This window comes from Argentina anserina, chromosome 5, assembly GCF_933775445.1.
Source record: "Argentina anserina chromosome 5, drPotAnse1.1, whole genome shotgun sequence".
In the NCBI taxonomy this organism is placed as follows: domain Eukaryota; kingdom Viridiplantae; phylum Streptophyta; class Magnoliopsida; order Rosales; family Rosaceae; genus Argentina; species Argentina anserina.
Window position 1 is genome coordinate 7,263,634 of NC_065876.1, and position 119,234 is coordinate 7,382,867.

At 38.3% G+C, this 119,234-nt stretch overlaps 15 protein-coding genes and 1 pseudogene across 22 annotated transcripts; 8 read left to right on the forward strand and 8 right to left on the reverse strand.

The window, feature by feature from the left end:
• Nucleotides 1-3,082: 3,082 nt before the first annotated feature.
• Nucleotides 3,083-3,936, forward strand: LOC126795328 (protein LURP-one-related 17). The gene is given in 4 exon segments (XM_050522170.1): nt 3,083-3,168; nt 3,170-3,211; nt 3,213-3,369; nt 3,547-3,936. Coding segments are annotated over 4 exon segments (675 nt in total).
• Nucleotides 3,937-6,816: 2,880 nt separating this feature from the next.
• Nucleotides 6,817-12,707, reverse strand: LOC126793616 (uncharacterized). The gene is made up of 7 exons (XM_050520184.1): nt 12,318-12,707; nt 11,532-11,837; nt 9,808-9,963; nt 9,362-9,690; nt 8,505-9,030; nt 8,356-8,394; nt 6,817-7,628 (listed from the first exon to the last, which is right to left on the reverse strand). Exons 1-7 carry the CDS (start codon nt 12,409-12,411, stop codon nt 7,099-7,101), a joined length of 1,980 nt encoding a protein of 659 aa, XP_050376141.1. The 5' UTR covers nt 12,412-12,707; the 3' UTR covers nt 6,817-7,098.
• A 5,436-nt stretch (nt 12,708-18,143) lies between these two features.
• LOC126796466 (serine/threonine-protein phosphatase PP1) lies at nt 18,144-21,102 on the forward strand. Its single transcript, XM_050523294.1, has 4 exons — nt 18,144-18,554; nt 19,207-19,766; nt 20,410-20,622; nt 20,791-21,102. Exons 1-4 carry the CDS (start codon nt 18,377-18,379, stop codon nt 20,800-20,802), a joined length of 963 nt encoding a protein of 320 aa, XP_050379251.1. The 5' UTR covers nt 18,144-18,376; the 3' UTR covers nt 20,803-21,102.
• Nucleotides 21,103-25,516: 4,414 nt separating this feature from the next.
• On the forward strand, nt 25,517-31,697 carry LOC126795981 (E4 SUMO-protein ligase PIAL2). Its single transcript, XM_050522714.1, has 16 exons — nt 25,517-25,769; nt 25,857-25,929; nt 26,005-26,070; nt 26,181-26,246; nt 26,337-26,419; nt 26,763-26,814; nt 26,908-26,979; nt 27,656-27,723; nt 27,830-27,878; nt 27,977-28,061; nt 28,154-28,255; nt 28,367-28,418; nt 28,610-28,661; nt 29,424-29,540; nt 29,656-30,435; nt 30,677-31,697. The coding sequence occupies exons 1-16, from the start codon at nt 25,561-25,563 to the stop codon at nt 31,448-31,450; spliced, it is 2,700 nt and encodes an 899-aa protein (XP_050378671.1). The 5' UTR covers nt 25,517-25,560; the 3' UTR covers nt 31,451-31,697.
• Nucleotides 31,698-33,163: 1,466 nt separating this feature from the next.
• Nucleotides 33,164-41,370, forward strand: LOC126795980 (uncharacterized). Of its 2 annotated transcripts, XM_050522713.1 has the most exons (9): nt 33,164-33,395; nt 33,486-36,173; nt 36,263-36,366; nt 36,493-36,562; nt 37,409-38,188; nt 39,713-39,915; nt 40,253-40,376; nt 40,707-40,913; nt 41,059-41,370. In XM_050522713.1, exons 1-9 carry the CDS (start codon nt 33,240-33,242, stop codon nt 41,200-41,202), a joined length of 4,476 nt encoding a protein of 1,491 aa, XP_050378670.1. In that variant the 5' UTR covers nt 33,164-33,239; the 3' UTR covers nt 41,203-41,370. The 2 variants fall into 2 exon arrangements, 1 of the variants encoding a protein (XP_050378670.1); XR_007672277.1 differs by lacking the exons at nt 40,707-40,913; nt 41,059-41,370 and having other exon boundaries at nt 39,705-39,915; nt 40,253-40,375.
• Nucleotides 41,371-43,138: 1,768 nt separating this feature from the next.
• Nucleotides 43,139-44,333, reverse strand: LOC126795982 (triacylglycerol lipase 2-like; annotated as a pseudogene).
• A 479-nt stretch (nt 44,334-44,812) lies between these two features.
• LOC126795411 (endoglucanase 20-like) lies at nt 44,813-49,196 on the reverse strand. Its single transcript, XM_050522250.1, is given in 12 exon segments — nt 44,813-45,039; nt 45,042-45,225; nt 45,324-45,490; nt 45,582-45,632; nt 45,635-45,689; nt 45,807-45,959; nt 46,068-46,145; nt 46,218-46,418; nt 46,650-46,728; nt 46,730-46,853; nt 48,656-48,815; nt 49,188-49,196. Coding segments are annotated over 12 exon segments (1,488 nt in total).
• Nucleotides 49,197-54,924: 5,728 nt separating this feature from the next.
• LOC126795986 (probable WRKY transcription factor 29) lies at nt 54,925-56,328 on the reverse strand. 2 transcript variants are annotated; one of them, XM_050522719.1, is made up of 2 exons: nt 55,885-56,328; nt 54,925-55,703 (listed from the first exon to the last, which is right to left on the reverse strand). In XM_050522719.1, the coding sequence occupies exons 1-2, from the start codon at nt 56,238-56,240 to the stop codon at nt 55,124-55,126; spliced, it is 936 nt and encodes a 311-aa protein (XP_050378676.1). In that variant the 5' UTR covers nt 56,241-56,328; the 3' UTR covers nt 54,925-55,123. The 2 variants fall into 2 exon arrangements, with proteins under 2 accessions (XP_050378676.1, XP_050378675.1); XM_050522718.1 differs by having other exon boundaries at nt 54,925-55,706.
• A 6,628-nt stretch (nt 56,329-62,956) lies between these two features.
• LOC126795983 (meiotic recombination protein SPO11-2) lies at nt 62,957-65,084 on the forward strand. 2 transcript variants are annotated; one of them, XM_050522715.1, is made up of 11 exons: nt 62,957-63,121; nt 63,193-63,322; nt 63,416-63,553; nt 63,652-63,740; nt 63,834-63,962; nt 64,056-64,150; nt 64,247-64,309; nt 64,391-64,467; nt 64,546-64,673; nt 64,754-64,908; nt 64,984-65,084. In XM_050522715.1, the coding sequence occupies exons 1-10, from the start codon at nt 62,957-62,959 to the stop codon at nt 64,886-64,888; spliced, it is 1,149 nt and encodes a 382-aa protein (XP_050378672.1). In that variant the 3' UTR covers nt 64,889-64,908; nt 64,984-65,084. The 2 variants fall into 2 exon arrangements, with proteins under 2 accessions (XP_050378672.1, XP_050378673.1); XM_050522716.1 differs by having other exon boundaries at nt 62,976-63,121; nt 63,405-63,553.
• LOC126795984 (G-patch domain-containing protein 1) lies at nt 65,030-68,224 on the reverse strand. Its single transcript, XM_050522717.1, is given in 11 exon segments — nt 65,030-65,378; nt 65,527-65,643; nt 65,720-65,947; nt 66,148-66,317; nt 66,859-66,943; nt 67,129-67,195; nt 67,284-67,392; nt 67,481-67,508; nt 67,616-67,692; nt 67,818-67,902; nt 68,024-68,224. Coding segments are annotated over 11 exon segments (1,110 nt in total). The 5' UTR covers nt 68,102-68,224; the 3' UTR covers nt 65,030-65,312.
• Nucleotides 68,225-69,354: 1,130 nt separating this feature from the next.
• LOC126795987 (DET1- and DDB1-associated protein 1) lies at nt 69,355-72,068 on the forward strand. The gene is made up of 4 exons (XM_050522720.1): nt 69,355-69,613; nt 71,347-71,407; nt 71,566-71,630; nt 71,747-72,068. Exons 1-4 carry the CDS (start codon nt 69,530-69,532, stop codon nt 71,831-71,833), a joined length of 297 nt encoding a protein of 98 aa, XP_050378677.1. The 5' UTR covers nt 69,355-69,529; the 3' UTR covers nt 71,834-72,068.
• A 117-nt stretch (nt 72,069-72,185) lies between these two features.
• Nucleotides 72,186-74,093, forward strand: LOC126795412 (2-C-methyl-D-erythritol 2,4-cyclodiphosphate synthase, chloroplastic). Its single transcript, XM_050522251.1, has 4 exons — nt 72,186-72,282; nt 72,504-72,854; nt 72,939-73,069; nt 73,660-74,093. Exons 1-4 carry the CDS (start codon nt 72,186-72,188, stop codon nt 73,891-73,893), a joined length of 813 nt encoding a protein of 270 aa, XP_050378208.1. The 3' UTR covers nt 73,894-74,093.
• Nucleotides 74,094-77,237: 3,144 nt separating this feature from the next.
• On the forward strand, nt 77,238-79,810 carry LOC126796451 (1-aminocyclopropane-1-carboxylate synthase). The gene is made up of 4 exons (XM_050523275.1): nt 77,238-77,546; nt 77,633-77,764; nt 77,875-78,035; nt 78,554-79,810. The coding sequence occupies exons 1-4, from the start codon at nt 77,376-77,378 to the stop codon at nt 79,554-79,556; spliced, it is 1,467 nt and encodes a 488-aa protein (XP_050379232.1). The 5' UTR covers nt 77,238-77,375; the 3' UTR covers nt 79,557-79,810.
• A 15,832-nt stretch (nt 79,811-95,642) lies between these two features.
• On the reverse strand, nt 95,643-97,891 carry LOC126794522 (heavy metal-associated isoprenylated plant protein 39-like). 5 transcript variants are annotated; one of them, XR_007672154.1, is made up of 5 exons: nt 97,698-97,891; nt 97,440-97,515; nt 96,916-97,180; nt 96,248-96,406; nt 95,643-95,959 (listed from the first exon to the last, which is right to left on the reverse strand). XR_007672154.1 is itself a non-coding variant. In XM_050521266.1 (4 exons), the coding sequence occupies exons 1-4, from the start codon at nt 97,701-97,703 to the stop codon at nt 95,896-95,898; spliced, it is 411 nt and encodes a 136-aa protein (XP_050377223.1). In that variant the 5' UTR covers nt 97,704-97,891; the 3' UTR covers nt 95,651-95,895. The 5 variants fall into 5 exon arrangements, 4 of the variants coding, with proteins under 4 accessions (XP_050377223.1, XP_050377225.1, XP_050377226.1 ...); XM_050521266.1 differs by lacking the exon at nt 96,248-96,406 and having other exon boundaries at nt 95,651-95,959; XM_050521268.1 differs by lacking the exon at nt 95,643-95,959 and having other exon boundaries at nt 95,990-96,406.
• A 1,647-nt stretch (nt 97,892-99,538) lies between these two features.
• Nucleotides 99,539-104,398, reverse strand: LOC126793094 (monodehydroascorbate reductase, chloroplastic/mitochondrial). Its single transcript, XM_050519524.1, has 17 exons — nt 104,287-104,398; nt 104,009-104,174; nt 103,825-103,924; nt 103,655-103,732; nt 103,482-103,553; nt 103,267-103,385; nt 103,057-103,141; nt 102,334-102,423; nt 102,091-102,192; nt 101,919-102,008; nt 101,744-101,824; nt 101,365-101,436; nt 101,193-101,287; nt 100,977-101,065; nt 100,785-100,847; nt 100,656-100,696; nt 99,539-99,956 (listed from the first exon to the last, which is right to left on the reverse strand). Exons 1-17 carry the CDS (start codon nt 104,294-104,296, stop codon nt 99,825-99,827), a joined length of 1,485 nt encoding a protein of 494 aa, XP_050375481.1. The 5' UTR covers nt 104,297-104,398; the 3' UTR covers nt 99,539-99,824.
• Nucleotides 104,399-108,588: 4,190 nt separating this feature from the next.
• On the reverse strand, nt 108,589-110,075 carry LOC126794898 (protein ROH1). Its single transcript, XM_050521694.1, has one exon. The coding sequence runs from the start codon at nt 110,029-110,031 to the stop codon at nt 108,853-108,855; it is 1,179 nt and encodes a 392-aa protein (XP_050377651.1). The 5' UTR covers nt 110,032-110,075; the 3' UTR covers nt 108,589-108,852.
• Nucleotides 110,076-119,234: the final 9,159 nt, after the last annotated feature.

The window sequence follows — 119,234 nt, forward strand, 5'->3', positions numbered from 1 at the left end:
ACGTACAGTAATTGTAAAAGTAAATTCTGAAAGGTAAATCAGTGATTTGTATTTACTGACAGTATTTACTATGATAATACATTGGTGTACACTAATACGTAAATCGTATGCATATGAAAAGTAATACGTAGACAATATGTATTTGAATAGTGATATATCAATAGTAATTAAGTGAACAATAATTTCGTTAAAACCAGAAATTGCTGAACAGTAAAATATTATTATCGTTTCGGCATTTGAGGTTTTACGTAACGCTTCTAAATCACTTCTTATCTATTCTAGGTGATTGACACAATAAGTAAAGGATTCGCTTGCAGAATTGTGGAAATAACGCTCAAGAATTTAAAGTGAGTAAAATCTCACAGTGACGAATTTATCCTTAGCGGAGATTTATAATTACACTTAATTAAAAAGAATGAACTATGATATGTATATGATATAATGGGTTGTGTATGTGTATAATTGGTAAAATCAGTACATATATATGGTTTACTATATTATATACTGTCATAATTCCGTTTGCGAATCAGTTCATTTATATCGTTGATATTTATTTATTTATTTGAGCATGTCACTTTGATTTGTACAATAACATGTGATGATTGTTTTGTATGTGGTTTTAACTTGAGTTATGTTAAAACGTTTTTGTTGTCTTCGGACGTGTTGGCATGTCGGAACCTAGCATTGGCCAGGCGACAGTTACGATACAGTTAGAGATCTAGTCTGTCTACCGGTATACTGGCATAAGAGGTAACAGATGGGTTACCGGCTTATGAGTACCCATATTTTTGGATATTGGGTAGCAAGTGGTTGCCCAATGTTTGGCGGCGTACTAGCATGAGGGGTAACAGATTGAGTACCAGCGCTCATTAGTACCCGTATTATAAATGTATTTGGGTAAACAGATGGGTTGCCCGATTTCTCATGAGCACTTATATTTTCAGATATTATTGGACAACCATATGGGCCGTCCAATGACTCATGAATACATTTTATAATTACATGTTTTCATAATTTTTCTTTTGTATTTATAGACGAGCTATATTGTTGTTTTACTCATACGAGCTGCAAAGCTTACCGGGTTTGTGTTTACAATCCCGGTGCACCTATTCGATGGTGTAAGGGATAGTTCTACATGTGTGGATTAGCAAATTGACGGACCACTCTGAAGACTTCGAAGTTTCTTCATTTATTTTGTGGTGAGGATTGTGAGGATTTTACATTTCCATTTGAAATAATGTTTGAATTTTAAATTGGTTTTGTAATAATCTATTAGACTGAATTGTACTATGAACTCAGTAATGATACGATGTGACGATGAGACGATTTCGATTTATTGAGATTGTTTTTGAGTTTTCATGACTTCGATTTTCGAGTTTCATACTTGAAATTTTTTGGGTCATGACACATTCATTCAATTAACACCGTTTGTTGCTTCATTTCCCACTAATTTTTAAAAGACATTTTCGTGACTTCATTATTTTTCAAATTCATCTTTCATTTTCCTCCAATTTCATTTTTTATAAAACCAAGTTAATTAATTTACATCATTTCATTATAAAATTAATAGACATTCTTCATTTACCACAACTATTACAAATATGCTAAAGTTCGCAATTACAAAATAAACCAGTATATATTTCATATTGTATATGTCTATCAACTAACAACCATATTGTTATAATAATATGCTCAAAAACTCTATCATAGGCAATGTTCTAAATATCGGCGACATATCTCCGATATATCTTTGATTTTAATAAAACGATACGATAAGTCAATTATATTAGTCACTGATAAATCAAGTCAAATGGTGATATATCGGGTCAAACCGAGTTTGATCCGATATATCGGTGCTTTTAAAAAAAATGTCGTTTTGAAAGAAAAAACATTTAAAGAAAATGAAAGAGTCATCGATAGCATTCGATGACGAGAGAGTTTATGATGAATGATTACTTCAATTTATCATTTATGCACCTATTTTTATTAATTAAAATTATTTATGTATTTTAATTGTTAAAACAATCAAATGTTTTTCTTTTATGAAGTTTATTGGGTACATTTTGAACTAAAGTTTTAATTTCTTAAGTTTATTTAGTATATTTTGAAGTATGAGTTAATAAGTATATTAAATTTAATTAAAAAATAGTAAAAATGATAAATCTTATATAATCCAATATATCTCGGTAACCATGTTATATCCTTATTTTACAAAACTGATATGATTCCGATAGACGCTATTTAGACCATTTATCATAGGCATTTAAATGTTTCAAAAGCAAAAGAAAATGCTTATATAATAATTGGTTAATTTGAATAGTATAAAATGTTGGTTATAAACTAAGTAAAATCATTGGAAAATAAAGTGACGAAAATGCCTTTAAAAATTGGTAGGAAATAAAGTTACTGACGGTGTTAATTGACGGAATGAACTAAAATTAACATGAAATAGAAACTTGAAGTAACAATACAATAATTTTCAAATATGAAGTACTTAAAATTAGAATAACCTATACTTAGAGCACTGTTCGTTGAATTTACCCATAAATAAACTCATCAAAGTGTCTCGGAAACCAGCAATGAGTTTTCTGGCAAGGTTGTCGCTCTCATTCAAAATATAAAATGGAAAACCAGTCTCTCACTCATTGAGAGCTACTTGTGTCCTCCATATGACGACCAATTATACAAGACAAAGTTTATAGCTTCATGGAATAATGTAGATGTAAATGTAAATGTAAATATACGATATGCAATCAGATGTATACAATGGAATGTGAACGTACAAATGCCTTTTCCGTTTGGTATCCACACAATCACGTACAGCTACGGGTATATATCATACGTATATAATTACGTGAATCTATACGAGGGATGTGATTAGTTGTGTGTACACATGTATAGCTAGCTGTAAAAATGTGTTGATAACAAAAGAGAGGACTTTTCTAATTGGAAAGACCAACCGCACAGTATACTTGCTTCGCCTATATTTCTGCTCCCCTAACCTGCATATATAACGTTTAACATTTTACAGAGAGAGAGAGAGAGAGAGAGAGAGAGAGAGAGAGAGAGAGAGAGAGAGAGGATGAAGATTGTTCCTTTCTTCAAATCTTTGTCAAGGTCGGTTCATGAAGAACAAAATGATCATGTACACCCGAATCAAAAGACAGGTTAGCAGTGGCCCTAGTGGGGCTTGCACATCGATATCGTTAACAGTGGAGAAAATCTCTTGTAATTAGCTGTAAAGGATTCACAGTGATCGATTCCAATGGAGATCTGGTTTATCGGGTCGACAACTACGTCGGACATCCTGAAGAAGTAATTCTCATGGATGGCTCTGGGAAATCCGTCCTCACTATGCGTCGTAACAAGGTAAACTAACCACCCTAGCTAGTGACAACAAAATTCAACATGTTATGTTATCGATCATGAAAACTATGAATGGACGGTGCCTAACAAGAACTATTTTTTTAAGTTTTACATCTTGAATATAAGCCATAGCCCATATGTATAAAGACCAACTGGGTTCTGATCTTGTTTGATTGGCAGAAGTTTAGCCTGGTACAGAGCTGGTTTTTGTACGAAGGTGAAGTGGGAGATTTATGCACAGCAAGAACAAGTAGATCAGCATCAAAGAGTTGGCCAGTGTTTTGCGTGATAAAGAAAAAAAACATATTGAATGCTAAATATCCCAGTATACTTGCCCATGTATATCGTGAAGTATGCGGTAGTCATAGAAGATACGCCTATGTGATTGAAGGTTCTTACACGCATCGATCATGCAAGGTAGTGGAGGAGTTCTCGAGGAATGTGGTGGCTGAGATCAAGAGGAAAGAAGAAAATGTTGGAGGAGTTTCTTATGGGGTGGAGGTTTTTCATTTGGTTGTGCATCCTGGATTTGATCCGGGATTTGCTATGGCGCTTGTTCTAATATTATAGATCAAATGGTTTAATTTAGCTATTTTATTAGGTTTTTATTTTCCTTGAAGAACATATAGGATAATGTGATTTTTCAGGGAATTGATAGTGGTGAGTATATCTAATTTATGTTGTAAGGACTATTGACATACCGATACGCACACTGTAATAAGACCAAACTATTTAAGTTTTTATGGCATATTATGTTTGAATACACTCTTGTAGTTCAAGTTTTCATGTTTTAGTACGTAACGACCAAAAACTAAAGAGACGATTTCGTTTCAATGGCACCAAAGATATCAAAATTCAGGGCGGAACCAACGGTGGGAGAGAAGCCAAATTCCAAGTTCTAAGCTCACTACAATTATGAAACTGGCTTAGAAAGGAATCTGCAACAAAGCTCGCTTCCGTTCGGACCTGACTGAAGGTCATTAAGCTGAAATTAGCAGTGATGCATGTCCGGACTTGACTAAAGCCAATTAGATATACAACAATTTTAGGCATCAGCATCTTCAGTCACATCATCCGGTCATTTAAGTATGTATTTGCCAAGGGACATATGTGGATATGTTCTTGAGTCTAAATTGGAGTCCTTTGGGATTATCAGCACACACACACACACACTCTCTCTCTCTCTCTCTCTCTCTCTCTCTCTCTCTCTCTCTCTCTCTCTCTCTCTCTCTCTCTCTCGGGATTTTACAGAGGTAAAGAGCCAAATGAAGATCGATAGCATTAGATTAACAAATTTTATATACTAATGCGTCGTCGTTAATTTTCCCTTCTCTCCATGACCAATGGGTGTTTTTTTTAAACCGGCCCCAATTTTCTTAGTAGAATTAGATTAACGACTCATTTTTAGAAAGATATTTTTTTAAAAGCTCGCCCTTGAAATGGAAATGATATAATGCCGGGAAATGTAATCACCGAATAAAAAATTGATCATTCTCATTTCAGTGGTGATCTCATGGTTCTCAACAATATAATCATGAGATCATCTCCAACACAATAGTATTAGGAGTTAAAGTGCTAAATTTTAGTACTTATTATCACAACCCACAATGTTAGGTGCTAAATTTTAACATTGAGATGTTAAAATGCTATGCAAAATTTAGCACCCAATGTTAAGATTAAAATATTACCTTTTGGTCTACCTCTTCAAGCTTTCCAGTTTCCACCCATTTAATTTATGATGAACTTTCTCTAATTTTGTATTTGAAGAAGCAATTGTTAAAGAAAAGTATTTTTTTTTTAGGATGGAAAATTTTCATTCAACAAGAGCCAAGAGACCCAAACTCGGGAACTCTAAACCCTAAACATTGGGTCAAACTTTCAATTCCAACATTTAGTAGTAATTACTCTATAGTGATTCTAATTAAAATTAATAAATAAATATCGGAACAAATTTTTTTATCATAAAAAATATTTAAGTTATTAAAATCAAAAATTTAACACAAAAAATTAATACTTAAATTATATAACATATTCAAAACCTTAAAATATAATAAAGTGTTATGATTTAGCACTCACAAGTTGAAGAAGATTGATAACACATCAATAAATAATGCAGATTTCAGGGTGCTAAAATTTAGCACTTGAAACTATTTTAACACTTTGGATTAGAGATGGCCAGTGGTGAATCTAGAATCGAAATGTCACATGGGCTAATTTTAACATACAAAGACATTTGCTCAAATGTATATTTTTTTTAATTTATTAAAAAAGATGATTCTATTCATATCTCCCAAAATTGCACTTGGACCTATGATTTTTACTAAATTAGTGTTGACTTTGTCAACATATACGAAATTATCAATATAGATAAATTTAAAAATAAATATTAAAACAAAGAATTCAATATAATACATCTGATTTCTCAATTTTTTCTTACAATAACAATTTCAAACGAATAAAGATCTAGTTAAACTATGATATTATCGTTTTCAATAATTCACATAATTTATCTCACTTTGTAGACGTTTATTTCCTAAATGTTTAGTTTTTTAATTTTCCAGTTTATTATGATATGCCCATTTGTTGTTATAAATTGTATAAAATTTATTGTACGGTAATTCTATTTAAGTTTAAGTGACTCGATATAGTTATTATAGGTTTGAATCAATTGAATTATAATAGGTTTGAATGAATTTTTAAAGTAAAAAAATAGAGTTTTATTGATTTTATTGGACTATGAGCATTTTGGGATAATTGTGGAGGTCTAAATAGCATTTTAGTTATTTGTCAAAGTAAATCAGAGGTCTATTTACTAGGGAGGTCTAAATACTAATTTTGGAGATATGAATAGAATCTCCTTTAAAAAAATGACAAACATACATAAATTTTTATTTAAAAAATCAATTTACTCGAATGATGATAATTATACATCCTGAAAAATACATCATAAAATTCATATTCACTGGACAAGTAATCATTACCAAACTAACACAGCAAAACTGAATAAGAAACTAAGATATGGAAAATTTACGCCACAAACCTACTGCTTCATTATTGAATCTTAAACCATTCGATTCGAATTCAACCAAAACTAATTTCAACACAAAACTTTCTACTACACAAATATTCTGAACATTCAAAATTCCAAATTAAAGTCAGTGATTAATTAAAATTTTAAAATAATGTGCATTAGAACATTCAATCAAGTCCCCAACAAGAAAGTGACGATGAGACTTTGAATTGAAAAAGACGAGAAAAATGACAGTGTTATTTCTATGTTTTAATTATTTTTTTATGAAATTAGTTTTCTCTACTGGGCTTCAACTTCACTGGGCTGGATCCGCCCCTTCGCCTAAGATTACTACTGAAATGGGAATGCTATTAAGTTTCGCGGTATCCTCCAACTCCTTCAGTCGGTATTCTCAGAAATGAACATGCCAGTTTTTAACTGCTAATCTTCACAGATTGCCGGAGATTGGAACCTGTTTAAAAACAGAATTTAAATTTGAATGCTCTTCGTGGCAAAGTATTCAACACTATTCCGTTCTATTCTTTCTTACAACACAAGATTTCCTATTCATTCTTTCTTAATAACAATTTCATTCTGCCCAAGTGCCTAACTCGTTGCCACATTCCTTGCCGACGGCAACACATGGTGCTATATACAGATGAGTATTTCCCAATTACCCGACTTTCAGAATCAATGAAACCCCTAGTGGAATGAAATATTCTTCAGTCCGGGCGGTCCCTTCCCCTGTTCCAATCCATCGTCAATAATTTCCTCAACTTCTCTCGCTTATGGGAAGGCTTCTCTGGAACCCTTGAAGGTGGGGGCATCATATATGAATGCTTCACCACATCAGAAGTTGAATGTCTAATACTCCCAATCGACTCTTTACCTGATTTGCTAGGTAATGACCTACTTGATCTTGGTGTAGACCAACTTATTGGTTCTTTCCTAACACTATTGTAGCTATTGTAATCCTTTCTATCGTCACTTGAACAGAGCTTGGGTCTCTTTGGGGGCAGCATCAGCATCCGGTCAATGCTTCTTTTTGTGTGATTATCAGACCCAGATACTGCAATTGATGATCCATATACATCAATGGTCTTTTCAACTGATTTCAACTTGCGAGCTTTCATGGCCTTTGGTGAAGTCTTCTTTGGCCATCGTAGGATTCCATCTGGACTTCGAATGAAGGGATTTGTTGCCATGCCACTCAGTGTTTGAGCAGCAGCTAATATATTTGAACAACACTCATCTGTCACAAGCAAAAACACCTCATTGAGAAAACAGTTGGACAGGCAGAATATCAGGTACATTTATATATATATATATATATATATATATATATACAAGGCTTTTCACATAAGGAGGTCCTTATCTTAGCTTAAGGTACGGATTTTCATTTTTGACCAACTTTTTGATCGAGTTTTCACATCTCCACCGTTTAATATCTAGGTTATAACGTATAGATCATCTCCAAAAAATTTCAGCCGATTTCATGATCTTTAAGGTATCGAACTAATCAAAACCAATGGACGTATTGAATTTGTCGAACCTGAACCGTTCATATTTTGAGTAGAAAATCGAAGTTATGAGTACCTTAACGGTTATGGAATCGGCTGAAATTTTGTGGACATGATCTATATCTGAAATTGCATAAACATGTTCCTACAAGATGTGCAATCATTATGCAAGTGTAAATTGATTCAGCTGCCATTCAGTTCCCATTTAATCATATCCCATCTGATCTTTTACTGTTCCACTTTATCATTAGTCATCTGGCCCAACCTATGATCATATTAGGAATCTACCAATAACGATAACAAAAAAGTGCTGTCCACTCAATCTGTTCCTGAGACTAGGTATAAAGCATAGTAGGCCTACATTGAGTGGTTTGGAATTACAAAGCGCCCCAATACATGTCCACACATACACAAAAAGATAGCATACAGAAATAGCCTACTAAAAGGTTGAAACTTTACCGTTACTATTTCTTGAGTGATTCAAATTACCTTCCAAGCCTGCATTACGAAACAAATTCATTAAAGAAAAGCAATATAATATATAAATAAAAAGCTCACAGCCTAGTACTCCAATCAAAATTGTGAAAGCTTAATAATAATAATAATACCTAAAGCAGCAAATGTTTCTTTCAAACATGTTGCAGGAGCCGACGAATCCAACTCACACTGAGGTAAAACAGATATAGTTGGGGAAATTTTATCACTTGAAGAAGCCACAATCAGTTTTGAGGAAGGAACTAGACTCTGATCATAAGTCATCGACTCCAAGTCTGTAAATTTACTAGCCGCAATTTCCAATGACGTAACAGTATTCCTCTCTATTCTTAGCCATCGACCTTGACATGTGCCCCTGCTTGTAGGCATTTTTCCTGCATCCAAATTGCTTCTACAATGCCAACTAGAAGAATTTGACCAGGGGAAAGGTGGCAAACTTGCTCGCCGAGACATTTGCCTGCCCGAGCATGAGTCAGAAGTACTTTTTGAAACCAAACCAGGCTTTGTGGCATCCAGGAGCAAAGATTCCAAATCCTTGTGAGGAGGAAGCTCCAAGCGTTCCAGAATATAATTAGGTTGACTTAATGGCATATCAAGGGGATTTGCAGGACTATCAGGCCTGCTACAAGAATCATGTACCTATATAAAAGAAAATAGAAAGTACACCATGATGTATTAGTAAACTTGCAGTAGAAGACTAGTATTAGGGTCTAAGATGAAAACTGACTAAAATCCCCGTCACTGAAGCCTGAGAGTCTCAACTACTAGTGCAAGCATTCGCACAGGCGTCCAGACTTCAGTCAGGCCAGCAGACTTATACTAGATGCAGAATATCTATCCCAAAAAGTATTACAAAAATCCCCATGACAAAATAAAATGTTAAATGTTCTATGCAAGCCATTAATGTTCTAATTACCAAATCAGCTTCAGGGGTAACTATTATATCTTTAGATATGTACAGACCACTAACCTTGTTACATGAAGACAGATCTGTTACAGACAACTCTCCTTTATCACCATTAAAACCATTAGCAACAACAGCAGTTGTGCTTAAAGGCAAAGATGACATTTTCATTTCGGAGTGGCTATCTACTTCAGCAGGGACAGACCGCGGAAGCTGAAGGATAGAACAAGCCTTTCTAACCGAATGCAAAAAACTATCGTTAACATTCGCCAGTCTCTTTCCTTTATCCTTACCTAAACTGAGATGTTTGAACGCGCCATCAAGGAGCTCATTCAGCGGCAGATCATCTACATGCTTTGTAACATCATGATTATCCGACTTAAGGCCATGAACTCCTGCCAATCATTTCATTGAGTAATTTTAGAATAATTGATGAGTACACTCCACCCAAAAAAAAAACAAAAAGAAGTCTACACCTAGAAAACAGAATTTATCATTTTGAGAAGTCATACCAAAGAAGTTGTTCCCTCCAGCAGCCGAACTGAAGCTTGCCAGACCTGCCTTCACAGAGAAGGAATCGTTTTTAGTCTTTACAGGAAGTTTCTGATTTCTCTTATCACCTCGCTTGCTTGTAAATTTGGTCTTTTGTTTCGCCAATTGAGTCTTATCTGGAGTAGTGTATGATAGAGAAGTTGAAAAAAGAGGTATCTTAGCAAAAAAAAAAAACATTAAAAGGCCATGCTTTAAAAATCCACGTGCACTGACTTTTAAAAGGGTGTGGTCAAGTATCAAATCATTATCTTCTATTAAAAAAAACAAATCATTATTTTAGCAAATGAGAACATAAAATTCTTGATGGGCACACCTCAAAGTTGGTCTCTCTAATGTCCAACCACCTAACCAGTGAAACTTTACATACTACAGCATAGCATGAAGAGAGATCTCAATGAGAAATGGGCACATAGAGACTAGCACTGAAAAACGTTGAAGAAACTAGGCAGAAGGCCACTTTTTTTCTGTCTTTTTAAGGAATATGTTACTTTAATTCTAGCACAATGAAGCTTAAAGGATAAAATTGAATCAAGAGTCAGGAATAACAATTGCAGCCGAATAATGAGTATGACTAGAAGATTTACTTCTCATCTCCAAATCTGCTTGAGAATGCTAACATAAAAATTTCTGAACCCTAAAAGTTTGTTGATATTTTCTACCAAATTTTCATTGCCCAGGTTCAGTGAACTGAAATGTTACAGGTCAGATCTTAGCAAGTGTTAAGCTAATCCACATATTAGAAAACCAATTTATGTTTACCAATTAGTATCTGTAACATGTATCATAACTACATACACATTATGCGTACCAGTTAAGGCAGGTGTAAATTCTAACCCAGAGACTTTATGGTTATTTCTAACCCAGAGATTAATGGTTCTTAACAAATATATACACCTACACATAAATATACACAGTTGCAGTAAGCCTCCTCTCTAAGTGCTGCTGAGCACAAACATTGTAGGCAGATAGATCAAACAAATCTAAATGTAGATATTGAACTCAATCCTAGTGCTTAAAGTAATTTTTCTTCCAATGAAATCTAAATGCAATTACAAGGGTGAGACAATCGAAGTCACTCAAGCATTTGGGTACCATATGGACTGTGGGGTTTCCTTATTTGGGTTTCTACACATCAGTGTAAGTTAGAATGTCATTCTGTATTACCTTTGAGCATCGGATTGTTACAAGTAATTAGACTTGACGCTTAGCTAAATCCTCCTGGGCCTTTTATTTTCCATTTTTATTTTACCCAATGTTCAATTTAGCATTCTGTGTTTCAAACTTAAAGTGGTTGGCACCAAAACAGTGCAATGAGAACCAGAGCTCAGTGTGATGTTAAAACAGGAGGTATGAGATGTAAAAAAAAAAAAACCTTTATTTTTCCCCATAAGAACTTCAAATATGAAGTTTCCGCTGCTGAAGATGTTATATACACCCGTAAAACAAAGTCACACATAACTTTTAAACATGTTTCCACATTCAGGCGATGGCGCATTGCTTGTTATAACACCAAATGGCTAGTGAATTTGGACCAATTAAATTTTCACTTGTGAAGAGACTGCAGACGGCATCAAGCATCTTAAAAAGACTTTTCAGCACACATAAACTTATTTAGCTTCAATGATGATGAGCAAACATTTACATACATAATAATTCAAATTGACGATTGTAAGCATTTCAGTACCTGCAGAACTGCACTTTGTAAGATACGAGCCGACCTTATCCGGCATGTCCTTTAAACTATCAAGTTCAGCTGGGCTAATTGAATCTTCAAGTTGAGTGATTTGTGGTCTCTTAGAAGGAAAATTTCCTATTTTCAACACCTTAATTGACTTCCGTTGTAATTGTACACTTTCAATGCCATGATTTGACAAAAACCCATTTCTGCCCCTACCAAGAAGGTGCCTGGACAAGTCTTCACCCTGATAGCTGTTGTGGTGCCGACCATCAAGCTTAGATGGTTCAGACTTTGAAGAACCGTTTGTTATATCTGCAAACATAGCTAAACTTCTCAATACACGAAACCAAATTTTTAGTTTCATAATTGAAAAATGAACAATGCACAGACAACTTTAATTAAGCTTTCTTTATCAGTTAAATACCGAAAAAACAAAATTCAGGTTACAATCTGGCAAAAGAAGGTATATATTGATATAAGTAAAGGATATGTTACTTATATCGGAACAATAACAAATATAAGTAGGCAAAAATCGAAAGGAAAAGCTCGAATTGGAAACTTTTCAGTAAGCAATAATTCATTTCCTTTTTCTTTTCTTATTTATCTTGACTGTAAAACTATAGATTTTCTAAGCCAAAAACAACAATATGTTCGGAAGCATCACATACAGATTCAGATATGACCTAATCAAACTTCAATCAATCAAATCAGTGATAAATGGTACTAATTTGATTAATTAAAAATAAATTAATGAAAATAAAATAGAAAAGTTTGGCCGGAGATCGAAATCACCTTTATAACACAGAGATGAGCTGCACAGCTCCGGCGAAGCGGTCACAAGCTCCTTAACCGTAGTAACACCAGCCCGTACAAGTCGTTCCTCCATATGATAACTCAATTCAACCGAATCTATCACCGGAAAACCGATCAGCAGTCAACGCAATCACAAACACAGACGCCGGAATCGCCTGGCAGTCCAAATCATGGCCGGAGCAGTGAAAGAGGAGCTGAAGAGGACCATAAGATGGAGTTTCGGATCGGAAATCAGCTCAGATTGGACGATTTGGTGAGAGGAGGAGTGAGAAGAGCAGAGGGTGGTTTCTCGGGTGAGGAGAATCAAGTTGCGGCGATTAAGGGGTTTACTAGGGCAACGACTGCAAATGGGGAAGAAAGAGAAATATTTATACTTTTCGGGAATGGGTGAGGTGGGTTGGGTGGGATGGGGAATATTCCGGTGCGGGTTAGGCGTCAACGGCTGGGATCCAGAGCTGTTGGCCTGGACGCGCTGTGTGACGTGGCGTTATCTAATTACTGGGTGCATTAGAAACGAAGGAACTATTATCTATGGAGCAGCAATCAGAGCCGAACAGGTGGTGATGTTAGGTGGCGTTACTATTCTTCTGTGAAATGGGTAAACGCGTTGCACAAGTTCAAATAAAGAAAGGTGAAAACCAATGATCTTGGTTTCGAATGGGATGGGCACCGGCCGCTCCATTTGGATATGTCTCTAGAGTCTGTCTCCTCGTATATAGACTCTGCCCGACCCGAGTTCAAATTTGGTTACTAGTAATGGTCGAGCTCAAATTTAGGTCCCTCGTTATTGCATTTTTATGTCATATATAAGCGATCGTGTATTTCACTTGCATCCAATGTCCAGATACCTGCGTCGTTTAGTTTTACGGTCAGCGTAAATTGACTCGAGTTTTTTTTTTAATCTATAACAAAAGCTGTTGGCAAAAGTGCAAAACCACACACGTCGACTATACTCACTATAGCATATGATGAAAATTTAAATATGAATTAATATCACCGATTCACCGAGCTCCCTTATATAGTTAGTGAAGTGTTCTATACACTTTATATTATAGTAAAATATCTATAAATTAATAACTTCGGGATCAGTAACAATTATTAATTTAGTATATTATAAATATATCAATAAATTAATAACTTTTTTGTTTTAATCATAACGTCAACTCATTTATATTTCAGCATGCATAACCAAGATAGCACACCAAAAGGCCGACAAAAAAAGTTACATCTTCTGACTCAAATAAAACTAACTATCTCTAAGAACACTAGCCAACAACTAGTTATCCCTAGATGAAACTAACCAATAAAATCCAAGATTCACCCACATTTTCATGGTCATGAAGCACAAAACTAACATGATACAAATGATGTAGAAGACATGAATAAATTTTAACAACCACACCATTGTACCATTGCGACGCGATTCAAATTATGCATATATGGCAGAGGGAGCTCTCTCTTGCTCTGCCTGGTTTTCATCAGAGGCGACAACCACTGGATCTTTGTCCCCTGCTTCTATCGGACTTTCCACAAGTTCCGCCAATTTAGCCTTCACATAAGCACCAACCATGGTCTTCTTTTTCTTTGCAACCATCTTCCTGCCAGAACCTTTAGAAGTCCCAGTTCCATCCATAACTAGTTCTTTGGCAGCCTTAGGTTTATTAGTACTACCTTTAGGGCAACCAGGTTTATGTTTAGCTTTGGGAGAAACCCAAAGCTTCCCATTTTTATGTTTCACCATCAGAGAAATGTTCTCCTCCATAGAAACAACATTGGATTGTAAATACCTCTTCCAAGGGCGCCATAACTCGGTGGTAGCATGACTCTTGAGTAAATTGATCACAGATGCCACCGACTTGAATATTGTGGGCCTCACAGCCCCTAAAGAGACTTAGGAGTCAACAAATAGCCTTGGATCAGCAACATTCTCCTTCAAAGGAGCTTTGGAGTCAACATGCACCAATGTTAGACCATTTGCAGTGTCCGACACATGCTCACGTTCCACTACAACCCTCTCATCATCATGCATTGAAACCTCCTTAATTTGTTGCACCAGCATATAGTCACTGGTGCAAATGTTGTCATCGGGAACCCAAGAAGAGGTACCAAGCTTAACACCGGTTTTGCCGCAGACACAGTATTCGGCATATGGCTATCAGACTGTAATGAGAGCCCAACAATATTTGGAGGTGGACCCTGCATTAGCTTTGCCCTTTCATGAATCAAAAATTCATCACAACCAAGCTCATCATGTTGAAACAAACCATAATGCCAGCAAAAACCCTTGAACTTTTTGAAGATCAGAGACAACTCAGGTTTGAGAGACTCATATGCCTCAAACAACATCTAAGATCTCACTCGGTCCCTGACATCAAAACGAATCAAAACCCTCTGCCCCTCCTCCCTTTGGAACAAGGCAGAGCGATCCCAAATCTCCACTTGACCTAGAGACTCTCCAGTACACAACATGGCCTCCTTGTACCGAAGGTTTGTTGGCAAACCATGAATTACTACCCACGTAACAAGATCAAATAAGGGAACCTCCTCCATCGGAGAATCACCCCCATAAAAAATTCAAAACTAGCATGATATTATGATAGAACTAAAGACCACCCTTGAATATAATCACACTCGACAACCTTATCAAATTGAAATAAAAACCGATCACTGACATCATGAACACTTACCCCCCCCCCTCGACGGAGACGCTAGATGGAAGAGATCACACCTTTGAATCCCATAAATCGGGACTTGGATTTGGGCAAACGTCCTACGAGATATGAATAATGTGAAGTTGTCGCCGCACCAGCCACCTGACTGAGAACCACAAGCACCGAACCTGAAGCGCGCACCACAAGGGCAACCCCCCTGAGAACCAAAAGCACTAATAGGTGATTGAGATATTTGATCGGCCATGGGACAATAGGAGAATAAGATTTTGTCAAAATCTCTGAAACCCTAGCGGCTAGGGCAGAGAGAACGATTGATAATAGATTTTAGTAACTTATTAATTTATCAAAATATAAACATTTTTTTAGAAAATAAATGTTGTACTTTATTCAATGTATTACATTGATCATTTATTCTGTAAACAGTATTAAAAGTATTAATTTGTTTGACGGATTACATTGTTCATATTATATATGCATTGTCAAATTTACTATTTTGTTTGATGTACTATATAATCTATATTATTCAACAATGTATCATGGTAGTGAGGACCATAGATTTATAATTTCTTGTTGCACTAAGAGAAAAACACATAAGAAGTTCTTATCATGTTAAGAAAATAGCATAATAAGATTCAAAGTAACATCATTTTCAAGAAAAAACAAGTGACAAATGAGTCATACTTTACAAAGTACTCGTAAACGTAAAATTATTTATATGTAATGAGAAATTATTATTTTTTATATTTGATAGGGTTAATGTGAAGTCTCAAATTTCTATTATATTATAAATTTAGTAAAAAATTAATTTAGCATATTAGCCCCAAGTCGGGACCAACAAAAATTATTATTTTAGCGAGATTATTAATTAATCAGGTATTAATTTAACGAGGTTTTACTGTACATGCATTGAACAATATATAATTAGGTGACTTGGTCTTTCTTTCATATGCATTATGACATTATGCCTTCAAATAATTAAGGTAGTTAATACCTTACTGGAGAATATCTCAATCCAGCTTAAGGTTGGTTTAGGGAGGCTCATGTAGTTCAAGTGCTCTTTTATATATTATATATCCAGATATGACTACTTATTAGTTTTTGCGCTTCATTGTAATCTATATGAAGGTTGTATCTCATATTAATTATAGTATAACAAACGTTAAATTGAATCGAAGAGACGCAAAAAGAAGAATGAAAGAGAGAGGCGGCTCTTAGAGACAAATTTAGCGTTTGTCCTTCATCCGGCGGCGACCCCTTTTGCCATCGTCGAATGGGGGTTGTTGTGGTTGTTATGTGGGTCTGGTGTGCGCTAATCAAGATTGGTTCGGGATCATGCGTGGTAGTTGTGAGAGAGAGGAGGACCAAGTCGGTCGGGATCTGGCTCATGGTTCACTAGATATGTCGTTGGGAGATGAGTGAGTGGCTGGTGCGAGAGTGGTACGATGGTGCACTGTTGATCTAATCCGGGTTGTTCTCTCTTGATCAAATATGAGGAGCAGTATGATTGCTTGGGGCGGCACTTGGTGCTGGAGTGGCATTGTTGGCACGGCGTTGCTGGTGGTGATCAGGTGAAGGGAGTGGAGATAGTTTTGGTAGTCTTCTGGTGGTGGTCGACATGATAGTGGATTAGGGGTGGCCGGTGGTTTTCCTTCTCTTTTCGAATATGTTTTGGGCTTGGGTTAGCCTATAAGCCCATCCCTAATTAAGTTTCATTTTCTAGTTTTCTTTATTTTTATTTAATAATTATGTTGCGTGTTTTCGTGTAATAAATCATTTTCAGGGTGTGTTGGGCTACGTGTCCGTGTGTGCACTCATTGTGCTCTGTCTACTTTAGGTAGGCAGCGAGTTCTTTACTTTGTCAAATGGTCGTTGACGCCTAGTAGCAGAGTGAGACTAAGTGTCGTCGGATTAATTTTCTGGCGGCAACGTGGTCTGAGAGCTGCTTTATTGAGTATTAGGATATGCAACTGCTGTTTTATTGTTGTTAGGGTCTCATATCTATCGTTTTCTCCATTATGTCACCAATATTTCAAAGCAAATAGAGTTGCATTTAAAGTAGTACTCTTTATTAATTGGTGCTTTGTTGAGTAATTGTTTGTAGAAATCTTTGATATTATGTCAGGTCTCTGTGACTGCACTAGCCCTCTCATCCAAAACAAAAAAGGGTTTATCTCATATTATAAGACAATAAATGATTAGGAGGTTGGCAAAAACATTCATACCAAAAATCGTTTGAAGTGGAAATGCATTGGTTAGATTATCAACAACTGAACAATAGAAAAAGTGAAAACAATAATAAACTCCCACCGAAAAATAAGCAACGATAAGTAGCGAGTTGATCAAGTCTAGATGTGGAATCCATGTATGTACGTCATACGTACCCATAATGGAATTTATGTGACTCTAATTGGAGTTAATCATGAGGAGGAAACATTTTGACAAGATCATCTGACGCGTATTGATCATTGGGTTTTGAGAATACCATTGTTGTATCAAATAAAAAAAATGTAGACGTACTCCAATATCTAAATTTTTTATCCTCCTTTTTATTTCTCATCAAATCTATACCACTATAACTAAAAGTTTTATCCTATGTTAACAGTTTCACAAAAAAAAAATGGATATGTCATAATTACCCATATCCGAGATAATGATAAATTAAAATAATAATATACGAGTGGGTTAAAAAAATAAAATAATGAAAGAAAATGAGAAAAATAAATTAAAAAATGTAAAAAGAGGAAGTTGAATTCGCGTGGAGATGTAAGAGTAAAAGGTTAGTCTTAATTAATAGCATATGTTACAAGACGAATAATCTCACATCATTCTAATCAGCCAAATCAACAAAACAGGACTCTCCACTAAACAATTTCAAATTCAAACCCTTCTCCTCATGATGAATCCATAATCACCATCATCAAAAGTTCAAAACTCATCATAACCTTCATCAAGTCCATAAACGGATGATCCAAAACCAGCCACGCACGTGCCGCTCGCATGCCCACCAAGTTTCCAGATAGGGTTTGCACGAACCTTTTTTCTATTAATTTAGGGCTCCCCCTCTTGAATCCAAAACGAGGTCCCCCAACCGTTGTTGCACACTCGTTCTTTTCAACTCTGTCCTCCCCCCCCCAGCCGAGAATGGCCGCCACGCACTCCTCCACCACATAAAAAAAAAACAACAATTCCAAACCCTAAACAGATATTTCTCCCTCTTTCCTTTTCCCTTGTTATTCTGATTCGCTTCTTCTCCCCTCCTCGCCCTCATACTCGGATCCTTCTTTTTCCTCTCTTGACTTCTTGACCAGCTGAGATAGAGAGAGAGAGAGAGAGAGAGAGAGCGAGCTAGGGTTTGGGGTGTTTGCGATGGAAGATGCGATTGTGGACGATCTTATACGGAGGCTGGTGTCGGCGAAGAGTGGCCGGACGACGAAGCAGGTGCAGATGACGGAGGCGGAGATACGACACCTCTGCACCACCTCCAAGGAGATCTTTCTCAGTCAGCCCAACCTTCTCGAGCTTGAAGCTCCCATCAAGATTTGCGGTAAAAAAAACCAACTCACTGTTAATCTGCTCTAGCTTCGGTTGAGTTGGAAAAGCTTGTTTCTTTGACTTTGCTTTTTTACATTTCTGTTTGTTTAATTGTGATGAAGTGATTGAAAAAGGCTCTGGTGATTGGAAATGCTTTCTTGTTGTTCTGATATAATTGATTTATGCGATATTTGAGTAGCAGAGAGTAGAAGTTTTAGTGTAGATAGAAGAACAGGCCAACTTGTAAAGCCGAGAACAGAAAGAGCAATTCAAAGCTAGCAAGATTGATTAGTTGGCAAAATTAGTGGAGTACTAAATAGAATCGTAGTGTAAGATAAGGTTTTTAGCACAGAGTGTCTGTTACTTGGTTCGTCCAATCAACCAAATTTCAAACACAACTGGATTTATGTTGTTTTTTCACTTGCGAGGTTCATAACATTGGTGGGATTATGTGCCAGGACTTGATAGCATTATCGGAACTAAACCTGCATTGTGTATTGATAAATCTGCATTGTGTATGTAGATCTTACCAAATGTTAAGGGCTAGTTTCAAGTTGTGTTTGGAATGATTTTGATTGTTATCATTTTTGTTTAATTGATTGAGTTGAATAGCATAAACATGTCTTTAATCAGTACGATGCTGAATTTCAATTTCTGTATCACAGGAGATGTTCATGGTCAGTTTTCTGATCTTTTACGGTTGTTTGAGTATGGTGGGTACCCGCCTGAAGCCAACTATTTATTCCTAGGGGACTATGTTGACCGTGGGAAGCAAAGCATAGAGACAATTTGCCTTCTCCTCGCGTATAAGATCAAATACAAGGAGAACTTCTTCCTGCTCAGAGGCAACCATGAATGTGCTTCCATCAACCGCATATATGGGTTCTATGATGAGTGCAAGAGAAGATTTAATGTTCGTATTTGGAAGGTATTTACTGATTGCTTCAACTGTCTGCCTGTCGCTGCTCTTGTTGATGAGAAGATCCTCTGCATGCACGGTGGTCTATCTCCTGATTTGAAAAACTTAGATCAGATTAGAAATATTGCCCGCCCAGTGGATGTACCAGACCAGGGCCTTCTCTGTGATCTATTATGGGCTGATCCCGATAAAGATGTTGAAGGTTGGGGAGAGAATGATCGTGGTGTGTCGTATACATTTGGGGCTGACAAGGTTGCTGAATTCCTCCAACAACATGACCTTGATCTTGTTTGTCGTGCTCACCAGGTAATTTTCATTCTTTTTCGTTAGTCTTCATTTCGTTTATTATGCACATGTTCTGTATATTTATAGAGAACATATAAGAAGAGTTGTGAAGGATTATAAGGTGATGGGGGTGGTAGACATGTGGGGATGACTAGATGAGTGTGATTCTGCCCTGCTATATGTTTTTTGATTACTGCTGACTTTAGGGGTTACTCACTATCTCCTTTTATGCAAAACTGACTTTCGGGATAATCTAATCAGAAGATTTTTCACTGAAAATTAGTTCTATCATGTATGCCCTTGTATGCACAACAAGGAACTTTATATCAACCTAACCTAAGTTACTTCAGAAAATTATCTCTATGTATGCAGCTGTACTTGTCTCGAGAGTTTTATGGATTTCAAAATTTTATCTTCTAGTTTTGATAAACTTGTAAAATGGATTCTACAGATTTTGTGTGGGACAATATATCTGTGTTCTGCATGGGTTATTCTAATACTTGTGTCCTCCTTTGTGAGTGCTTCTTGCTGGATGGCACTAAATCCACTAATAATAAAGTTTGGATCCCTTAAAACAGAAACTATAAAAGAGCGTGTACCAACTTAGCGTCACCATTAGAGTCTGTTATTGTTTCTGGATTTGACTTCATCAGGTTGTTATCAGGTGGTGGAAGATGGATATGAGTTTTTTGGAAAGAGGAAACTGGTGACTATATTTTCAGCACCAAATTACTGTGGTGAGTTTGATAATGCTGGTGCCATGATGAGTGTGGATGATACATTGACATGTTCCTTCCAGATCCTGAAAGCATCTGAGAAGAAAGGAAAGCTTGGTGTAGGTAGCAACATGTTAAGACCAGGAACTCCACCTCATAAGGTAATTAAGATTTAGATGCACGAATTACTTACAAAGGAGCACCATAGATGAAGATAATACTGAAGGCTTGTTAAAGTTTAAATTTGTCGTTAGTAATAGTTTAAAGGCTTTGGGAATGAAACTTTAATGAGTTACTTATCCATTTTGACCTGCCTTTCTTTTGTGCAGGGTAAGGGCTGATTGATTGAGGAAGCAGTAACTGTAATTCTAGGAAGAATATCTCCTGCATCACCCGTGCTGCATGGCATGATATCAGTTGCAAGGTTGGTAATTCAACAATGTCTCGTTTAGTTAGAGTATCAAGATGCAAGCTACATCTACAGTGTGTCAAAAGAGCCTTTGGTGTCCGAGATTGATGCACCTTTCTTCGGCAAAGAAATTGAAAAATCAAATTGAACTGTATAATTGAGATTCTTACTTTGTTCTTTTGAATTTAGAAGTTTTTATTCGAGGGAAAAACCTGATTTTATGTTGCTTAAACTTTGAGTCAATTCATGTTGTAGTGATAACGCACTACTCATACTACTAATATGGTATTGGATGGTAGGTTAAGGCATATTGAGATTTGACAGTTGATTTTAGAACTCTAGTCATGGCAACTTGCACGAAAGTTTTTATCCAAAGGAATCCTTCCTATACTTTCTATTAATAGAATAACAGTAAGAGCTTCTGTGTAGTTGTTTTGTTTGGGTTTTAGAAGTTTTTAGTGGTTGATTTTAGGAGTACTTGCAAATGTTTTCTTATGAAAGCGTTTATGTCAAATTTAAAGACCACCTAGCCACCTACTATCCACCCTAAGAGGAGTTTGGAAACTGGCAAGGTCCTCTGGGTCCTCAAATTCAGTTCAGGAGTGGGTACTAAAAAATGGCAACGATTGCTTGTAACTCGACTGTGTTCAATGGAGTAGAGGCTAGTATTCTTTTCCCAATGAAGACACCTACTATTGTTGTTATTCATAGTTCTTTACCAAGTTTGGGGCCCCTTTGGAAATGCAACATGAGGATGAGCTTTAGAAGGGTGAACTGACTCTCAGAGAATAACCATCTTCAAGAGTTGAGATGGATTCAGCCTCACCAAACGTTGATCATGTAAGCCATTATGTTTATATAGAGATGCAGGAAACATGGAGGTACTTGAGCCCATGTCGAGGGTATACGTACTTGGACCCTGATCACTGTTTAAGAGCTTTCGCGATTATAATTCAATGGGGAGCACACCCATTCAAATTCGGTTAGGACCATTGTGCCATTTGTAGTGGTTAATTTACTCGAAAGAAGCATAAACATAAGAAAGAGTTTTAATCATCTTTCTATCCATGTTCATTCAAATGTATATCACATTTCAAGCCACATACTAAAAAAGCCTGTAAATACTTTTAGCTCCGATGCTTGTAGTCTGAATCGTATATTTAAGATGTTTAGCTTTTTTGTCTATCCTCAACTATGAAGTCTGTACGTTATTGTACCATCCACATAAGCTATGAGTTTTTAATTCGAGGGATGCCGATAACTTATTTGGTCTTTTCAAGGAACTTTTTCAATTTTCTATACTTCGCGAGGTGCTTTCAACTAGAGGGATGTCAAATAACTTTTCAAATTTTTGGTATTTCAAGAAAATTTTCAAAGTATTCATCTAATTTTCGAACTTTAAATCATCCCACCGACCATTTCAATTTTGAGTCCCCATTCATTTAAAAGGATGATTATTATATTCTATACGCCCATATTCTCTTCGGTATAACATGTGAACTCCATAAACTTTTTAAGTTGTACATGTGCTAGGGTATTGTTTTTGTCATATTATAAAAGATTTTAATCCATAATATCTGCCCTCACAAAAGTTCTAAACTCCACACTCCATATGATTAAGACTAAAAACTCTAAACCCTAAAACTCTCTCTAAACCATAAACACTAAATTCTAAACTTGAAAAATAGTAAGAATAAATAAACTCTAAAATGTTGTTAAATGTATGAGAAAAATAATAATTTATTATTATTAATTTATATAGATAACTATGGTTATATCATAGTTAATTGAAGACATGTGTTATTAATTTAGGTGGGCAGGCATGAGGCTAGTTAAATAAAGGTGATCGACAAATTTGTTTCTAATGAGTGTGAGTTGAGCACCATTGTGCATGTCATGTGCATTGCGCTTCATTAACTCTTTCGAATACTCCATTATTGAGGTATTTTCACTTTTTGATAAGTATAAGTATTGTTTAAATTTACTATAGTGAATGCTAGTTGTATATTTTTGTAATTTACATTAAACAACCTCAATAGATCTTGAAAATATACATTTATCGATGCACCTTAACATAATAGACTCTCAAATCTCAACTCATTATATTTCAAACTTATCCTTACAAATAAAAAATAAAATGTACCAATTGGGACGTAACAAATCCAATATTGTATATTTACTATCTCAAAACGTCGGATTGAGATTTCAACTTCCAAGCCCAACTAACTCTTAAGGCAATTAGGCCTCCTTACGCCCAACTCTTGGAGCATGAGATGGCGGTGGACCGGTTGTGTTGGGCTGAGGGCGGTAGAATGGGTGCTGGAGCCAGGAGGCGGGTGGAGTAATGATTTTGAATTTTGATTTTTGATTTTTCAAGCTACACCTAAACAGGAGGATAGTAATGTCATTTCATAATGAGTTCCCATTTCGGGTAAAAGAAAAGTCCCCACAAAAAAGTGTACAAAGGAATCACGGTAGGGGTGGCATTCGGTTTAAACGGTTCGGTTTTGGGGTCAAACCGTAAACCAAACTGAAATTTAACTTCGGTTCGGTTCGGTTCGGTTTACTATTCGGTTTTTCAATATTTCAAACTGAAAACCGAACCGAACGGTTCGGTTCGGTTCGGTTTTTTTCGGTTTTTTTTTTGAAAAAAAAATTTATTTTTTTATTTTTAAAAAATTCTAGTTTCAAAATATTGTCGATCGACACCAATAGATGTGATCAACATATATATTTAGGGACCATGTAAAAATTTCATCCATTTTGAACATAGTTTGATCGTCCATACTAACGATTAACCAAAAAAGAGGCGTTTTCACATAATAAAACCCCATTGACCGGGGCTTTCCCAAATGAGTTTCCTTATTTCGACCACGCACGATCGATGACAAAAATTATGTGACTTCAAATATGTAAACAACTTTTCTCATTTGCATATTGGTAATGGGTCCTCCCTTAGGGTATATTAGTGTTGTTTTTGGTTTACCGGAAAATCCGACGGTCAAACGAGGTCCGAATTGGATGAAATTTTAAAATGGTCACTAAATATATATACTGATCACATCGGATGGTGTCGATCAATTCCGATAAGTTTCCTTCATATAGTCGCTTCATAATGTGATCGTTTTATTATAACCCTAATATAAAAGGTTATGGTACATTAGTGGACACTTCGGCGATCGACAACTCCAGTTTGAAATATGGTCGATCGACACCAGTAGATGTGATCGGTATATATATTTAGGGAACCCGTAAAAATTTCATCCGTTTTGAACATGGTTTGACCGTCCGTACCAACGGTCAACCAAAAAAACATGCGTTTTCACATAATAAAACCCTCATTGACCGGGACTTTGCCAAATGAGTTTCCTTGTTTCGACCACGCACGATCGATGACAAAAATTATGTGACTTCAAATATGTAAACAAATTTTCTCATTCACATCTTGGTAATGGGTCCTCTCTTAGGGTATATTAGTGTTGTTTTCGGTTTACCGAAAATTCCGACGGTTAAACGAGGTCCGAATTGGATGAAATTTTGACAAGGTGACTATATATACATATCAATCATATCGACTGGTGTCGATCGATCTTGAGAAGTTTCCTTCATATAGTCGCTTCATAATGTGATAGTTTTATTATAACCCTACTATAAAGGTTATGGTACATTAATGAACACTTCAGCGATCAACAACTCCAGTTTGAAATATGGTCGATCGACACCAGTAGATGTGATCGGTATATATATTTAGGGAACCCGTAAAAATTTCATCCGTTTTGAACATGGTTTGACCGTCCGTACCAACGGTCAATCAAAAAAACATGCGTTTTCACATAATAAAACCCCCATTGACCGGGACTTTGTCAAATGAGTTTCCTTGTTTCGACCACGCACGATCGATGACAAAAATTATGTGACTTCAAATATGTAAACAACTTTTCTCATTCGCATCTTGGTAATGGGTCCTCTCTTAGGGTATATTAGTGTTGTTTTCGGTTTACCGAAAATTCCGACGGTTAAACGAGGTCCGAATTGGATGAAATTTTGACAAGGTGACTATATATACATATCAATCATATCGACTGGTGTCGATCGATCTTGAGAAGTTTCTTTCATATAGTTGTTTCATATTGAGGCGGATTTAGTAATTACACATCCGCTTGTATATATATGTGTGTGTTTGTTTTAGCAAACTTATTTGAAACATACATATATGAGCATACATATAAACATAGATGATTATATATACATATATAACACTACAAAAGAGAAACATATAATATAAACATAAAATCACATTAATCAAAACAAAAATTCGGTAAGATAAACGTAAAACGACATTATTTTATAAATAATTCGGTTTTTCGGTTCGGTTCGGTTTCTTATGTGCCCAAACTGAAACCAAACCGATTAACTCGGTTCGGTTCGGTTTTTCGTGTGTTCGGTTCGGTTTGTGTTCGATTCGGTTTTTTTCAGTTTCGGTCCGGTTTTTTCGATTCGGTTTTCGGTTTTTCGGTCTTAAGTGCCACCCCTAAATCACGGCAAGAGGGTAGAAAATTCCAAGAGATTTCCTGCCGTGGTGGGTCCCACGAAACTCAAGTCAATAGAGAGAAATAGCCCACAGTTCACACACAAAGAGAGCCCAATTGAAATTTTTAAGCGGTGATAAAAAGTGAATAAAGAGAGGCGGATGACCGGAACGACGCTCACACCGCAGGCGGCGAGTAACTTACTCACTCTCAACATCAACGGAGGCGCCACCCCCTCCTCCCCGCTCTCGGCTTCGTTCGTCAACTCCTTCCGCGTCGCCGCCGTCTACGAGAAGCTTTCGCACTTCGTCCGCAACGGTTTTCAAGGCGATGTCATGGATTTCTTCAACCTCTGCCTCTCTCTTTCCAGGTAAAAACATTTTCGAGGCTCTCAGCTTCTGAATTTCCCGGCCGGTTTTTTGGTTGATTTTGTTGAATGTGTGGTGTGGAATTGCAGAGGGATTGATTATGCTGTTGCCAACAATGAGGTTCCGGCTAAGGCCAGCGATTTGCCTGGTCTGTTGAAACATGTAGGTTTTGCTTCTTGTGGAGTTTTTTTTTATTTTTGTGTTAGTGGATTAGAATGGATTTGGATTTTTAAGCAGATATGCCAACGGAAAAACAACGATGTTATGCTAGCTGCTGTCATGGTGCTGATGATATCTGTGAAGGTATTTTTTCTCTTATGGAGTTGGTTTTGTCGAAAAATTTGCGAAAATGTGTGGAGGTTTGGTTTTGTTTTCGGATTGAATGTGTGTGTGTTTCTTTTTTGTGTTGGTAGAATGCTTGTAGGGCTGGATGGTTTTCGGAGAAGGAGAGTGAAGAGCTGTTTTCTCTGGCTAATGAGGTTTGTTTTTTGAACTTGTTTCTACTTTTGAAGTTGTATATTTTTTGGTTTATGTAAATGTTGCTGCTGTTTGTCTCTTTGTGATTGTAGATTGGCAGTAGGTTCTGTGGCTCGGGCGACATCAAAACTGGACCTAACTGTTCTCTATCTGTTGTTGACAAAGTTATAGAAAGGTGGGTAACTCTTATCAAATTTGTGCAATTACGAATTGAGTGTTTGATTACAAATTGGTAGTAACTTTGCATGACAATAGCTTAACTGTATGTCGGCAAGTAAGCAATTTAAATGTAATCCTCTCTACACAGTAGCTTAACTGTGTTCTTAGTTCCTGGTAATAGTTATAAATCACTCTTCAATTTTCATGTCTGTAGGGTTTTATGATAATCCTGTGTTTTATGAGAGAAACAATAGCTGCTGTTATCTTTCTTTAATTTCCATGCCGGTCGTCCTTTATTAATTATAAAAACTATATATTTTTTTAAAAGTGAATTGTGGGTGTGGGTGTCTTTAATGCAGATATTATCCAACGTTGAAGATGGGCCTGACCCTTGCCTCTCTGGAGGTTAAGGTAGCCCTTTATTCCTCTTCTGATTTTGAATTTGCTTTCTTCTTTTTACTTTGATCTGAATTGTGTCATTGTATATGCTTGAGTGAATTGTAGCCTGGATATGGAACATATGTGCTTGATTTCCATATTTCAAAGGGTACAGCCTATTCTCCTCATGAAAAAATTGTAAGTTTCTTCTCGACTTGGTTGCAATGTTAGTAGTAGTGTTTATAACTGCTTGTAAGTTGATCACATATTCTTCATTATTCAATGTTCAACACACTGACATGAAAGAACATATTATCTATATTACTCTAAACAGGTAGACATGATGTTGGTCTAATTAGAATGCAAGGTTTCGGATCCGTTGCTCAGGTATTAGATTAGATATGGATGTTTCAATGGTGAGACTTGTAAGATGATAACTTCGGTGTCTACATACACACAAGTGTATGATATGGATGACTGACATCCCAATATCCTGATGTAGCCGCCAAGGAACCCATCCTTACTGAAGGATGTTATGAAAGAATAACAGTACGAGGGGTCATGCGGTTGATTACAGAAATTTAGTAATTTTAATAGTAACTTGGATCTGTGAGGAAACAAATTTTAATCAGACATAAGATCCTATGCTGTGTACTTTACGTCGAAACATAATTTTATTCTATAAAGTGGTCAGTAATATGTATATGTCCCCTTCATTCTCGTAGGAGGTTTTCTATCTCGAATAGATGATTACCATTATATCCCATTTGTCCTTTTAAACTTGCACCTTAAACTGCTATGATTTTTATACCTAGAACTTGAACTATTATTTGTGGAAGCCGCCATTGATCTTAACCTCTGTATTTTGCTGCAGCGGTTATTTGTCACACAAACAGATAATATTGAGACATCTTCTTGTATTATAAGTCCCCAGCAAGTGAAGTATGGCTCCTTTTCCTTACCTTTTACTTTAGCTGGAGCTGCCTGTCCTTTATTCTGATGAACCGTATTTTTCTATATTTTATCTTCTTTTTGTTTTTCTTTGCAGCTTTCTTCTCAATGGAAAAGGCGTAGACAAAAGGATCACTTCTACAATGGTATCTGGGATTCTTCCTCCAGACTTGATATATATGACAGCGTTTGGATTGCGGCGTTGCATTTATCACCATCCTTTCTCTATTTTGTTCTTTGTCAGGATACTGGATCTCAATTGCCTTCAAATGTGACCGGAATGCTCAAATATGGAACAAATCTTCTTCAAGCTGTGGGCCAGTTCAATGGTAAGCTCCTGCCTAATTTTAATACTGTAAAAAAAATTATAGTTTGGTTTACTATATTCATTCTGTTCTGACAGTGCTATAAGCATTTTTAGGACACTATATCATAGTGGTCGCCTTTATGAGCATCGCATCATCAGTTGACTCCCCAGTGCTGAAAGATTATGTTCAGCCCATTGTACCTTCCCCAAATTCAGGTTTTATAAATAGGACCAAGTAACCACTACATTGATATACATGTTAATACCTGATGTTATGCTTTATGCTAGACTATTTAATTAATGTAACGATCTTTTCATGATTATTAGATACTGATATAGTTGAGGGGCCATCAAGAATATCCCTTAATTGTCCCATAAGGTATGTCTTGATATTGGTCATTTGTAGTGTTAATGATAGATACTTTTCACATCTTATTTCAGTTGCCATATTTTTACTTTTCTTGTTACTCTTTAGTTTGGAGGCACATTTCTTGTCCATTTTGATATCATTTTTAGTTTTCTTTATAAATTTATGTTGACTGTTTTATTTTTCTTTCATCTGCAAAACAGCTTTACGCGAATCGAAACTCCTGTTAAAGGACATTTGTGCAAACATCTTCAGGTTGGTGCTCTGTTTTGAGTAAAAATTTATAATAAATATTTATTTTCTCTTGTATATGTAATATGCCTTTGCTTCCAAATCTGTGTTTATCTACAACAAGCTTGTAGCCAGGTTAAAAATTTTCTTGAGCTCTATGATCTTGCTTGCACGGTCAATTTTAGATGACCTCAGCTTTTTTGGTCTTCTGAAAGTAGAGGAATGCTGGATTCTTTTTAAATGGTGATTGCCACTTGCAAATGCTTTAGATAAATTTAGATGAATCAGTACCATGGTGTTTGAATTTTGTTCAGATAAATATTACGAGACTAGAGTCACACTTTGATGTTCTGAAGTCTCTGTTTAATTTTTTTTCTTGTGCATTTAGCCTTGAGGAAAACAATGAGTAAAATTCACTCGGTATTTCTGTCATTCTGGTTTTTAAAAGAACAGGAAATGATAGTTATATTGAGAGAGTTATGGACAAAGACTCTCATGCTCTATGACTTCTCTTCTAATGTTATCACTCTTGTTCAATTATACCAAATAACCTAGCTTTGGTTATTGTCACACATAGAGCCTAAAGAAAAAGTTATAATTTCCTTGTATTACATTGCAGAGGTTTTTTTTTTCTTTATTGTAGCTGGAACTTGGAACCTAATTCTGTTCACAAATTTGACATTTGATGGAAGTTATCACGTTTTCTATCCTGTTGATTACATTTTCTTCTAATTCCATTTTGATTGTTCAATATTTCTTTCTAATTCCATTTTTTTGTTACTACAGTGCTTCGACTTCAGGAACTTCATCACTATGAATATAAGACGACCAAGGTGGCGCTGCCCCCATTGTGATCAGTCTGTCTGCTATTTGGACATTCGTGTCGATCAAAATATGGTCAAGGTATGTAGCTATTTGTTTGGTTTCCATTTTCTTGTCCTTGTCCCCACGCACCCCACCCACCCCCAAAAACAAAACAAAAAAAACCTGAAAAATGTTTGTCCATTTTCTTTCCCAGGTCCTGACAGAGGTTGGAGAAAATGTTTCGAAAATAAATATATCTGTGGATGGATCATGGAAAGTGTCGGAAAATGATGAAGATGATCTTGATCTGGCAGAAAAAATGAAAGAAACATTTGAGGAGGAAGCTACTCCAGGTCCTACTGTTATGGATCTTACCAATGATGATAATACTGAGATGGAAACGGCTCCTTCTGGACTTGAAGATGTGAAACCTTTGAGCAATACAAACACTGCTCAAATAGATCATGACTTTTGGGCCGGGGTTTTCTTGGCTAATAGCATGCCCACTTCCGCTGCACAATTGGCTAATTGCATGCCTCACTCCAGTCCCAGCTCTTTACAACCTTCTTTGTTGTCTGATGCTGTTAATCTAGCACTTAATCAAGAAGTGGGGAGTCATGGGAACACTGATCTTTTGGTGCCAGCAATGCATAATCATATTCCTAGTCCTAACAATCTAAACTCATCACAGACATTACCCAGAGATCTGGGCTCCGGGCTGCCAATAGTCAGGAATCCAATAGCAGTTCAGGCCCTTCCGGCTCTGTCGCAGACACTAGGCGTGCAACAAAGATCCAGAACTACTTTTAACAACCCAGCTCCAAATAGTGCGTCCCTCACTCCTCAGGCTGACCCCATTTCCCCAGCAAATGTTCTCAATGCAGTATGTAGCGACTTGGAAAGGCAACAACACTTCTCTAGGCCCCGATTGAATCCAGTTCCAGTGTCAGATGTTGTTTCATCTTCATTGCATTATGGCTCAAGAACAACTCAGGTTGGTGCCTTTTTTTCTCGATGCCAATATCGTTAAGCACTGATGCACTTGGCCACTCACATATTTGTGAGCGTAAAACCTCTGACCTCAAAATTGTCTCAGAGTAGTTTTGTGAAGTTTGTTGGTCAAAACTTTATGTTCTGGTGTGTGCGCAAATTTTTTTATTTCAATGTTTAAAAATGTTTTCCTTTTCGGAATCCTCTTAGTGATGCTAAAATATTTTATTTTACTGATCTTACAGAATTTGGTTCCCCAAGATCGGTCCTTTAGTCATGGCCAATCCGCTGTTGGACATCCGGTTCCCAACCAACTACAAAGTGCTAGCAGAGTATCACCTGGGTATCAGTTTTACACAAATGCACACCTACAGCAAGCATTGAATTTGCGAACTCCACCAACTGTGAGCCAGTCTTCAAGCTCACATTCCTCAAGGTCCCATGTGATTCAGGGAAGTTCACAAATTGGAATTGGTCAAACATCAAGTTCTTTAAACAATCAACAGAGTTTCATAGTGGCTGCTCAACGAGCTGCTCTGGCCAGGCAGTCTTCACCAGTGCCAGCTCAAAACCAAACTCCCAGAACCATGCCATCTTTGTCTGTAAATGCTGGAGGGTTTAGAGGATCACCGGGGGATCAGCGTGGAAACACTGGAGGACCTGTCCAAGCAGTTTCAGGGGCTGATAAGGTGGGGAATTCGCCATCTGAACAGAATTGGCGACCATTAGGTCGAATGCGTGGAAGTCTCTCTGGTCAGGCTTATAATGCTGCTTTGAGCCAGTTCATAATTCGGCCGACCCAACCAAATGAAAATGCAAGGCCTGCGCCACACCTGACCCCTCCCCCACACCTGACCCCTCCCCCACACCTGACCCCTCCCCCACACCTGACCCCTCCTCCACACCTGACCCGGCCCCCACACCTGACCTCTCCACCACCTATTCCTTCCCAGCTGCCGACTAGTATGAGCTCTCAGGTTCCACAAACACCACAAACACCTAGTAGTCAGCCTCAGTAGATTGATCTTGTCTGAGTGGGTTCATGTGGATATTCTGCACAGGTTGACTTGGAAATATTTAGACTGTTGTATATATTAAAATATAGTTGATCAATTTTGTATTCCGTGGTCAACCGGGTAAGTCTTTTAGGAACTAGGAGTATGCTCGGTAGTGTCTTAGCTATATTTTGTAGTACAACGTTAAAAATCCCAGTGTTGGTGTTGACTGTTGTAGCTGTGATATCATCTATATATGGCTATTTATATACATCTAATCTGTTTGAGTTATAATTTTTGACTTCGACAATTATATTTGCTCATCTTCATTTGTTCTACAGTGAGATCAATTTGTTGCTCCCTTGAGACCATTAATTACTAGGCTGATGACTGATGTGTTTCCCCTCAGGTGATCATCCTGAAGCGGGAAGCCAATTAGGGACTCTAATCTAGTTATCTTTGAATTAAGTTATATGGGACAGGCAATTCCAGTTTCTTGCCAGGTGCTGTAGTTTTGTTAGAACCATTTCAAACATTTTTGGGTACCAAATACATTTACTTCTAAATTTCTCAAATTGAATTATGAAAGAAGCAGTGAACTAATATGATTGGTAGGCTGTACTTTGTAGGCTCTGATTTTACTTCAATAAAACTATAGGATAGTAAAAAAATTGAGGGAGAGAAATCGACTTTTAACTCACCGGTCTTTTCTAAAGCGTTTGATTCATTTGAAATAGATACTTTACTTTATAATAAAGTTCTACAACCTTTAAAAAAAAAACACACCCGATTTTGATTCATTCACCAAGAAAATGTTCACTTCCTAGACAGAAGAGCCAAAAACTAAAAATTTAATACAAAAAAAAGGCAGCTGAAATTTGTACTCACAATTTTATAATCCACCCTCAGACTTTTTTTTAAAGTAAATTTAATTTTGTAACCCCGGCGGAACCGTCTTTCGAGAGCGTGGAGGCTCAATGGCAAAAATTGACAGAGCAACGCCGCTCAAACGGAAATGTCAAATCCTAAGTGGACCGATGTGGATTTGACATAGTTCCCCACACTGTCTAATTTGACAGGGCTCACAAAACTGTCAATTTTTTTCTTCTCCTTCTTTTCTTTATGTTAGTGTCTTCTCCCTCCCTCTGTTCCTTCTTTCCCCAGACCAAATTCATTCATCCCAGACCATAAAGATTCATAGCAGACTTACAGGCGGTCGTTCGATTGATTGTGGAGTTGAAGCGGCCATTCCGGTGTCCGAAAAGCTTGAATCGGTGAAGTGAGTAGTTATGCAAGATCGTCGGAAATTGGGAAGATCTGGGCTGCTTCTTTTTTTCTTTTGTGTGATAAGAGGAGATCTCAAATTTACTTAGATATATAAAAAGGGGGAAAAACGAAAATAAGGAAACTGAAGAAGATTAATCGGGAAGAAGTTGTTCACGAGGGTGGGTGAGATAATTAAGAAGGTTGAGGGTCATACTAACACTCCAATAACTACAAAAATCTAATTATTTGGGCCCAATAATTTTGAAAAACAATGTTGTTACAATTTGACCCTATCTCAAATGACATATCCATCGGAAGAGAAGTTTAGTAAAATTGACATTGCCAAGTCAACTGTCTAATTTGAATTTGACACAATCTAACCGGAGATGGCCTACATCATAAAAGGTTTACCAAACGACATGTCGCTTTTTATGTGTTTCACACTCGGCTGAAGTCTACAACCACTTCTACTCCGTCGCAACTGAAACAACCACAACACCCCGCCTCGAATGGTAATGATCCAACTCGCTCCGAGACTCACTGAGTCATGAAGTGCCGATCCGTCGCGTGCGTATGGTCCGCCACGCCTCCCTCCCACCGAGTCACCGCCGCCGCGGTGCTCCACCGCCACCCGACGCTCTACACCGGCGGATCCGATGGCTCCCTCATCTGGTGGAACCTCCACTCCTCCGATTCCACCTCGGTAATCTCACACACACTCTCTCTCAATTTCACACTTCCCTAGCTTAGAATCGCAAACGAGTTTGTATCAATGAATCGAAATTCTTAATAGGAACTTGTGCCAATCGCTATGCTCTGCGGCCACGCTACTCCGATAGCCGACCTCGCCATCTGTGACCCCCTCGCGGTTTCGGAGAGTGATAAGAGAGACGCATTCTCCAATGCCGAGCTGGAGTCCAGCTCCGGCGCGTTGATAAGCGCGTGTGTTGACGGCATGCTGTGTGTGTGGAGTAGAAGCAGCGGACATTGCCGCCGGAGGCGGAGGCTGCCGCCTTGGGTGGGGAGTCCTTCTATGGTGAGGACATTGCCGTCGAATCCTCGGTATGTGTGTGTTGCTTGCTGTTTTGTTGATAATGTGCATTTGAATGATCATCAGCATTCGGTTGAGTCGAGTGAGGTGTTAGTTGATAGGGAGGCTGCTCATCATAAGAAGCCGTCGAAATGTACTTTGGTTGTTGTGGATTCGTGTACTCTTAGCATTGTGCAGACTGTTTTTCATGGGAACTTGTCCATTGCGTCGTTGAAGTTTATGGATGTAGTGTTGTTGCCTGAGGGTGAGGGGACACATTCTGTAGTTATGGCTGATTCGTTTGGTCGAATGCAGATGGTGTCTTTACCGAAGGAGCCAGTCCTAGACAAGGAGGGAGGGACTGGTTTAAGTACGAGTACTCAGATGGAGAACACGGTTTGTGCCAAGCCATTAAGTGAGGGAGGGCAGGTAATGTCAACAGCGGCCTGTGAGAACGTAATTGCCTTTGTGTTGAAGAGTCGCTGTGTATTTAGGCTATTGCCTACTGGTACTATGTTAGGAGAGATTTCGTTTGCGGACAACAATTTTGCTGGTGAAGAAAGTAACTCCACCGAGTCACATTTTGTGGGAGGAATCTTTCTCAAAACTGAAAATGCTGCTGGTCTGGAAGCCCAAGAACCCCATGAAGTATTTTCAAGAACTTTTGCTGTTTGGAACAACAAAGGTCTTTTATTTGTTTACTTGATATCCTATGTCAGTGACACTTTCAAGTGTGAGCGTCTTTGTGAGATCCCTGCTTCCTCTTATCCCGTTGATGTGAGACTCTCAGTTAGCTTCATTCAGTTGAGCCATTATATTCTTCGCATAGAATCAGTTTGCTTAATTGCCGGAGAACAAATACGGTGGAAGCCCCACATCACGATATGGTCGTCATGTGGGAAACATGATGACCATGGTAACTTGTGCCTGTCATTTAAATTGCATGGAGTAGGCCGTTCTTTTGTGGACTGGACTGCAAATTCTATGCCAAGTGATCAAACGGAGGTTATGCAGACCAAGCTAACTTCCTCACACCCTTTTACTTCAAGCTCTGGAAATTCACAGAGTTCACATGCAGAAATTGACAGTCTTGGGTTAGTAAATAAGAGAGGGGTTGTGTCTTCTTCCATGGTTATCTCGGAAACTTTCTTCGTTCCTAATGCTGTTGTGTATGGCTTCTATAGTGGAGAAATAGAGATGGTTCGGTTTGATTTGTTGGAGGGCCTTGCTTCTATTGGTGGAAGTCCACGTCATAAGCCGAAGTCACACATGTCCAGACAGCTCTTTTTGGGACACACAGGTGCTGTGCTCTGTCTGGCAGCACATAGGATGGTTGGTGATGCCAAAGGATGGAGTTTCAATCAGGTTTTGGTGTCTGGAAGCATGGATTGCACAGTTCGCATATGGGATCTTGACACGGGAAATCTTATCACAGTAATGCACCAACATGTGGGACCAGTTCGCCAAATAATTCTTCCCCCAGATCATACTTACCGTCCTTGGAGTGATTGTTTTCTCTCAGTTGGGGAGGACTCATGTGTAGCACTTACGTCTCTTGAGACTTTGCGAGCAGAGAGAATATTTCCTGGGCATCCCAGCTATCCAGCAAAGGTTGTATGGGACAGTGGAAGAGGCTATATTGCATGCTTGTGTCGAAACCATTCAGGAACATCTGATACCATTGATATTTTGTACATATGGGATGTAAAGTCAGGTGCTCGAGAGAGGGTCCTTCGAGGGACTGCGTCTCATTCAATGTTTGACCATTTCTGTCAAGGCATCAGCATGAAATCTATTTCAGGCAGTGCATTGAATGAGAATACCTCTTTTTCCTCACTACTTCTTCCAGTAACTGAAGATGGGGCTTTTACTCATTCTCATTTGAATAGTTCAGACAAATTGGTCAGTTCATCAAATATGGCACCTGGTAATACTGCTGAGTCCAATACTTCCAGACTGAGTAAAGGTGATTCTGAAAAATTATTTCCAGCCCCTCAAATTGCTATTCAGAGCCGCAAGCATCCAATCACATGCTCTTGCCCTTTCCCTGGGATTGCTGCTCTCAGTTTTGACCTTGCATCATTAGTATTTCCTTATCAGAAGGATGACCTTATTGCAAATAGCTGTGATAAGAAAGAGGATAATTATGTCAAGGGACAGGAATCTGAGACACCAAGTCCTCGGCGCATGCCTGTAGATAATGGTTCTAGCGCGCATTCATCCTCAAATGATCCTGTTCAAGAGATTGAATGGATTAAAACACTTGAAGAATGTTTACTTCGATTTAGCTTGGGATTCTTACACTTGTGGAATGTAGATTTTGAGCTTGATAACTTGATTATAGCTGATCTAAAATTGAAGAGACCAGATAACTTTTTCCTTGCTTCTGGCTTTCAAGGTGACAAAGGGTCTTTGACGTTGACATTTCCTAATTTGAATGCTATTCTTGAGGTATGTTCAAGGAACTGCACTGATTGTCAAGATATGTTTTCTCATTTAGCTGTTTTTAGATTTTTCTGAGACATTGAACGACATTTCAGCTCTGGAGAATGCCATCCGAGTTTTCTGCAATCAGGTCACTGACAATGGTGTCTCTTGCCCAACGCATGATTAGCTTGTCTCATGCCAGTTCAAATGCCTGCAGGTGATCCCCGAAAATATGTTTTTGCAAGTGAAATAGTTTTCTCTAGGTTCCACCTGATATCGTGCGCACCAATTGTATTTATGTTTCTTTCTGTATAATATTTTTTATTTCTATTTTATTTTGCAGTGCTTTAGCGGCATTTTATACTAGGAACTTTGCAGAGAAAATTTCAGATATAAAGCCGCCTTTACTTCAGGTTGAATCTTGTGCCTATGCTCTGGTTTATTCTTAATTTAAATGCATTTCATTTTTTTATCCTCTTGTTCCTCTTGTGGGCAAAGTAAAGGCAAACTACTTTTGCTGGAACGTACTCCATCTTTTCTTTTTCTTCAATAGTGGTTCAGAGTAATTGTTTGAGTGATGAAGAAGTAATTACGCATGTCATTTGCTTAACTGGATAATCAATCACATAATTCAAAATCTTATGTTGTAGATATTAGGTCTAAAGTATGGGGTAGGTGTAAGTAACATTAGATGGTTAAGTGTAAATATTGCTAGTTGACTAGATACATTACCTAAACATATCAGTTAAAAGTGCCCGGCAGTAATGTTTAGTGCCATTTAGTTCTAAGATTCAGTTTTCACTGAGTTTTTCTGCGGAAAATTTTCTGTTCAACTAGATATAGATTTCCCGATAGCAAGAGTCTTACTTGTTACAACGAAGGCAATCCAGTCAGTTTCTTCAAAAAAAAAAAAAAAACATAAAGCGGTCACAAGTACAATGCTAAACAGACCACATTCTCTTGCACTTCTATTAGAAATTTACGCATGATGCAGCATCAGAGTGGCTGGTTTAACAAGTTAATATCATGTGATCTTTTATGCATTGCCACTGGTTAAATGCCACATAATGTGGCTTGTATGTGGTCTTCTTAGCTATCTGGCCATAAACAGTTGGTGCATGTTTGATGAAGTTTCTTGTGTATTGTTCAACAATTATATCAGAATATCCACTTCCAAATGGAATTGTAGAGATTTATAAAAATGACATTTTAAGCCCATCAGAGCTTATGTTGATCATATATTCTTATTTTATTTACAGCTTTTGGTGAGTTTTTGGCAAGACGAAAGTGAACATGTACGTATGGCTGCACGTACTTTATTCCACTGTGCTGCCTCTCGAGCAATTCCGCTTCCCCTATGCTGTCAAAAAGCTAATGGCCATTTGAACCTGAGCTCTTTAAATTTTCCTGTAGAGACTGAGCATGTAAATCCAAACCTAGAAGAAGCATCTACCAACTTATTGTCTTCAAAATCTGAAGAATTGCATATCCTTGCATGGCTGGAATCATTTGAAATGCAAGACTGGATATCTTGTGTTGGGGGGACAAGCCAAGATGCGATGACATCTCATATTATTGTTGCAGCAGCATTGGCTATCTGGTACCCTAGTCTTGTAAAGTCATGTCTTGCCAAGCTAGTAGTTCATCCATTAATGAAGCTGGTTATGGCTGTTAATGAGAAATATAGTTCAACTGCAGCAGAGCTCCTTGCTGAAGGTATGGAGGGTACATGGAAAGAATGCATCAGTTCTGAAATACCTCGTCTGATTGGAGATATATTTTTCCAAATAGAATGTGTAAGTGGGCCATCTGCCAGTTCATCTGCACAAAATTTGGCTGTACCAGTTGGCCTTCAAGACACATTGGTTGGTGTTCTTCTTCCAAGTTTAGCTATGGCTGATGTCCCAGGGTTTTTAGCTGTTATGGAAAGCCAAATATGGTCTACTGCATCTGATTCACCTGTTCATCTCGTATCTCTCATGACTCTCATGAGGGTTGTACGTGGTTCTCCAAGACACCTGGCTCAATACCTAGATAAGGTTTGTATTGTCATTTATTAGTGGCAATAATCCATCTCAATTTGAATAGAGAAAAAAAGAAAAGTAAATTGCAATACGTTATAAAGGCATCATGAAATACACCTAGTTCACACTATTTACCCATCTTGTACCATTGATCACTGGTTTCTCTAAGATGTGTTTATTATGTCAGGTATGGTTTCTAGTGGGGATTTCTCTTTTTATATGTCTCATATTTTTCCCATCTCTCTATGCCAAACCTTTGTTATTAGCCATTATTCCTTTGTTTTTTTTTGGGTTAAATACTTGTGACACCCTGTACTTTAGGTGTAATAACAGTTTTGTTCATTCCGTTAGTTGACCGTTAAAAAATTCCGTTAAGCCGTTAAAATGTCTAAAATACCCCAAATTCAAATCATATTTTTTTTCTTATGCCTTTTTTATTTTCTCTTTTGGTCTTTCTTTTTGTTTTTCTTGTTTTTAAATTTCATTCATCATATGTGCTATCAAATATATATAATTATAATCAACACAAATTATCAAATTAATTGTAAACATCTTATAATCAATTGAATAATGCCTAAAATGACATGTGAGTGCCAGTACTCAAATCCAATTATAAACTTCATTTATATTATGATGCTCTACAAACATATTTTGATTAATTTCTATAATGCTAAGACAAAAAAGACTTCTACTATCATATCCATACTTTGATGCAAAAATAGTTTCAAATTATTTATTTCCAACTTGATGTTAAGCAATTGTCATTAATTCCTCTCTTGTTTACAATTAATTTGATAATTTGTGTTGATTACAATTATACATATTTGATAGCACATATGATGAATTAAATTTAAAACCAAGAAAACAAAAAGAGAAAATAAAAAAGGCATGAGAAAAGAAAGAAAGAAATCTTATTTGAATTGGGGGGTATTCTAGGCATTTTAACGGCTTAACGGATTTTTTTGACGGTCAACTAACGGAATTGACTAAACTGTTAAAAAGGATAAAACTGTTAAAAAATAAGAGTTAAAGGATATACAAGTTTAATTTGAAAGTAAAATGACAAAACTGTTAAAAAATAAGAGTTAAAGGATATACAGATTAAATTTGAAAGTAGAAGGACAAAACTGTTTTTACACCTAAAGTATAGAGTGTCACAAGTATTTAATCCTTTTTTTTTCTAGTTACGTAGGTCTGTTCTTAAAGCTTAAGTTGAATCAGAAAAGAAATAGGTGACTTATTGGGTTATCAAATGATACAGTCAGAATATCATCAAAAGTGCTTAATACCTTTTATGATTCAGAACAACATAATTTTAAATATATAGCTATTGTCAACAGCCTGGCCTTGATTTCATCATGCAAATTGTGTAGTATGAACAAACCTTGAAAGCTTGACTACTTTTAGCAACTGAAAGTTATATAGTTGGAGAAAAATGGGGAGGATTGAAAGATTTGTTTAAGTTGGCCCTTTGTCTTTTTAGTTTCGTTAGTTTAAAGTACAGGCTTTTGTTTTATTGACATTTGGACAGACTTGCAGGTTATTGACGTCATATTACAAACTGTCGATCCAAGCAACTCAGTCATGCGCAAAACTTGCTTTCAAAGTTCAATGTCTGCTTTGAAGGAGGTTGCACGTGCATTCCCTATGGTAGCCCTGAGTGATACATGGACAAAATTAGCTGTTGGGGATGTGATTGGAGAGAAAAACAATGCTAGTATTCGGGTATATGACATGCAAAGGTATTAAAAAAAATCTATGAAAAGGGTGACCTTTTCCTTGTTTTTGGCTAGTTAAGTAGTTTGGGGTTGGTCTCTTGGTCATTATTGTGCAGAGACTAAGAAGTCTGCATTTAGTATATATTTGTGTTAGGGCATTCATCTGTTTTGTGTATTCTTGTGTGACATATAAAGGTAATGTAAAGGACAATCAGAAATCCATTAAATGTTGTAATTTCCTTGGTTATGGTTGTAACAAAAATTTTGAACATATATTGGATTCACACTTAAACAACTTAAATATATGCTTATTGAATCTGTTTTCGTAGCCGTTGACATTTGAGTATTGTTCTCAATGTAGTATCATGAAGATAAAAATTTTGGATGCAAGTGGACCTCCTGGACTTCCGAATTTGCTTGCAGCAAGTTCAGAAATGAAACTAGTTACTGCAATTTCAGCTTTGAACTTCACCCCAGATGGAGAGGTATGTTGTAGTGATTGCCAAAGCTAAAATAGTGTTATTTAGCGAGAGTAAAACCAATGGCACACATTCAATCATAATGAACTGTTTGATAATATTATTAGCCTTATTTGTCATGTGCCTCTGTATGGAAACCTGGCTCTCATGTCATGACCAACTGTATTTATCTATTTTTCGATTCATTAAATAGTAGTATTCTAATTTGAAAAAAATCATGGACAGTTACACTTTAATTAAGCTACTTTATTGATTAAAGCCAATTAGAACTGTTTGGTTAGAACAAACAGGACTATGTTCAAGGGCGCTTTCTAATTCTAACACATACATTTACAGGGGCTGCTTGCTTTCTCGGAGCATGGGTTGATGATCAGATGGTGGTCATTGGGATCTGTGTGGTGGGAGAAACTGAGTCGAAATTTAGTTCCTGTCCAGTGCACAAAGTTAATATTTGTTCCCCCTTGGGAGGGATTCTCACCTAACTCTATGAGGTCAAGCATTATGGCAAGGATTATGGGACATGATGGGCAATCTAATATCCAGGTGAGTCTCCTACTTTGGCTTCTTAGAAGCTTTCTATTTAATTAATCCACATTTTGACATTATGACGTCGGCATGACCATGTGGCAGACCAAACTTTATGAATAACTGCCTTGTGTTTATCATTCCTTTTCTTTTTGGGTTGTAGGAGAATGCTCAAGGTTTGAGTCAGGCAGATAATTTGAAACTTTTGATTCATAATCTGGAACTATCTTATCAGCTTGAATGGATTGGTGAACGAAAAGTACGTCTTACAAGGCATGGCCATGAGCTGGGTACTTTCCAGTTGTAAGCCTCCCTGTCATGCTGATTCTAATGGACAAGCTAGAAAAGAGAAGCTTTGGATAACACAGAGCAAGTTTGACAGCTATTACCACAGCAAGTCCTTTATAGAGAGTTTTCTCATGAGAACCAAGTCCACCTGCCTGGACCTCATTCTTCTCGCAAACACTTGAAGCACCTTCTCTTATGCAGTCTGACTTATGACCTTAGGTGTCGTATTCTAATGCCGTGTGAGAACATCTTTGTTGCAGAAAGAGAATCAACAGTAAAACGGTTAGCTAGCAGTACCTGTAGATTTTGTTTAGGCAATGAAGTTTAGTGTACATCTATTCATATATATGTTGAGTCGGAAAAGAGGAGTCCCCATCGCACGTTTTATTTTGGTTTAGGAGACTTCCGTTTGTATAGTTTCCTGAGAGCCTTCGGCAGAAAGGGTGAGAAGACTGTAGAGTATACTGCAACTGTAAAATAGTATATGGATTTTTTTCAAAGTTCGTATAATCTTTTTCATATAGAATGAAACACAGAACAAGACTAGTGTGTGTGTGTTTTTTTTTTCATAAGAATGGTTGTGCTTAATGAGAAGCAGCAACAATAAAGAATGGTCGACACTCCCAGCCATCAAGCTCTGTTTTTGAGCAGTTACCGCTGAAATTTTTAAAAGAAATTGTAAGTATAGAAAAGTTGTCACAATGGGAGTACAATAGCCAACAGTTCCGTTTTTTAAAAAGGAACAGTTCCATTTTTTTCTGGGCAAAAGAAGAGGAGTCAATTCTTAGTTTGTTTTTCTTTTTAATTCAAGATACCAAGAATAATTAACTTTGACATTTTCTACTTTAGAACCGAATAGAACATACGAGGTAGCAAGAAATAGTGTGAGCAATAATTTGATGTCATTTTTGTAAAAAAATAAAAATAAATTATGAGTGATAAAACGAGATAAAAGAAAATAAGACTCTAATTTTAAGAAGTTGCTCTCAATTTTTTTAAATAATCTAAATTTCAGATTTTAAGTATTTCAATATATGATTCATGAACTATGATTGACATAGATACCAATGTTTATCAAAGATAACTCTAGCAATTCTAGACAATCAAAGCATGTTTTGAGCACATACAATCAAAACTATATGCTTCACATCTTTGTATTTACAAGACACATTTTTGTAAACAATAAGGTGAATGTTACCCTGCATCTTCTCTATAGTCTATTTATAAAAAGGATCGACGTCCTTCTCTTCATCATTTCTCATACGACTCAAATGCCAAATGGACAAATATGACAAACAAAATCAAGATTGCCAGGTACGAGTTATCTTCCCTATCAATTAGGCAGAGAGATAGTTTTTCAAAGTAAGAACTGTGCTCTGCATCATTCTATCTCCAGTTTGTGTAAGTGATTAAACTTTTCTGATCTTTCAGAAAAGTTACTATATATGCACACCACACTGGATTTCATCTGTTAATAGAAGGAAAAAAATTAAGCCAATGAATTCATGAAAGTTGAGTCTGGTGATTGTTACACAAGACATTATGCACACGTAGCTGGGGTGATTTGAACAACGCTCAGAATCGACGAGGTATCTTCATCTTAGACTATCACAATTACAAGTATAATCACTATAATGTTCTCTGTTTTCATACTCGAACTGATGGAGAAATAATGGGAACAAGGACTTGAAACTTTCTAGTCGCTCTACCAAATAATTAGAAGGAGAACAAAAAAAAAAACAACAAGAATCCGAAAGTAAGGACTAGGCAAACTTCATGATTTCGTTTCAAACTTCAAATTTACAAAATCTTCTGTGAAAAACCAAAGTTACACAATGAGAAATCCCTTCTAGCTATACAAGTCTACAACTACTAAAGCAAAAGCAACATCTAGAAACTGATATTGGAAAAACAAACGGAAGTCCTAGAGACTACAATTTAGAGAGCCAAGACTCTCAATGCTGCCTGAAGAAATTGACAATGGGCCTATAAACTTTTTTTATAGGCATTCCAAGCCAGAATAAAATCCATATGAGCATACTTGTCTATGTATTGTACCACGAGCTTGTCCTTGTCATGATCTTTGAGGTCATTGAGCAACAGTTTCACATCGTTTACGTGTGAAAGTGCATCTTTCCCTCCAAATCCGACGAAAGAAATGTCTTTACGTATGTTTGCCATGTTGTACACCGGAGGAGTGAACTGTCTGTAGTGCTGAAAATTTGGGATCCGCAGAGTGTAATCGAACTTTCTTATATTTCCACTTCTGATCATTTGAGACAAATGCACGATGTTCTTTGAGGAAGTGGACTGTGGTGTATGTTCATAGTAGAGAGATAAACTCGAAGGATTTAGACAACAATTTGGACCTGTTATAGCAGTCATAATGTTCTTACACTCCTTGCCCGGATGTTGGCAAAGAATGGTCTGCAGAGTTTATTCTAACTGCCCTAGCGGAGGAAATTCCCGAAGACCGTAGATGTAGAATTGCTCAGCCAAGAATATTTGAGCAGCATCTCTTACAAGAGGTGTGGACACATGACACAGATGAGCGATTGGGCTAAGCAAAGCTGCTGATCGTAGTGAGTTTATCAGCTTTTGTTGGGACAAAGCGGCTAGTACTGTCAATGTTCCCAAGGAATGGCCAACATAATGTGACTTCTGTCCTGTTTGCTGGTTCACTTAATTTAACATGGCAGGAAGATCATAATCAGCCAACTGTTCCCATGTCCATTCCCAATAAGCAGGATCCTTAGCACTAAGTGATCTATGCCCACTGCTAGAGTCCGTTCCTCGAGTATTAGCAAGCCATACATCAAACCCTTGGTCAGCCAAGAAGAATACCAAAGCCTCTTACGGTGGATTGAGTACCCATGATGCTGCATCCGTTAGAAGTCCATGTTGCAACAGAACAGGTGGTCTCGGATTCGTGATCGACTTGTTACCAAAACGTCCATGTGGAATTCTTATCATCCCCAGAGTGTAACCATCTTCTGTTGTTACTTGATGTTCTTGACAAGTATAGCCTCGTGGCTCCACCAAAAATTGGCAGATACCATTGTCTGTACTCTGACCATTAGATTGTGCGTCTCCTGCAACACAAACCAGAGCAAGGAAAAGTAGAATACTAGCTGAAATATACTTCTTCATGTTAAACCGATGATCTCTGATGAATTGGTTTCTGTTGGACTGTAATGAATGAAATTAAAAAAAGTAGACAGACATGAACATGAATGTGTCCTGACCTATATGTAGCCTTGTAGATGTCATACATATCATTATGGGATTAATAAATCCATTGTTTGGTGGGAATTAGAAATCTATTGTTTAGTGACATTAAGAACTTCATTATTCAGTGGGAATTAGAAATCTACTGTTTATGAGATTAAGAAATCCATTATTTAGTGGGATAAACTGATAAAGAGACTGGAAATCGAAAATCATTCCTAAAGCAACAGGAATCTCTCATATATGCACTATGCATCAACGAAAGATATACTCATAAATTCAGTCATAACAAAAATATTATGTTTCCAGTAGCAATTTCCCTTTACTAAGATGTTAAAATATACGTGGACCTTGCTATACATTTATTACCAGACATAGTACATCACTTGGATGAGAAAGTTTTACTTAGTTTTCCAAATATTGTTCAGTTTCAGTATTTTAATTATTGCAAGCAACCAGAATCTTATGAGTTCCTCAGGAGGCTCTTTCTTTTGCCTTCAAGAAAGTAAAGCTGCTGCTGATCCCACAAAAGCTGCATTGATATAGGTTGTAGGTTCAGAATGAGAATAATCTGATCTTGCATTCTGGAACTGATCATTCACATCAGGACCCCCAACAATTTCACCACATGAGTATTTGGATTTGGACTCCCAGAATTGTAATAGGTATAACCACCATTGCAGTCCACCTTAGTGTGCAGTTTCTTGATTGAAGGGATAGATGAACCTCTATGGTGCAATTTTGTTGGGTATGTGTTACCAAAACCCACCATGTATGACATCTTCTTGGGGTTGGCTCCAAGGATGTAGTCCACCTGAACAGAAATGAAAAAGTTGTCATATAGAGCTAGGATGATACTTACACAACATAACCTCAGATGTCTACTCAAAAGTTTTTCAGAATGTCAGTTACCTGCGATTTAGCAAAGGCTTTGATCTTCGCGGCAGAGAAAAACGTGGAGCCACATTGAACTCCACCGGTTTTGGTACTACTTATGGTTTTTGAGTAGCTGAATAACACCAAGGTAGAGCATGTAACATACTGCAAGTTACTACTATCTCTAAAAAACAGAAGTCCACCTACAAAGAGAGCAGCCACAACTTCAAATAAATTAACAATATTAACTAATAATTCAGTTTCTTGGTCATTAGTAACATAAAATGAACGTACCTGGTGTTCTTTGAACTTGTGAAGAGCTACTCCCTGGCATCACTGCACATTAAATGACTCCGCATTGGTCTTGTACTTGAGCAAATTCGTGTGTCCAGCATGGTATTCCTGTGAACAAAATCCAGATAATGAAATTCACATTTTCCTTGCCAAGATACTCAAATGGCTAGAGGTAGTCAATACTCAAAATGGAGCACTATATAATTCAAGTGCACGTAGATGTACTTTGGCTAGTAAAGTCTGAGCTCCAACAAACTTGTTATCCCAACTGAACTCGGACATTGCCTGACTCCATCCTTGATTGTTTACCACATAACTCAAATAGCTTCTCTTTCCGCTTGCCTTGTATAGCCAAGCCGCACCCCATGACAGCCCATCCTTATACACATATATGTCAAATTCAGGAACCATAAGTTCATACTGAATCAATTGTGATAAGTATTCGACTATTCGTTAGAAATCTAAGTAGCTATTTTGTGCTTTTACCTGGTAGCCAGAGTAGGAGCAGTAGAAAGGGCAAGAGAGTTGGTAAGACCCTCTATACTTATCAGCCAAGTCAAACAGCTGTATATGGATAAATTGTATCATGTATATAGCTTGGTTGAGAAAATTGAGCTAAAAGAATATGGTTCTTACAGATTTGGAATAACGTAAGAGCTTTGCAGAATAGGTGGAATCAACTTTCTTGAAGACAATCGAGGCTGCCGCCAGGGCAGCAGCACCCTCAGCTGCGGCCTCACTGCCTGGAGAATTGGAAGTGATCTTGTAGAGCTTTCTTGATGTGTCCATGTCTTCAGGACGCTCCCAGCATTGGTGATCCGCATTTCCATCTCCTACCTATGAATTAGAACATTACAGCAAGCAAGTAGATGACTCAGAAAGCAAGCTACATGATGTATAACAATTTCTCGGTCATTTTTATTCGTCGAGGTTTAGGGTGAGTAAAATTCCATGATGCTTCACCACTTCTGGTAAGTATGTGATATCCAAAAGGTTAGCTAGAATCACAAAATAAGATATAGATGCTCTGATGCTAGTCATACTATGTTAGGCAATCATCATAAGTACCTGAGTGTAGAAGGTGGTGGTTTTAGGGTGAGCTTTTATTATGAAGTCTGTGCCCCAGCGGATTGCTCCCTGGAGATATGCTAGCTGAAGATATTTGCTGCTGGTACTCAATGAGACTCCAACTCAACAAGCTCACACTATATGCCACTGGCCACCCAAACTTCACGTTGTCCCCTGCATCGTAGTACCCTCCGGTCAAATTCACTGCATGTATAGCCACCACATTGTCCACATACTCAGGTTAACGTACATATAATTAATAAAAGTGTCCATGAATCATGTATATATAGGGCTTCTCAGCTGAAGAAGTCCGCACGGTACGAATTCAGTGATTCCGGCGACCGGCAACGCGCAACGTCGGTGTCGATAGTGCCGGTCATGTTCCCCCTCCCGGCGCTTTTATCTGTCAGCCGGAGCTGCATCGCCGGTGGCCGGAATCTCAAAATTTCTGGGCACTGTGTGCAAATTTTGAGATTCCGACCACCGTAGGCCAGTGCCGGGAGGAGGGGAGCAAGACCGGCACTATCTGCGCCTTCGTTGCGCGTTGCCGGTCATTGGAATCGCCAAATCCACACCTTGCGGACGTCCGCAACTGAGAAAATCTCTATATATGATTTTTATCAGCTAAGGAGGTCTGCACCCATGGTTTTGGTGCGGATTTCTATTTTTTCACCACTTTTTGATCTAATTTTTTCATCTCTACCATCTAGTATCTAGATAATATTGTATAGATTATCTCTGTAAAATTTCAGCCAATTTGGTGATCGTTAAGACCCTCAAAATCGAAAAAAAAATGGACGGACTGAATTCTGTTAAACATGAACCGTTCATATTTTTAACAGAAAAATGCAATAATGATGGCTTTAACGATTATCAAATTGGCTGAAATTATGCAGAGATGATCTACACAATATTATCTCAATACTAGACGATGGAGATGAGGAAATTCGATTGAAAAGTGGTGAAAAAATAGAATTCCGCACCAAAACTTTGGTGCGGACTTTCTCAACCAAGAAGAGCTATATATATATATATATCAGTCCCTATCTAGAGTGAAGGTTCACTCTGAAGTTTCAGAGTGAAGTTCCAATTTTGGCATACTTTTCGGTCAAATTTTTTCAGTATAAGCGATTTAATATTTAGGTATGCTATTCAAGATCATCTCTACAAAAATTCATCTAATTCGGACATAGTTAAGGTATTGAAATTAGATTAAATCAATGAATGAATTAAAACTGTTCAACGTGAACCGTTCGTGTAAATCTCAATTTTGAAAGCTCAAATCATTGTCAAATTGGATGAAACTTTATAGAGATGATCTTGAATAGCATATCTAAATATTGAATCACTTATGGTGAAAAAATTTGACCGAAAAGTGTGCCAAAATTGGAAGTTTACTCTGAAACTTCAGAGTGAACCTACACCCTAAGCATGTATTATAATGTTTTATTGATTACTACTAGGTGACCATAATATTACAGAAGGTTTAATACAACAGAGTGAAAACTAAAGGTTACTGACTAAGAGCTTATGCATGAATTAAAAAGAATTATTACAATGAAGAAGCTCTCGGATTGTCCAGAGAGGGAGAGAAGAGAGGAATTGGAAAATTCCGGGGTGTGTTTTGATGGGTGAGAGAGCCTCCTTATATAGGAAAACGAATCTGCTTTTACTGTTGATTTTTGAATGTTGCTGAATACTGTTGACTTTTACTGTTGACTTTTGACTGTTCATGAATAGTGTTTTACCGTAAGAGTTGTAAGTAATTAATACATGCTTTTTAAACTTCTTAACGATCATGAAATCGGCTGAAATTTTTTGGAGATGATCTATACGTTATAACCTAGATATTGGACGGTGGAGATGTAAAAACTCGATCGAAAAGTTGATAAAAATGAAAATATGTACCTTAGCTTAAAGTACGGACCTCCGCACCTGAAAAGCTCTGTGTATATATATATATATATATACACACGCATTATGCAAACATATATGCATGCATGTACGTACTCCTTCGAGCTGGCCATCGGAAAGTGCAGAGTCTCCTCTCCAAGTTACTCGTTGGGTGTTCGGCAACTTCCCAGAGCGTTGGCCTTCGAAGAACAATATTGATTTGCCAAGCGCATCTGCGTAGTCAATGGCTGAGACTACCCCATTTAAAACACACTACAACACCAAAACACATGCAACAGCTCGACTAAGGCGCATCATGATATATACTGTTGATCTCAGGAACCCAAAGCACTGTTTCACAGATACACAAGGCCTGGCGCAGTGGCGCTCTTGCTCAACAGATAAAAAGATGAAAAAGATTGAGAAGAACCAAGGATTCTGATGTCTAATTGCTCAACACAGGCACTTATATAGAGAGCTAGCCAAGTCCAGGTCCATGCATGCAACAGTTGAGAATGTCAGTCGTTATAAGAGTTTTACATCAAATTTGTATGCATATGATCGAAGAGTGACGCAAAGGAATATAAACAAGGACTATAAATATTGTGCAATTTAGGTACGACATCGTATCCAAGAGATCAATACCGGACCCATGCACCCCTGAACGTCAGTATGTTACTTCTAAACTTATCGTTCTACCTAGCTTGTTATTAGTTGAGCGTTGGAGCTTGGTTTTGATGGTTTGATTCTGATGTCTAATTAATCATTGTGCCCTTAGTTTGAGTTGGATAAGTTTCCAATTAGACCAAAAGGCACTTGAAAACGAAGGTGGTGGATATATATATATATATATATATATATATATATATATTCAAGTAATAATTTCGTGTACGTACCCACTTATGATCACCCTACCCAAGTAGTTCAATAGCGAAGCGGATTAGGTAACTCGGGTAAAAGACCACATACCGAGGAGATTAGAACAAATATCAGCCTCCTCTCTTAAAAGCAAATATGTTCGACAAATTAATAACCGTTATATTTGCCAAAGTGTTACTAAAGTTATAGGATATTAATTTGCCGAACATGTTTGCATTTAAGAGAAGAGGCTTCTTCTTAAATATATATAGTTGACTACGTAATTTCTTATTTGCAGGGGTCAGTTCCTTGTGTTTCATAGTTTGTAAGTTCCTGAAGTAAGGGAAAGATCGATAGGAAAGACAGTGATGCTTTACGCTTACATGATAAAATCGTAATCAATCAAGCTAGGAGATTTTCCAACATGGGCACAAAGGAACTGTGTCTTAACGTAATCCTTTTTTTTTTAGAGATAGAGACAACCTTACCATTAATGTCTTGTAATTCTATTAGGATTGGGCACGAGACGGGATGAGATGAGGCTTGCCCAGCGTCTCACCTCACCTATTAAATTCGAGATGAGATTGGAATAAGACTTGTGTTTTTAAAAATGTATCTCACCCGAGATCAATCATGTTGGGATCGAGACAGAATCGAGACCGGACCGGACCTATCCCATTCTCCAGGACTTTAAATAATAAATACTCAATTTATCACAAACAAATAAACATTTTACCATGAATTATTGTAACGAAACATATTAATTGTTCCAAATATCATTCACCATCTACTTTGATACTATGAGTTTAATTATTAAAAAATTAAATTAATTATTTGAATTATATCGTTATATAAATATTGCACTTGAAAATTCTAATGTTATAATAAAAGAGAAACATATATAACTACCTATTGTATATACAATTAGCTAGGTTTTGATTGCTAAGTTCATATAAATTTACAATACACGAAACATCTTCATCTATATTATAACTCGAACCATATATCAATGAGAATATTAACCGAGACTTATTTATCTTTAGGAAATGAATCAAAGTCCAAGAAACATTCTTTGATGTTAGCTCATTTCTTATCAAATTCATCCAAGGTGTTCTCATGAATCATAAATGTATGGTGATGACGAAATATTTGATGATTAATATTCAAATAACTTTTAAAGTGGGATGAGACATGACTAAATGAGATATAATTTATTCGTCCCATGTAGGGTTGGGCATCTGAATTTCGGTTCGGATTTGGAGCAAATCCATATCCAATCCGAATTAATCGGTTATTCATTTTGTTTATCCATATCTGAATTTTAAAGACCTTGATCCGGATGTTCAACCAATTCGAATTTTTAGATCGGTTCGGATCAGTTTCGGTTAAATTCCAAATATTAAAAGTCGTTTGTTTATAAACTCAAATTTAAAGATGTATCAAACAATTCAATTATCTAAGTACAAATTTCAAATATAAATCTAAAGAATAAGTTTGTCGACATATTACGAAATCCATTATCATAACTATAAGTTAAAACTTTCATTATCAACCATTAATGGAGTGTCATGTATATTAAAAATAATATATTTGTAATTAAATTAAATTATTCGGGTAGGATCGGTTTTTTCGGATGAGTTAAAAGGTGGATCCGTATCCAATCCGATTTAATTGGATCGGATCGGTTTCCTTCTTATTTTAACCCAAATATTTCGGATCGATTATCCGATTAAGAAAATTTGGATGAATCGGATCGATTTTCATACAAATTCGGTTTTTTGCCGAGCCCTAGTCCCATGTCTCATCCCACCATAATGAAACGAGACGGAATCAGGATGTGACTAACGTTTTTAAACTCTCGTCCAGTCACAAAATTAGATCAAGATTTAAGTAATTTATACCCCGTCCTAAACTCTAACTGTTATAGTTTATTACGAGCCGGGTGGTAACGTAATCCTTTCTTCTTCTTTTTCTCATTATCAAAATAGTCCACTTTTGGGCTGTTGTCTTTGGCAAAGAAAAAGATCAAAGATAACGTAGTAGGGGTGGGCACGGGACGGGATGGGACGGGACGGAGCTCATCCCACGTCCCGTCCCACTCTTTTGAATCGGGACGGGATCGGGACGGGACGAGGGTTTTTAAGAATGTATCCCACTCGGGATTAATCCCGGTTGAGACGGGACGGGATCGGGACGGGACGGGACAAATCCCACCTTTTTATGAAGCTAAATAAAAACCTATATTTTTATTTTTTTCATAACAAAGTAACATTTAATAATGAAATTTTAACAAAAAAAATGCATATTATGTTCAAAATATTATAAATTACCATTATTATTTGAGTTGATATAATTTTAGAGTTATTAAGAACATAAATTAGTTTCATTTTGATACAAATATATAAGAAAATTTAAGTTTTCATTAAAGGTGGGACGGGACGGGACGAAGCGGAATAGAAATTATTCGTCCCACGTCCCATCCCACTAGAATGAAACGGGACGGGATCGGGATGGGACGAACGTTTTTAGACCTCCGTCCCGTCCCGTCCCTATGAATTTCGGGACGGGATCGGGACGGGATCGGGATTTCCGTTTTTTATGCCCACCCCTATAACGTAGTATTCTTCTTTTTGGGCCTTTAGGCTAAACATGTGAAGAAATCATTTGGACCCAATCCAATTTTCCAGTACTTTTTTTTTTTTTTGAAATGGAATGGTTCCAGTACTATTTTGAGTATTTTGCTCTTGTTTCTCGCAATAAACTCTAATTCAAACATTCTGCAGGCTTTGCCGCGTTTCCCATAAACTCATATATACCAGGATTTCCAGCTAATGAGTTGACTGCATACAAAGTCAAAGGATATAGTTAACTATAGCCGTGGCTCTTTATTTCAATCTCTTGACTTGCCGAAAAGTCATAATGCATACATCTACCCAGGTTGATATAAAGAACGGAAGAGATTTTGATTCTATTATTTCAGTAGCTTGAAATTTCGTTTTCTCATTTAAGGATGGGAAGAAATGTTGATGCATGTTCTTATTCAGAAAATAATACAACTTGACGACTTGTTACATTGATAGTTTATACACAGTGGTTGAAGGCAGTATTTAAGTGTGGCGCGCGAGAACCATAAACGGTATAGATACAGGGGCGGAACCACATGGAAGGCTGGTGGGGCTATAGCCCTACCGAAAAACAACCACAAATATTAACTAGTATATGTGTTAAAATAACAAATGTCTATGTTGGTTGAATTGGCTAACTACCATTCTCAATTTTAGTCCTATTCAATGACTCTTGGTTCGATTTCCCAGTCCCCCCACTTTTTGTATTTTTCATTCCATTTTTTTTCTTCTTTCTCTTCTTTCTTAGTTCTTTTTCCCTTTTGAAAACCTTTCTCTATCCTTCTACTTTACAATTTTGAGAAAATCTAAACTCTATATTAATTATTTATATTCTCTATCCATTTTTTTCATTCATTTTTCTTCTTTTTTCTCCTTTCCAGTTTTTTTCCCTTTCAAAATTTTTTCTATATTCTTATACTTTACAACTTTGTCTACCTATTTTCTATCTCTAAAATCTATTTTAATTTATTTATATTTTCTCCCTATTTTTTCTCATTATCTTTCTTTAGCCACGATCGATACAATACCAATGTCACTTGCGATTGAAATGCGAGAGGCAAAACCTCTTTATTCAGCAGCAATTAGCGCTTGATTGTTGAAGGGACTTCTTTTTTACTTAGGGTTATGCTTAGATTTCATATTGCGCTCAACTGAAAACCTCAAATTTATCAGTACGCATGTTTTTCTGTACTTGAATTTGATTCAAAACACTTCATCACATGGATGGTTGGTTTACTTGGTTATATGATCTCATCTGAAGATAAGGATTATGAACTAAGTGGTGCAAAGTAGAAGAAAGAACTTGAAGTCCAATAGTCTCAAATTATGTTTTCATATGTATGTTACTACGAAAAACTTCATTGAAGCATAATAAAAATGGCAATGGTTTATACGTTAAGGACATACACTTGAAATGAGACATTTTCAAATTTGATTCATCTAATTTTTTACATGTAATTAACATATTATTTATATATTTTTTAGGTATTTAATTTTCTAAAAAAAAAATTGGACAAAAATCAGTCCTACCCATTTTTCAATCCTGGTTCCGCCCCTGTATAGATAACAAATACGGATTGATCAACAAGATTGATGTTATTTCAAAATCATGTATCATTTACGTGAGCCGATAATTCGAATATTGGATACTAATTCAGAGTAGATAAAAGTGTCTCGGATAGTTATAGCCGGTAATTATCATCCTCTTAATTAGCTAGATTAATCACTTGCGCGCTTAAGCAGATATCATGCTCAAAAGTCTTTTGCTGAGATGGGGTCACAGGGATGAAGCATACCTAAAGATTTTATAAAAGGAAGAGATCGATTTCAAAGTCAAAATGAAGAAAAGTCCATCATTTCTTGCAACTTGAAAATTTTTAGTATGTAGTATGCTCCTCTCCTAGTTATAGCTTATCCTGTTATAGCCTTATAGGATAGCAATATATTAAGTCAGTTGCAAACTTGCAATACACAGATACGCACGAAAACTCCACGAGTGATGGAAGAATTAATATACAACAGAAATTAGTGATCAATTTGGTTGCGTTTAATGGAGGGAAGCGTCCAAGTTAGATAGAGCTGGTGGCTTTTGGGTCCGCCGTGGCCACCTCCCCACGATCAATATGATCGGATATCAATTTCACTAAATCTTCTCCGTTAGGCTTTCATTGTTCATCCATCATTTTCCTACTAAAGCGCGCAGTATATAAAGATGGTATGGGCAGCTAGCTGTAGGGGGCCAGTTTGAATTCTTCAAAGTTGAAAGCTATTGTTGAACTCAACCGCACGCGGAATACCGAGCCGAAAACATCGGGTTCAAACTAACGTACATGTATTTCTGCTATCATGTTTAATTGACTTAATTTGTTGATTAATTAGTGTAAGTGTGTACGTAACAAATACGGTATTTAGCAATTGCACTTAAATCATTTGTAGTGAGCATCCATTTAACATTTCTGTTGAATGAAGGGATCGGATTGGATAATTGCAAGAATGTTGCGATCTAAACCTTTACAAATTAAGTTGGACTGCATGTAGTTGTAACTTATCCAAGTAATTCTCGAATTTCGGAATCCATGCATCTTATCTAAGTACTGTACGTTATTCTGAGGTAGATGAGTTGTGATCTTGGGACTATATCGTCTTTGTTTGCTTAGTGTAGATGTTACTAGTTATGCTATACCTGAATGCCATCAATATTTCAGGAGCTGCAGTTAGCTAGAAAACTCAGTTAACACGATAGTACGTACTGGTTGGACTGCGTTCCTACAGCATACAAATCTGGCCGGCCAGTTTGAACTTCAAAATAAGTTAAACTATCATGTCTCTTCAGTAAAGTACTGATCATTCGATCATTTTCTTGCTTACAGCCAAAGGTTGGGTTGCTTGTGGAGTTGTAGTACATTATCAAGTACACCAATTATATATATTGAAACTGAGAGAGGTGATGTCATGCATCCTAATCCAAATTATAGATAATAATGGAGAGTCACTATACTAATTACATCTCATCTTTATATCACTTAAAAAAATGAAGTTTGAATTCTATTTTCTCGATATTAAGCCATAGCTGTATTTGTAATTATGTATACATCCTGGTCAGCAAGCTCCAGTCACAGTACTTGAACAGTGACCAAATAACCAAAAACTCTCAAAGTAACTGTCGGAAAACTGATCAGAGAAGAAACCATCCGCCATGATTGGTTCCGGCATCAGTTGGCTCAATTCCTCCAACTCTTTATCCAAACCTTCACACGTGTGCTTTCTTGAAACAACTTGATCTACAAACATCACATCTCTGGCGCTTTCTTGACTAACTTCATACTCTTCTGGCAGTCTCTGTGCTTCTTCTTTTACAGGAACTAATTCATGTTTGTTCTTTTCTTTGTTCTGAGATTTGGGGAATTTGGTTCTAGTGCTGCCTGCAAGAGAGTTCCGCCTAGTAGGACGATCATGGTTATGTTCTGCAGTGAAGGTTATAATGAACAATTCCGGATTGGAATTGCTCCTTTCAACTTGCTTTCTTGCTGAACATCCTTTTGAGCTACTGCACCTGTAATAGCTCCTCGGATATGGTGATCCCTTGATCGGTTTTTGCCCATATTTTCGCCACGCCCACACGTCCGAGAACAAATCCTGCTCCTTAACCTCTTTCACCACCCTTTTGTTCTGAGTCTTCCTGCTGAAATTAGCATTTGCAAGATTAGAACAAAATCAAACATTTGGTAAGAACTAATTAAAAGCATTTCTAACAAAAAAAAAAACTAAGCTACATCCTACACCAACACTTACTTATATATCATTTGATTCATTTCCTTTAATTTGATTTAAGTTATCATGCTCGAATTAAAATCACCAACCTTCTTCGGCACATGGGTGAGGATTCTTTCACGCTTTTCAGCTTTGGCTCTTCTTTTTCTTGTCCAGTGACATCCTGCTGAACCAGCAATGTCGGAGGGGTAGGAATAATTGGTATTGGGGAAATAGGCTGCACAATTGGGTAGAAGGGCTTGTAAAGCTCCTCCAATTCATCCAAAGCTGTTGTGGCATCAAACAGTTGAGGAAAGGCCCGGAAAATCTCATCATCTTCTTCAATAGTTACAGGAGCGAAGCCAAAACAAGATGACTGCGAGAACTCCATGGTATTATAAGCAAACCCTTCAAGGTCGTTGTTACTGCACCCTCTCACCACAGCTTGCAAGTCCCAGTTCTCCATAGCAAACAAAATCTCACACACAGAGAGAGGGAAAGAGAAATTGAGAGATAGAGAGAGAGAGAGCAGGAAAGAGTAGATTGAGTTTTGATTGTGAAGAAAATTGAATGATGAAAATCAAAGCAAAGGCTTGCTTATATATACTGGTATACGGTATACCAGCTTCCTCTTGTGGTTTCTCACTGGATTGACATTGCAAATGAAAGTCAAAAGGGTTTATCTCTCTATTATCCATTGTCAACCGAACACGCACCTTACGTGGCTCCGGCGACCGGCCGCAGCCAATGAAGAACCGAATAACTATATTCTCCACGCGCACCCACTCGTCCGTATGTCGGCGCCGGTTACTGACAACAAGTTTTGCATTTATGTGCCCAAAAAGTTTTATTTTATCGTCTTCTGATAATTTTGCCAATTTGTCAACAAATACGAAACTGAAAGCTCTGATTATAATCCTTTTCTGCAACTTGCTGCTTAATTAGTTTCGCAAGTTGCTTCGAAGTTCAAACGTGCCTCTGAATTCAGAACTGGGGTGAAGTTCTTCTTCATAATAATGATGATATATATTGTCACTGTACGTTGGACTTGAAATTTGTATTAATTTTTGGATGGACTGGGAGTTTGAATGAGAATATGAAGATGATATGGGAACCCGATGATATGTATGATGATGAAAAACAACTGTTTTTTGTAATAAATTGGTGAGGACTTTCATTTATACAATAGGTATTGGGTATGTAGATATAGATGTAACCATTGTCTCGGATGGAGGAGATTGTCTTGGTTTGTCCCCTTCCTATTTTCTCTTCCTCCCTTTCTCCGGACCAAGACATCTACGAGCTCTTAAACTTTGAACATTATTTTGTTAAGTCCCAAGTTTTGGCCACGTACGCTTGGCTAAATACAAGTATACATATGAATAGAAATTAGAAAGTTATTCCACAAACGTATAAGTGATGCATTTTTCAAAAATAATTGTACTTCAAGCATATTACGATTGACCACAAGTATTAAGATGATTTATGTTGTTTAAATTTAGATTTTGTTTTCTTCATTTTATAAGTACGTACACATATGATATATTGATCAAAGTACAAAAAAACTTTGTGTAGATGATCCATGCATGATAAAAGAACAACTTAAATACTTTTAGTGTTATGCGCGATCAATTACATTCGTCTATATTGTTATGTACATTGACCTGACCTATATGCTTTAAACCATACCCTCTCTCTCTCTCTCTCTCTCTCTCTCTCTCTATGTTCCACAGATTCCCCACTTATAGAGCTCAAAACTCAGAAGATCTAACATTTTTTGGCCTTTCGTGGCTTGGTAGAGAGCAGAGACCATTAGTATGAAAATAGTTTTTTTTTTCGATTACAAAAAAAAAAGTTGATCTTATTGACCAAAAAATAAATGAAAAGAATTTATCTCAACAATTTGTAATCATCATGACATCATGCAAATTTAAGTAATTAATTTGTTGCTAATCACCATCGTAACTACGCCTTTGAGGTAAACATTTCATAACGTTATTGAGTTTACGGGGTTAATTTGCCCATGCAGACCTCGCACCCGGTCACAGCTAATCAATGTTTGCACACTATAAAACTCCAATAGTACTCAATATATAGTCGTATATACGGCATAACCAAATTAATTCAAATCCCTCAAAATTAAGTTGTGTTTAAGCTTGAAGCTTACTCGTTGCTCACACGAAGTTCCAAGAGTCAATATCGAAGAAGAAAAATATTCAGTCCCTGTTTGCAACTTGCATGTCCTCTTGAGTCTTAATCACTATGTGGATCCTTATTGGCATGGGAAATGAAGTTGCAAGACACTAGCTAACACTAAAATGACAGGCTAATCAATTAATAATAACTTGCTAAATGAGACGGTGCTGGACCGAAAACAAAGAAGCATCGCACACGATATGCGACTTTTTCTTCCCTTTAATGAATGCGTTAAGTGACTTGAAATGAAGGGAACTACAAGAATATGAATATTGGCCATAACTGGGTCCAGTATATGACGGTGATGACCACCACTATATGATGTCACGTACTATTTCAGTTTTGGATCCTATTATTGTATTGCAGATACTTTTCCTACCATGCCTAGCAATTAACATAGAGTTTAATTTGGAGAGGTAGTTAGTCTAACTCAGCTACTAGTGTAGGGGATATTATACTTACACTTTCCGGCCTAAACCTACTGGAGGTAAAACATATGTGTTTATCGTCTCCTTTTGGCATCAGAGTTTTTGTTTCGAGTCTTGGATGATATGTGGTTGCACATTGTTCACACCCCTACTAGCATAGAGCTAGTATGGCATGCCACCGCGCATAAGCATCATTCTCTAGGCAGATCTACAAGTCACTATGTGGCTCAACCATGATATTCATAGCGTACCTCGTCATACAAACTTTCCAATGATAGTCGGAACTCACCAAGACAACACCGGGAAGTCACATTTCCGACCTCATCAAGATGGTTCCATAGTAAGCCTAGAGGGGCACTTGTCCCACATTGAATAATATGTAAATGAGAGGGGTTCTCTCACCTATAAAAGGGACCCATCATCCCACTTAGAAGGGGGATCACTACATGTATAACTTAAAGCTATTTGCATATACTAGTGGATTCAAGTGGACGTAGCTTACCCCAAGAGAGGGAGGTGAACCACTATACTTCTCGTGTTAAACTAACACTCACTAATAGCTAATTGTACGATCAGCCACCCATCCGGTAATCACAACGTTAACATTGGCGCCGTCTGTGGGAAGCTGACAATTAGCTTCATCGTTGACCACCAACAGACTTCCCACGGTCCCCCACACCCCGCAGTGCATGAGCTTACTACGGCGCAGTCAGATCTTAAAAAAAAAATTATGACCCTCCCGTGGTCCATGCCTTCCACAGTCATGTTCTTCCACGCTCCTGCTAGCACGGTGGACATTCTTCCACACTCCTACTAGCATAGTACGCGACTGCTAGCACGGTGCACGGCTACTCCCGTAGTCCCACGACTGCTAGTACGGTGCAAGACTGCTATCGTAGTCCCATGACTGCTAGCGTAGTACGCGACTGCTAGCACGGTGCACGGCTACTCCTGTAGTTCCACGATTGCTATCGTAGTCCCATGGCTGCTATTGTAGTCCCATGACTGCTAGCATAGTACGCGACTGCTAGCACAGTGCACGGCTACTCCCGTAGTCCCACGACTGCTAGCACGGTGCAAGACTGCTATCGTAGTCCCATGACTGCTAGTGTAGTACGTGACTGCTCGCACGGTGCACAGCTACTCCCGTAGTCCCATGACTACTAGCACGGTGCAAGATTGCTATCGTAGTCCCATGACTGCTAGCACTGTGCATGGCTACTCCCGTAGTCCCACGACTGCTAGCACGGTGTAAGAATGCTATCGTAGTCCCATGAATGCTAGCGTAGTACGCGACTGCTAGCACGGTGCACGGCTACTTCCGTAGTCCCACGACTACTATCGTAGTCCCATGACTGCTAGCGTAGTATGCGACTGCTAGCACAGTGCACGGCTACTCCCGTAGTTCCACGATTGCTATCGTAGTCCCACGACTGCTATTGTAGTCTCATGACTGCTAGCATAGTACGCGACTGCTAGCATGGTGCACGGCTACTCCCGTAGTCCCATGAATGCTAGCACGGTGCATGACTGCTAGCACTATGCACGACTGCTAGCACAGTCCACGGTCCTGCTCCCGTAGTCCCACAACTACTATCGTAGTCCCATGACTGCTAGCACAGTGCATGGCTGCTAGCACGGTGCACGGCTGCTCCTATAGTCCCATGATTATTATCAGTCCCATGACTGATGCTCCCATGGTTCCACGGTGGAACTCCACAGTTGACCTCCACGGTCCTACTCCACAGTTGACTTTCACGGTCCTGCTCCACGGTTGACCTTCGCAGCCCTTCGTAGTCGCCAGAGAAAAGAAATCATTGCACAACGAACTACGAGACTTGCTTGCAAAGCCAACCAACCCGCAACAAAACACTACCATAACACAAAGAATTGAAAGGAAAATATCTTCAAACCAGACATCTCCTCACGCAAAGCCAAAGCGGCTGCTTGGAATCATTCCCCGCGTAAGGGAGCGTCATGTTTGGACACGTCCAACATGATTTTGGTACTTGCATAGAGCGCAACTCCACTCCACATCGGCATAAGATAAGTAAAATGCTATGCCTCCCTACTCCTACTGTAGAGTTAATTATTACCATGTCTTAGCATGATTTTATTACGCTATGAAGCATGCCTACAACATACCGCACTTGATATGCATGCCCACATGGCTTTCACGCATTGCCTACAACACTTTGTAGAGTTAGCTAGCAATGGCACTTAGCCATATCTTATATGCTTAGAGAATGTGTGACGCACACACTTGAATGTCAAACTTGATTGTGCTAATGAAACTAGGAATTTTTCTAACCATTGTTCAAGAGAACAATTAAATTCCTTATGCAGACTGTTTCATCACACAACACTCAGACATCACGGAGTCATAAATTCTTTCCTTGCCAAAAAGTGAGAGACTACGCCCAAGAGAGCTCAAAACGTCCTACGCGTAACGCTTATCTACGCTACGATGGATGCACTACGCCCAAGAGGGATCAAGCCGTGTAAATACGCGCACTACGCCCAAGAGGACTCAAGACGTCCTACGCGTAATGCTTATCTACGCTACGATGGATGCACTACGCCCAAGAGGGCTCAAGCCACGTAAATACGCGCACTACGCCCAAGAGAGCTCAGACGTCCTACGCGTAACACTTATCCACGCTACGATGAATGCACTACGCCCAAGAGGGCTCAAGCCGCATAAATACATGCATTACGCCCAAGAGAGCTCAAGACGTCCTACGCGTAAAGCTTACTACACTACGATGGACGCATTACGCTCAATGTCAGCATCCAAAAGACGTCCTACGCGTAGCCTACTACGTTACGATGGACACACCACGCTCTAATTCAGCGTCCAAAAGACGTCCTACGAGTAGGTCACTACGCTAAGATGAACACACTATGCCCGCAGTGGCTCAAAGCCATCCTACGCGCACTGCGATATAGGACGCACCAGCCTTCAGAGGCCGCACTAGCCTTCAAAGGCCATATTGGCATATAGAAGCCACACTCGCCCGTAGTGGCCATATAAGTCCAAAGCGTCATCGCGGAAGACTACTTCGCCTAAGCACACCGCACACATAGGCCATATCACTCGAAACCGCCTCGCTGACTAGGGGTTTCGGGGACTTACGCACACTGGTGTACTAGATCATATTCAGGACCATATATATATACACGCATCATCATGTGTCAAACACACATCGCGCCCGTACATTATTATGCTATCCATGACAACGGACATACTTCGTGCACATATGTTTTTATCTTTTGTTATGCAGGTCTGAGAGTCCCTTCTTGCTCAAGGAGTTCGGGGACTGGTAGGGGTATGCCACCGCCCGGACACTTATGCTTGGTGACATGTTGATTGATAAACTCCCCAAGCAAGAAGTTCCTCTTACTTAGGGACTGCGGGGGGACATGTTGACACCCCTACTAGCATAGAGCTAGTATGGCATGCCACCGAGCATGAACATTACTCTCTAGGCGGATCTACAAGTCAATATGTGGCTCAACCATGATATTCATAGCGTACCTCGTCATACAAGCTTTCCAATGATAGTTGGAACTCACCAAGACAATACCGGAAAGTTACATTTTCGACCTCATCAAGATGGCTCCATAGTAAGTCTAGAGAGGCACTTGTCCCACATTGAATAATATGTAAATGAGAGGGGTTCCCTCACCTATAAAAGGGACCCCTCATCCCACTTAGAAAAGGGATCACTACATGTATAACTTAAGGCTATTTGCCTATATTAGTGGATTCAAGTGGACGTAGCTTACCCCAAGAGAGGGAGGTGAACCACTATACTTCTCGTGTTAAACTAACACTCACTAATAGCTAACTGTGCAATCAGCCACTCATCCGGTAATCACAACGTTAACACACATTAATCTCTCGACAACCATGAGTAGTTGGATGATCTAAGACCATTACTATTGACGATCTTTGTGTCATCTAAAATGCTTTTAACATGAGAAAAATTATCTCAATTGATAGTTTTCATCCTTTAATTTTCTACCGTCGAAGTAAAATTGATTTTCCGAATCCAACCGAAAGTGGAAGCTTCTGTGCTTTGGATAAGCAGAACAAACTCAACAAAGAAGAGTACGCGAGAGTGAGAAAGTGAAAGCTTAAAGTGATTATCCCTAGTGAGATCTTAACGCTTCATATGGAGCTTGTTTGTCGAGATTTCTAGTGCAAACCATCATTTAACTAGAATATTTTGAAAACACCTAGCTACGAACCATCTTTCTGATGTAGCCAGAACTAAATTAGAATGAAAAAAAACAGTTTAGGTATCTTTATATTAGAGTTATTCTTTATATCTTGATTAAGCTGCAAAAAATCGATATATCATTCGTTTGTTCTCTTTCTCGGGCTCCTTTGAACTGGCCTGCTGGCGTATTGGGCCTTAACAAAACCACCTAAAACGACGCCGTGTGGTGTCACACATCTCTTGCGCGCCGATTCGCAAGTCCGGGTTTTAAAACGATCACTCACTCGCTCACTCTTCGAAATCCAAAAATCCCCAAAAAAAGAGAGAAGAAAATGGAGGACGCCTGCAAGTCGGCGCTGAACTTCTTCTCCGACCAGCAGCTCTGCTACGCCGACATCCTCACTCCGCCGGAGGTCATAGCTCGCATCCAAGTCGCCGTCCTCAACTTCCTCCGTATCTTGACCTCGCCGGACCCCGCCATCTCCGACCTCCCTCTCGTAAGCCCTAACTTCCTCGATCGTATCCCTCTCTGCAACTTGCCTCTCTCATTTGACTCAATTCTGACCAGGTCGCTAGAAGCTCGAGCAATAGCCGAATGAGTCAGGGCGTGGTGACTCAGACCTCATGGATTTTCCTCAGCCGCTCCTTCTGCACCAGATCGCTTCTCCGGCCCAATGCCGCCAAGGCCTTTATCAGAGGTCAGTTGATTCTATGTATTGATCGGTTTTCGATTTCGATTAGCTTTTGTTTCAATTCGATTAGATTGAAGTGTGGAGTTAGTGTGACTGCAGTGTGGAAGGTGATGGCGATGTGCTGTGAGGTTTTGGGGCAGGGAAAGAGAGTCACGCAGAGGGAGCTTTTCTACAAGTTGCTTTGTGACTCGCCGGAGTATTTCTCATCGCAATCGCAGGTGAATCGGACTGTCCAAGGTCGGTTTCTTCTGTACCAAGCTAAAATACATCCCAATTTTCAATGTCTAGTTCGATTGGAGATAGCATTGATATTGATTGCGTGTCTGTGTGTGCAGATGTAGTGGCATTGCTTCGCTGCAGCCGTTACAGCCTCGGAATCATGGCCTCTAGCCGAGGACTTGTCGCAGGCCGCTTGCTGTTGCGGGTGATGTATCCTTGTAACTCTCCGCCATGGATTTTTATATCAAATGTAAATGTCAGATGCAGTTTGGGTGCCTAATCATGATATTTGCTATAGGAGCCGACCCACGAGGTTGTGGACTGCGCTGCCTGTGGATTTTCTGGGCATGCTATCACTGGTGACTTGAATACATTAGATAACTTGATGATGAAAACAGATGCACGATACATCATTGTAGTCGAAAAGGTTAGTTATTTCTAAGTTTGTAACTAAGATTATGATATGATGACTCAGAAGTTCTCATCTTGTTGCAATCTTCATTTGGTTGGATATGATTAGCATGCAATATACCAGCGGCTGGTTGAGGACCGTGTGTTCAACCAAATTCCCAGCATTCTCATCACTGCCAAAGGGTACCCAGATATTGCTACAAGGTAACAACTGAACAAGCCGACTTCCATTGCTCCACAAAACTATATTAGAGTTGTCATACCTATTGGATATGACTCGACCATTGTTAAATAATGCAGGCTGCTGCTTCATCGATTGAGCAGTGTATTTCCTGATTTGCCAATTTTGGCACTAGTTGACTGGTATGATTTATCTGTTGTTTTAGCGTATACAGCAGTAGTTTCATTGCCAGTTCTCGTGTTTTGACTGAACTATTTTTGAAGGAACCCAGCTGGTTTAGCTATTCTGTGCACTTTCAAGTTCGGGAGTATAGGGATGGGACTGGAAGCTTACAGATATGGTACTTTTCTGTCTAATTTGATATTGCAGTTTGCTGTTTATGCAGAATTTCCCTAAATGAATTCACTTTATGTTTTAGCTTGCAACGTCAAGTGGTTGGGAATGCGAGCGGATGACATGGACCTCATACCTGCAGAAGCTTTGGTTCCACTGAAACCAAAGGACATCCAAATCGCTAAAGGCTTGATGTCGTCTGACAAGTTGCAGGTTAACTACAATATCATGCACCTGAACATTTTGTTTTCACCAAAATTGAGATTATTGACTGAGTTTAAATTGTGTTGCAGGAGAGCTACAGAGAAGAGCTGAGATTGATGGTTGAGAGTGGTCAGAGAGCAGAAATTGAAGCACTGTATTGCCACGGATATGATTACTTGGGGAAGTTCATAGAAAAAAAAATTGTACAAGCCAATTACATCTAACCTTGGCATAGTCACATACCACAGAATGGATGCAGATCATGCTTGAAATCCCCCATCTTTTAGTCAGATAGTATTCAAACAATAGTAGTTGGTTGACAGTAGGCATTGACATGTTTCAGGAGGCCAGAGAATGAAGAAACATAAAGGAATCGATTACACTACCATCTTATTTTACCATTACAATATATAGAAAATATCAACTTCCGAATTACTGCTTTCAATAGGGGCAGATTTAGCACGTAAAAAAAACACTCATTTTACTTTCAATTGATTACTACAACTAGCAAGGGCATACTTGAATAATTTACCTATAAACTAGGCTCAGCTGCAATGTGTTTAGATCATTATGTGCAGATCATGCCGCAAAAGTTCCAAAATTGGCAAATGAAAATTAATATCACCTCAGTATTTTCTATCAATATCTTCAGGCTGCCTTTGATCTGAGACTCACTTTTTTTCCTTCCACAATAAACTTTGTGCTGCCTTCCAGCTGCAGTCAGAATAAGAGATTATAAGTTGAAAAAAAAAAAGAAAAAAAACCAGCAAAAACTTAGAAATGCAGCAGGGATCAAATGATCTATCTTATAAAGGGGAATCAATTTGTGCCAACATAGCTCAATAGTTCATGGTGCTTGTACCTTTGTTTTTAAGAAAGCAAGAGCATCTTTTTTTGAAGAAAAGTCGGAGAAAACAGAAGATGAATGTTCATCTATCAAAGCTTTCAATGCTTTCAGTTTCAATGAATTTCCAGGTGCCTGCAAAAAGGCTATTTATTAGTGCCAGAAAATTTTATAACATTAAAATTCAAATGCAGAAAGATTCAGGACTCACCTGACAAAGAAGCTGTTTACATAGTTTTTTCAGCTTCGTTTTTGGTTCATCACTATTACCAATTTCTAAAGAACCAATTTGTTTGTCTTCAATGGGAGAACCAGGATCGGCAGAACCTTCATCTTCACTATCATCAAATGATGTCTTTTTCCCCTCAAAGTAGCAACCCGCTACTTTCTTTTTACGGTCCTTAATGCCCAGTCATTGCTTTCCAGTTGTGGATTTGTCCTGAGCATGCAAGGCACAACATAAATTGTCTTACAGATAACACAACTCCAAATATGCCCCAATCCTATCTAATAGCTTTCTTATGTGCTATAAGCAAGAGGCGGAAAGAGTAATTGCATCGAGATACAACCATAAAACCATTTACAGCAAGCAAAACATATTACTGAAAAAAGAGCCAACCAGAAGCAGGATGCACATACCTGAACAAGATTGTACAGATTTACTTGATCATCCTCATAAAACATTTTTCTCTCATTCCCTTCAGACTTTTCTAACTTCCTTCTTTTCAATTCTGCCCCAAGCAAACCCCCAGGGACAAACCCATATTTATGGCCCCACCAATTTGGAGGAATCTCTTTACATGTGGTTTCTGAACGAGCACGAAAAGATCATTGCACAAACAAGGACTGGTGAAAAGGTTCTATGACAAGTAAATAAGTAAATGTAAGACCACTAATCTCTCCAGTGAAAAATACATTTACAAGTTCCACAATTTTCACAAGAAAAGACTTTCCTGTAAAATCAGTTCTCCATTATAATAATGATTATACATATAATGCTTCATTGCAACAACAATTGTTAAATGCCTAACTTCTGGACAAGGAAAATCTCTTTGTATATATAATCACACACACACACAGAGTGGTCGTTAGCCAAATTTGATGGCAAAACATTCATCATGGGTACCCTTTGATGACCCCTCTGAAGTCTCAACCAAGGTTGATTAATCAACCACATTACTAGTATCAAAAGTGATTACAAAAAATCACCATGTAACTTTAATATGCATCACTCTGAAGGAAAGCGATTATGAATTCATGTACTATATCCTTAACTAAAGTCTACGCAGGATCTGATATAAAATGCAGTTAACTTTCTTGCATGTACATCTATAAAATGCGTAAATTTACCTTCAGGACATATAACTTGAATCTCAGTAGCCTTGTCTAACGCATCATCATGATATTTTATCTCTGGAGACGCTGCCCTTTTGACCTGTAGAATGCAGGCATAACTACAATCAGCAATGCCAAGATGTATGCCAAGAAAAATTCAGGACCTTATATACAAGTTTCAGTACCACCTTTTACCATTACTTAAAATAAAATTTCCAAACCCTTTAAACAAAACTTTTGTTTACTCAAATTACAAAGATAAATATTCTCCACCGGATCACTTACAAGGATTCCTTCAAGATCCTTGGAAGAATAAGCATCAACAAGCTTTCCCCTTTCTCTTCTCTTATATCTGATAATCCCAGGCAAAAATACAAAGAAGAATGAGTGAAACAGCTGGTAATGAAAACCAATGAGATCTCGATAAGAATTACACTAACCTTCCCTGTGGTCGAGTAGCCTTGACAACTGGTTCCTTGACAGCACTGGGCAATTCATCATCATCGTCATCGCTTTCAACTTCAGAGCTCTTCCTCTTCTTCTCAGCAGCTATAAAACACATCAGCATCAGACTATAGTCATCAAATTGTCATCAAATATGAATAACGATCGTCAAGAGTCAATACTTAATACATACCTTTATCAATAGTAGATTGCGCCGCTTGCTGCGAGAACAATAACAAATGAACCAAATGAGTCCCATGTCAGTAGAGTTTGGATATGTATGAGCCCGGAAAATTTGATTACCAAGAAGAAAGCAAAAAAAGCTTACCACTTTCAGTCTTTTGAGGATGTTGTCGAATTGGGTCGTGTCAAATGCCCACTGATTAGGCTTCTCTACACCAACACCTATTCCAACAACATATGAACACAGCTCATATATTAGACTTCATATTTGTACATACAAATTAAAAAAAAAACAAAACAAAACAAAACTTTAATACAAAAGAAGAAGCTTTTTTTGTTTTATTTACCAGCAGTGTCCTGCTTGTTCTTGACTCTAACATAGCCCTTGATCCCCTGCTTGTCTTTCCCAAGCCCTTGTCCTTCTTCCCACCCCTAAATTGAAAATCTCAACAAAACTCTAATTTAACAAACGAATCAAAATTGAAGTGAAAGATTGTGATTTTGTGTGTGTGTGTGTGTGTGAGAGAGAGAGAGAGAGAGAGAGAGAGAGTACCATTTGCTTCATGAGGCGGAAAGCGGCGGACTTCTTGGCCACACCGACATAGTTGACAGGGCCTTCCGGTGCGGCCATGGTTTATGACTCCGAGCGACGAGCTGCGATTTGCAGCCGTCTGTTTCTTTCTGTGTTTCCGGCGGTCGAGGAGTAAAGAGAAGCTTTGAGCTCCAATAGTACAAACCTAAAATAGAGGAAACCGAGTTTGCACTTTGCACTTGTATGTATACGACGTCGTGTTGCTCTACCAACTTTATATACCCCCTTGATTTTATTTACCACAGTAAAATTAAAAATTAATGTGCCACCAAATCATCATACCGATGGAAAACTCAATATTGCAATTTGCAAGTTCAATGAGATGTTTATTTTGATGGTTCTATGTGTGCATCACCTTTTTTTTTTTTTTAAAAGAGCACATGGTCCAGGCAGAAGGTGGATCTAAGGTTCGAAAGTTAAGTGAGCGGAAAAACTTGAATAATTAAAACTCTTGAGTAGAAAACATACAATAGTTTGTAGAAGAACTAGAAAGTGATAGAAATTTTGCAAACCAAAATAGTAAATAAAAACTTACATAAAATACTTTATCTAAAAAACTCAAAACGATCAATCATCAATATCACTAACTCTGACTTAATATTGTCTATGTGTTTGTTAGTTAAAGTTGTAATATATAACTTCCTACGTCATAATACTCATAACAAAACTAGGTTTTGTCTGAGTTGTACAATTGCTCTATCCGGTGGAAGAAATTTTTTGGCCTAGCCCTTTTTTATTTTGCCCAGCGGCTGCTGGGTGTGCCGTAGTGACAATGCCTCTAGTCTGGTCCTTTCTTTGAACCCTCATTTTCTTTTACTTAATATAAGAGGGACAAGAATTGTCTCTCCTTGCTTATCCAATTCTTTATAAAGAAAATATATATTTCAATTATATATGTTTGTTTCATTAGTTTAAGAAGTGTAGTGACATTGAGTTTAATTTAGTTGCTCTAATATGTTAGACGGTGAGCTCAAGTGCTCAAATCTTTAAGATTAGTATCAAACTATTTCATAACTAATAATTTTAAGAAAATGCGCATACTGATATCGCTTACTGATGATAGACAATACTTAATAACATAAAAACTTTTTTTTCTCAATATATTATGGATAGTTCAACATGAGAGAGATGTTTCGAACTCAACTGAGATGTTTTTTTCTCAGTATAAAAAACTTTTTTTTCTCAGTATATTATGGTGTGCAGTCAATTTGTATGTTCCTTTTTTTTTTTTCCTTTTTAACCATGAAAACGGGAATATTTGCTGTGTTGTAATAAGGCTGCGGGCAGCGAGGGGAGGCTAGCTGGTGGGACAAGTCAGAATTAGAATGAGGATCGACCTCTCTATATAAGATTTGCACAACATGGATTGATTCATAGATACCTACTCTCTCCCTAGTTGTGGTTCCTCTCTACAATTCATTACCCCATTCTCTCTCTCTCTCTCTCTCTCTCTCTGCATTTCATTTGATGGGGTCTCTGTTCGGTAACTGGCCCTCATATGACCCTCACAACTTCAGCCAGCTCCGACCCTCCGATTCCACCACTTCTTCTGTAAGTCTTCACTTTCTCAATAACCATGCTTTGATTTGTTTCCTTGTCAACTTTCTGCTTCAATTGTCTTGTGTTATATTTTGTAGTGATTGTTGCTAAGTACTGTTGTGAAAAGAAGGTTGCTTTTTGTTGTTGTCTGATTCAGTTTTAGATGAGGGTTTCTGGGTATGTGCATTAACAAACTTTTGAGACCCAGTTTGAATTGTATCAGAATTATCATTTCTGATAGTAGCTCCAATTTTGGTTTTTTTTTTGTAAATGAATAGTGTAAGTAGACATAGGATTTTAGCTTCACAAATTTCTCAGTTTTCTTGAATCTACAGTCTTGGTTAGTTTAATCCATGAGTTGTAGTGTGTCATGTAGCTCATTTTGGTCAGAATTTATCAGATGAGCTTTTCTGTTTGATTCGATCATTAAACAATGTGCTGATCTTAGTTATGGCTGCAGTCATGTCATTCATTGTGGTATGATCTAAATTATGTCATCATTTCTCCCGAAAAGTTTCAGTCTTTCAACTATGAATGGTTTCAGCCAAAAAGAAGCTTTGTTCTTCAGCTATCATATACTGTTATGTTCAAATCTTTGAGAGTTCACCAGAAATTTACAAGCAGCGGCATTAGTTACATTTATTCTCAATTTGAGATATTATAACATTCTGAACATACATGGAAATGATGTGCGGATTATTGCTTCTACTGATGAGTATACCATATACATGAAGCTCATGTAGTACCTAGTGATGTCATGGTGGGAGGACTTGTAGCTGAAAAGTGTGAATTAGGTTTCGCCTTTCCAATGTATGGTGTGAAAGAAAATATCTTGACGAATGTCAGCCAGATGAAAAAAAAAGCGTATTAGGATTTTCGCATTCTTTATGCTAGGTTAAAATACATCACCTAGGATTTTTGCATTCTCCACAGCTTACTTAGTTGAGCCAAATGCATGAAGAAGTTAAATTGGGTGGTGTAGAGTATGGGTGGCCAAAGTTGGAAATGATCACTCAACATCAATCAGTGATTTGCTCATTAGTGTATATACTTTATACATGAGAAAAAATGGGTCTTTGACCTTTTCTGCAAAATATATAGTTGGCCTGTGCTAGCTTGGCACCTTATGCTTGGATCTTTTTCAGAACGGCTGACCTAACATCATGAGCAAAATAATATTGATTGAAACATGTTATGAGGATCGCCAACATGAATTATAGTTAGGAAGTCAGATAGATGTATGTCTCTACGTCTCAATGACTTAAGGTTTCCTTGTGACCTAGAAGATAAGTTAGCAGCTTTTAACTAAGGTGAATGTTCTGTTTCTTGTATGATCGAGCTCTTAGAGATAATTGAAAACGACAATGTATAGAGTTTACCTAGCTTGTAAAGAGAAGCAGAAATATCTTGTAAATAAGTTTCAAGCACTACTCTGAAACATATGATAATATGGGCTAGTTGGCTTAGTGTAGATGTGGTGAAAGAGGCCTATTTGATTTCAACCACCAGACTACGTATTCTATAGTGTGATCGTATTATGCTAATAGTTACAGCTGCAGCGTATTGGCTACTTTCCTAATCAACAATCTAGATTATAATGGAAAGTGAAGAATAATTATAAGTTCTCTCATCAAAAGTTGAAAATGATTTAAAACTCTAAATGTATGCTCCATGTCATGATTCATGCTTGTGATTGGAAATAAATGCCTTTTCAGTCTTAATATCATGTCTCCGTCTTTCTGTAGAAAATGACTCCCACAACCTATCATGCTACCCACAACCGGACCCTTCCACCACCTGATCAAGGTAATGAACAGATATTTCTATCCCTGTAGCTTCAATGTTTTTGTTGTTGGGTTAGTGTGAGTTTTTGGTTCCTGCATCATTGTTCAGGATCTTTAAGAAAGATCCCATCAGGGGTGTTCGTTTATATTTGGAACTTACCCGAGTGGAACCCCTTGCAGTGATAGCTACTGAATCCAAAAACATTCTTCTGAGGCACATGTATCAGCAGCATGCTGAAGAGAAGGTACTAATGTGCCCTTTATGCCTCCTTTTTTTGGCTGCTTACATGTGCTGAAGTGCACATGACTGAAATTAGTAAGACCAAAGCTTTATTGTTGTTTTCATGGTATCTTGTTGCAGTTGAGACAAAAGCGAGCTGCATCAGAAAATCTCTTACCAGAGCATGGATGCAAGCAACTTAAGGGTTCTGTCCCAGATAAGTCCTAACAAGCAAATCTGCCACCATTGCTTCCATCTGGGCTCCTTTGTTGTTGCATAATATACTGGAAGTTCAGCATACCCATCAGTGTGAATATTAGTGTCACGGGCGAAAGATGTATTAAGTGTACCCTGTCATAGATTAAAGGGGTATTTGTTCGCACATTATTGTGAAAGCTGCTTGTGTGTACAAATTAGATTTTCAGCTTCAAAGAATAAAATGAGTAGTTACATGCTTTGCTTGTGCCGTGGTTCTACATATCATACCAAATGTTAGTTCCGTGCTCATTTTTTTTCCAATACCGACTGTATAAGGTGACTGCAGGTTCAGATGGTGCATAGACAGCCGGCATGTGCTAACATGCAGAGCAATATGCACATGTTGTTTCGATCGATTTTACTTCTTGCATTTTGGGCCACTGGGATTTGTATTCTGCTCATACTTAGATATGCTCAGTGTGAGTGTGTGACCTCTTAGAAGTTAGCAATTTCTTCTTATATTCCATGCTTTTTATGTCCATCATTTCTGTATGAAAGATGAATAATTTGACTACGGTTTTTACTTTTAACTCTACATCCACTGAAAAAGTAAAAATAAATTGCAGAAATTGACCGTGGGTCCCATCATTTTGCATCATCATCCTCCTGCATCTTTTGACCCCCAAAACACCAGTGTGAGCTAACAACAACCACACAGCCGGAGCTTCAGTTACTCAACCAACCATGGCAGCCACTTCCCTCTCCGCCGCAACAACCAAGTCACTCCCTCACTCTCTCCTCCACACCTGGTCCTCTCCGTCTCTCCGATTAGCTCAAACCCGGCCCAGAACCAAACCCCTTGTCTCAGTTGTCTGGGCCTCCGCCGGCACGGCCCTCGAGGTCGACCAATCCCCAGCCGCCGCCGCCGCCAAGACCCTGCCTTTCCGGGTCGGGCACGGGTTTGACCTGCACCGGTTGGAGCCCGGCTACCCTCTGATCATCGGCGGCATCGACATCCCTCACGATCGAGGCTGCGAGGCTCACTCTGATGGTAAATTTCTCATCCCTAACAATCTTTTTTTGTTTTTACTTTTAAGTAAATAAGTTAGTTACTTTGGCCTATATGTGAGTGCAGGGGATGTGTTGCTTCATTGTGTAGTGGATGCTATACTGGGCGCATTGGGCCTCCCGGATATTGGCCAGATATTTCCAGATTCGGATCCCAAATGGCGCGGTGCGAATTCCTCTGTTTTCATCAAAGAAGCTGTAAGAAGTCTCTGCTCTTATGGTTATAGGGTCTAACTGTCCAGTTGTATAGAATTTGTGCTATTATTGCGAACCGTAACACTTTGGGATGATTGAGACAAGTCAAAGTTATTGTTTTTCTGTTCCCTGATTTGCTGAGAGAAATTACCTCTATAGTGTTTGAGCAAGTTAGTGAGTGAATGATGATGCATGATGATTAAGTAGTTCTTTGAGTTAAAGTTGGGATCCATTCAAATCTGGAATGAGGGCTTTTTGTATGCTGCATACACAATTTGAGAAGAAAACCTGAATTAATAACATGATAAAGTAAAGGTTCAAAGTACTGGGGCTGCTTGCTACAGATTTTCTTACGAAAGTGAAGTTGATCTTTCACTGATATAAAAATATTGTTGTTTAAAAATATGCTTCTTGAATTTAATTGTTTATCTGTAAAGGTCTTCTTCTTCTTAATATAGGTATGTGTTTCTTTTTTCTGTTTTTTTAAGGAAAAATAAATGCCTTGGAACGCCTGTGTTGAACAGAATAATAGAGAATTCCGTAGAGACAATTAGTTTAAGCAGACTTTTTTATCTATGGTATGGTTGCTCCAGGTGAAATTGATGCATGAGGCGGGTTATGAGATTGGCAATTTAGACGCTACCTTGATTCTTCAAAGACCGAAATTAAGCCCACACAAGGAGGTTATGAGGGCCAACTTGGCTAAGCTGCTCGGTGCAGACCCATCTGTTGTGAATCTGAAAGCCAAGACTCATGAGAAGGTTGACAGCCTAGGAGAAAATCGAAGCATTGCAGCTCACACAGTAGTTCTTCTTATGAGGAAATAGAAAGGGCCAACTCCAGTTATCTTTTGTTACATTTGTAACTTATCACAGCTATTTTTATTGCTGCTTGGTATAGGTAACCATTTTGCTTACTCATGGCATTTGGTTGGAACTAAATACATGTAAAGACGGTAAAACTTGTATTCTTTCTCCTAAAGTTTTCGGAGAGAAAATTCATATAAATGACAGTATTATTGGGACAAGGTGATGTCACCATGGGAGCTTATGCATGCTGTGTAAGGCCATAGCAACGTGCTGTCTAAATAGGTAAGCTGTTTCAGGTTAACTGTGTCACCTGTGTGTAATGTTCTTCATGTTGAACTCTTGATTGACCATGAAAATGCAGACCAAGGCACATGCACAATCTGCAAAGACCAGCTAGTTTGCCAAACTTGAATTCAATTACCTCTTGCTGAGTCATTAGTTTAACCCTCTTATAATGTATGTCTTTCTTCACGTTTTTTTAGTTTCTTTAGTTGTTAATTCCAGTCTGCTTTGATTATTTGGTTTTAGAGATACCTCGAGCGTTTAGGGGTCGCAACTCGCACAGTTATGGCAGTGTAGCTCGGAGCCTCGGACCCTTCTTGACCTTCCATTAAATTACCTGTTGCTATTACGTTCCATTCTAGCACGACAAACAACATTCTATGTCCCCCTTATGCCGGGATATTTTAGTATTGTCATGCGTGGAGTTTCAATTTTAAGTCGCAGATTCCGGAGGCAGACACTTAATCGGGGCTCGACATGTTCAAAGCCACAAGGGTCTGCTTATGTTCTCAAGTTTTCAATGCCCCACGTGTGAAAAATGGTTCTAACGTATGACTTTTTGCGGTAAATAATTTCCACAGGAAATGGAAGAAAGCCAAACCAAACAAGGAGCCGGTTCAACGACACAGTCTTGCACCTGGTTATAGCGGTCTTCATCTTGAACAATTGAAGCTGACCAAGAAAGTCCCTTCTTACAGCCACCCATATGCTTGACAAAAAAGTCTTCAACATATTAGACATCGATTATAATACACTGAGGTCGAGCCGTATGCCCTACTTTAAACCAAGACCATCATACTGATGAAACCTTTAAATCATTGATCGAAGTTTTGTAAATTAAAATTCGAAAAAAAAACTACCATTTTTTTTCAATATGAATTCTAAAAGGAGAAATCAATTACCATTTTATTCGATCATTCTTCTTCGATTCGTTGCTACGATGTAACTAGTAGAACGGGGTGCCATGATTAAATTTTTGAATAATGAACAATATATCCTCCTTTACCCTTTTATCACAGCGATTTGCATTATGCAACTCCACATCTTTGCACATTAGTAGCGCACCAATTTTTTTAACCGTTTGACCCAAGTTTATTAGATTTAAACTCAACTGAAAATGATTGACCTAAAAAAGAATGAAGAAAAATGAAAGCCAAAGCCACCCTCATTTTCCTCTCTTACTCTCACCATCAAAAATCTTTGTCTGAAGAAATCACTCTATGAAAAATTAGTGAAATTGTTAATCTCCCACATGAACGTGTACAATGAAGATCTAGTGTTGAATTGCAGTTCACAAATCTTTCATGACACTTGAAGTATATCAATATATAGTCGTTTACGTACCTACTCTTAATACACATGAACGTTAGTGTTTTTTTTAATACATGAACGTTAGTTTAATTTGTTTTGATTCTATTGAGTTTTGGTTACGAAAAAAAAAATTTACCAAGTCATTTTTAAGAAAACTATCTAGTCCCTAGTAGGAGTACCGTACCATCTGGTTCAAAGGCGCGAGTTGCAGCAACCAACAACCATTATTAGGTGGAGATATATAATTTCAGTCGTAGGCTGTTGTTTTGCCTTTTACCAGACCCACATCAACTTGTACAATGAAGATCTAGTGTTGAATTGCAGATGTTCTCGGGTGCATTCAATGTTATGGGACCAGAAGTTGAAAATTCTAGATGAGAGAAGAGTAAACTGATCGAGAGCTCTGTAATTGAATAATTGGTGTTTTTCATCAACGATACAAGGAAAGTGAGACTGAGACCATTGGAGGTCTCATGGTGTCTTCTACAACAGTCAAATTTAATGGATCGTCAAGCTAGCACAACACCGTAAATATGACATGGCTGTTTTCTCTGTATTCTAGGGTAACTTCCACAGCAGCCAGATCAATCATGAATTCATGATTTATGAAGCAATGCTATAATTCGAGACCGAACTCGAACTATATGAAATATAACGTGCAGATGAGACCATGCTGTATTGCAGTGATAAGTAGCATCGTAACTCTATATACATTATAACTGTGCCATTCACTCTTGGAGTATCGGAGTTAGAACTTGTCATCATAAAAATGCTAATGAAATCGATTATAGAAGAGTGTAGCTTAGCATTTCTAACCCATGAAATGGTTTCTTTACGGATTTCATGAGTTCTGATCACCTGATTAGCAGTCCGTCCGATCTGGCCAAACAGTGACCGACCGGTCAGATTGGATGGCAGTTGAGCGTCACCTGGCGCTCAACTGCTGACTAGGAGAACGGGGCTGCGGATTACATTGACCCCCTCTTGGCCGATACATGCAAAGTCCTACCACTCCTACGTACTGAGTTGGTGAGACTAATCACTCAATACTGTCAATAGTGATCATTCACATATACATATCTTGATATAAGTAGCAGTTGAAAACTTGAAATCGATCATCTCTTGCAGTGCAGTAGAATTGTGCTTTTAACTAGTTTGAATATATATGGAAGTCGATCATTTTCAGTTTAAGCATATAATTTGGTATACTCTTCTAATTTTAACATGCATTGTTGGCTCATTCTCGTAAATTAATTAAACCTTTGTGACACTGGTGATTATATATCTAACATGACATCAATAATTTTTTAAATTAATACTAAATGGGATCTTTGTTGCGAATAAGTGAAACACTCAACTAACTCGTATAATTCTCCGTGTACCTGACTCGTATTGATACAAACTTCACTTGTCTCATATTTTGACTGGATTGAGAACTACGCTCAAAACACTGAACTAGATAGCTCAATATATCATAATGGCTGACAGTTAAGAACTTAAGATACCTTCAATAATATTGCCTTGTCCTTACATGAAGGCATCACCAAGGAACAGTTCTCCCCCAACTGGCTTAGAGTTCAAAACATCTACTTAGAATAACTAATAAAACTCACAAACCAACTTCCACCTACACCATTACAGCTTCATGGAAACTACCCAGGAATTCACTCAATTCAGAGCAAAAGGTCCAACACTTAATTTAATTTGCATAGCCATCTCAGACCAATAACCTCATCTATAAATACCATTCAGGAAGATGTATTCCTCATTCAATCACAAAACCCTTTAGTACATCTTACAAGTAATTTCCAAAGGACTTGACCATTTAGCTTGCTCCTCTTTCTGGATTTTGGTATATTTCTCATTGCATAAAAGTTCTTTGATCTATAAGGCGCATTACAAGAACAATGGGATTCACTTCGAGCAACCAACAGCAACTGCTGTCTAAGATAGCAACCGGTACAGGACATGGCGAAAACACGCCGTATTTTGATGGCTGGAAGGCCTTTGATAGTAATCCTTACCATCCCACCACCAACCCTCAAGGGGTTATTCAGATGGGTCTTGCAGAAAATCAAGTAAGAAGTTCAGAAACAGAAGCCTTGTTTTGCAAGCATAAATTCATCTCTTGGCTATTTTACTAATTGGTATCTTATGTATGCAGCTTTCTTTTGATTTGATTCAAGAATGGGTCTTGAAAAACCCAGAAGCATCCATTTGCACAGCACAAGGAGCAAAAGAATTCAAAGACATAGCCATCTTTCAAGACTATCATGGCTTGCCAGAGTTCAGAAATGTATGCATTTACCAAAATCCACAAGACTAACTTTATTTCTTAATTAGGATCATTACAGAATCTCATTAACAAAGTACATGTTAATTAATTATTGTTTTTAAATTCCACAGGCTGTAGCAAATTTCATGGGAAAAGTGAGAGAAAATCGAGTCACATTCAACCCTGACCGCATTGTGATGAGCGGCGGAGCAACCGGAGCCCATGAGATGATTGCCTTTTGCTTGGCTGATCCCGGAGAGGCATTTCTGGTGCCAATTCCATATTATCCAGGGTAAGCTTCATGTCATCTTTCTAATATTGGTTAAATTTGATCCAACTAAGACAGGAAAAGATTAACTAATTAGGCTAGTAGTCGAATATTATATGAGAAATTAGCAACGAAAGAGATTGAGTTGACCCTTAAATTTTTTTTTGGTAATGGACCCTTAATAATTGCACCCTTATGTGTTGTTGGACCAGTTTGAATTATTGATGGGGGCATGAAAACGATCTTGGTACTAATTTCCATCGACCTATCTACCCATTTTGACAAAGTTGAAAGATGCCTAGGGGAAATTGAGGACCCATATGTCCATCTAAATCTAACAGGACAGAACCTTACACATAAACTTATTGAAATAGCTAAACACGGAAACACGGAAACAAATATTACTCGTAGATTGTCTGTCGAGTTATTACTTCCGGATTCTCGACGTAGGATTTCATATCAGTAGTAGAGTTTATTCACAAAGGCTCATGTAGTCGTTATAATCGTTGCTTTGCTTAATAAAATTTTGTACTTCATTGCAGATTCGATAGAGACTTGAGATGGCGAACTGGGGTACAACTTCTTCCAGTAGCTTGTGAAAGCTCCAACAATTTCAAGATCACCAGATCTGCCTTGGAAGATGCCTATGAGAAAGCCCAAAAGGCCAATATCAGAGTTAAAGGCTTGCTCATTACCAACCCCTCAAATCCACTAGGCACAGTTATAGACAGAGAAACCCTGAAGAGCCTAGTGAGTTTCATCAATGAGAAGAATATTCACCTAGTCTGTGATGAGATCTATGCTGCCACTGTGTTCACTCAACCTAGGTTCATCAGCATTGCTGAAATACTCGAGGAAGAAGATGTTGAATGCAACCGGGACCTGGTTCACATTGTCTACAGTCTATCCAAGGACATGGGGTTCCCTGGCTTTAGGGTTGGGATAGTGTACTCATACAATGATGCAGTAGTGAATTGTGCGAGAAAAATGTCGAGTTTCGGGTTGGTTTCTACACAAACTCAGCGTTTAATTGCATCCATGCTGTCAGACAACGAGTTCGTGGATACATTCATTGTAGAAAATGCCAAGAAGTTGAAAGAAAGGCACTCGAGATTCACTGTGGGACTTGAGGAACAAGGCACTACTTGTTTGAAGAGCAATGGTGGCTTGTTTGTGTGGATGGACTTGCACAAACATTTGAAGGAGCAAACTTTTGAAGCAGAAATGGCATTGTGGAGAATTATAATCCATGAAGTTAAGCTCAATGTTTCACCAGGTGTTTCTTTTCATTGCCCCGAACCAGGTTGGTTTAGGGTTTGCTTTGCCAACATGGACGACCAGACGATGGAAGTTGCTTTGGAACGAATCAGAAAATTTGTGCTTCAAGACAAGGACGCAGCTGTGTTAGCAATGAAGAAGAATAAGAGCCGCTGCCAAAGTAACAAAAGGCCAAGTACTCTCAGCTTCAATTTTCGAAGATTCGATGAGGGCACTATGTCACCGCATTCCCCTATTCCTCAGTCACCTCTTGTTCGAGCCACTTAGTAGTAAAAATCATCTCCATTTAGACATGCATGCCAGAAACCCTGATGCGAGTTTTCTCTTAGTTCTTGTATTTCAATATTCTAGGTTAATTGTTAGCTAGTTGAATGAGAATGCTCGTAAAATAACACAAGAAATAACTAAGACACTAGGAATTCCACCTAAGAAGCTATTGTGAAAACATGCAATGTTTTCTTACCTGTAGGCTGCAGGTTTTTCCATTTTCACTTCAGTGGAATAAGTTTGTCTTATTTTGTAATGATTTCCATCAAAGAGTTTTGAGTGCTTTCACTATTGTTCAGTTTTCGAGTTTCGACATCAGATCGAATGTGTATATCAATGAATATACTAGATACTTCTGGAAAAGATGCAAGAATTTCATTCGCCTCTCTATCAAAGTTCTTTGTTGGCTGCTCTGCTATCCACCTTTGAAATGGTCAGGACAATTTTATATTATGAACAGAATCAATAGACTAGCTTGTTCATTTCTAATAAAATAAAACCAGAAGAACGCTGACTGCAACGAGTTGTTCAGGTTCAATATATCTTAAGATACATACGGGCTCAGAATATTAAAATTGGACGTTGATTAGTTGTCTTAATTATTATATATACTAGCCACATATTCTTAAGTGGTGTACCTTTTAATATTATTGGTCGATTTTTTAATGTGATTGTTTATGATTGGTTCTTATATGTAAATAATTTTTTGTCATTTTCACCGCGTGCATGTTAATTATACGATTTATACCATATGATTAACTGAGTACACCACATGACAGTGCATTCAATTATGGCGGTACACATAATAATTACTCGCCGGATTGATCATATTTTGAGTTTCCATGAGAAGTATGAAGCTTGTTTAATCTATTGTACATTTGTACAATTCATTTTGAAGCTTCAGAAGCTTACTGTAATTAATTACATTCAGATGTCCAAAGTTCTTTGATAACTTCATTAATGTTTTGAAGATAGAATTTTTTTTTTCATAAAAATTAGATTCATGTTGTAGGAAAATTACTCTCTGTAATCTTCCGGTGTATCTTGTCCTAATTAGTATAGGTTAATCTAAATAAGGAATGATATATAATCCATTATTCAAAGGGATACTCAATGTAATGTCTATATAAGGCATTCTTATCAATGAATAAAGATGATGTTTCTCCCTATTTGATGCGTATTACATTCTTCTGTAACACGTTATCAGCACGTTCTAACCCTGAGTTCATAGGTTTAGAAGCCTAATTTCTGAAAAAAATTCCTTATGTCATGAAATAATTTGACGGAATAAGAGGAAAAATCATGAAGAAATTCTTCTGTTGAAAAAAAAAATCGCAGAAAAGACGAAAAAAAAACAGAAATCGTTTCTTGCTCCGGGCACCTAGAAATTTACTCTAGGCACCCTCATTTGCTCCGTTATGTAACAGCGTCGCCTTCGTCGCCAACCTACCGCCTTAACGCTGCTAGTCTTGCCCAGAATCCCGCCGTCCCCCGACCTCAGACTTGGCCTTGCTGTCGGAGCCCCGAAGTCGTCGTTCGCATGCCCAGATTTTAATGACATAGCACAACACCGACAACGCTAAGCAACCAGACGCCGGCAACGTGAACCCAGCCTTGGGTCGTCGACTTACGTGCCTAAAAACCCAGAAGCCGACGACCCTCCTCGAGCAACCCCGGCGCTCTAGACCTTCGAGGTCGACCCGGATTCAGTGGGTGTCCTTCTCCGGCTTGACTCGACTTGGTAGAAGAGGTTTTTGCCTCTTCCGGTAAATCAGTAAATTGGTAAATAGGGAATGGTAATTATCTCAGGTAAAAAGTGTTTTTACCCTACTGTTACTTTAGTAATTTCATTTTTATTTAGACTGATTTTCTACTGTGATGAATTTAAACTAACCATATGTTTTCATTTTGGTGAAATTTATCACATGACCATACAAAATTGAATGGTGAGAGTCACTTCTCAACGCATTCGTAGATTCAAGTGTGACCGTGGAATTAAACAAGAGCAACTAATACACTGTTTATTTGGCATACAACCAAGTATGTTTTTAAATTAACATTGGTGCTTTCATGCAATTTAAATTCTTCTGAATTTTGTCTTTCATCGGGATCTTTCAACCTCCATTTTCCTTTTCAACTCAATTCTTTCGCTTCTCTGGTGTTATACAGGGATATGATTCCCCTGGTACCGAGTTTTAGGAGTGGCTGGGAGTGCCGCTATTACCATTCGTAGCCGTTGTGTGTAGCTACAAGTTTGAAAAAAAGGGGACAAACATCGGTTTGTGACATAAATTGTCGCTTATACCACCGGTTTGTGACTGAAATTGTCACTTATACCATTGTGACCGAAATTGTCACGGTTTATTAAATTGAGTTACCATACTTTAGGATTTGACCTACAATTCAATACTTGGAAGTTGTATCGTACATTGATACATAATGAATCTTCCATCTTGTTGACCGCAACATGCGCCTGAACTGTGTTTATGCACCTAGTCCAGATTAATTTCTTTTGGTACAACATCGTTACATTGAAAGACAAAAACATTATGGTTAAAATATACAAGAACAAGATATGAGAAGTTCTTGAAACAAGACACTCATTATATGGAAGAACATGAGAATATCTTCTCACTATTACATGGATTACAAAAGCAATTATACATTGCGGTTATTAAATAAAAATAATGAAGCATAAATGCTTCAGTTAATAGTCCGAATGACTATAAATCCATGTATTTTCCCAAATTTTTTTGAATATATTCACCGCACAAGTGTGACTATAGCTACTTAGTCGTTACACTTTAAATTGATTTCATGATCAAGATCTCAATCCGATTGTTGGCTATAAAATTCTCATGTAGTTCAAGTAAACAAACATACTAGAATGTCTCAATGCATTTATGGTTTCATTACCAAAAGCAATATGTTAATGCAATGTCACACATTACATATTACATGACACTACTTACATGAGCCCACAGTTTTAATTCTGGCATAAATCAAGCTTACACGATCTTTGTGTGGCGCAATGCATATTTATATGATCATTGATGTTGTTATTATACATCTGTTTCGGTTCTCCATAATGTTTGGCAGATTAGGTCATCATCTATTGATTTTGACCAACACTTTGCAAACTAGCATTGCAAAATGCCGAAGGATTCTGAGCCATGAGGATTTGCTCTCGGTTTTATTTCGACCCGACAATGCTTGTTGTAGCATATTTATGCCTCATTGGCATGATGAAACCTTGATTGATGTCTTGTTATGACATGTGTCCACTTTGTTTTAGTGATGATTTGTAGTGTTACACGCCATGTAATCCACTCTATATTCCACCGTTTCAAAATATGGTGATGCTTTCACAAAGTTCGAATTGAACTAACGCTCGTACAAGATTAGGGGAGTAACAAACTATAACAGGTTCGTGAGCTACGGCCTTGACAGTTGTTAATGTAGTGTATTGCATTGTGACAATACGCTTCACTATTCGTTCACAAGATACGTCGTGCTCCTTGTTTCGTTCCTATCACAAGTAGCACGAATAGTCAAAGTGGAGACCACGACGGCATAGTCTTCAACTCTCCGATGCTCAAGTCAGATTGATAATAATTTATGCAGAGTAACAGTGAGTGGTTTAGTTTGCTTACCTTATGATGCCAAAGATTTGTCCTTTTATAGCTGAGTTGAGGTAGATCATTCCCTCATCTTCCCATGTGGGATTAAGTCAAGTTGAGGTGTTCTCTGGAGCTCCATTTGGGATGCGCGTAAGAGCACGTCCGTAGTCAGTTTGGGTCACGGGGCGACTTGTTACACAGCTAGTGCGGCTGTCTTTCTGCTGGTACTGCGAAGCTGGGCTATTTATGGGCCTTAGTGTGCTGATAGTTGCGCTGATTATGGCTGGGCATAAGCCTATGCCAAGAAGTGCCCCCAAGTTCCCAGTTTAGGCATGCAATTTCTTGACTAAGGAGTTAAAATTAAGCATTTTGCCATAATCAGCAGTGGGTCCCGCGGACTCCTATCGGAGTCCCCCCACTCCCTGGTTAAGGAATGCCACCTAAGTTGCGGACGATGTAATAAACTGTGTGGTGGGCATCTTTGGGTGTTGTTGTTGGTCATGGTGCGTCCATCATAGCGTATTAAATCTTTACGCATGGGGCGTCTTTGAATGTTATCTTTGAGCGTAGTGCGTCAATCATTGCGTGGTAAATATTTATGCATAGGATGTCTTTAGACGCTATCTTTGAGCGTAGTGCGTCCGTCATAGCGTAGTAAATCTTTACGCGTAGGACGTCTTTAGACGATATCTTTGAGCGTAGTGTGTTCGTCATAGCGTAGTAAATCTTTACGCGTAGGACGTCTTTAGACGATATCTTTGAGCGTAGTGTGTTCGTCATAGCGTAGTAAATATTTACGTGTATGACGTCTTTAGATGCTATCTTTGAGCGTAGTGCGTTCGTCATAGCGTAGTCAATTTTTACGCGTAGGACGTCTTTAAACGATATCTTTGAGCGTAGTGTGTCCGTCATAGCGTAGTAAATATTTACGCATATGACGTCTTTAGACGCTATCTCTGAGCGTAGTGCGTCCGTCATAGCATAGTAAATCTTTACGTGTAGAACGTCTTCAGACGCTACCTTTGAGCATTGTGACATGATCCGAGATAGGCGTTATTCGCGTTGTGGGAGCACGTGTCGTACATACATTGGGTGAATGTGTCGTAGACGGTTCAATTTCGGGAGAGGGTGACGTTAGTGGCTGAGGAAGTTCTTGGGTCAACGTGGCGAGATCTGGGATGACGCCTTTTGGGTCAACGGCTAAGATGCGAGTAATGTCTTTCTATATCAACGGCTGGGAAGTGGCTTTGAGAGATCAACAGGTGTGATGAAGTGTGGGGTTAATATAAAAGGGTGAAAGGGAGAGAGGAACTGTCATTATCGATAGTTCCAAGCTTTTTGAATTCTGAAAGCTCTCTCGTTCCCTCCTTTGCTCTCGACCCTATTCTCCAAGCTTGGCCGGAATCTTGCTGGGATTATTTGTGCAAATCGGCCTTCAAGGTATGTATTGGTCAAAACTTCCTATTCGTGTTTGCATTTTGGGTTGGTTTTGGTGATTTTTGGGTTATAGGGTGATGCAGTGGTTTTAGGCTTGGGTTTTCCATCAAAGTGGGTTTGGTGTTCTTCGTGTTCTTCATGTTCTTCATTGTGATATTCTTAGGCTACATCTGATTAACTCTCTAACTTATAGGTTTAGGTTGTTCGTCTTTGGCTGCGGTGTTGCTTGCTGCGGCGTTACAATCAGTGCTTCATATTCCGCTACATTATTAGAGGCAGCAAAATTGAATTTGAGAGCGTACTCCAGCTCTAGTCCCCTTGGTCCACTCAAGATGATGTCTGCACCGCTAGACTTGGCGCAACTGGAACCATCCATGTGTAAGTTCCATGGTTAAATTTTGGTGTTGGTTATGACATCGCCTGGTGTTGTCTCAGTCGTATCTCGGGGAATCATTTCTGTAATAAAATCAGCTACGGCTTGGCCCTTTATAGCGGGTTGTGGCTTGTATTCGATGTCAAATTCTGTCAGCTCAATAGCCCACTTGCTGAGCCGCCCCGAGTGTTCTGGATTCTGTAGTACTTGTTTGAGGGGGTGGTTTGTAAGTACGTGGATACTGTGAAGTTGGAAGTAATGGCGCAGTTGTCTAGTTGCGATGATAAGCACAATACCTAATTGTTCTAGTGTCAGGTATCTCGTCTCCGGACCGTTCATGGCCCTGCCAGTGTAGAAGACTGGCAACTCTTTAGTTATGTCTCGGCGAACTAATGCCCTGCTAACCGCGGTTATGGATACTGCGAGGTAAAGGTACAGCGGTTCTCCTAGATACGGGGTTGACAATAATGGTACCGCGGCAAGGTAGTATTTTACCCCCTTAAAATGCTTCATGGCAGTCGAGTGTCCACTCAATCAGTTTGCTCTTGAAACGCCTTAATAGCTTGAAGAATGGTTCACATTTGTCGGTCATCCTTCAGATGAATCGTGATAATGCCACGAGTCTGCCTTGAAGGGCTTCCACATCCTTCTTAAGTACTGGCTGCACCATGTCCAGAATGGCCTGTACTTTTTCCGGGTTTGCTTCTATGCCGCGTTGACTAACGATGTAGCCCAGGAACTTGCTTGTCGTTACGCTGAAAAAACACTTTTCTGGGTTCAACCGCATCTTGTACTTTTTAAGCACGTTGAAGATGGTTCGGAGGTTGGCTACGTGGTCCTCGGCTTTGACGCTCTTCGCCAACATATCATCCATGTATACTTCAATCTCATAACCGATGTGTTTATCGAACATTTGTGTGACACAACACACATATGTAGCCTCTGCATTCTTTAACCCAAAGGGCATGACATTGTAACAATAAAGGCTCATGTCAGTTTCGAAAGTCGTAGCTTCTTGATCCGCAGGGTTCATGCATATTTGGTTGTACCCAGAGTAGGCGTCCATCATGCTTATCAACTCATAAGCTGTTGTTGCGTCGATTAGTTGATCGATTCTAGGTAAAGGAAAGCTATCTTTAGGGCATGTCTTATTCACGTTCTTATAATCCACATATATCTGTCATTTGCCGTTGGCTTTACGAACCATGACACAGTTTGAAATCCACTCTGGATACTGGACCTCCCTAATGAACTTCATGCCCTTCAACTTGTCGACCTCTTGGCGTATTGCCATGCTTTTTTCGTCATCGAAGCTACGACGCTTATGTTTGACTAGATATACAGAAGGTTTGATGTGTAGCTCGTGCATGATGATGTTAGGCGAGATGCCAGGCATATTCTCGTATGACCATGCGAATACTTCTATGCTTTCTCCCAAGAAGTTTGTTAGGTCTCTCTCCACTGTGGGGCTAAGGGTAGCGTTGATCTTTATCTTTTGCTCCGGGTGGTGCGGGAATGGTGTGATGCTTTTCAATGAATATTCGGGATTCACCAGAGTCTTGGCTTCATAAGGCGTAGTCTTTTTGTTGCCCTTACTTTTTGTTACGTCGCCATCTCGCGCGTCAATGACCTCGTCGGTTAAGTTTTTTGCATCATGTACCACCAAGATTTCGTGCCGATTACGCGTGCGTCTAACTGCGCGTGCTTGGCGCTTTTTCGCCATAGACTGTGATCCCCGGACCTGCCATGTTCCATTTGGGGTTGGGAATTTGATGAGCATCATGTACCTATCAATGAAGGTTCACATTCGGTTGAGAGTAGGCCGATGATCCCATTGTAAGAATTGTAGGCATTAACTATGATGAACTCAGCTTTGACGCAGACTGTGCATGGCGCAGTCCCAATACGTACCGTCATGTAGTCTGAGCCTAGAGATTGGGTTATACCTCCGGAGAAGCTGATCAGCGGTTTGTGGTCTTGTATTAACTTCTTACTACTACGCTTCATCTTCTCGTAGCATCCCTTAAATAGGACATTAACTGCGGACCCTGTATCGATCATCATTTTACCCACTTCCCACTGTCCACCCAAGACCGCATCTATGAGGAATGTGTCGTCGTTGGGTAGAGAGATGCTGATTTCTTCTTCTTCTTCTTCAGAGAATGTGATTTGCTTCCATCATTCCTTTTGCCTTTTGGAGTTTCCCTTCGTGATGACGCACACTTGTCTTAGGTGGTTGCTGCGGGCGAAGCGCTTTTTTGCACGGTTGGACATGCTTGTCATTGGGGCCATGCCCTCAATTACGTTGATGCGCCATAAGTTCTCAAATGCGGCTACCACGTTCTGTTGTGCTCTTGGATGTGCTGTCTGAACCCCTGTATCGTCGTTGGCTCTCAGTGTGCGGAGGGTTCTACAATTATTCGTGTTGTGGCTTCTATTTTCATGAAACCTGCACCACTTACCAGTTTTCGCCTCAGTTTGAGGGCATTGTGGCCTCCCTGGCTTTCTCAATGTCCCCTGATGTTTGTGGAAGAAGTCTTCTAGGGTTTCTTCTCTCGGCGGTGTCTCTGTTGTCGCGACGCTCGTCGCCGAGTCTCCTGTTCTTATCTCGGCCACTGTGTCCATCATGGTTACGCCCGTCATGGTGGTTTGATTGGTGCCACTCTCTTTTCCTTCCTTTGTTGCGGTCTTCAATACCAGGGAAGAGCTCGCGCTGTAAGGGGATCGTGTTTGCAAGTATGGATGACTGCATCGTATTGCTCTTGTCTGATGGTACTGGAGTTCGTTTTTCCCCGTATGTGACATATTTCGTCTGAGCGTACCGCACCGCCTCTGTCATAATTTCATCGTAGGTGGGGTCGCGCATTCTTGGGTCCACGTTGATGTGGAACAAGAAATTCTCATACCGCAGTCCTTCCTTGAATGCAACCAAGGTAAATGTTTTGTTGAGGTTCCGACATTTGAATGCGGTCGTCTGCCATCGCATGACAAAGGCGCCCAACGTCTCCCTGCTCTCCTGCTTTACCTGTAACAGACTGTCTGTTATGTGTGTTGCACCGGCTATGAGGATGAACCGGTTGAGGAATGTCGTAGTCAACTGTGAAAACGAACCCATGGAATTCGCCGGCTGCTCAAAAAACCAGTTCATGGCATCCTCATCTAATGTTTCGCTGAACAGGTGACAGAGTGTGGCATCATCAAATTCTCAGCTGGCGGTGACTTTTATGAAGTTATCAATGTGTCGGAACGGGTTGTCCTCACCCGTGTATGGCGTAATCTTCGGACTCTTAGTTTGTGATGGGTGTACAGTATTCATTATTCACGTGGTGAAGGGGCCCGGCCTGGCCGCAAATACTGGCTGACACCGCAGATTTGCGTCCCGTTACTCAATGGCAGTTAACCGCTATAATATCAAGGCCAGCGTGGGGTCTGTACTGTGGCCAGTGGTATGGGGTCGTGAGCGAGAAGTGACGCTCATGCTTCCTTCTACGCGGTTGCGAATACGCCTGGGAGATTGTGGCCACTTACTAGTGAGTTCAGAGGGGGTCAAGCTGATGCATAGGTTGACCTGTTCCCGCCCTTTTGTTTGCGCGATGCTTTCGCGCTGTGATTCTTCGTGCTGATGACTGCATTCTACCCTTTCCAGCTGTGATCGCATCCTGTCGAGTTCGGCCTGCAAAGCCGCAGCCTTCTAGCGCTCGAGTGTCTCGCGCTGTTGGCATTCGGCGAGGTCTTTTTCCATGTTCACCATCCTTGCAGCGATCATGGGGTAGGGAGTCGCGCTAGTGCTGGCGACCGTCCCGGGTATAGGGGTGAGAATTATAGGGTCGTTTGTGGAGGATATAGGATGGTTGAGGCTAAGGTCCGTTATGTTTTCCACATGACCGTCGACCGGAATAGAGGGTAGAGAGTTGGGAGTGCTCATTTCGAAGTGTAGTTGCTTCGCTAGATGTTGATGTGTTTTACGGGAACTTTTTGTTGCATTTTCCCGCATACGGCGCCAATGTTAATGTAGTGTATTGCACTGTGATAATACGCTTCACTATTCGTTCACAAGATACGCCGTGCTTCTTGTTCCGTTCCTGTCAGAAGTAGCACGAATCGTCAAAGTGGAAACCACGGTGGCGTGGTCTTCAGCTCTCTGATGCTCAAGTCAAATTGATAATAATTTATGCAAAGTAACAGTGAGTGGTTTAGTTTGCTTACCTTATGATGTTAAAGGTTTGTCCTTTTATAGCTGAGTTGAGGTAGATCATTCCCTCATCTTCCGATGTGGGATTAAGTCTAGTTGAGGTGTTCTCTGAAGCTCCATTTGGGATGCGCGTGAGGGCACGTCCGTAGTCTGTTTGGGCCGCGGGCGGCTTGTTTCACAGCTAGTGCAGCTGTCTTTCTGTTGGTACTGTGAGGCTGGGCTATTTATGGGCCTTAGTGTGCTGATAGTTGCGCTGATTATGGCTGGGCATAATCTTATGCCAACAACAGTATCCTCCGAATCTTCTGTCCTCCACCCGGTTTTACACCTAATGGCATAAAAAATTGGCCAAACTCTTGTCTCGGCGCCCTAGGCATCCTGCAGCCCCCCGCAGACCCCATGAAGCCCCCCCTTCCCCCCCCCCCCCCTCCCCCGGCACGGCCTCAGCATCGTCCCATGTACGACCTCCTTATGAACTCTTCGCCTTTTTGGCTCTTTTTTTTTATGCCGGTAACCCTTTTTGGGTATGCCTAGGCAACACCGATCCTTGTATTTGGATCTATGGTGCATATGCATGATATTTGCATGTCAAAATCACTCGTGAATGATATTTGAGGGTCTAAAACCCTTAAGTAACGTTAAGCGGGCATTCGGGACTATATCAATGCACTTTCCGAGCTTTATATTATGATATTTATATGTCTTAATCTAAGATTACTTGTCTCTATATTCTTATTTATTAATATGTTAAAGACACGTTAAGTGCATAGCTAAATGAAAGCTATTAATAGATTTAGTTTTAATCCATTGTGACTATGATGATGAGATCATCACCCATAGAATCAAGAGCGGTTTAGACTCAAGTTTAAATGTCTTACGGTATTATGATTCAAGTCACATGTTTTTATGTATCAAGAAAGCAATTGAACCTTTGAAATGGTTTTTGTTATAGTAGTTGTCTACGTTGATAAATTCACAACGATACCATGTATAAAAATTGGTTAGACGATAAGCTACTTGAAGACAATCCATGTGCCAACATTATTTATCACTTACAAACTCATTGTGAACGAGTTTTTCTATATTGCTTCTAATAATGTAGCGCATCTCATGAGTCTAAATATTGTGAATTGTATTCTTTCACGATACTATAATTTGGAATAATGAATCGATGACTTGTTTAGGCTATTCTTTTGAGCAAAGATGTTTTATGGATCAATAATATTTCTCCAAAATAATAGAGATATAATCTATGCGTTAACAAGTGCATAAGCCTCATCTATGATCCTTCATTAACTATGCTCAATCTCTAAGCCTATTCTTTAGCAAAATTTAGGAGTGACATACATCCTCCTATGCTAAAGAGAATGAGATATAAGATGGAATCCTAGATCGGCTTTTTATGATTCACTTCGAGGATACAATATATTGTGGTGATACATATATCATAGTTAAACTCAAACCATAACACTTAGATGTTATGGAGCACCCAAAACAATGACAAAAGTTGAAAAAGCCTAAAGTTTCAGGATTTACATATTGCGAAATTGTCATTGTGAGGACCGGTTCACCTACCTTTCGGTGGGCTATTGATGTTGTACTTACGGCCACTGATTCCTAACATCCAAGGCTACCTACTCACAAAATTTGAGCATATTTGGAAACCTTGAACATGTTGAACCGCTCGACACAAGTGGTCACTGACCTCCGGCAAATATTCCAGCCGGTTCCGGTTATGAGGCCGGTGGTATTAGATTCATAACACCCATGTTTACTTGTCCCTAAAATTTCGTAGCATTCGAGGTTCAAAAAGTCAGTGAACCATTCAATGAAGTGTAAAACAGAGGTTCGGTTTTGGTCGTTGATGTGCCTAGGCTTCCAACGAACCAACAATTTGAACCATAAGCTACGGCTTGTAGCGTGTCTTGTTTTATAGTATCCATCTAAACCATCATTATTGACATTACGGTTGTAAGGATTCACATGTTAATATTTCAAGTCTAACGATATGCATATTTGTTAACGGATTATGTTAACGGTTTATCGTCCACATATTTTATGTGTCAAATTGCGCCTCCACAAGCGCATAATAATGGGTTATTTGATGTTGAATTTTATCTTTGAATAAGACATTAACTTCCACCTATATCCGCTTATATAAAGACCTTAATAGGTGATCTCATTTAGTCACTTTTGATGAGTCAGTCTCCCGTTGTTAGGGAGAGAGAAGAACAAGTTTGTTCAAACTTCAACGACTTGGTTTTGTCGTGGTTTGTCCCACTGTGCCTCATCATGTTCCTAATAGTCATATAAATGGAAGTGACGAGATCAAAGATACATGCTGCAACTATGCATGTAAGGATTGATGTCCGACAAATGGACATGTAGTCACTATTTGTTGGTGACGTGGTGACTCCACAAATGTGGTAGATGGTGTCACTAGGCCGTGACTCTTACGAAAGTGTAGAGAGACCACTTGGTTCGATAATACTTGTTGAATGCGAGTTATGGCACAACTTGATCTATGATCAATGATACTCACTCGTCTGTTTTCTTAGATGATGGTTATCATTGGGGGTCACCTCAATATCAATACTAATTCAAATGAAAGATCTCGAAGAATGACGATGTTGAATGAGTTTGATGTCGAATTATACATACTCAGTTGAAGTAAAATTCCAACATTGTAGATTGACCTATATGTAAAGTGATATCCGACAGGAATTGATGGTGATGATCGACCCATGTCGCCGCCACAACCTTCTGGAAAGCCATAGGATCTAGTTTTAACAAAGAGATAGGTAATTGGTCAGGTAATGCCAACACCGCAAATGTAAATCCTATCGATTATACCTTTGTTAGGCGTAGTGAGAAAGAGAAGAGTTTAGATTCACCTTATTGCGCAAACTCTCTAGCAAAACGCCTTGGAATCAAATATGAAACTTCTTGTTCTCATAATACCTTGTCAGTAGGTAGTTTCCAAAACAACTGAATTTGCAGCTTGTGGTCACATATCATCTCTATTAGGACTAAGTTAAGAGATGTAGATAAAGATCCTAAAATGGATTGGTTTTCACCTAATTCAAGTGCCTCCAGACCACGGAGTTCGATAACTTGATTAAGGTAGGGATAGTAAAATGAAGTGTGATGGACTCTTGATGAACTAAGAGCCAAATGCTTATTTCCAAAGCTCATTGCTCAAAACTCAGGGCTCACCACCCTGACAATGCAGGAGAATTCACTCGTAGACTTTTTATTGCATAGCCGGGATTGGATATCCCAGTAATTCCATGTTCATTTTGCATGAATGGATGAGCATGAGCGACAATTAAGCAGTTAAAGCTTATAACTAGGGCCCTTGTTACGTGTAAGTAATTTACCCATAATTGTTTGGGGACTGTCTGGGGATATGCAATATTGCATGCAGTTGTATCTTAGGAATGAAATGATCTTGAGAATACTAGGTCTCGAAAGTGATGACTGTTATTGATGATGTTGTTCATCGGTTGGGTTTGGCAACAAGGACTTTAAACTAATATCTACACGTATTCCATGAATCATCCGAAGTCATAAAAGACGTGTTTCCGCCGTATGAGCGATGATAAGTCTTAAGAGATGAAACTCTCCACATTTAAGTACGATATGTGTATGTATGTACTTGTTGTAATATACATGACTTGACACCTCATTTGATTTAAACTCATAAGGCCAAGATGATGACTGAGTGTGCACACACATATGTCAATGCTTGATCATAGCACGTTATGACATCAAATCCTATATCCCAACACAAAAGACACTTTAATGAAGTGATGTTAGAATCTGCCGAGATTCGTATGTCAAATTCCACGGGACCTATAGGGCAACTCACTTGTTGAAAATGGTGAATTTAGTATCATTGGAAAGATCTATGTGTCTACATTCCAGGAACACCAACCATTTGAAAATATCTATTATATTGAGTAAGTTATAGATGTTTTAGTAAAATAGGACGGATCTGTCCGGAAACTACAGCTGAGTCAACTTCGACCAAGATTTGTGATCAGCTCAGAACGAACTAGGTTGTGAACCATATATCACTGGAAAACCATGGGTGTCTACTTTTCATAACGTTTTACGGTTCATCCATACCTATTGTATCGAAGAAATTATGACTGTTTAAATGCTTGAAGGTCATACCACGTGTGAATTTGTTTTTCATTATAAACTCTTGTTTTGAGTTGTTATGCAATTCTCTTTCTTTTGATCTATGTACGGATAAGTGTACATGTTTGATTTAAGAATGCTTTGCGAGATTTGATATTCAAATCATTGACCCATTGCTACTTTTGAAGAATGTGAAGAGCGTTCGTTTACGCTATCTATCTAAACTCCAAGATTAAATTACTGATCAGGGGGGAGTTGTTTTGTAGACTTCAGGGGGAGTCTATTCCACATGCTATCTTCAATTGTAGTTGGTGTGTTGTGCCATTTTTCCCTTCGACCAAGTTTTTTTATTTTACCTAATAGGTTTTTGTTTTGATTGGCAAGGTTTTTACCGAGGCAACGGTTATGCACCATGACACATTAGGATCGCGATACAAATGGGGGTGTTGTAGGAGAATTACTCTCCGTAATCTTCCGGTGTATCTTGTCATAGTTAGTATATGTCAGTGTAAATAAGGAATGATATATAATCCCTTATTTAACCGGATACTCAATGTAATGCATATATATAAAGTCTCCTTATCAATGAATAAATATAATGGTTATCCCTATTTGATGTGTATTATATTCTTTGTAACAATTCATCACTATTTTTTTAACATTTTCACCCTATATATTTTTTTTTTGAATAGTCGGATACGTCACATCTATTAATAAATATTGATTTAAGTTATTTAAAAAAAATTTATGACAAATCGAATATAGTCATTCAAGCGTTATTGCATAATAAAAAAGTGGACGGGTTTGGCAAGATAGAACAGGTTTTTATCAAAAAAAAACAGTCAGGTTCGGTGCTCAAGTTGGAAAGAGCCTAAATGGGGAACATCCGTTCTCACTTCTCAGTTTCAAAAACTTGTTCACGATGATTGGAGTGAGGGAAATGAAGTGTTTAAACATAACTACGTGGATCAGACTTTGATTCTTAGATTGACAATGGCCAGCCATATGGACTTCAAGGCCCAACACAATAATATGGACTGTTGATGGCAATGGCTAGCGCACCATACATCCCTTAGACTTCCATTCTTAGTGCGTATTCCCAAAGCTTCCGAACGAAGGATCACAAACATGAAACACCTATTAGGGAGCTAGACATGTTATACTTGTAGAAGCCTCATGTTTTCCACCATTAAGAATTACATTTTTCTTAGCTTTATATCCAACTAGTCTTGTACCCGTGTGCTGTCATTGCACGAAATTGCATAAATTTGTGTTAAGTGTTTTTTTTTAAATGTAATCTTTTTATGTAGTTATGTTTAATATAAATGATAGTTTTAGCAAAACACATATGTTAAGTATTTGTATATTTACAATAATTGTCATGTGAGAATAATACTCTTGATGTTCACATTTTAATAATTTTCTTGACCGGGTGGTGGTTTTATAATAGTAGATGTAAGCTTAGTGACAACAAGCTCACGATGCCAAAATGGAGAAGTTTGAGGAAAAAATTGCTTGTATAAGCAAATACGAAAATACCTACTTGTGATCAACAAGTACCAACTCTTTCAATTTGTGCTTGCAACGATGTCGCCATCTGTTTTGCATTACTTAATAATCAGTCATTGTCCTTCGTGTTCCATCAAAGGTTTAAAGAATGATGGAGTTGGGATGAGGGTTTGCTTAAACAACCAGAAAGATTAGTTAGATTATTGGTAAACAAAACTCCATGTTAGATGGCATCATCTTGTACACTTTTAGGTCCATTGCCATGCATGTAAGTTATATATAACATTACTTAAGAACAAAATATGGCTGTTCTATTTCAATCTCTCGATTTGTGTATATAAGCAAACAAATTATTTCTCCAATCAATATCATAGGAGAAAATCTATTTAAAATGGTATGCAATGGAATATATATATATATATATATATATATATATATATATTCGGACGGAAGATATAAGATAATAAGAATTCAACTCTTGAGAGTGAAGTCAACAAAATAAACCCAAGCAAAACTTTGTCTTAGAGCCTCATCGATCGTGTGCAATTTAATTTCAAGTTTTCAACGCTAGTGTTCATTTCCAATTTCAACAGCCGTAAATTTGAACTTGTTACTAGTTTTTGAGTCAAGTACGCAAATAGAACATCTTTGTAATTTGCAGACTCAAAAATACATATTCAGAAGGGTAACCATACTTTGATATGCATATATCGTCCTATTAATGTTCCTAGGAATCCTTGCTATCCATAACTAGGCAACACCATTGGGGTCGCATGAAATTCAAGGTATAAAGTATTGTTTGTATTCTGATTATACTTGATTAAAAGTTTAAAACCTTATATGAGGTACAATTGACTTTCAAGTTTCTAAGGCCTAGTGAGATGAAATGCACCTAACTTGCCTGTTGGTTTTGGTTTTTGGTTATGACTTGACATATCTACGCACAGAATTTGTACAAAAACCAACATGCATGGCAATTACAAACCAACACCAAAAAAAAAGTGATATTTCTCTGGAAGTTCTTTCTTCTTCCATCTAAAGCCAAATTTTGTTTCCTGGATCTCAACGGCATCTTTGGTCAAAGATTATTGCTGCTACAGCTTCTTTCTTCTCTACATTTGTCCAACTGATAGCGATATAATCAGAAAAAAAAATCATTTCAAGTTAGTAGCTTACTTACAAGAGCCATCTTGGCATTCAAACTGAAAACTTTGAACCCCTAAAAATGAACTGTGAGTCACTAAGGCAAATTCAGAAACTACTCCAGGTCCATCATATTACAAAGAAATTGATGGAAGAGCCACAAAAACCGATATCATATATAATTATTCAAGGGAAAAGAAATGGCATGTCTAGAATTGATTTAGAGCACATCTAATCGTATATCTAGATAGTGAATTTTAATTTTCTAAACCTGCAGGTACTCTGAAAGTTGACGATATGAAGTACAAGTACATTTGGATTATATGCGATGAGTACTCCAATAAGCGCAACTCGATCTGGTCTCTCGTCCAATTTGTTGATGTAATGATTTTCAGTATATTAGTCAGCATGAAAACTGCTACTATTAGTACTATAGAAAATCAACAAGTCAGTCATAAAGAGAAAACAAAAAATAGCTTTTAATAAATGAACCAGATGATGAACATTTCTTTAATTTCTAAAATACTCTAAATATTGTCATCCACAAGCAATCAGAAGAAGCTGATGAGAGATCATAACAGCTCAAAACAACACACAGATTTGATGAAGGTTAGGTATATGGGAGTTGTCACAACATTATTCTGGAAAAAGAAAGAAATTATACTGATTAGCTTAATCAATAGTTCAATACCAACAGTCCAACACCGATAACAGAGCAAAACTGAAACCCAGTTCAATCTCAGTACCAAAATGCTGTAAATCCTGTAATTAACCTCAAACACTTATTTAAGCTAAATTATGTACACACCACCATATATAATCTGTCTTTGCTTTATAAGCTGCTGCCAAATCATCAATTAACTGGTCCTAATTGACACAATTATTCAAGAAATAACACAAGAATTTGGGTTTTCTTCTGCACTCTGCACATGGTAGTACCTCGTCATATGTGGATTATAATTTTGATAGGCTCGCACAAGGTCGGCAATTTGTTGATTCTGGTCTGGCTTTTTCTTATTTTCATCTTCCTTCTTAGCTCCTCCATCTTTCTTATCATCTTTCTTCTCTTCTTTCGCCGGCCCAACTGTCAGAATCTCAGTGTGCCAGTTACCTTTCCTCAACTTGCTTACCACATCAACTGGATCAATATTGCCAGTCACAGTTAACTTTCTCTCTTTCATGTCCATAGCAATGGAATCAATGCCTGCAAAAATGAAAGAACAGAGGAGAAACAGAGACATTAAGTATATGCAAACCTATTTGCGATGTATTAACATTCATGTTCACGAGACAAAGTCGATGATTGAAGCAATTATATCAAGCATATGAGCAAGTGAAAAACATGTTCATGTATATATTGTTTAGTTTGGTGTTACGAAAAGCGAAAAATCGAACACAAGATTAGAACTGTAAAATTAATTTCAATGGATTTGCATGAGCATAAATAGATTTCTAGAGCATACCAGCAAGGCCGGACACGGCTTTCAAAGCCTTCTGCTTCTCCTTGTCATCGTGCAAATCAAGTTTCAGCACCACCTTCTGCAACAAATCAAAGGCAAAAAAAACTTGTCATTAACAGTCATGACAGACAAGAAGCTAGTACATTGAGAAAATAATAAAACCAATGTCTATATCTGAAACGATCATATAAAAATTGGGTTATGGACTAACAAAATTAAGAAATGAAACTTAAGCATCAAGATTGGTTAAGGAAATTGCACCTTCATTTCTGAAGCTCTGACGAAGACTTGGGTAGTAAAATATTAGGACGAACTGATCTGAGATCAGCTATAAACAAAGAGGAAATCAGAGGGTATTTTTATTTACGAGGAAGAAGAAGAAGAAGAAGAAGAAGAAGAAGGGAGACTTTTCCTGAGGACTAAGTTTGTGTGGAAGCGGAGTGACCTATGACTCTGTGAGCCAAAGGGGGTTTAATATATAGAGGTAATAGAGCCAAACAACAAAAAGTCATGCACAAAAAGTTGACGAATGAGTCTGAGATATATTGATATCCAGGGCCTGGTAATAACTTGCTTGGCAAGGTAGCAACCAGGGTTGAAATGAATATGAGACTAGAATCCCTTTGGTTGGACCGAGTCATCGTCAATATTCTAATTGGGCGGTGTGCTTCCTCTTTGCCTGAAATGCTTCTGTAATTAGACCTACTTCCTGTGTCGTGTTTTACGTTTTGGTTGTGGAAGGGCAGAGCCATTTGGAGAGGTCACCATGTCCGGAAAAGTCGAGGAATGAGACTCTTCGGCTTTGGGGTTTGCCTTTTGTTACTATTGTTGTCATTTTTCAAAGAATTAAGACTTCTATAATTATTGTTGTTGTTAATATCATGAGCACGACTCTATTATGAGTTAACATCACCAGAAGAGAGGCAAGAGACTAGTGTAAGTGCGTGAATTTACTGAATTTGACAAATCGTCCGATAATTCAAATAAAATCACGTCCAAGTGTTCCATAAAAGTTTACAAGTTCATAGATCAATGGACTTGATTCTTCATTTAGCTCTATTAATCTATCTTCTACTTCTCTTTCTATAATTCCTCGAACAATAGCCGTCTAATTTCACAAGTAGGAAATAAGGATTTTCTAGGGGCTCGAACAATCACATCACTGTGCATGGTTGTCCTCTAATAATTTTGGGGTAAGTAGGCACGTAGTAGCTTGCATGAACGCCTCGTTCTTTTGGCTGTGTGGGGACTTTTCCTCGATATATTTTTCTCGTTTGCTTAAAATGTAACATAGTACGTGGTTAAAATCTAGCCACAACAATCGATGTTTCACAGCCTCTACCATACGTGTTCTAATCTAATGCTTATAGTTTCTATGTTCAAAGTAGAAAAGAGACCTTTGTTAAGACCCTGGGCCACAATTGATCGATTTGATCCGTATGGAAATAAACCATTTGAAGCAAAATTCAAGACCCAACTTCAACACTGAGGTCACGAAAGTGAAAACTCAGCATAAGATTTCTCGGAGAGAAAAAAAAAACAGGGTAAGAACTAGTATCCGGTTGATACTAACAAGTCTTCTACATGATTCAGGGCTTTCCTTAAAGAAAACTTCCCCTTGATTATGTCCCCACCATATTACTTAAATGCTCCAAACCCAAAATAATATTGAATTTTATTGACTCTGCAATTGCGATTTTGATGGCTACTGTCAGCTACTCCACATTTCCATTCTATATATCCTCACTAATTATATACATTTTGTGTATGTCCTAATCGAAACCAGTTAGGATAGCCAGAACGCCATCGACGTTTTATCCATCTATCATGAGCAGAGCACTTGTGTCATCTGCTAACCCAGTTTCAACCGTTTCATTATTTAACAGATCAAACTAATCATATAGACAGGAGTATGGTAATCATATAAACCCCACCCTAATATTCAAACATTTCCAGTACTTGGGTTTTAGTTTTTACTTGTACATGTCTTCAAGCTATCCTACTTGGGAAAACGAATGCCCAAATTTTCTAATCGGTGATTGGCATGCTTCAATATCATAATCCTTCAAGAAGCAGGTCAAAACAACACGAGTCACTTGATGTTGCCACAAAATGCTCGGATCGAATTTATTATGCTGAGTAACACTGACCGTATACAACTACAGCTCCATAGCTTCCTTTTATTCTTTGCCTATAACTAATCTTGCAACATTAACCAAGTAATGAACCTGTTACCAGTTGCATTTTACAATCTCTATCAGTGTCCTATCGATCCTGCAGCAATATCATAAGTTCACCAAGAGCTGATGCATTGTCAAAAGATGCAAAATTCGAGGGGTTATGAATCTTACGATGGACAATGCATAATTAAGGCAGCACTATTCCAGACTAAACCGCAGCTCCAGCCTTTAGTGATGACCCAACAATGGCTAGTGCCTCCTCAACTGAAGATGCATTCTGAAGCTTGGCTTTATCAACAAGAGGCTGGCTCCTTGCAAGTTTTGGAAGGAGTTGAAGTTCCTTAACAAGCAAAACGAGATTTTAGAATCATGCAGGGAATGGTAATACACTAATATCACAAATTTCTATTTTACATATGAAGTGTTTCAAACTTCAACCCAAATAATGCATGACAGTGAGTCCCCATATTGTCAGTAGTTTTCCTAGTTGGGTAGACATGTCACTGTCTCTTGTGATAACAGACAAAATTTCACCAATTTTTTGTCACATTGTATTGTGCTAAAACTAATCAGTGTAAGGCCATCTCCAATGGTGGGTTCAAAGCCTTGAATATAAACCTCTGTAGCCCTTTTGTCCATCTCCAATGGGGAGGTTGGGTTCTAAAACAAAAGAGTGAAATGAAGGCCTTAAGACCAAGGTTTGGTCTAAATATAGACCCTCACTTAAACCTTGGTGGCATGCTATTTGGATGAACAATGTTTTCCAAATGTCTAGATATAAACCTTACTATTAGAATTTAAAAAAATTATAGACCTTACTATTTGAATGAATAATGTCGTTCAAAGGTCTAAATTTCTAAACCATGGTCTATAATTAGACCCAACGATGGCCTAACTATTTTCCATTATCTTTTACTCTTCTATCTTACAGATATCCATAATTTGGACCTCCCTCCTAGGACAAGTTCTGGGAGCATTGGTTCTAGACCCAGCTCTGTTGTTTGTCTGACTTAAGAATTAAAAGATAATAAGAGAGTACCTCAGGGCTTCCACTTTCAACAAGAACACCTTTCAGTTTACCTGCAGTGGAGCAGCAATAATAAAATTAGAATATCAACAGTAATTCAACACACCAGCACATACGTACACAGAAACTATATATATTTACCCGAGTCTATCCAGAAGGTTGCAATCTTAGGATCAAAATTCCCAACTTCAACTGTCTCTCCAACTGTTGAAGAAAAAGAAAGTGGTGTAAAGTACAAAAATGAACTAACTGAGATCATCCAATAACAAAAAGAAGACATAACGTATTAAAAAAGTAAAATTTAAATAATAATAAACCATCGCATATGCTTACCATTGTCCCCATAAAATTGCCACCATATTTTCCTCGGGCTTCCTTCATACTCAAATACCCTCGAGTAGAAAGATGGAAGATAATCATATCTGGAACATTATTCAGTAACTCAGATCATCAACAATGAAGGTTTGGTACAAAGCAAACTCTAAAGCTTAATTAAGTCTAATTCTTTTAAGATACATGACTAGACTACAAAAATGGAGTCCAACTTACGTGTGAGTTTGTGCAGTCAGTAAGGCTTTAATGCAATGCTGTGCAGATCGACGAGCATGATCTACATGCTCAACCCGTGCTATACGATTGTACATCTGTTCAGTGGTAAGAGATATGCTTTTAATATTCAAACTAGGAATGACGTTTTGCATATAATTAAATAAAAAAATACCTTCAATGGGAAAGCTGCAACATCTCCAACTGCAAAGATTCCAGGTACACTTGTCCGGAACAGACCGTCAACCTTGGTTATAAAAGTGCAATTACAGATAGCAGATGAAGTATATAGATATCCTACTTATACTTCATAAGATTCTTGGCAGAAATAATAGTTTTGTTACTTTTGTAGTTTGAATGTTAAACATATGATGATATAAACATAGCACAACATAAAAGCCTACCTACACATGATTTACAATACTACTTGTATTTCTTACCCAAGGTTATAGTACTTAAATGTGCATGAGTCATAGTTCAATATACAGCTAAATGGATGTATACAGCTAACATGCTCAGGCAACAACTGTGGCGGCGTAAATTCAAAAGAGTACCTGTATACCACCAACATTGGAATCCAATCCCACTCTTTCAAAAGGGCCGACAGAAGGTTTTGCTCCTATACCAACAATTACCTGCAAAGGTGAAAAATGGAGAGAAACTTATTACAAGATGTACAGTGCAGCGTGACAGCCGAAAGTAGATAAACAAATAAATATATCAACTTACTGCATCTGCTTCTATACTGGATCCATCTTCAAGCTTGACACAAGTTGCACGTCCATTGGAACCAGCTTCTATATTTTTTAGTGAGGTACCCTGGCCCATAATTAATATGCTTAATCAGCCAGTTTCAATGAAAATTCTCAGATGCAACATAGGTACCAGAGAGAGGGAGAACCTTTAAGAATTTAACACCATTCTCTTTGTAGAATTCTTCATATCTCCGGGCAAGTGAAGGAGTAAACAGTCTTTGCATAAGATGGCCCTCTGGAAATACGATCTTCATAAACAGAGTTCAAGTAAGATCAGAGGTAGGAAACTATATGTGACAAGTTACAAAATTTAACAACTGTTTCACTTCCCGAATATGTTAACCACGTCCCAACTAACATAAAATGCAGCAATTGAACACATTACATACTGTTGTATCAAGTTTCCAACCAGCAGCTGCTGCTGCAACCTCCATACCAATATAACCACCACCGACAATGACCACCTTCTGTGCTTTCTCCTGAGAAATAATATGTAAAGGTTTAGAGAAAGGAAATAGCAGTACAGTTCCAAAAAAATCACAATATATATTCAAGAACAGAAGACAACCCCAGATACTTGCTTAACATAAGAATCGCTATACTCTTATTGAACAAACCAAACCTTGTACACAAACTTTACTGCAATTTGTATTTAAGTTTACGTTGGGCATTCAAATGTATAAATAATTCAAAGTGGTAAGACAAAGGATGAATGATCTATCATTTATTGAATTAATAAAATTTAGAATCCTAAGATAAAAATGCCTAAATATGAAAGCATACAGCATGAAAGTAGTACAATAGAGTTTTTTACTGGAAACAATATTCCAGTGTGAGAAGGCGCCTAAATTGCATTAAATAAATCAGGTTTTCTTTGAACTGCCTAAAGACAATCAAAGGCAGTACAGCTAATCCTCAGATAATATATGGTTCTGTGATGATGACAAACTTAAAACTTATTTCAGCCAAGCTTCATGCATTTGTTCAAAATTTCAGCATTAAGAAGCAGATACATCCTCGTATTTTCAAATGGGAAGTTACATTTTCACGTGCAACATGGACAGCACCAAATTTGAAGTAAGTTCGCTTGAAGTAAAAACAATTAAACTTACCAATGATGATATAAGGGCATCAGCATCAGCCACATCCCGGATATAATGAACACCAGGTAGGTTTCCTCCTATTTTCTCTGGCAGTCTGAAGAAATTATAGTCCATAAAGCCAGTTTGCCTCAAATTTTAAGCATGTATGAATGTATAATCTAAAAATACTCAGCATACATAGCAACTACTCAGTAAATGGAAAAGAATATCGAGGAGCACCTTGAGGCAGTGCATCCTGTAGCAATTATAAGTGATCCATACTTCAACAGTTTCCCTGAATCAGTAGTCAGGGTTTGCTTCTCGATGTCAACATTTGTAACCGGATCCTCATAGAACATCTATACAGAACATTTAAATGACACAACAACACTTGAACATCAATCACACTGGATACAAAAAGAATCTCACCAAAGCAGTTACAAGAATCAACTTACCTCTATCCCTTTCTCTTTATACCATTCAGGCGTCTGCCTCTCCCCACCAGATCCAACACATGTATGAAACCCCTACAACATTGTACTACATCATTTCCTACTCACATTCACTCAAAACCCCACACATTCAAATTCGATTTCAGCTAAACAAGCCTCATTACAAGAAAACTTACCGGCAAGCGAGCCGGCTTCTTATCCAATGGGAACAAATAGCCTTTAGTCAGAGCTGGACGCTCATACGGCGCATGAGCCTGTTCAAAAAAACAACACAACATTATCGCAATGTGACACCAACAACCAACCAAAGCAGCATTACGAAAAGCTCGGACAAATGTTTCACTACCTCTTTGGATACAATAGCCAGGCGCCCGTCGGCCATTCCATTCTCGACGAAAGTCCTGGCGGCGTAGCCAGCCGCATTGCCGCCGCCGACGATCACAAACCTGATTAAGAATTAGTTAAAACAGTTAGATTTCCAAAATGGGACGCGAAAATCAAAAGCACTAAGGAATGAGCGAATCACTAACTCGCGGTTTTCATTGGCAAAAGCTGAGGACGAAACGACGAAGCTTCGGCGGAAGGTGGAGAATCCGAGGGAAGCGGAGGATTGAGGGTGAGAGCGGAGAGGAAGGCCGGACTTGAAGGAGAGAGAGCTGGCGAGGGAGGCGGCCATGCGTCTGGGGAGTACTGTAGCTTGAGAAACAAGAAAGAGAGAGAGGGTTAGGGATTGAAGTGAGGATCGAAGTAGAAGAAGAAGAAATGAGAGTAGGATGTGAGTTTGAGTTTGAGTTTGAAGATGTCGGACCTGAAGACATTTTGGGGTTTGAGATTCGGGGGATTAAAGAAATTGAATAATTGGGTGGCGTGGTGGCTGTTGAAGAGGTCGAAAGGTCAGTGTGAAGCAGCTGTGATTGCTGTCTCGGACTCTCGGTTTTGCTACGGCATTTTCAGAGAGGTGGGTGACGCCCATTGGATGTCCTTACCATTTTGTTCGAGAAACTTCAAAACGACGTCGGTTCGCTTCGTATTGCAAGCTACATAGCACGGAAGCTTGGTTGGATGATCGATTCCCGCTTCGGAAGTGGAAGCGGGAGCGGAAGCGCGGGGAAGCGCGACGGAAGCGTGATTCCAAAAAAGGTGGGTTTGGAAGCGCGGCGGAAGCGTTGGCTTCCAAATTGGAAGCGCGACGGAAGCGTTGGCTTCCAAATTGGAAGCGCGGCGGAAGCGTTGACTTCCAAATTGGAAGGGTGATTCCTTCTCTACCTCTATTTCATCAATCAATGTCTTGAGACTCTTCTTGTCGTCTCATCTTCTTATTTATTTCGTTAAGCGGTTAAAGATGAATAACATCAATCAATCTAATATGTGTTAGAAATATGGGAAAGAGATATCAAGAAAATCTAGATGAGAGAGAGATATATAAAGAAGACAGAGAGTTGTGGAAAGATATGAAAAAAATCCATATGAGAGAGAGAGAGAGACAGAGGGAAGACGAACATTTTTTTTTATCAATTTCATCTAGTGATGTCTCTTTGACTTGCACGTGCCCAACACCTTCACACTATGTTGTACATTCTTTTGTTTGAATTTTGAAATGAAGCTTTAATAATGTTATAATTAAAGATAATCATGGATTAGAAAATAAGTCATTAATAGTGATTTAATTATTTTAATACTAGATAAAATAATTAAAATATAAAATATAAAAATATAATATATATATATATATATTATTCCGACGCTTCCAAAACGCACCCGCTTCCTTAATTTTTGGAAAAAAAACGCTTCCGCGTTTCCAAACGCTTCGCTTCCACGTACCCGCACCCGATTCCATGCAGCCTAGATTGCAAGTGCTAGAAAACTGTTGGTTTGATCAAAAAACAAAAAAAGGATCAAAAAACAAAAATATCTTGAGACGTCGTTTTCCTATTTGTAAGAACAAAAAATATAGGGAGATGGCATCAAAAACGGATTTTTTGGTTATCAAGGTATATATAAAGATGAAGTGAGATTTTCAGACTCTTGCCTTGATACGTTCTTGATTGTTATTGTTTTAAGGTCATATTCTATATAGTGTGCTTACGCAATACTATCGACTAGAGGTGGCAAACGACTGTGTTCATATCGGCCCATTTGCTTAAACATCAAGTTCGGTCCGGCCCATAACCCATGCGTATGTCGGGCCGGGCCCGTATCGGGTCAAGAAGCGGGTTGGTCCGACCCATTAACATTATAAGACACAATCACAATAAAAAAATATTATGTAATTAGAATATTTATTTTATATACCTATTTAGAATAGTAAAATAAATAAAATACTACAGCATATTATATAATTTTATTATTAAAACGTTATGTATGTCAAAACAATGATGTTTTCTTCACTATTTTGATAATATTTGTGAAATATTGTAGTTAAAATAATGAAATAATCAAGACATTTTAATTTAAAAGTTCTAATATTCAAGTCTAATAATGATAATTGTTTAAATATTTATATAAATAATATAAATTATGTGTTTAACGGGCCGGCCCATGAATTTATCGTGTCTGGGCCGTGCCAAACTCAAAACAGGCTCGGACCGGCCCCATGGGCTAAAATATCTCGGCCCAACTCATTACAATAATTGGTTCATGCTGGACCGACTTTTAACATGCTGGATCCATGCCGGGTTCGAGCTTTTCGGCTCATTTGCCAACTTTATTATCGACACTTTGTAATTTGTTCATGGAATTTTCAGCAGTCATAGAGTACTAATTTACGTGTCACGTTACTCATGGTCTTCCTCTAAAGCCATCTAAATATTAGGACTGGCCCTAAGTTTACCTTAAGGCTTCGCTTGTTTTGCGAAATTGAGGGTTTAAGGAAGTTCATTCCTTTCCAATATTTGGTATGCACAAAAAAAAATGAACTACATCCCTACTTGAGTTCCATTCCCATGGGAATTCCCAATGAACTAGTTTTCTTTATGAATACGAAACAAGGTCTAAGAGGTTGTATCATATCAATTTACCTTACACAATTATGCTCTTGCTTACAGTTGTATGGAACAACCTCTTAACAAGTTTCATATGATGTGAGTTTGCTGGTCAAAAGTAAGAGAAAATACGCACACTCACTTATTATGATAACATTTATATCTTCAAGTGACCATTGTCAGCTACTAAAATGCTACAATGAATTTTATGTGATGAGAACTCACCTGTATGCCACTGGACCAAATAATAGAGGCGAAAATGTGTTTTTTATTTTCTTTTTAAGAAATATACTTTGAAACTATACACCACTAAAATACTATTTGTGAATATTCTTACAATGATTTAGCTCTACCACTTCTAGGCCTAGCTAGTTGTGATGTCGTCTGATGTGAATCAAAAGACACATAGGGAGGTGGATCATATGATTCATATAACTGATATAAGGAATATATGTGAAAACCACAATCCACCATGAGGCTTGTCACGGGCTTAAATGCTCAATTTTTCATGGTCTCATGCAGCTACTTTCAGAATTTACATTTGTATGCAATTTCTGGCAGCCAAACGACTCAATATAGATTATTGAAAGTTATTACTCCTGAACTGAATGCTATTTACTCCTAAAGTCGTGGTATAGTAATATTTGATTAAGTTTCATGCTTGTACCATATTGCTATAGAAAGAGTTATTGCCTTGCATCCACATATTGTGCATGGTATGAATGAATTCATCACCCTGAAGTCTCAATACTTGCGTACAATACTTAATTAACTGCTTACGAGATGAATGCCACTAATTAGATAATGAGTTTTTTTCACCAACAGTCCTTCAATTCTGGTGTACCTACCAATGTGATACCTCAACTCTTAATCGTACCAATGTGATACCCAGACTCTAGTATTGCTATCATTGAAATACTTCCGTTAGTTTTTTTAAACTTTTCCGTTATCTTGGTGACGTGGCAGGTACGTGAGGCCCACAAAGAGGGTTAAAAGACAAAATTAACCTCATCTGAGAGGAGCAATGTTTTTCCCGCCCTTTACCTTGAGAAAGACACCCAACAATTCCAATTTTGGCGCCAATTTTCCCTCCCTACTCCTTAATTTGTGTCTCTTATCTAAACTAAAGAACTACCGCCAACCAGTCGATCACAATCTGATAAAACCTAGATCAATCTCATTTTCTATTTTTACCCTAGCACTTGTTAAACTAACAGAATAAATATAGAAATTTATTTTGAATTTCGTTAAGTTATGTGTTTCTATATTCTTATGAGATTGTGGAAATGAGATGTTCCATATAAATTTCTATATTTATTCTGTTAGTTTAACAAGTGCTAGGGTAAAAATAGAAAATGAGATTGATCTAGGTTTTATCAGATTGTGGTCGACTGGTTGGCGGTAGTTCTTTAGTTTAGATAAGAGACACAAATTAAGGAGTAGGGAGGGAAAATTGGCGCCAAAATTGGAATTGTTGGGTGTCTTTCTCAAAGTAAAGGGCGGGAAAAACATTGCTCCTCTCATATGAGGTTAATTTTGTCTTTTAACCCTCTTTGTGGGCCTCACGTACCTACCACGTCACTAAGATAACGGAAAAGTTTAAAAAAACTAACGGAAGTACTTCAATGATAGCAATACTAGAGTCTGGGTATCACATTGGTACGATTAAGAGTTGAGGTATCACATTGGTAGATACACCAGAGTTGAGGGACTGTTGGTGAAAAAAACTCTTAGATAATAGAACTTGGTTGGTGGGATTGGTCCAGGGAGATAAAACTCATAAAAAGTGGCATACATGAATGCCACTAATTACATCATTGAGGTTTCTATGCCCCAATCTGCGGTTGTAACCTTTTTCACTTTCGGTTGGTACTTGGTAGTTAAACTTTTATGCATCTTATCTTTTAACACTTTACCTATTAATTGTTGATTGTTGAAAACCAATTAGAAGACCAATTAGCTGCGCTAGTATACAGAACCCAAACGATCTGGGATTCATGGAAGTGATAGAACCCTACTGAACTTACATATCATTGCTCAGAAAACCCCTAATTAAGTAGCCTACATGAGAAAGAAGCAAGGAACAACGAGAAAATCAAGAACAAGTGATCCTCTAATTTCAAACAAAAAGAGAAAGTACTAACTTAGTTGGTTTATGTACATTTCCTCTTCCGGTTAGAGTTTCTGTACTCGTAATTAAACACCCCAAATAACTACTTTTTGCAAAGCATCAGCTCAATCTTCTTAATCGATCAATAGCTGAAGCTATTAGACATACATAGTCAATCCTACTCAAAACCAAACCCTTCTTCAATTCTATAACTATACTACTACATATAGTGCAGCACCAAAAGAATTCCAACCACGTCGCTCAATCAATTATACTCCAATTTTCACATCATGGGTGGAGTGCCTTTACCACCTTGGTCCAAAACCTCAAGCACCTCCATTCTGCTCCTGACAGCCCTATGGAACAGCTCCCTTATCTGCTGCTGCAGAGGCACCAACCCTTCTTCCATCCTCCTACAAATCTCCGCCAGCTCCACCACCTGCGCCGCCACATCCTCCATTCTCTCCGTCTCTACGGGGAACTGAAAACTATCCGCAAACTCGATCAGAGACTGCCCCAGCTTCTCCATCTTCTGCATCTCCTCCATCAGCCCCGCCGTGCACTTCTTCTCCTTCTTCTTCCACTCCTCCGCTATCTTGTCCTGCAAGCCAATCAGCGACTGCGCCCAAACCAAGTTCCTCGGCAGCGGAAAATGCGTCATCAGCCCCGTCCGCTCCTGGCACGGCACGGCCGTCACCAATATCCACATTACAAACAACATTATAGTACTCATAATATACACCGGCTGCACCAAACTCGACGTCTCATTCCCTCTCGGCGCCACCAGGTTCATCGACATAGCCTGAATCTGCTTCGCCGCCGACCACCCCTTCGACATCCCCCAAGACAAAGCCCTGAAGTGCCCCGCCGCCCGGTCCTTATTCGGCCCCGAAACTCCGGTCCTCCTCCCAAACGACCACGTCCTCTCCGTCGCCTTATTCGTCTGCCCTTCTTTATCCTCAATCGCCATCGCCGTCACCAGCGAATTCAACGCCTTCCTAGCTCTCCTTACCTGCCCCTCTCCGATCGGCCGCTGCTCTAATGCCTTAACCGCAATCTCAGCCAGCTTCTGGAAATGCCTCACCGACTCAACCCCACTAGACACAGCATTGCAGATATCCAAAGCCTTAACAACTCTGTCGAGGAACTCCGGAACCAAGCGGTCGAGCGGAGGCTTGGTGATCTGGGTCGGGTCGCGGCCCATGAGGACGACAGCCTTGAACTCGGCCTCACAGCAGAGGAAAACATCTAGAAGGTTCCGAATCCATGCAATGGAGAGGAAAGGCTCGGAGGGGTGGTCTTCGGAAGGAGATAGTAGGTCGTGGAAGCGGTCAGCTACGTGTTTCTGGAAGTGTTCGAGGTCTTCGAGCTCCTGGTCGTGGCCGCCTTCCATGGAGACGACCTGGTTTCGCCGGATGCTGATCCGGTTAAGAAAGGAGCTCTGGTTGTCGGTTGCCACCATTTTTTCGTGATTTGAATCCTTTGAGATAATAGTGTGATAAAATTGAAAGAGGAGAGGTGAGGGATGAAAGAGGTCGGTTGGTTTTTGGCGGTTATATATGAGAGCGAATTTAATGGGTCATAAGCTTGTCGGGACGAGACCATTTCCTACTTCTGTTTGTGGACGCTGACTAGGGGATGTTGTTTTTCCGGGACTGTCCTCTGTTGGCTGTTGTAATTACGAGCTATATTGAGTCTTGTTCACCTGATCACCTAGTGAGCAAGGAGAATTTGGACACCTACCGTTAGATTAGCCTTCTTTCAATCCATGGGCTACAATATAATGAGACTAATTCAATTACTTGGAGTATTTTATCATCACAAGTTCACAACCCAAAGGAACAAAGCAACTTTTTTTTTTGGTCAAGAAGGAACAAAGCAACCTGTGATTGAGAAAAGCTGCAAACCCCATTTCAAACGTGCAGGCAAACTAGTGATCGAAGAAGAATAGAAGATCCCACAAATTTGAAGACCCAATCTTTCTAATAGCCTCAGGTGTTTTGTTATCCAGAATCAAAGACCCATATAAAACCCCCGTCTTTGTTCCCTCTTCCTCTTATTCTGTTACAATCTTCACCGCCTCACCATCCCAATCTCACAAACCACTATCCCCACCTCTCATTTTCTTGAACTCCACAATTAACACACGTTGAAAACCTTCATGAAAAGCAAGGAGCCTCTCTACTTCGGGTGGTAACCCAACCTTATACCAGTGATACCCAAAGGCGGATCCAAGAATTAAAGCTAATTTATAAAAAAAAAATTGCCAATGTTGTTTTTGGTGTTTACTTTGATCAAAAATGATATATCAATACAATATTAAACCATGTTTTCTTAAAAGAGAGAAAACAAATGGAGCGAAGAAAACAAGAAGTTTTCCTACCAAGTGAAAAAGAAAAAGTAGAAGAATAAGGTAATAAATGAAGAAATAGTAAAAGAAGATTGATTGGAGGATTCGAACCCAAGTGTCAACTATATACACACACACTAAATAAAACAATTAAATAGAATAACTAAGATTACAAGTACAAATAAAACAATTTGACATATAGGTCTGCCCTTGGTGATACCACATACCTAGATCAAGTGATCAACCCACCAAAACAAAAGCAAGATGGTGACTGGTGAGAGTTACAATTTAGAAGGTCAAGTGAGGATGAAAGCTTGATTAGGAACTAAGTTCACTGGGAGATAATAGAGATCACTGGTGCCCAGTTTCTTTGATTGAAGATTCAGACCCATTTTCAGCTTTTGGGTTTCAATAAAAATGATCACCTAAGACAGTAATTAAAACTGACTAAGAGTTTTAGTCTCATTATATCTCATCCATAGTTGTCCAAATTCTTCTTGGTCACCTAGTGACCGACTGATATTAATCATGCCTCAGAGAAGTTTCTACATGTATTACAGTTTTATTTTATGAATTGTATATGGTTCTATGTCAACGTGAGCTCTGCTCGGTTTACGTTTCGAGCTAAATCTATTTATAGGCTTCTTTACAAAAATAATAATAATTAGTCTTTGAGTTTAGTGTGTTTTACTACAGGCAAATGTCATGCTAAAACATCTAATTTGTTGTTAATAAAGGAGGTATCGAGGGATAACATAATTTTATTACTGATACTGTAGAATGATAGATGTTGCATTTTCCTTATCATGAGAGTTGTATGGAGTATAATAATTAATAGAAAATTATTTAGTGGTATAAACCACATTTAAATTAACTAAAAACTCACTTTTCATATTTCTTATAAGACATAAGCCTAAATTCAAATAATAAGTAAAACAAAACTAATTAATTAATGCACAAATAATAAAAATATCCATATTTTCGTAAAAATTACCAAATATCACTCATAGATCTAAAAAATTTATTTCTCTTCATTTTTTAGTTTTTTTGGCAAATTTAAATTTTCCGACCAAACCACCGGCAATTTGGAGGTGTGCCAATATATGAAGTTGTTTTTTATGTCATGGGCTTTCATTTAAGTATCATATTGCATATGTTTTAAGAAATTTTAGAATTTCGAATTTTACTCATTAAAAACGACAGTAGCAGTTAGTTTCTCAGTCGACAGTACCAGCTATGTTTATAGTCGACAGTAGCAGGTAACTTCCAAGTTGACAGTAGCAGGTGTCTTCTAAGTCGACAGTAGCAGGTGTCTTATAAGTTGACAATAGCAGATAACATCTCTATTGATAATATGGTTCAAAGAGGAGTAAAAAAGTAAAATATTTTATGACATGTGGCAATTTGCCATCATTTGGTTATTATTTGTAAATTTTAGTCTTTATTTATTTATCAAATTAAGTAGTGAGTTATTTATAAACTAAATTGTTGTCTGATACTTTTGAGTAGTTTGTTAAATAATTAATGGTTACATAATGAATTTTATGTTGTGACACCCCTCGATTATTTAATTATTAATTATAATCTTGGGTTCAACCACTTATTGACTGCAAATTTTTTACTAATTAATCATATATATATATAATATTGTGATGGTTACTGCCTGATAAGCCTAGCTCCTAAGATTAAATTTTCTCGTATTTGAACATCCTCATCAACTACAGAAAATTACCACAAATGCTTACATTTTCCATAAACAATGGTAGATTCGAAATTTAAGCTTCAAACAAGGGCAACAGCGTTGCCATCCATTGATCTAGAAAGAGAAACTCCAGTCAGCAAAAGAAAAAACCAATTCATTGCGGCAGACACGCGCGATGTATCCTCGTGACGTATAATGAAAGTCATCGTATGTCAAATCCCACCGGAATACTAGGAAAAACTCAAACCCTTGCTTTGACCACTTCTCCTTCTTCATCATCTCTTCTGCTCTTGCTCATTCGCGATTCTCTACAGTGCTTCTGCAATAGTTACGTTAATGACGACTATGACGTAGCATTCTCTCTTGAAACATTGACTTGTTGATATTATTAAGGCAAAAAAGTCGATTTGCACTACAAATTTTGTCATAATTATCAATTTTCACCATGAACTTGCATTTGAGTCAATTTACCTCCTAAATTTGGTAAAAATTGCCGATTTGCACCATATCCGTTAAATTTAATGTTTTTCATCCAATTTTAAGTCACATGTCACGCATTTAAGGGGCAATATTGTCATTATATATGTATTCATATTTAATAATTAAATAATTTAAGAAAATTACTTAAGATGAACATTTGTTATAATTTTTTTTTTCGAAACATGTTATTGATTTATATATTTATTATTTTACGTGATATAGTATGTTAAAATATATTAGAAAAATATAAATAAATACATTGAAAATTAAAAATAAATGTGTGTTCTGGGATAGTTACTATTCTACCATTGTTTGTGTCTTAGCCTTATTAAGTTTCTTATTAGAGATAGATTCGCATCTCTATAATAGATTAAGACTTTAAATCATACGGGATTGTAGTTATGTAATGCATATATATATATGCCACATTATCAATAATTAAATGGTTATGTTTTGTTCCATTACGTCGTTATTATTCTCGTTTCGTTCCTCCTCCAACAATGTGTACAACTGTACATATATATATATATATATATATATACACAACACACTATATTTGAATGGGTGAATATGTTGAATATATAATTTGAAGTAGGGTTAAGTATGTAGAAAAAATATGTAAATAAATAATTTGATTAAAAAATAATCCTCCTTTTAGAGAATATTTGTATTTGTTTTAAGAAAATTATAAATAGAAAATGACAACATTACCCCTCATATGCATGACATTTGACGCAAAATTGAATGAAAACAGTTAAATTTAACGGATTGGGTGCAAATCGACAATTTTTACCAAGTTTATGAGGTAAATTGATTCAAATACAAGTTTGAGGTGCAAATTGACAATTTTAGCCAAATTTGAAGTGTATTTTGGCAATTTTGCTTATTATTAAATGTCCTTTCATCAATAGGCTATCTTTGATATAGCTACTATTTTGAGTTGGTTTGTTTTTGAACCGGCATGGTTGAAAGAAGAACGATACAGCTAGTAAGAAAAACGATTAGATTGTTTAAACTTCAATGAACACCATGCCAGATCAAATTAATTGGTGACAAACTCAAGAGACGTGGGAATAACAAATAAACCGGCCTCAAAGTAAAAATAGATGGTTTGTAGAAGACTCGCTTCTTCATCATCATATATTCCTATGACCATGGCAATCGCTTTGGATCTAAAACTGTGTGTACATTAAGATAAATATGATGTGATTAATAGAGTATTGACAATGGATCGAATACCATGCATGTAAGAAATTCATTGATCAAACTCATTTAGATAATTAAGGATTAATTCATTAGACTAAGACTACTCCCACTTGTGTCACTAACCACCCAACCATATATAAAACGTACGACATTAGCCTCCTAGAATAATTTATTGTACGTCTTGTTTATAATCTGATGTTTGAGAGATTAGACGTTAGCATAATGTCAAGCATATTATACAGTTCTAATGACTTTGTGTGTGTATTTCAAACTGTACATGTCACAAGAACCGCTGAACCAGCATATATACATAATTAATCGTAGACTCGGTCAGTCATGATGCTCGTAATAACTCGGTCGCTCCCATCACATATCGGGGAAGTCGAGAGAGAGAGAGAGAGAGAGACGTAACGCTCCAAGCCATTACTGAAAGCTATGGCCCTATAGGTGCATGTTAGTCTTATAGATTACAACTGAACATTATGATCGAGTTCGAGTGTGTTAGGTTCAAGCTCAAAACCAAACTCGGCTAGCTACGATGATTATTCAAACTGTTTTATCTTCTTTCTGATTCAGAACTTAACATTAATTTGTGTTCTTAACTAGTTAAAGGTTAAAAAATATAATCAATGTAGTTGAATAAACAACAATAATTGCTTTAAATTTACCAGCTTTTTACATGTGCGAAGTAACTTTCCTCATTTCTCTCACTAGTTTTGTTCTGATATTTAATAACAATTCGTTACTTTCGAAAGGTATGCATGTACGGAAGAAAATCTGCTGTCCTCATTTTTCCGTCTCTCCCTCCACTCATTTATGGACAGGTGTGTATTTCAGTCCAGCTCATATAATAGCCATCTAACTCCGTTAACTAGATTACCAAAAAACATTACTCCGTTAACTAAACATGAAGGAAATTCAGGATGACAAAAAACAAAAATAATTAACAACCATATAAGTTTGATGTCTAATAGGGATCATGTTCTTTCCCAAGCCGATAAAATGGTGGTAATCTAGATTTGGGAAGTTTGGGCCAATTTGAATAATTGATCAAGATGTTTAGAAAATTTCTAGGTGGGTTGGTGGTACATGTAGTCTATGAAATTGATTAGTTTTGCCCAATTTAAAATGTCAAAATTATGGGTTCATCCTTTTTGGTCTGGGCTCATCAACCTTCTCTTTGAATAGGTGTAATGGTCCGAGACTTCTGACTAGTTCTATTACTAAAATCAGTCCTTTGTTGAACCATCTCCATTAAGGATAGTGCCGCACCAGCCACTTCATCACGATCCAAGTCCTTGAGGTCATTGGAGTCGACACAGTCCAAGTTCCCTATTATCATTGATGAACCGTACATTTTACTCATTAATGGAGATCGTAGTCATCATACTCGTGAAAAATCAAGTTTACTGGATCAAGACAATCTAACTTATGAGTCATGAACCCAGATTTTACTCATGAACCCATATCAATCGATCATATCCATGAACCTGATCTCAATAAGATCACTCATGAATCTAATCATAATCAAATATGATGATATCACTCATGAACTCAATACTAATCATATCAAAATGTCCCAAATGGGCAAAAGTCAGAAAAGAGCACCCTGGATATGGAGAAGAATCCTTGTCGTATTGCCAATGATAATTAATTTTCATCATATCTTTAATTTGATTTTTTATAATAAATCTGTAGACACATGAAATTTAATGAAGTAAATTATCTTCGTTAAATAATTAAATTGACCAAGAGCCTGACAAAATTGCACACGTGGCCAAAAGTCAACAAAGTCGGTGTGGATCCGAAAACTCACGTCAGCACATAAATGGATGGTCGTAATCGAAACTACGTGATTCCGACGTAAATCCGAAAATTGAATGTCATTAACGATTTGAAATGGTAATCGGACATTTGATTAAATTAATAAATTATTTAACGGTTATAATTAAGTCAATTATTTTCTGTTTAATTTAGTTATGAGAATAACTAATTTTATATTAATCGGAAATACATATTTATTTAATTATACAATTAAAGAAATTTATTATTTTAGTGTCATTAAAATATTCTACAAAATACAAACTTTGACACTATAAATACCCCTTTCAACATGAAGAGAGTGGACTGGAGAAGAAGAGAGAAAATCACTTGAGCAAGATCACTCTCGACAAATCCCGAAGTCTCTCAAGTCCACGAAGATCATCAAATCCACGAAGAATCGTCAAGCCACCAAATCGCTCGTTCTTCATCAAATCCAAATCCAAACTCAAGTCCACGAAGAATCATCAAGCCGCCAAATCGCTCGTTCTTCAAATCCAAATCCAAATCCAAACTCAAGTCCACGAAGAATCATCAAGCGGTTAAATCGCTCGTTCTTCATCAAATCCAAATCAAACTCAAACTATCAAGATCACGTGCACGTCACCCTTGAGCCAAGTCATATACGGAGATAGAATCAGAGGAGTTCACAAAGATTGTAACCCCGCGCTTGATATTCAATAAATTACACTTTATTTGTACACATGTCTGCATTTTCTTACTTGTTTTCAGATTATCGTTCTACAAATTGGCACGCCCAGTGGGACATTTTGGCCTCTCATCTCCTTCTCCGAAAAAATCTTTCGTTTGTGCGATGGCTTCCAAGAACAACCAAGCCGTTCCATTGAAGAAATCCAAGTCCACAGCCGGGAGGTTAAGCGGAGAGGCCGAACCGGTCAAGAAATCCAAACGAGCATTCTCCAAATCAAAGTGCATACTTCAAGCTACGCTTCCGGCACGCGACGACGACATGTCTGCAGCTCGACTTGAAGTGGGGGCATTTGTAGACACATGAAATTTAATGAAGTAAATTATCTTCGTTAAATAATTAAATTGACCAAGAGCCCGACAAAATTGCACACGTGGCCAAAAGTCAACAAAGTTTGTGCGGATCTGAAAACTCGTGTCAGCACATAAATTGATGATCGTAATCGCAACTACGTGATTCTGACGTAAATCTAAAAATTGAATGTTTTTTATAATAAATCATTACAGATTAACAGAGTAAAATGTCTGAGCTGGAGTGGAGGTACATGTGTCAAATGGTTAATGGAGGGACAGGAACAGGGACAGGAAAATAGGGACAACAGATTTTCTTCCTTCACGTACATAGTTCTTAACAAACTAAATTCCCGTACTTAATCGAAATGATCATTACACCCTTATGAGATGCAGTGTACTACTAGAGGGTTCTAGTACTAGCTTGCACCTACTCTGTTCAAACACATGTCCGTTATGGCTCATGAATTTTGGGGTTGATGGGCTTGAGGGCACTATCAAGTATCAAGTGAAGCCTTCCCCGGAAGTAATGGTCCGCTAACTAATTTGACGGGTTGGTACGTTTCAGTGAGAAAACAAAGTTAGTTGCAAAGTGATCTTAAACTAACACTTGCTTAAAAATGACTAATGTAGATGATGACGAATTGCATCAATGAAAACAGATCCCTGTCACCATCCCTCGCTATATATAGCTTATCTAGCTATATCCAAAAGTTCCAAAACGTTACTTCAAAATTTTCACAAAAATAAATACCAGAGTTACGTTCTAACTATTTGCATTAATTCAACTAGTATTGTATCACAAGCCTCTAGCTCATGCATGTGCTTCTAAGGCCAAACTGTTTATAGACTTCAACTGCCATATATATGAAACTAGGAAAGTATGAAACGAGACTAGCTAATTAAGTGAGAGTCATGAATGTGCCTGGTAGTTTCAGACAATATTATTTGCGAGAAATACGGAGAGAATTGTAAATGTAATAACCCTAAATTTCAAACAATATTTGAGTTTGATTTGAATTCTATAAAATTGTGAAATTTAATTAGAATGGATGTGATTGGTTACGACGTTATGAAACGAGTAACGGATACGTTATCGGAACGTTTAATTCGAAAAACGTCACGTTTCCGAACGATTATATCGACTTTTATTCCGTCGCTCGGTTTCGAAAACTTTCTTCACGAAAGTTGTAGAGCTCGTCGATACGAGTTCGTGGATATGTGACGCGTTCTAATCGGATTTTGTACGTAAAAGTTATTAACGATTGAAGTTAGTTTCCGATATGAAAAGGGGTATAAAAGGAACATTTATCAGATAGGGTTCCAAAATTGGAAACCCTCTCCTCTCTCTTCTCTCCGCCTCCCTCTTTTCTTTCTCTCCTTTCTCTCTCTTCTTCCCCGAACTCTCTCCTTCTTCCTCTCGGCCTCACCATCGATCTCCCTTCACAAGGAGACGTGGTCGTCACCGCCTAGGCCAGGAGCACCGCACGGCTCTCCTCTCCAAACCCCGAGCACGACGTCACCTTTCGTGCCACCGTGAGGCCTACGCGACGCCACCAAGCCACTGCAACTCGTCGCCGCTCGACCTCCGGCGATGCAAGAGCTCGAAGGAGGGTATCTTGACGTCGATTCTCACCCTTCGCACCACTTGCCATCAGATTTGGGGCCAAATCGCGTCGATACGTGTTCACCCCGAGAGATTGAACATCGCCGACAAATCCGAGTTCCTCGATGCAAGATAGGGGTTTGTGACTTCAAATCGAGGTATGGTAGGATGTAATTGAGGGAATGTGTGTGTTTGTTGTTGAATTTCGTTTGATTGGAGACGAATCGAAGGAGGTGGGGAGAGGGAGATTACCGCCGCCTCAGGCGGCGCGTGGGAGTGCGTGGGGAGAGTAGGAGGCGGCGTGAGGCCGTGGCGGAGAAGAGGGGGGAAAAAGGGAGAGAAATGGGGCGGCGGTGGCGTGCTACGCGCCGTCCCTGGGCTCGGCGCGTGAGCCTCACTCGCTGCCACAGTGAGTGGCGCGTGAGCGTCACGCGCGCCTGCCGGCGGGTGGCGCGTGTACCCCACGCGCCGCCACGTGCGGCGGCGTGAACAGTGATTCCG

Excerpts from the sequence above, each read along its gene's own strand:
- LOC126793094 (XM_050519524.1), bottom strand. Across the intron at positions 101,066-101,192 it reads CTGACTGCACAAACTCACAC|ATATGATTATCTTCCATCTT; the intron begins GTAAGTTGGACT and ends ATAATGTTCCAG. Across the intron at positions 100,697-100,784 it reads AACCTTCTGGATAGACTCGG|GTAAACTGAAAGGTGTTCTT; the intron begins GTAAATATATAT and ends GCTCCACTGCAG.
- LOC126795412 (XM_050522251.1), top strand. The coding sequence starts at position 72,186 with ATGCAGAGCAATATGCACATGTTGTTTCGATCGATTTTACTTCTTGCA. Across the intron at positions 72,283-72,503 it reads CATACTTAGATATGCTCAGT|CTAACAACAACCACACAGCC; the intron begins GTGAGTGTGTGA and ends CACCAGTGTGAG. Across the intron at positions 73,070-73,659 it reads CTGTTTTCATCAAAGAAGCT|GTGAAATTGATGCATGAGGC; the intron begins GTAAGAAGTCTC and ends TGGTTGCTCCAG.
- LOC126795980 (XM_050522713.1), top strand. The coding sequence starts at position 33,240 with ATGAAGTGCCGATCCGTCGCGTGCGTATGGTCCGCCACGCCTCCCTCC. Across the intron at positions 36,563-37,408 it reads TAAAGCCGCCTTTACTTCAG|CTTTTGGTGAGTTTTTGGCA; the intron begins GTTGAATCTTGT and ends TTTTATTTACAG. Across the intron at positions 40,377-40,706 it reads ACTTCACCCCAGATGGAGAG|GGGCTGCTTGCTTTCTCGGA; the intron begins GTATGTTGTAGT and ends ATACATTTACAG.
- LOC126793616 (XM_050520184.1), bottom strand. The coding sequence starts at position 12,411 with ATGGAGGAACGACTTGTACGGGCTGGTGTTACTACGGTTAAGGAGCTT. Across the intron at positions 9,691-9,807 it reads TGGAGGGAACAACTTCTTTG|GAGTTCATGGCCTTAAGTCG; the intron begins GTATGACTTCTC and ends AATGATTGGCAG. Across the intron at positions 9,031-9,361 it reads ATCTGTCTTCATGTAACAAG|GTACATGATTCTTGTAGCAG; the intron begins GTTAGTGGTCTG and ends TCTTTTATATAG.
- LOC126794522 (XM_050521266.1), bottom strand. Across the intron at positions 97,181-97,439 it reads AGCCGTGTCCGGCCTTGCTG|GCATTGATTCCATTGCTATG; the intron begins GTATGCTCTAGA and ends TCATTTTTGCAG. Across the intron at positions 95,960-96,915 it reads TATAATCCACATATGACGAG|TTGGACAAATGTAGAGAAGA; the intron begins GTACTACCATGT and ends TATCGCTATCAG.
- LOC126795986 (XM_050522718.1), bottom strand. The coding sequence starts at position 56,240 with ATGGAGAACTGGGACTTGCAAGCTGTGGTGAGAGGGTGCAGTAACAAC. Across the intron at positions 55,707-55,884 it reads TCACCCATGTGCCGAAGAAG|CAGGAAGACTCAGAACAAAA; the intron begins GTTGGTGATTTT and ends TGCTAATTTCAG.
- LOC126796451 (XM_050523275.1), top strand. The coding sequence starts at position 77,376 with ATGGGATTCACTTCGAGCAACCAACAGCAACTGCTGTCTAAGATAGCA. Across the intron at positions 77,547-77,632 it reads TGGGTCTTGCAGAAAATCAA|CTTTCTTTTGATTTGATTCA; the intron begins GTAAGAAGTTCA and ends TTATGTATGCAG. Across the intron at positions 77,765-77,874 it reads GCTTGCCAGAGTTCAGAAAT|GCTGTAGCAAATTTCATGGG; the intron begins GTATGCATTTAC and ends TAAATTCCACAG.
- LOC126796466 (XM_050523294.1), top strand. The coding sequence starts at position 18,377 with ATGGAAGATGCGATTGTGGACGATCTTATACGGAGGCTGGTGTCGGCG. Across the intron at positions 18,555-19,206 it reads AGCTCCCATCAAGATTTGCG|GAGATGTTCATGGTCAGTTT; the intron begins GTAAAAAAAACC and ends TCTGTATCACAG. Across the intron at positions 19,767-20,409 it reads TTGTTTGTCGTGCTCACCAG|GTGGTGGAAGATGGATATGA; the intron begins GTAATTTTCATT and ends GGTTGTTATCAG.
- LOC126794898 (XM_050521694.1), bottom strand. The coding sequence starts at position 110,031 with ATGGTGGCAACCGACAACCAGAGCTCCTTTCTTAACCGGATCAGCATC.
- LOC126795981 (XM_050522714.1), top strand. The coding sequence starts at position 25,561 with ATGACCGGAACGACGCTCACACCGCAGGCGGCGAGTAACTTACTCACT. Across the intron at positions 25,930-26,004 it reads TGCCTGGTCTGTTGAAACAT|ATATGCCAACGGAAAAACAA; the intron begins GTAGGTTTTGCT and ends ATTTTTAAGCAG. Across the intron at positions 26,071-26,180 it reads TGCTGATGATATCTGTGAAG|AATGCTTGTAGGGCTGGATG; the intron begins GTATTTTTTCTC and ends TTGTGTTGGTAG.
- LOC126795983 (XM_050522715.1), top strand. The coding sequence starts at position 62,957 with ATGGAGGACGCCTGCAAGTCGGCGCTGAACTTCTTCTCCGACCAGCAG. Across the intron at positions 63,323-63,415 it reads CGCCAAGGCCTTTATCAGAG|TGTGGAAGGTGATGGCGATG; the intron begins GTCAGTTGATTC and ends GTGTGACTGCAG. Across the intron at positions 64,151-64,246 it reads TACCCAGATATTGCTACAAG|GCTGCTGCTTCATCGATTGA; the intron begins GTAACAACTGAA and ends TAAATAATGCAG.
- LOC126795987 (XM_050522720.1), top strand. The coding sequence starts at position 69,530 with ATGGGGTCTCTGTTCGGTAACTGGCCCTCATATGACCCTCACAACTTC. Across the intron at positions 69,614-71,346 it reads CCGATTCCACCACTTCTTCT|AAAATGACTCCCACAACCTA; the intron begins GTAAGTCTTCAC and ends GTCTTTCTGTAG. Across the intron at positions 71,408-71,565 it reads CCTTCCACCACCTGATCAAG|TGATAGCTACTGAATCCAAA; the intron begins GTAATGAACAGA and ends AACCCCTTGCAG.